Genomic DNA, 121,896 nt, shown 5'->3' with positions numbered 1-121,896 from the left:
CACTCACCTTTTTAAAATCTTGGAATCTTAAAGTATTCCATTCATCTCGTGCGGTCGGAAGTATAACTTCCCGTATATGCTCAAAACGTTCTTTTAACCCTTTCCACAAAATCATTGGGTCTTTTTCGGTCAAATATTCACATTTCAACCCCTCATCAAGATGTCTGCGTAAAAATATCATCGCTTTTGCTTTATCTTGTGAGGATGATATGTTATTTTCTTTGATAGTTTCGTTAAGACCCAATGACTCGAGATGCATTTCTACATCGAGGGTCCATGGCATATAATTCTTTCCGGTTATATCAAGTGCAATGAATTCGAGTTTCGCCAAGTTCGACATGGTGGTACTAGAAAATAACAATGCATTTTATTAGTTAATTTCCATAAATATGACAATACAAAATAATGGAAGAACGTAAATTACAAGTGCGTATACAAATAGAGAAAAAATATGTGTTGGAAAATCGCTGGTGAGTAAAAGACTCGTGAGCATGATGATCATAGTCGTTATGAAAAATATCCTTATAAATGTCATCATCTCCATCTTCGAAAAAACCGAGGATAAAATATTTTGAGAGAAAGAATGAATTTGGTGTGATTGAAAATGAGTTTGAGTGAACATATTTATAGGGCAAAAACTAGCCGTTTTGTTACCGTTTGTGACCGTTGGGGGTAAAGAAAAAATTGAGTATGTGTTGAATAAAAATTCGTGATAATCATGTAATGCATATAATGATAATCATAATTAAATAATTATGTATATCATATCACATTATTATAAGGTCAGTGTCGTAGACAGCCTTTTATATAATGTTGTGAAATTATACCAATATAGTTAGTATAAAGTCAGGTATAGTATATCATATCACATTATTATAAGATCGGTGTCGTAGACAACCTTTTATATAATAACATGAGATTATACAAATATGGTTAGTATATAAATACACAATAATATATATCATATCACGTTATTATAAGGTCAGTGTCATAGACAACCTTTTATATAATAACATGAAATTATATATTAATATAGTTAATATATATACATAATAAATATATATCACGTTATTGTTTAAAAACCTTAGAGGCTTTTATACTTGTCGTATCCCTTACCGGGAGTGTGGGATGTCGTCTTAACATCCTCCCAGGATTTATAACAAGTTTTAAAAAAAAAACTTATTTTTTTCATAACATGATATTATATATTAATATATACACAATAAAAATATATAAACAGTAAAATAAAAATTCTTACTTGTTGAATATTTTTGACTTCTTCTGTATTTTGGAGCGTCGAAAAATATAGAGAACCTTCGAACGATCGTGCTGATAACGTGTTGTGAAAAAGTAAAAATTTACGGTAAAAAGTAAAAACTCAAAAACTCAAAATTTATCAAATTCTACACTTTCTAAAATTTTTCTCTCTTCACAATTGTGTTTTTCTACACAAATGGAGAGACCTATTTATAGATCTCAATTGGAGATTAGTCAAAAATTAATACATCATTAATTACATCATCACACACTAATTTTCAATATTTTACAACTCAATTTTCAACTTTCAACCTTCAACATTCAACAATAAATAATAATATATATTTATATATATTTTCAACAATTTTGTCATATAATTTCTTATCTTATCTTTTTTTTTTTTTAAAAAAAATAATACTAATAATAATATTGCATATCACATATTAGATTTTTTTTTTTGCTCACCCTCCACGAAGCCCAATTTTGGAATATACCCCACCTAGGCAAGCTCCATCCTCTTTAAAGCTACTCTTATTAACTCCATTTCTCCTCTCCTCTCTTCTCTCTCCCCTCAGATGACAACTCTACTATCTACCACAATCCTTGACTTTCCGACCACCGCCGCTTCCGGCGGCAGATCCACCGCCAAAAGGCTTAAACTCCACCATCTCCTGACGGCGGAGAAGGAAGAGGATCACAACCCTCTCCTCCCCGGTCTCCCCGATCACATAGCTCATCTCTGTCTTTCTCTGGTTCCCCCTTCCACTCTCTACTCCGTCTGCCATTCTTGGAGGAATCTCATCTACTCTCCATCTTTTCCTCCATTTCTTTCTCTCTACGCTCTCTTCGAATCAACAGAATTAACCCAACAGAATTCGTTACACTTCTGTTCCTTCGATCCCATCTCCTGTGATTGGCAACACTTGCCTCTGCCTCCGCCTGGATTGGATTCTCGCTTCCTCTTGCGACACCCTTCCTTTATTTCACGTAAGCTTCCCATCCAATCAGTCTCCGTCTCCGGTAAACTCGTCTTTCTAGCTGCCACAGCTGATCGACTCCAACCTGCTTTATCCAAGCCTCTGATATTCGACCCCCTCACGAAACAGTGGTCACACGGCCCTTCGATTCACAAGCCTCGTCGATGGTGCGCCGCCGGAGTTTCACGCGCCGCCGTGTTCGTCGCGAGTGGGATCGGGTCCCACTACAGCACCGACGTTGCGAGGTCTGTGGACAGATGGGACCTGAGTTTTACGTCTGAGAAACAAGAATGGAGATGGGAAAAGATGAGGAATCTTAAAGATGGCAAGTTCAGCCGCGAAGCGATCGAAGCCGTGGGGTGGAGAGGGAAGCTGTGCATGGTGAACGTGAAAGGAGACGCGGCCAAGGACGGTACGATGTACGACGTTGAAAAGGATTCTTGGGAGGATATGCCGGAAGGGATGCTGGCTGGGTGGCGGGGCCCGGCGGCGGCGATGGAGGAGGAGACGATATACGTGGTGGATGAATCGAAGGGATCGTTGAAAAGGTACGATCGGTTGAGGGACTCGTGGGCGGAGGTGGTGGAAAGTGAAATGCTCAAAGGGGCTCAGCAGATCGCGGCGGCGCGGGGGAAAGTGTGTGTGCTCCGTGCTGATGGCGGCGGCGGCGGCGGCGGAGTCGTGGTGGTGGACGTGGCAGCTTCGCCGGCGAGGCTGTTTGTGGTGGATGCTCCGCCGGGTTTGCAAGGAGTGGCGATTCATATCTTGCCCAGATTGAGCCAGCAAGAAATTCCAACCAAGTAAAGATTTTTCGTTCGTTATTTTATGCAGAAATCGAAGTACATATATATATATATATTAATTTTGTTTGTTAATACGGGTAAAAATCACTTTTTCATATAATTTTTTTTTTGTTTTTTTTGTTTTCCCTTTTCTTGGTTACTATATATGTTCCAAATCATCAGTTTATTGTTTGATTGAGAATGTAAACTGCAAATATGTTTTGTTTGGAATTTCATCGATTTATTAGTCCTGAAAAAATATGTCAAAACGGAAAGAGAATATAAATGAAATGTGAAATAAAGTTTTTAGTTTGTACAATCGAATTTCAGTTAATTAAGTACAATTTTGTTATAATTGTTATAATTATTATTCTATTCTGTGGATGGCCTTCATTTGGGAAAAAATATCTGTGATTTTTCTGGTCAATAAAAACATTATAGATTTCTTTTTGAGTAATAATTAAATAAATGTGCTTGCAATTGCAGCATAATTGCATGTGGAAGAGTTCAATTAAAGGAGTTGGCTGGATCTAGCTAAACGACAAAAGACAACTTTTCAACTCGATTAATTTTTTATAAATATAATCGAATCTTTTATCTTTCTCGAGTTAATTTGATGATTTTATATGTCACCCAAATTCTTAACATTATGTTTAATTTTTTTAATTTTTTTTAATCATCCCATTTTAAGGATTTCGTTTAGCAATATTACTTTTCAACGAAATGAATTTATGTACTATTTTTATTATTAATTTTTTTTTGAAGATCATTAATTTTGTTATTGTTATAACTAAGGGACGTACATCTCATAACAAGATAATTTTATTGGAATTATGACTTTAGAAAAAAATATTTTCTTATATTATTGTCTGTAATTAAAATCTATCAAAATTCTCTTGATGACAATCTATATAGTGCGACGACCAAGCATATTAATTGCCCATATTTTATTAAGAAAGTTTTATTTTTGTTTAATAATTTTAACATCATATTTCCTTTTAATTTCTCGCAGTCCTACTAATTTTTTAAATACAGGTTTTTATTTTATAACTTTATTTTTTTGTAAAAAAAACTATAACTCACTGGATTCATAGGCACAATCTTAAAATAAAAATTGTTTTACTAATAATATTATTTTTAAAAATAACAACAATAAAATTTTTCCTCTCTCAATGAAATTTCCTGGTTGTGTCAAATGTTTTTTACATCTTTTTTTTACCCAAAAAAATAATTAAGCATTATGAAAACAAGATTCGGTATTTGGCTGCGGTTTTTAAACGAAAAAATTATTACAATTATAAAATATCACGCCAACTGAATTTTTTAATTTAACAACATTAAATAATTGAAAATGAGAAAATGATCATGTTCAAATATATATTAATTTAAAAATATTTAGAACTTATATTAATCGATAAAATATATGATTAGACTCCAATTTATTATAAAAACCATTTATTCGCGTGTTTAATCAAATTTAATTTAATTTGAAATGGGTGGGATATTTAATTTGTAGCGAATAATATACTAGAGTGGGGCTTTTCAATAAAAAGTGGGGCTTTTCAATAAAAAAAAAATAATAAACGTAAAGAGATTTTGTACAAGAAAATACATTTGAGCTCTTTTTTTTTTTCCTTAACCTCAACACCGAGTGACTATATATTATTGATTAACTTAAAATTCAAATTTTTAATATATTTTTTTCATCATTTAACGTAACAAACCCTATAACATATCTGTCATAAAATCTCAATCGGATGTGAGGAATGTACAAAATCCTTGTATGATATAAATAATTATAATGAAATATTATGAGATTTACCGTATTGTTTCTTTTTATTATTGTGATAGTATATCCAAAGCTAAGAATTAAGGAAAATCACATTTATTTCAGATTTCCTTCGAACGCGACCAAATCTTCGTATTCTTATTATGTTAGCCACAATATTTAATTTACAAAATCCAATATATATATCTTTGACCATACGCCGGATGCGATTGCTAGTCTCGTACACCTTCCTACCTATATAAAGACCTTCCGCGGGGATAAGAAAACGAAGCTAGCCACTACTCAAGAACACTGCATAAATTAAGGGTCATGCTCGGCGTCGGAGTCGCAAATTTTTAGACAGATGAAGGCAAGCAAATACAGAGTTGCTACAATCCGATCGTGTTCATGGCATCTCATCATTCGGTATATATATGTGCCTGTCGTTAGTGACGATATGCCATGAACAACGATCAGTTTGTAAGAATTTCGACTCTAAAATCATTTACCATGTAGCAGTGAAGGTATAATGTTTGTAATCTTTAAAAATAAATGATCATTGTTTTTTTTTAAAAAAAATTGTTTAGAAAAAATTTATAATCACTGGTGATACCCCGGTGAAATATCCCGGGTTATCACCAAACCCGAGTGGTTGTCAAGAGCCCGGATGCGGAATGATTTCTAGATTGATGAGCAAAAGAAGACTGGGAAGAAGTAGAGCCCAAGCGAAATAGGGAGGAACCTTGCCTTGCCAAAGGCTGTCTTCCCTTCCCTTGCCAGGAGGAGTCTTGCCTTGCCAAGAGGTCTCTTGCCTTGCCAAGAGGTGTCCTCCCTTTCCTTGCCAGGAGGAGTCTTGCCTTGCCAAGAGGTCTCTCGCCTTGCCAAGAGGTGTCCTCCCTTCCCTTGCCAAGAGGTCTCTTGCCTTGCCAGGAGGAGTCTTCCCCTGGCCCCGAGCACCCTGTCACTCGGAGCACCCTGGCCTCGAGCACCCCATCCTCCCGAGCACCCTTCCCGGGATAGGATCAGAACGTGGGTCCCACGGCATGGGCACCACCCAGTAGTGGCAAAAAATAATAATGAATAGGCATGGGCATTGTCCAGAAATTGCGGAAAACATCTTGTCACCTTTAATGCTGTCAGGAGACCCATTTCATTCAATCATTACTCTTTCTCAAGAGTTCTATATAAATACCAGGTTCCTTAGCCTGACTAAGGTATGTTCTATTACGTTCATCTACATTTTCATATTTACACACTCAATTTCTCTCAATATCATAAGCCCACTCCATACATCTTAATCTAACTTAAGCATCGGAGTGGCGATGCCGGAGAACCCTCCGGCGTCCCACTGACGAGTTTCCTTGTTTCTGGTATGTAGAGGAACTTCAAGACGAGGCGAGGAAGCTTGCTGCTATTTTTATCCCGGGGTCATACCCACCCCCGAGTACACATTTTATGATAATCACATCAACTGGAATTGAAATATATTATGCTATATGGGATTGAAGGGTTTTTTTTTTTTATATCAGATTTCTAACTTGGGCTTAGGAAGAACTGTTTAAATGCCGGCCCTTTGCTCCACATTCATTCCCTATTGTCTTCTTCGCTTCCTAAATTATAAAATAATATTAATACGCTATAATTTTGATATTTTTAAATGCTAATATTACCAGTAAAAGAAACATAATCCAAGAACTAATTAAGGGAGGGATGACATTGTGTATCAAGGTTAGAGATTATAACATTCATTATTCAATTTAATTATATAACATAATAAATAAATTTTATTAATATGTATCAGGACTAATGCGAGGAGAGCTAATCAAGATACATTATCGCTCCAGATTCGCTTTTAGACCCGTTGATATGATCTTAACCCACCCCCACAACCCGTAAGTAAGTTAATTACCACAAAAAAATTTCTCCAAGATTAATCAAAACATTAATGACACTGTACCATGGATATTAAACCAACTCAAACAATTTCCTAGAGCTTCACCAGCAGCTGAAATCTTCAATCCAGATGAAAATTGACGCCGAGCCCGAGATATACTTAGGCATGATGTTTCTAGCTACTTGAGACGTATATAGTCATATTCCATGAAGCAAATCAATATTGTTGTGGAATTTAGAAGAAAACTGATTGATTATTAATTAATTCTCAGCATTCGATCATGTCGAGATTTATGTTTTATGCATTAATCATCTAATGTTATATATATATATATATATATATATATATATATATATTTCTTTAATTCATAAGAAAGATCAAGACTCCTTGGATTATATCGATCCGTAAGTAATATTATATGATGTTTGCAAGGAAAAAATAAGATGGTTTTTCTTTTTTGGTCATTGATTTTATTTTCTAATGATTAATGTTAAGCAAGCAGATGCTTACATTAATATAGTGCGATTCACAAAAGCATAAAAAATTTTCTTTTATGGCCACATGTTTATTTATCTCTCGTTCGTTCTAATATTTTTCATACTCGCCATATAATGGTTTTACAAAGATAAGATATCATTCCTTTTTAGTGCCAATTTAATTTAGGGAATATTGGCTCTTTATATTTGTGTGTGTTTTTTTCTCATCTAATTAAGTTGCCTTATTTCAATCTTAGGTCACTACTTTTGTTTTGTTTTTTTTTTTATTTTTTTGTAATTTAGTTTTTTCGACTTTATTGAAATGATAATACTCTTTATTTTCCGAAGAATAATGACTAAAATTGTAAAATTTAAATATGCATAAAAATTGAAATTTGACGACATAATAGAAAAAAATAATAAACATAAATGACGATCAATTATAATTTATTTATTTAATTAATAAATTATTTTAAAAATGTTAAACATCGGATTTCTTCGAGCTTTTTAAATCTCTTTTGTTATAACATTAATATTAATATTCTTGACCGAGATAGGAAAAATCCAAAACCCTAGCAAACGATTTGCCTACTTTCAGTGCAGCATCTATCTTTAACCATTTTAGACATATTTGAAATAAATGTAATTTATTATGAAGAAGATAGCGAAGGAGTTTGTGTTGACCAAACCAAACATATATGTAAAGACAAATTCAGCTTTAAATTGCAAAAAAGCTACATATTTTCACACACAATTTATCCATGGTGGACATATATATGAAGTATGAACTGTGAAGATGCGCGAAGTAATTCGCGAGTGTTTAAAAATATATTTTGCATTTATTAATATCTGTTAAAAATTTAAATTTCAAGTTCTCAGGAGATACAAATCAAAGTCTAAAATAAATTTACACGAATTTTGTGGGAAAAAATTACTATTGTAATGAGTTATTAATATCGTTACCTATTCTCCACTGGGACGAATTAAGAATAAATTCAACACTTGAGCATCCACAAATCAAACCATTAATCCGAGAAAACCATAAATAAAAAAAATCCATTGGGATTGCATTCAAAGTTTAAACTAGTCATATAAATCAAAATTTTTTAAAAAAATATGCAGAAACAAAAAATTATGGTTTATTGTTTTTTGGAATCATAAAATTAAACGCTGCTTAATTAGTTTCTCACCACTTCCCTTTTTTCTTTCAATAGGAAGAAATTCAAACCCATTTTTTTGGTCGATTTCTCTTGCTTTTTCATGGCTTCTTTCATCAATCTTTTCTGCTCTTTTATTGGGAAAATCCCATCTTCACCATAAATGTTATCCTCCATTCCATAATCTCCAAAATAGGTATTTTCCTCAGACAATAAACGATGCTTTCCGCCTTCAAAATCGACTTTCTTCGTCTTTGACGATTGCCAAAGGCAACATCTTGGCCTTGGAGAAGATGGCAATGGAAGCTCTTCCATGCAGAAGTGACTAAAAATAAATCTCTTGCTGATTATTCTCTGAGTTTCTCTGTTATAATATATTCTTTGGTACAATTTTTATATATGTATACCCAAGAAGAGTACTGTATAAATAAATAAGCCTTAGTTGTGGTTTGGCTGTATTGGACAAATATTACACCCCATATATACCATGCAAATATTTATTGTTTACAACTGTTTTATTCCCAAGAATTTAAAATATATTCGATCGAAACACGTGCATGATGTGTATACGCGCAAATTATAGAAATTCAGGATATCTAATCTTAGCTATTTGAGTTTCTTAAAATATGTAAATCATGATTTAGAAAGTGAATCTTTATGACTAGAGAAATATTTAGACATGATTAAAATATTTGAAGCATGTTAAGATTTTGTATTGATTTATTGCCTTATAGATTTAGACATGCTAACTTGCACCATATTAACATTGATATATAATATTATAGGTATTTATACTCTATTCGTCAATAGTTATGAGTTATGATAATTATTTTACCTATTTGTTTGTTCCTGTTTATTTGCTTGTGAAGAAAATAATTAAAACCACCGCCAAATTAATTGGGGTATGAGCCCATCAATTTTTATAATTATAACATTACCACTAATACCATCAATGTAATTACAAAAGTAATTTTGATTAAATTCCAAAAATCTTTCACAAAATACAAAACTATATAAATACTTAACGCGTGCACAAACTGATTTTATATTCATTCTGATATATTGAATATTTTGCGTAATTGCCAGAGGATAGCGGACGGTAACTGGTAGGGTCAGCTAAGCCCATAGTCTACCGTACAAAACATTGTTAACCCAGTACACGATAAAGTGGGCTCAAAATCGGATTTTTGGCCCAACATTATCCAATCCTATGCCCTAAAACCAGGCCTGCAAATAATATATGTCCAAGTCAGAACTCGCACATTCAAATGCTTCTCTCTTGGTTGACTTTGAGTAGATATGAAACCATTTCGTGAGATGGACTTTATAATAATAATAATAATATATTATTATTATTATAAATTGGCATGGACAGATTTGTATATTGTTGATCTGACGAAGAGAGTGTTCGGTCCACCGGCGGTGTCCCAACAAATCTCACTTAATTTAAAAATATTATTTATATGTCAAAATTACTATTTTCATGATAGATATATGATATCCCGGTGAAATATCCCGGGTTATAACCAAACCTGAATGATTTCTAAATTGATGTGTGAGAGAAGATCAAAGAAAAAGGAGGTATTTCCTTGCCAAGGAGTTCCTCCCTTCCCAAGGAGAGAACCCATCCCGGTCTAGAAAGGTCCACCCTTTCCCGAGAGCTTGAGGACCCGGGCCCTGGCCTGACCAGGTCACGGATCTCATAGTATGAACATCATCTGGGAGTGATAGAAAATAATAATGAATATGTATGAGTGTTACACAGAAATTACGAGAAACATATGATCACATTTAATTCTGTCAGAAATCACATGTCATGAAATCATTAGAATCTCTCTAGAATTTTTATAAATACCAGACTCCCCGGCCTAGCCACCGTACACTCTTTACGACTTCTTCTCATGTCTTACATTTTACGCACACTTAATTTCTCTCAAATTCTTAAGCCCACTTCATACATCTTAGACGATGTCGGAAAAACTTCCGGCACCTCACTGATGAGTTTTCTTGTTTCTTTGTGTATAAGATACCATATTAATCACACGCCTTCACGGGAATCCATTTTATGATAAACACATTAATATAGATTTGATCGACCTGTCTAACAAATATCAACCGTGAGACCATCTCACAAAATTATTCTCGAATTTAATATCTTGATTATATATATTATATTATTATATTAATTCATCACCACCAGATCCCACCGGTAAACCTGCCTTGCACACCGCCCAACAAGCCCATTTCTGTATAGACTAGTCAACTTGTATTCTCTAAATTACTTTTACCGATAGAGAGTATACTTTTTTTTTTTGAAGTCATAGAGAATATACTTTTAAGTCAATATATATATATATAAAAAAAAATTAATAATTTGCGGTGGCCTCGTGTGAGTCCTTGTTAAGGGGCGTGAGAAGTGCACTAACAAGTCATGATAAAATTGCACTTAACTTGAGTGTGTGCCAAACTTTTTTCCAGAGAAAAAGGGTATCCAACTCCCACTTCCCATTCACTTTTTCAACTTATTATTTTGTGTCATCACTCCATATTTCATCGGAAAAGAATCATCTATGGCCCCAAACAAGCCAAAAAAGTCATTGCTCAACCTTCAATCAAATCTTGCTATCACTCTATTCTTCATCCTAGTTTTCACCGTCCCAGCTCTTCTGCTGCTCCACACACCATCCACTCTCACCTGCACAAGCCTTTCTGCTAGCAGGGAAACATGGTCTGGCAACGTCAGGGAAGCCGAATTCTCGTGGAACCGGCTCAGGTTCGTCGACAAAAACCCGCCGCTGATGGCTCTTAGGATCGCGGTTTTCTCTAGGAAATGGCCTGCTAGTGCCAACCCCGGTGGCATGGAACGCCATGCCCAGACACTTCATACAGCCCTGGCTCTACGTGGGCACCAGGTGCATGTGTTCACTTCCCCACCGGCTGATGGGGTTGCTGCTCCAATCACAACACAAGACCAACAACTCCGGCCCTCATTGCCTATCGTGCATTGGCACGAGGGCGAACCGGACAAATGGAGATACAACAAAGCGTGGGATATATTCCAAGAGGTGAACCAAAGCAAGCCGTTTGATGTTGTCCACACCGAAAGCGTGTCGCTTCCCTTTTGGTTGGCTAAACAAGTTCCCAACCTCGCTGTCTCGTGGCATGGTATAGCTTTGGAGAGCGTCCAATCCAGCATCTACCAAGATCTGGCAAGAAAGCCTGACGAGCCAATCTCCCCTGCCTTCAATGAAAGCCTACAAGGCATGATACCCAAAGTTTTAAACGAAATCCGATTCTTCAAAAACTATGCGCACCATGTAGCTATAAGTGACAGTTGCGGCGAAATGCTTAGAGATGTATACCAAATCCCTGGCAAGAGGGTTCATGTCATAGTTAATGGAGTCGATGAGAAAGATTTTCACCAAGATTTCAGATTAGGACTTGTGCTTAGATCCAAGATTGGCATCCCACAAAATGCTAGTCTTGTTCTTGGTATAGCAGGGAGATTAGTGAAAGATAAAGGTCATCCGCTACTCTATGAGGCTTTCGCTAAGCTGAAGATCAAGTATCCCAATGTCTTCTTGATCGTAGCTGGCTCAGGGCCATGGCTACAAAGATACAGAGAATTGGGCTCTCAGGTTAAAGTTCTTGGATCAATGAATCCTGTGGAATTACGAGCTTTTTATAATGCTATTGATGTTTTTGTCAATCCCACACTAAGGCCACAGGGGCTTGATCTTACTCTGATGGAGGCAATGATGAGTGGGAAGCCAGTTATGGCATCAAGATTTCCTAGCATTAAAGGTACTATTGTTGTTGATGATGAATTTGGTTTCATGTTTTCCCCGAACGTGGAGTCGTTATACGAGGCGCTGGAATTGGCAGTAGCAGAAGGTGCAAAGAGATTATCACAAAGAGGAAAGGCTTGCCTAGATTATGCAACTTCGATGTTTACGGCTAGAAAAATGGCACTGGCATATGAGAGATTGTTTCTTTGTATAAAAAATGAAACATTTTGTATGTACCCTTGAAAGATCCTCTCTCTTTATATGTATACCCTGAAGAATTAATTTCATTTTTCAATTAGTACTATTTGTCAAAATGCAATATGAACAAATCTACTGCATAAATACAATCTTGTACTATATGGTTACTTCTGCCAAGAACCATTAAAGTTGAAGGTGGTTAAGATTCATCGGCTGAAATATATGGTCAGGATCAGATTTGAGCGCCGCGACCATCTCTGGCCATAGGATTGTCGATAGAATCCAAGAACCATCTCCCTTGGCACTTTCCCTTTGGTTTATGTACCCAACTCCAAGCCTTTCTATCGTAGAAAAAACCGTTCCAAGAACCGGACTCCCGAATCCGAAGTCCAATTCAGACACAGGAAACCTTCTTCCTGATGATACAACAAGGGCAGGTACACCTAGACCTAGTACGTTCCTTGACAGCATCAATCCAGGTCTGTGTAACTCTATCCAATCAATCAAATTCCTGAAATGTTCTTCATTCGTCACCGAATCAATCGCTTTGTGAACAATATCTGCCACATCTGCAATAGACCCTTGTCTTAAATCTGTTAAATTTGACTCTCCAAAAGCTAAGGATAGCACATTTCCTATGTAATGCGACATAGGATCTTTAGTACCCTTGGATATTCTAGTCCTTCCATCGACTAGCCATCCCATCTTGCAACTATGATATTCTTTTCCGACAGCTTTTGCCATAATCTTCCAAATATAAGCGGAAAAAGCCTCGATTTTGGTTCGTTTCACCCCCTTACTGCTTGCCAGTTTTTGCAGTCTTTCAATACTTGATGCATCTACATAATACAGATGTTTGATAAGTGCACTGATAGTTGGCATGTTACGTATTTCTTCAATCGTACAAGTGACAAATTCATCATCCAACGATGGATCATAGCTAGGAGGGAACCGGGGGCGGAGATGTCTACTGTGATCAGCGATACAAGACACTGGCTTTTTCATGGCAATTTCAGACCATGTAACAAGAAACTTGGCGAACGAACTAGCATCTCCTAGTGCATGATCGAATGTAAAAGTAAGCGAAACGCCTCCGCAGGAGTAATTCGTGATTTGAACTTGCACCGGAAAAGAAGAATCGATGGAAACTAGCTTCCCTGGAATAGTCTGGTCAAGATCATGGAAGTTGAATTCTTTTAAAGGGATGGTTGCTTGTGCCTCTAAAATAAGAACTCCAGTATTATCACAGATTATCTCGGGCTCGTGGGATTTCGGGTTTTGGATCACACGACCGGAAAATGGGTAGAAATTCGCGAGACATTGGGTTAAGGAGGATTTAAGTGTGTCTGCTATTGGATGAAAAACATGGACAGGTTTTTGGTAAAAGTAGATGTATGTTACAGGGAAACGGCCTGATAAGAGATCAAGATTTGACAGGGAGATTATATGAGTATTTGGAGAGGAATCAGGAGCCTTAACTATGGTTCTTGTGATGAATCTCACCTCGAATCTTGCTGATATTGGCTCCCCGTTTTCCATTGGGATTAATGCAAGCAATTAAGTTCACTCAACTACAGAAATTTGTACTTTGATCTTTAGGTGTAATGCTGGTTTTATATTTAATAACCGAGCGTTGGTCCAAGCATTATTTATCGGAATGACATCAGTGAATGTGTCACACGCCATTACAGGCAGAGTAGTACTGTTGGAAGCTGCCTATTATGTAATATATTGGTGGTGTAAGAATTGAAGATATTCCATGCTCCCCATTAGCATCCATGCATGTCTGGTAGAAGCATATATTTTGAGCATTGGTCAAATATTCCCATGATTAATAAGCATACGATTGGTGGTGAGTGGGAATCTTATAATTTTCTTTTCGAATCAGGGATTTACAGAGTGTTGGGCACTACCAAAATGGAGTCCAATATTCTTGGACTGCTGAGTTCAAGTGAGGGCCACTACAGTCTTGTCCAATATTAATTTTGCGTGTCACACCAACTTGCAATATTAATTACATGTGATAGAAGGCGTGGAATGTTTTGAATAAATGGTTAATTTGACCAATGACCCCATTAATACGTACAGATTCAGAAAATAATGCCCGAGCTAGCTCCAAGATAAATTTCAAAGATAAAGCAGGAGATTTGGCTTTGTAAGTATGAGAGAGAAAGGAATCGAAGAGCAAATGTATCGAGGAAATTAATTAAATTAAGATGATGTATCTTGCATGTGTGGGATGCAATTTGAGTCGATGAAATTTATATTATGGTGTTATAACTTTTATATATATATATATATATATATATATATATATATATATATATATATATATATATATATATATATATATATATATATATATATATATATATTTCTTTTTTTACCATGTAATCAGTCAATTCACGATTATCAGTCAATAGACTAACTCATACGTCAAGAATGATAAATTTTTTTATTGCGAGCTCAATTATAATATATGTATATATATTTGAAAAGATCAAATTTAATAATTATTTTCGACAAAGATCAATTTTTATTATATACGGTTTTTTTACTATTATTATATAGGAAAAACTGCAAATTTAATATTGTATGTTTGTCACTTTACGATTTTGATCCTTTATGTTTTCATATTTTAGTTTCAGTCCTGCATGTTTCGATTTTTGGCAATTTCGGTCATTTTCATTCGAAAATGCTTACGTGGCACTGTACACGTCAGCTCCACATCAGCACTGAATTGGTGCCACATCAGTACCACGTCGGAAAAAAAAGACTAAAATTGCCAAAAAAAAAAAAGTAAAGATAGCGACTAAAACTAAAATCTGAAAATATAAAAGACTAAAATCGCAAAGTAACAAACATATATGACCAAAAAAATAATTTTTACTTATTATATATATTTTTGAGTTGAATTATCGAATCACATGGGTCAATAATATTATGTTAGATAGCTATACATGCATGTAGTTATAGACACAAGTACAAAAGGCTATTTTGAAAGTTTAGAAGAGAGTAGTTGACTTCTTTTAGTGGAAGGCATTAATGCACAGATCACCCAAAAGTGAACCGGCCATTAATCCAACGGTAAAGAAGCCGCTCCTATTTTCTATGTAAAAGTAACTTACGTTACACATGGCTCTTGCCTCCACTATCTGTTACCATTTCTCAGCTGAACATGTGGCATAATATACCCTCCAACCTCGGTCTGCCTGAACGACACGAGGCAAAGTATGGCGGCACATATATATTCGCTCTTTATCTCTATCTTCTTACGTGTCGAATAAAATAGATATATTTGCAAATATTTTATGTTATCTCGTATATCTATGAAAACTATATATATACGTAGACTACTATGTGTTTACCACATTCATTGCAACGATTACCTAAACAAGAAATTAGTGAAATATATACTTTTTATATACGTAGCAAATTAAAGGAAAGATGCACTCTGTTAAGCAAAAGGTGAGTGACGCTGCCGCAGAAGCCAAGGAGCGCGTGGATGTCCTCAAAGCCAAAGCTGGAGAGAAGGTATTGTACCTTAACAAAATTTTTATAATTATTTATTTTTAAAAATTGTAAACACTATTTTAGTTAAAAAAAGATATGATATTGTAGGCGGAAATGTCTACTGCAAGGACCAAGGAAGGGAAACAGATTGCTAAAGAGCGGAGGAAAGCGAAGGAGGCTGAGGCCAACATGATGCTGCACCAAGCCAAGGCTCAGCATGCGGCCGAGGCATTGCATGGAAAGCAACACGGGCTTTTTGGTCATAACCACTACGGCCCAGCTCCGGTGAAGCACGGCCACAATTATCCCACGGGTGCCACTCATGTCCCGACGGCGAATGCTGCGGCTCCGGGATATGGTCATTATAATACTACAGGCACGACTGTTCCTCCGGCGAATGTTGCAGCTCCGACCCATAATACTCTTGGCGGCCACCGCCACCGCCACCATAACCACCACATGGGCCTGAATTGAGTGTAAACACAGGAGATCGAGGAGGATCTATGTATTTTACGATTGTGTCGCTGTTTTTCTTTTTTATTTTCTTTTGATTTGTGGGTTTTATGTATATACTGAGATATCGTTTGGTATCATAGATGAGATCCACGATAGATGAATAAAAATATAATGAGATATGGATAAGCAAGACATGGTTATGAATAATATGTTGTTTTGTATGTTTTTTTATTTTGTAGGATTATTGTGTTTATTCTCTTAATTGTTATTGTCAATTTCACACAATGTCACTTATATGACACTCATCCTTCATTAATACCATGAGTGGAGAGGTATTTGTCATCAAACCTATATCTAATTTCATATCGGGTCATGAGATATCATTGGGTTAACAAAAAAAATGAGAAAAAAATGAGATGAGTAAAAATTTGTGTCTCATCCCACTTTCATATCATGTACCAAACGGTACTGAAGGTTTGTGTGATCTCATGTATCCGTATTAACATTTATCTTACTCTTTTTAAGTTTCAGAAAATCTCAATTTTATTTTATTTTTTTTATGATCTCAACTTTTAAGTTTCAACTTGCAATTTTATTTATGTACAAAAATTGGTTATTTTCCATTTTGCTTGTTACTTTGGAAAATAAAGTTGACCCCTAATGTTGACATTTTGATCAAATTTCGGCAGGCAATTGCTCTAATGTTCGAACATCATCGTGTTACTAATCTCATAAATAATTATTAAGAGCAATTCTATTAGAACCAACTGTTGGTCCCAACTGTGGCATTACAAGATAGAAACTATGGAAATTGAAAAATAAATAGACACCAAGATTTACGTGGAAAACCCCCAAAAAATATTAGGGTAAAAACCACGGGCAAGATCAAAAGATTTCACTATAATATTTGGAGAATTACAACCTCTCTCTGTGTTTCCAAAAAAACACTCACTCTTTTATACAGGAGAAAACCTATCTCACAAATATATATAAAATAATTAAGGAGAGAAGATCACTCAAAAGTGAATTTGCATCCAATTCGTCAATGTTGGCACCTCTTATCTTAATCCACGCACTCTAACTTTGCTGACTAATAGACATGCATTTATTGCATGTTCCTTGCCGACATTTCTCCCACTTGGAGATTTGATTGAGAATCAAACACATCTTCACACATCCTTTCAATCTTGCAATTTCCTGCTGCTTACATTCCTGCGAGGCCACTTGAGGATGTACACCATTAAAACTTCTCTGTACTCACTGGCTTGATCAGAATATCAGCAATGTTATCCTTCGTATGGATCTTCAGCATGTCCACACTTTCTTCCTCTACTACTTCCCGTACAAAGTGAAATTGTACTCCAATGTGTTTAGTCCTGGAATGAAAGGCTGGATTCCTTGCAATGTGCAAGGCACTCTGACTGTCACAAAACAGGGAAATCTTATCTTGTTTGTGCCCAAGCTCCTCCAATAACCTTTTAATCCATATTGCCTCCTTGCAAGCTTGAGTAGCTGCCATTTATTCTGCCTCCGTTGTAGATAACGCCACAACTGTTTGCAGTTTTGAAACTCAGCTGACTGCACCTCCTGCAACTGTAAATACATAACCAGTAGTTGATTTTCTTTTATCTGGATCACCTGCGTAATCTGAATCCACATAGGCCCTGAGTGTAAAATCTGATCCTCCAAAACATAATGCAGCTTCTGAGGTACCCTTAATGTATCTAAGGATCCTCTTAACCGTGCTCCAATGCTCTTATCCAGGATTTGCCATATATCGACTGACTGCTCCCACTGCTTGTGCAATGTCTGGTCTTGTACAAATCATGGCGAACATTAAACTTCCCACTGCTGATGCATACGGTACTTGAGACATCTCCATCTTCTCTGCTTCACTGCTAGGACACATCTCAGAAGATAACTTGAAGTTAATAGGAAGAGGGGTTGAAACTGGCTTACTATCTTGCATGTTGAAGTGCTGCAAGACTTTCTTCAAATAATTTTTCTGGAAAAGCCAAATCTTCCTATTGCTTCTGTCTCGGTGAACTTGCATCCCTAGAATCTTGTTTGCTGGTCCCAAATCCTTCATATCAAATTTCCTAGCCAACTGTGCCTTCAATTCTTGGACCCGATCTTTGTTGGGGCCTGCTACCAACATGTCGTCCACGTACAACAGCAAAATGATATAATCATCATCACCAGACCTCTTGAAATACGTACAAGGGTCTGCACTGAGTCTGTTGTACCCAAGGCTCATGATATAGAAATCAAATCTCTTGTACCAACACCTCGGTGCCTGTTTGAGACCATACAAAGATTTTTTCAACCTGCAAACCAAGTTCTCTTTGCCTTTTTCTGCAAAACCTTCTGGCTGGAGCATATAAATTTCTTCTTCAAGATCGCCATGAAGAAATGCCGTTTTCACATCTAGCTGTTCTAGATGTAGGTCAAACACCGCACACATTGCCAATACTATCCTGACTGTTGAAAGTCGAACCACAGGAGAAAATATCTCATTGAAGTCAATTCCTTCTTTCTGAGCATACCCTTTGACAACCAATCTTGCACGATACCGCTCCACTTGGTTATTGCCATCACGCTTGATTTTATAGACCCATCTGTTACCGATAGCTTTCCTCCCTCGTGGTAGTGTAACAAGATCCCAAGTTTTGTTCCTGTCCAATGCTTCCAATTCTTCCTGCATCGCTGTCATCCACAGGGATACATCCGAGCTTTGAGTAGCCTCATGGAAACTCGATGGCTCACCATCCTCTGTTAATAGACAATATGCATTGCTTTCAGTGACATAATCTGAAAGCCAACCTGGTGGTCTTCTCTCTCGAGTTGACTACCTCACTTTGGAAACCTCTGACTCAACTGGTTCTTGTTCCTCGTGCTCTGGTACTGCTTCACAAGAAACTTGATCTTCGTCTGTCTTGTTTTCCACCTGAATGATAGTAGTTTTTAAATTCTGTGTGCCTTTGTCTCCCTTCACTTTATCTTCCTCAAAGATAACATCTCTGCTGATGATAAGCTTGTGGACAGTAGGATCCCACAAGCGAAACCCCTTTACTCCATCAGCATAGCCCAAGAAAATACACTTTCTGGATTTAGAATCCAACTTTGATCTTTCTTGCTCATTGTACATAACGTACACCGGACTTCCAAATGTATGTAATCGAGAATAATCAGCTGGCTTGCCAGTCCACACCTCCATCGGAGTCTTCAAATCAATCGCCACTGAAGGAGAACGATTGATGATGTAAGAAGCGGTTTTGACTGCTTCTGCCCAAAATGACTTTGGTAGACCCGCAGTACTCAACATAGCCCTTGTTCTGTCCAACAGAGTTCTGTTCATCCGCTCCGCCACTCCATTCTGCTGAGGCGTGTAAGCCGTCGTGAACTGTCGTTTGATGCCATCATGCTGACAAAATGCATCAAACTCATCACTGGTATATTCTCCTCCATTGTCAGTCCTTAAACACTTGATTTTCTTATCAGAATCAAGTTCAACTCGCGCTTTGAAAACTTTGAAGATTTCGAAAACATCTGATTTCTTTTTGATTGGATACACCTAACATCTCCTAGAGAAATCATCAATAAACGAGACAAAGTATCTCGCTCCTCCTAGGGACAACACCGGTGCTTGCCAAACATCAGAATGAATCAGCTCCAATATGCCTTTGCTTTTGGCAGTAGATGTGCCAAACTTTAATCTGTGTTGTTTACTGGTAACACAATGCTCACAAAAGGGTAAAGTCACTTTTGTAAGCCCCGGCAACAGCTTCCGTTCTGAGAGAATCTTCATTCCTCGTTCTGACATATGCCCAAGTTTTCTATGCCACAACATTGTTGCTTCTTCTCCCGAACCAATTGATGCAACAGCTAGTTCCGCCTCTTTGTGTGTTTCCCTCAACAATACATACAGATTTGTATCAACCTTTTCCGCCTTCATAACCACAAGTGCGCCTTTCACAATCTTCATGATCCCTTTCTCGATACGGGTTTTGCACCCAATATCATCCAATTGCCCCAAAGACAAAAGATTCTTTGTCAGGCCCTTCACATGTCGTACCTCCTGTATGGTGCGAATAGTACCATCAAACATTTTGATTTTAATGGTACCGACCCCAGCGATTTCCAAGGCATGATCGTTTCCCATGAATACAGATCCTCCTGAGACTGGTTCATACTGGTCGAACCATTCTCTCCTTGACGTCATATGCCACGTCGCTCCTGAATCCATAATCCATGCATCACAAAATTTGTGTCTGACTTCCGCAACTGTTGCTGCTTCGCTGAATAATATTTCACCACCGCCTGAAGTACTGGCCACATTTCCTTGAGATCCCTTTTCGATGCTCTTCGTACACTCTCTTTTGAAGTGCCCTTTACCGCCACATTTAAAGCAGTAAATATTCTTCTTCTTATTTCTTGACTTGGATCTACCATATCTGTGGCTCCAACTGGATTCACGCTCCATCAATCTTCCTCTCGTCATCGGTAAAGCCTCTGCTTGCTTCGACGTTGCCAACCTATCTTTCTTGTTCCTTCGACGACTCTCTTCTCCAAGAACCGCAGTTAAGACATCGTCAAAATTTAAATTATCTGAAAGAACATTGTTGGTAACATTGATGATGAGCTGATCGTATGAATCTGGTAGACTTTGAAGTAGAAGCTCCGCACGTTCTTTTTCCTCTATTTTATGCCCCATAGAGGTGAGCCGGGAAAATAGAGTATTCAGTGTGTTGATATGGTCGGTTATCGATGAGGATTCCGCCATCCGAAGAGTATAAAGCTTTCTCTTTAGGAATATTTTATTGTGTAGTGACTTGACCTCGTACAGTTTTGACAGAGTATCCCAAATAACTTTTGCGCTTTTTATTTCAGAGATACTTGACAAAACTTCATCCGCTATAGCCAAGTGTAAATTGGCAACAACATTGTGATTCATCTCGTTCCACTTTTGATCGTCCGTGACGTCCGCCGGTCTATCTTCAATAGCTTCCAAGCAACGCTCCTTTGTTAAAATTGCTTGCACCTTCAATTTCCACAGCAAAAAATTGCTCCCATTGAACTTTTCTATCTCGTATTTTGCCGACATCTTGACTACAAGAATCCTGCCTTATAAAATCTTCAAAAAAATCTTTTCTGATGTGGAAGATTAGTCACAGCTGCAACCACAGAGCATACTCAGAATTTTAAGAAATTTTATTCCAAGGCTCTGATACCACTTGTTGGTCCCAACTGTGGCATTACGAGATAGAAACTATGGAAATTGAAGAATAAATAGACACCAAGATTTACGTGGAAAACCCCTAAAAATATTAGGGTAAAAACCACGGGCAAGATCAAAAGATTCCACTATAATATTTGGAGAATTACAACCTCTCTCTGTGTTTCCAAAAAGACACTCACTCTTTTATACAGGAGAAAACCTATCTCACAAATATATATAAAATAATTAAGGAGAGAAGATCACTCAAGAACAGAAGGAGGAACTTGAGGATGAGATATTCAGAATGAGGAGGGAAGGGCTCTATTTATAGAGCTCTTTCCCCTGTATAAACGCGTGGAGAATGCAAATTCAAAAGTGAATTTGCATCCAATTCGTCAATGTTGGCACCTCTTACCTTAATCCACGCACTCTAACTTTGCTGACTAATAGACATGCATTTATTGCATGTCCCTTGCCGACACCAACAGATGCACATATTTTTTTTTCCCTTTATTTCAAGCTGTAGTTAAATTTTTCATTAGAGCAAAAATACAGAAATAAATATCTAATTGATCAAGAAAAATATTATAATTAATAAGAAAATGTATAAAATAAGATGTACATCAAATTGTACATTTAGCATTACTCTTATTTTTTTTAAAATAATTATAACATGATCTCATATGTGAGTAAAATCAACTTGTCATACGATTGTCTCGTGACTTTCTAATAATTATAAATGATATTCTTGCTATTTAAAGTGCGTTCGGATTAGGAAGCCAAAAGAAAATGTGTTTTTCTTTAAAAAAAAAATGTAAGTGTTTTTATTGTTTCAAATACATTTGGATAATTTTAAGTGATTTTAAAAGAATTTAATTAAGTTAGAAATTTGTTTTTAAAAGCTTATATTTTTAGCTTTTCATGTGTTTTTTTTAAACTCAATTTAAAAAAAAAAAAAGTGCTTTCAATTTATTTATCCAAACACAAAATTATAATAACTTTTAATTAAAAAAGTATTTTTAAACAAACTTAAAAAATCTATATATATATATAAAAGCAGAGTTTTTACTAAATATAGTAGTTTCCCGCCAAAACATACTTACTATAAATAAAAATTATGGATGAAATTTTGTTAAAACCATAGATAATGTTTTCAGTTCAAATAATAATAATAATATGATGATTAAAGTTATAAATAATGTATTCGGTTCAAATAATTATAATACTAATAATATTTTTTGTTACATTTGTAAAAATAAATTTATATTTACTACTTTTATCAATATTTTTTTTTTAATTTCAATTGATTTATTGTGTCCATATACAAATTAATATTACCAAAAAAATCGTAAATAATTTAAATATCGTGTAAATATATGTCAAATTAATAATAAAAAACTTAGACACAACCTAAAACATTTATATATGCTTACATATAGTTTTCATAGATGATATATATATATATATATATATATATATATATATATATATATATATTTGTGTGTTATAGTTTAATAATAAGGAGATATGATAATTTCCTAAAATAATAATAATAATAATACACCAGTTTCGGTTCAAAATCGAAAATTTTTGAATTTAAATGTTAGTATTTTTTCATTTAATTTTATCTTATCAAAAGAATCCTAAATAATTGACACATCCAAATTAATTTAAATGTTATATATATTTCAGATAAAATCTTATCAAATATATTTAATATACCAATAAATTTACATATTTGATATTCTATAGATCTTAACAGCATATACAAATTAATCTTATAAAAAATAGTGTAAATAATTAACACATTAAAATTTAAATGATATATATATTTCAAATTAATGTTATCAAAAATATCATAAATAATGAGCACATCAAAATTCAAATGTACGAACTAGGTAATTTATATAATTTTAAATAAAAAAACTTATAACACAACCTAAAACCTTTAAATTATTTTATTTTATTTTAACAGTACAATGGTTGAAACTTGCATAAACTTACATGAATGTCTAATATATATTATTTACAGATATGATAAAATTTTAACTACTAATCATGACCATTCAGCAACAGATTAAATTTTTTACATTTTGATACACGCACAAATAATACGTACACAATTAGATGTTTATAATTTGAAAAAAAATCTCAGAAGTTTGGATTCATGTCTACGTAATCTCATAATCTATGGGATCCAGATACACAACTTATCACTTTTAAAGCAAAATTTTTACTAAATATAGTAGTTTTTCGCCAAAACATACTTACTATAAATGAAAATTATGGATGAAATTTTGTTAAAACTATAGATAATGTTTTCGGTTCAAATAATAATAATAATATGATGATTAAGGTTATAGATAATGTATTCGGTTCAAATAATTATAATACTAATAATATTTTTGGTTACATTTGTAAAAATAAAATTATATTTACTACTTTTATCAATGTTTTTTTTAAATTTCAATTGATTTATTGTGTCCATATACAAATTAATATTACCAAAAATATTGTAAATAATTTTAATATCGTGTATATATATGTCAAATTAATAATAAAAAACTTACGACACAGCCTAAAACACTTATTTATGCTTACATATAGTTTTCATAAATGATATATATATATATGTGTGTGTGTGTGTGTGTGTTATAGTTTAATAATAAGGAGATATGATAATTTCCTAAAATAATAATAATAATACACCAGTTTCGGTTCAAAATCGAAAATTTTTGAACATTCAATGTCCTTATATTTATTGTCTGTTAAGAACAACAATTTAGCATGTACTTTGTGGGAAAACTTCGTAGATGACATCATCACATATTTGGATACGATCGGTGAGGATCCTGTGGTGGTTTTTCAAATGTGTCGTGCAAAAAAATTTCGGATGTGAAGTGCATGTTTCAAACACATTTCATATCAGTAAGATGATACTAAATGATAATTGGAATGAAACTCTTGAATTTCAAAACATGTATATTTTTTTTTTAGACTATAATTTATTTTTTGTCTATTATATAATTTAATGTTTTTTTAAATTTAGAATGAATTCGGATGGCAAAATTCCAACAAATTCAATCAGCAACACGTCAATGTCAAATACCCAAAACCATCATGGAAGAGCTTACTAACGCAAACAATATTTTTAAGACTATAGAACAAATTTCAAAAAATAACGAGGTATGATTAAAATTTTATATTATATTTTCTGAACAATACCATTTAATGTATGTCAATGTCAAATACCCAAAACTATCGTGGAAAAGCTTACTAACGGAAATGATATTTTTAAGACTATAGAACAAATTTCAAAAAATAATGAGGAATGATTAAAATTTTATATTATGTTTTCTGTACAATACTATTTAATGTATGTTATATATATTTTTAATTATTATTTAATTTTAATACTCCAGTATGTATAATTGTTTTGAAAGGAAAAATTCTTACTACGGAAACAATATCCTTTCATTATATCATACACAATGACAACCAACAAAAGTCAAAGTCAATCATTGTCTCACGTAGAACTTCTTTTGAAGAACTCCGTTTTATGTCATGATCAGTTGTATGTTGCTATATCTTACGAATCCTCGGGGTATGAAAATTTTGATATGTGCTACTGATCGTGACAACAACCAGAAAAATTTAACGACAAATGTTGTGTTCAAGAAAGTTTTTCAAAATTTGTAGAATAATTTTTTAGTTTTCTAATTGTCTATAATGCATTAAGATTTTTGTATTTAATTTTTTATTCAATTGCTACTTACTAATTTGAATAATTAATTATATAAAATAACATTCCGTGCATCTCACGGGTGGAATACTAGTACTTTTAAAAGTAGAGTGCTTGTGTATTCAAGCTCAATAATATTGGGTAAACTTAAAATTTGGCCCTGGAAACTAGCTCAATAATATAAATATCAAGATGTAAAAATTAACCCCGATCAAATATTTTTTAAAAATTAGCTAATAGGATATTAGTCCATATATATGACTCAAATTATTGTACAGCTACAGCCCTTTCACTAAAAACATTATTCCGATTTTTTTAAAATCATTATATGTTACTCTATGGAACATAGGTTCTCAATTTAAATTTTCAAAATTTTACTCAAACAATATAACTTTATATATAGGTAATAATCCTTTTTTCATTTCAAATTCCTCTTCATTAGATGTGTAGAAACAAATTAGCGGGGCGAGCCAACCCCCATCTTTTACATAGGCTGAAAAACATCAATTCAATCCATCTATTTTAGTTGACAAAGTGAGTCAACTTAACGACTTACGTGTAATTTGACGGGTTTTAGCCGGTCAATTCGCAACCCATCCCAACTCACTATTAGATTGGGTAGGACTGGCCGATCCACTTTTTAAACGAATTAAGAAATTTTCAATCCAATTAAACCTACTTATTGTGTATGACGGAGTAAACTAAGCCGTCGAAATTAACGCTTTTTGACACCTGTGCTATCCACATCAAATTTCTACGCTAAAGTTAAACGTTTTCATCCAAGCACAACATTCTAGTCCAACAATGCAAAGTACACCGCTCCTTATAATTAATTCTTAGTTTAAAAAAGGTTTACACATGGTTCCATCCTCCACCATATATTAGTGCCAATTTGGCAAGTCACCAAATTAATATTATATATATATGCATATGAATGTGGCATAGTATTCTTAATCTAACATGCATGGGTGACACGAGGCAGAGCGTGGCACATGATTCTCCCACCTATACCCTCTTACGTATTGGAGAATAAAGTTTAAAAAATAATATAATGTGTTATCCCACCATTCTATGAAAGATTATATATAGGCTTGCATGTGTTCACGATTTATATCAACAAATACACAAGAAATAAATTGAAATTTGAGAATCAAAGAAATCAAGAAAGATGCAAACCGTAAAACAAAAGGTGAATAATGCTGCGGCTTCTGCCAAGGAGCGTGTTGACGTTCTCAAAGCCAAAACCGAAGGAAAGGTATATAATTTGTGGGCAATGAATTTGATTTCACAAAGTATTAATTAATTTTACAGACTATGAAATATGCCTTTTCATTTAATTTGACAGGCAGAGAAATCAATGGCAAGTAACAAGGAAGATAAAGAAATGGCCAAGGAAAATAAGAAAGCGAAAGAAGCTGAGGCCAAGATGAAGCTACATGAAGACAAGGCTGGGAATGCGGCGGGGCATTTGCAGGGAAAGCAACAGGGGCAATTCGGCGGAGCAGGGGCGGCGCCGCTCACGCAAGGTGGCAATCAACATACGGCGGGGACCACAGCCGTTCCGCTGTCGCATAACCCGGCTCCAGCTGGCGGCCATAATCAGTATGATCAAGCTGTTCCGCCGCCGCAAGAGCCTCTGGACGGCCACCGCCCGTGAATGTAATGATCGGTGTGATATTTGTACTTTGATTATATATATATTCGTGCTTCTTCTTATTGCTTTTTTTTTTTTTTCCAGTGTTTTAAAATATTGTTGGTTTGTGTGTGTAATGTATCAGTTCTTTATTCAGATGTACAACTTGTGTGAATGAATTCCTGAGTTCGATGTGTATGTGTGAATGAATGTGTACTTTTGCTTAATCAAGTTTGTTTTTAATCAATCAAGATATAAATTCGCGGTGTATTGGTAAACAGAAAACATATTTGTATCCAAAGTAGCTAGAATCTGGACGAGTACTCTACATATATAATTCAATTTAGATAGAAGAAAAATATGCATGTTTAATGAAACGACGACATATTCTAGGGCAAGAAATATTCAAAGTTTTATTTATAATAATAATTGGTACTTCAGATTTACAAAATTACAAGTAACCAATAAATCGCGTGTTATAGATACATGGCGCTCACTCCACATATAGATATATATATGCTACTAATATTCAATAATATATGAAATGTAAAATATATACTCAAATAAATAATTAGCGAAATTTTAGTAACAAGTAACAACATTTTTATTTTTTTATATTTAAAAATTGTAAATATGGGTTAAAATTTTTCCTCATTTTATTTTATGAAAATGGGATATAAGGGACTTCAGGAAAGAACAAACCAGACATATAATAACAAGTCAATTTCCCGGCCGCCGTTAATATGAATAGGCAAAGACTTGTGAAAAATGGAGTAGAGACACTTGGCTTTTGTGAATTTACACAAGCCCAAAAAAAAAGTGAGGATTCATTGTATTTTTGAAAAAAAAAAAAATTGTTTGATCAAATGTTATCTTCAATCAAACTATATATTCCTAAATATTACATCTTAATAAATTAATTAACGTAAATCCATGAACATGTGTTGATGCATGCAATGACATATGCGCTTAATTCTTTTCGAAATATAACTAGGCATGTCTTCATGAAATTGGTTGATGATGATGGATGCATGGAAAAAAAAATATAACATGAGGACTTCTCCTCGTTATTTTTTGATGTACATTAGGTAAATCCAGGAGCGGAGCCAGGATTTCGGCTCAGTGTGGGCAACAGTATACTATAATTAAATAAATAAAATTATGTATAGAATATTTTAGTCATAAAACACCACAAAATAATTATCTTACAATTGTTTTTTTCGAGTCTTCATAAAACATTTATATAATAATTTCATTATCAATTGTTAGAAATATTTCTTTCTCTACATAAACAATGAGACTATCATTCATTTACTCACCATCTTAATTCTTAATCCTAATTAGTAATTATTGTTTTTAATTAATTCATGGAAATATCGTTAGGAAATCAACGAATAGAACCTTAACCTTTATTATTTAATCTATCATTTCTTCAAACAATTTCTCTTCCAATTTAGGCTTCTGCAGTCTACCGTTCCACCAATTAAAAAAACGAGAAAAAAGAAAATACAAAAATACAAAAAGCAACCGATTGCCATTTGCATAAAGGGCATAAAAAAAACGTTACAAATTCTGAGTGTGGGCTAGTTAAACTTTTGGGCCTATAAACTTTTTTTTAACTAAAAAATTGGCCCAGTGTGGGCAGCACAATGTTAGCTTCGCCCCTGGGTAAATCTTTGTATTAATGTAATAGCCTACAAGTTACGTTAATTAGATAGACCATACTTGGCATGCCTTATGTCATGTGTGACAGTTTAATCAAAAAAATGCTGGTGGAGAAATCGAAGAAATAATTTTTTGCTTTACCTTAAGATACATGTATTCATAAAATTATGTGGGACAGTTTAATCACAAAAAAGCGTCGAGGATATCCAACTCAAAATTTTGTTACTCTCAAGTCACTAATTACCTTAAGATACGTATTCATAAAATTAGAAAGCGTTTAGAACATAAAATATATAATTGTAATTATTGATTGTGAATATAAAGATGAATTTGCCCATTATTGTGCTTAAAAATATTTTATAAAGTATTTTATGATTACACATGCTATTTCCTTATTATCCTATTATTAATAAATCATTTATAATTTCAACAATTAATTTAAATTTAGTTGGCTTCATTAATCATTATATTATTCTAAAATGTGTTATTATCCAACGCACCCACCCACGTATATATACACACATGGAAATTAAAACAATCGAGTCCATCTAGGCTGTAATTGTTGTAACCATATTTATATATTAATTTCCTTAAGTGGGGCGAATTGGCTCAATCAATTCAGCTCACCCAACCCTCATTTGTTCACTTAAATGCACGTCACCTCAACTTCTCAGGTTAGACCTTAATAATCATAGTTAATTTATTGCTATATATAGTACTGTGACATATATATATGTAATTTAATAAGGTTCAAGGAAAAAAAAAAACACACCAATAATAATGATATATATGTATGCAATTGAAACACGTCATAGTAGAATCCCATACTCTTCAGGTCATTGAAGCACCGAACAATTCGGAGTCAGGTTCATCTAATTTAAGCTTAATATAGTTCAAGATTGTAAAATCCTAGTTAGAGATTTCTCATCTTATCATTTTGTATTTGTATTTAAGTTAATGAATCATGCGGTTCATGTTTTAACTAAAAAAAACTATTTCTATGTCTGGTGTGTTAAGAAGGACTACTCCCTCTCTAAATTTAGTTTCCTCTGTAATATTTTCGGATTTGGTTTAATACTATTTTTTCGCTTTTTTTTATTATTATAAAAAATGCAATTGAATTATTAAGCGAACCTATTATTAATATTAATGCATGGCATAATGGCCAGCCAACTACCCTTTTCAGCACTACGGGCGAAAGGTTTGTTAAATTTAACCAATCATTTCACCTTCTAGCCCCAGCTTTCTTTTCAACTTCATAAAAGTTTCAATTATTAATTAGTAAGTAAAACAATAAGATTATAATTTATTAATAAAAATATATATGATTCGAGAATATGTTTTTATGCACAAGTACCTTTAAAAATGGTCCTCCAAAACATATATGTTGATGGTAGTAAAATATAATTAATGTTGGGGTGGGTGCATTTTATTTTTTTTGGTTGCTATATATATGGCTAACTTTTGATCATTAAAATACAGGTGTTTGGTTCTACATGTAATAAAAATCCTATAAAACATAACATTAATGGGAATACATTAGCACATATACCGCACGTATTCCCTTCACGATTACTCATGTAATAAAGCCAACACATAAAGAAATAAATCACCTGTACGTACGTTCATACCCCCACATTTATAGACAATTAATTAAATCATTCACCCCCAATTACGTACGAAAATATGAATCACGAATAAATCTGTATAAAGGGAATTAATGTTAGAAACGGATACTAGCTAATTGTATAAACAAGTATATATTTTAAACTAGAATACTAAAGGTCATTAATTGGATTGATTTATGTAATTTTATTCATTCACAGGTTGTAGTAACCAAAACCAAATTCTGATTAAGACCAGCTATTTTAGGTTAAATGTCTTGATCTTATACATAAAATATAGTGGATAAGATTTCATCATCACCACATATCGGAACCTAGCTAAGTCATTTTCAATCAATGCACGCAGTACTCTTCCCTTTTTTGTATGATTGAATTAGCTTGGAATTAATTAAAGTAAACTTGCATTTGGCTTCCTTGTCATAGACTTGGCACCACTTTATATTATTAATTTTATTATTATTATTATTATTTATTTATTATATTGTTGAAAGACAACTATTTTATTAATAATTTCCCCGAGCTATTAATGTTAGACAGACTCGCAAGGGGAAACCTTCCACTTTCATTTAATTTTTTAAAATCTAAATTAACATATATATATATATATATTTGCATAATAACAATATTAAAATTATATGGTAAAATACATATATTCAATCCTTCAATTATGGTCTTCAAGACACAAGTCAACTCATCTCTGTCAGTATGGGGTCAATAGTTTAATAACAAATAGAAAGAAAACAAAAAGTATATCACTTTCTCCATTTTAAATTAATCCACGATGACCCTCGCCGAACGTAAATATGAAAAGGACTTGCGCGACGCTGTGCATTCTAATTAATGAACCCAAAAATAATAATTTTTTTTACCCCATACATTAATGGATGTTTTCGATAAAATAAAAATAAAATAAAAATTAGGCCATCTTTATACGTATTTTTTTGTAAATTACTAGTACAATCTTGATATGGAATATTTCATTCCGTTGAGTTAATTACGCAAGGAAACATAAAATTTCCAAAATGTTAATCTGATACAGAATGCATATAATCATTTAACTTTTATATGAGATGCAAACAAGCAAACAAAATAACATTGTGTATATTGAAAATCGAAATGGCAATAAAACAAGTGCGGTGGCATAAATAAACCAATAGCTTCCACCCACCGCGTCATGAATATGAAATATATATATTCGATAAAACAAGAAGAAGATAAATTATTATTCCTGCTTTCACTCACAAATTTTCGCATATTTATTGTGTTGTTATTATTATTATTATTATTATTATTATTATTATTATTATTATTATTATTATCAAATTTTTGTTTTTTTTAATAATTATAGATTCCGGAGGTTACAAGATCTCGCTCAATCACATTCTGAAATTGTGATATGATAATGTCCCTATTTACAGCTTGCATTCTTCACTTTTGTCATAATAATTTCCAAAAATTAAAATTTTTGTTTAACTCATCAAACGTGAAAATTTCCAAACTTATTAATATTTATAATTAAAAGGAATGGTGCAATTGATATTTGAGAAACCAGAGATAAAAATAAGCTGCTATTATTTTAAGCATATAAAATCATTATAATGTAATGTAAACATTTTCCTTGTAATTATATAAACCGATCTGCAAGCTCCTTAATTGAGCCCATCAAGTCTTCAAAGTACCCGTATTTTTGCACAAACTCATTACATATTTTCAAATAAATTTTATATAATGAAGGTCACATTCTGAGATAATATATATATATTTTTTTTTATAAAAAAAAAAAAACTTGGTGGAACACAACTTCAGAAATCGTGAACCAACGGACTCCAAGTGTATCAATTGAATTAACTCACAATATTCAATATTCACATCCTTCTAACAACGGCCGTATTCGTGACTCATCAGTAATCCCTAATCAAGCTTTGTGTTCTATTTCTTATTATCGGAGTAAATTCTTCCCGTGTGTGACGGCCGGTGTGTGTTTGTTATTTATTTTGTATACTAGTATACACTATGTATTGGTGTCGTGCGTTTGTATATATTTTTTAATTAATTTGATTGATATTAAAATATCGATGGATTAAACTATAATTTAATTTGAAACACCGAAATTAAAAAAATAAAAGAAACAAAAAAACAAAATTGTAATATCTAAATGGATAAATTCTCTCTTTATACATAATATAAATATATAGAAATGATACCCTGCACCCTAGGTGTGCAGGGTAACATGAGTACCGCATACGTGGCGGTCCATGATTGGTCAGCCAGTTTTTGTAAAAAACAATTGTGTGGTTGTGGGCGCGCCACGTAGGCAGGTGTTCACAGGTGTGCAGGGTAAGGGTGTGCAGGGTATCATTACTCATGTATATAGAATATATACTATTATATATAAAGAATCTACAAACTACGATCAAATAAAAAAAAAAGAATCTACAAACTAAAAAAAACCATTTATCTATTACCAGAATAACTTTTATATGATATACATACGATATATATATTTTTTTTTGTAATTAAAAATTCTAAAATGTAGTTTAGTCTTTCAATAATATTTAAAAATTATAGCACGATCCTCGTATAAATTTAATCAATTCAATGGCATGACATTCGTTAATTTTTACCATTTTGATATTATCACTATTTGAATATAAATTATATTAATTAAAAAAATATTGTTCATGCATACGATGCGTACACCCAATCGAGAAAAAAACTTAATAGTGCATCATATTACTTCGGATTCTCTTCTAGCTATGTAAACAGTCACGAGATCAGAAGATGATCTTAGCTATGTTGGAGCTTTAGCGTCAGATATTCGTACATCGTTATTTCAAGATAATCATATTTCATTATGTCATGTTCGTAGGTCAGCGAATAGAGTTGCTCATTCGCTTGTCTTTTTTGCTATTTACTCCCCAGACCCTTTTATTTGGTGTCGCGAGTGTTTTCGTTTTTGGTTGATTGATCTTATAATTCAAAACTTGAATTCTTGCTGATTTTAATAATATGAGATCATTTTTTCAAAAAAAAAATTAAAAGATAATTTTCTATAACAATAATGACGATGATACATATCTTTTAAAAACAAAAACAAAAACAAAAATAAAGAATGATACATTTAAAACCTTATCTAGCTAGAAGATCCCTGTTGTTTTTTTCGTTTTTTTGTTTTTGAATAAAAAAGATCCCTGTTTTTCGAAAGGAAAAAAAAAACACAATTATCCTTTTAAAGAATTGTTTAGCGATAAAATAATAATAATAAGAGATGGCTATTTTTTTTAAAAAAATATTATTATTATTTATTAATCTATCCTCATATATGCCTAAAAAATTTTATTTATTTTTTGACAAGTCCCTAAAAAGATTTATTACTATTCTTATTATTATCATCATCGTCATTCCGGCAGCTCGCCAGAATCCCGGCCTTACCCATACATTTCCATTTGCTAGCTTGAATTGCAGATCAGATGAATGAATTTGAGGAATTTATCATCCAATATATTTTAATATATAATATAGGAGGAAGTAATTATTTACTCTGTCGATTTCACTTTCCTTCCATCCTTTCCCACTGTTAATTTATTCAATGTACAGCGCGTTAATCGATAAGATTCCTTCATGGCTCTGAAGTCTGAATTTTCCCATGGATCGGATCGGGTCGGGTCTCCACCCGATTACCCTTTTTAAAAAAACTATATAAACCCCATGGAGTGCGTGAAATAAATCAATTCAAGAATCAGTGTCGGTAGAAGAATATTGGTTCTCTCATACCGAATAAATCATGAATTAATTGTGTTACTATATATGCACTTAACCGGTTAGATCCTCTCGGTAAAAATTCAAGCTTTTGCTCTTAATGTAATTTGCATTCATAAAATGGGTGGAGACTGGAGAGTGTTGTGTTGTTTCCCAATATTTTGTTTTTTTACAACATATTTTTTCGGGTGTCTTTATCGTTTTAATGTGTAAATGGTGAATCTTGAATGGAAAATGGACAGAATAATGGGCGGAGTATTTCAGCAATGGCTGCCCATTCTGGTTTTTATGCTGATGGTGCTGAGAATTGAGAGCATCAACGTGGATATCACTTATGTTGAGAGTGCTGTAGCAAAAGGAGCTGGTAAAGAATACGAAATTGATAAATGGGAACCAATTATTTTAAGTGTTTTCTTGTTTAATATATAAATTTATTTGATTTGTACATAAATCTTGTGGTTGTAATTTGCAGTTTGTTTGGATGGAAGCCCACCTGCGTATCATTTTGACAAGGGATACGGAGCTGGAGCTAACAGCTGGTTGATTCAGATTGAGGTTGGTGTCCTCTGTTTGCATGTTGTGTTGTTCTTGCCCAAATATTTTGAGAAAACTAATGAACGGTCATTTTTGCCTCGATGCCCGCAGAATTTACTGCCCTTTTAAGTTGTTTTGGGGGACTAGAAAGTGTATTTAATTACAAGGTGGTGTAGTTTGATAATTTGAGGTGGAGATAGGAACTGGGGTAGGAGGCCATGGTGGGGCGATTCTTGATAGATCTTGAATTGCAAAACTATTGTAAACTTGTAGGCCAACTTAAGGTAATTACAATGATCGCCAATGGGTCCTAATCCGAGTCTTTCTATCAGTGCTTGCTCTTGGAGGATATTAGGCATGACTTATTTTGTATATAGTGTATGAAGTTAAAATTGTATGGATTGATCTATGCACTCAAAATGTTGTATATTTTGTTATAGTTCTTGGAGGTTTCTTATGAATTCTTGGATGGATAAGCGGCTTCAAAATGTGTGCATATCATTTTGTTGGTGTTTGAATACTCAGGGAGGAGGATGGTGCAACAATGTTTCAACTTGCCTCGCACGTAAGAATACTCGGTTAGGTTCTTCCAAGCAAATGGTTCAGCAGCTCGCATTTTCTGGGATATTGAGCAACAACCCCCAGTTTAACCCCGGTTTGCATCGATATTCAGTCATTAGAATTCCAATCCCGATTATTCAATTTTTATGGACTAGCTGGCAGAATAATTTTATAAATTGCATGTTTCTCAGATTTCTATAATTGGAATAGGATCAAGGTTAGATACTGTGATGGGGCATCATTTACAGGTGACATAGAAGCAGTAAATCCCGTGAGTTACATTTGATCGAATTTTATTTGAATTTCAAGAAGTTGAAAGTGGATTTAAATGATCTTTATTCTTTGATCAGGCTACCAATCTCCACTACAGAGGAGCAAGAGTCTTTCTGGCGGTGATGGAGGACTTGTTTGCCAAGGGAATGAAGAATGCTGAAAATGTAACCATTTTTCTTTCACATATGATTAATCAGAGTCTCATTTTCTTCTTTCAACTTGAAATTGACTAATAAAATGATCCGTCTATCTAAAAATTCAGGCTATTTTATCGGGATGTTCGGCTGGTGGATTGACATCGATTCTTCATTGTGATGGCTTCCAAGCTCTCTTTCCTATGGGCACGACAGTGAAGTGCTTTTCGGATGCTGGCTATTTTATCAACGCGTAAAATTTAATCTTGACCTGAATAACCGAAGAAATAATTGATTCAAACTCCAAAGTAGATATTGTTCCTTATTTTGTTTGGAGCCAATGTTCGATTACTTTTGTAACAGGAGAGATGTTTCTGGAGCTCTTCATATCGCAGATTTCTATAATGATGTTGTTAGAACACATGTAATATATCGTTCTTTTATTTATTTCTTTTCCCATCACTTTTGTTTTCAGCCCAAGTTTAATGTTTGTACTTGGATTCAGGGATCAGCAAAGAATTTGCCCGCATCTTGCACCTCAAGATTGAGTCCCGGCTTGGTATGTAGGATCATGTTCATGGAGTAATTGTTTCCCTTATAGCTGAATAAATAGTTTCATTTCAATTATATCACTTAAAACACTGCAGTGCTTCTTCCCACAACATGTCGCGCAAGGACTTCAGACACCCCTTTTCATTTTAAATGCAGCCTATGATTCGTGGCAGGTAGCTCTTCTTTCTTATCTCAGTTCTCTAAATTCTTGATTGTTAATTCTGGCATTCAAGTCTTGTTTGTCTTTAATTAAGCAAGCAGAATGCCCTGTCCATGCTTTGATGGATCTAAAAATTCAGAAAGGGCGGTGCGATGGGATGAGAGGGGGGGCGAGGCGCGAAGATTTGATTTTTCTTACTCAATTAACATCCGATTACTCTTATATGTACCAGATAAAGAACATTTTGGCTCCTGGTGTAGCTGATCCTCATGGTATCTGGCATGACTGCAAACTCGACATACTTAAATGTTCCGGTTCTCAACTCGAGATAATGCAAGGTTATCTTATCTCCATGACCATGAACTCTCTCTATGTAAACGTCTATGGTTTCTTTTAACCGGTTCTACACAGATAAGCATTCAAAATAGGCTCACCGAGAATACTTTTCAGGTTTCCGAGCAGAGTTTCTTTACGCGTTGTCCGAAATAGGCTCCTCCACTTCAAGAGGATACTTTATCAACTCGTGCTATGCTCACTGCCAAACTGAAATGCAAGAAACGTGGCTCAGTGCCGGCTCTCCGGTATTAAACGACAAGGTCACAAAGATTCATCATGTCACTTGTTTACCCCTTTGTTTTCGACTCGCGAGTGTGAGCTCAGATTCATTAACTTGTTGTGCAGACAATTGCTGAAGCAATGGGAGATTGGTTTTATGACAGAAGGCCATTTCAGAAGATCGACTGTCCATACCCGTGCGACAAAACTTGCCATAACCGCGTTTTCGATTCTCAAGAGCATCCTTTGATATAAATACATAGAGCTCGATACAGATACATTGGTGGAGTTTGAAGAAAAAGTTCTATACAATTCTTTCAAGGCATTCAATTCAAATAAGGGAAGATGTAACACAGGTGCAGAGAAACTCTGTGCTTGGGATTGTTCATACTTGCACCATTATTTTTATAATAACAATTTAATATAATCAGTGTAATGCCGTTTGGAAATTACAAATTTAATATATACTTGTGTTCAAGTACTTTTAAACTCTGTAATTTAATATACATTTTTTTTTTTGGAAAATTTTTTATAAGAATTCAATTTCAGTTGAAAATTGATCAAGATTTCCCTGAAATGTTTTAAAATAAGGCAATTTACTTCTGTATTTATTAGCAATAAAGAAACAAAGGACTGTCCTCAGAATAATCAATAAAATAGCATGTGGCATTCAAGTTTGCACATATAATCTTATTTTTAATTTTTAATCCTTTTATTTTTTTCGTTTTTTTAAATGGAAACAGGGATTGAAACTATATATCGAAAATAATTCAGAAATGCTGAGTGCTGATAGATAGAATCAGTGGCGTATCCAGAATTTTCGAACAGATGGGGCGAATTCAATAGATTTAAAAAATCGTACAATAAATATCATATATTAACTTTATATGTTTTTTTTACAATAAAACTCTCATAATTAATTTCATGCTTTGAAAATAATGAATAATATTTTCTTTATCAACTGTATGAAACACATAAGGGACCACACAATTATTTGATCACCTTTCAGCCGATTACGAAGTGATGTTTTAATAATTTTCAATACTAAAAAAACGCTCTTTACAATTGCAGTTGCAACGGATATATAACAATGCCAACTTTCAAAGTAAATATATCAAATGAAATAAATGATTTTTTTTATTAATCGATCTTTTTAACAATCTCGCTAATTTATGCGAAATCAGAAAATTGATTGATACTTCATATCTCAAATAAAATGTATGATGTTGGTGCTCAAGATGCGCTAACTCTATTAAAGAGAAATCGGATGATAAAACTGAGCTAATTGAAATAATTTTTCTTATCATAAGTAAAAAAAATGAATTTGATGGATCAAAACATGCTATACATGACAAAAAATTTGTGTTCATCCAATTAAAGAGATATATGTTTAAATCTCTGAAAATTTGTCACTTAATAATATCTTTCAAAACGATATTAGTTAAGATGATTTTTTTCAGTGATAGTCAAGATGAATGTGACTCTTTTGTTATTGAGGAAGATGTTGCACAATTAAAATTGGAAAATGCTAAAGGTACAATAAATATCGTGTACAACGATATTTATAACAATAATATCGTGAGATTTTGCTATCGCGAGATTTATTATTTAATGTATCGTGACATTTTGATAAATTAAATTATTGTATTAAATTTTTTATGTCGTAAGATTTGATGTACAAATTTTGTTGTACCTGTAGCATCACTCATTAAAATTTGTATTTTAAAAAAAATATTATATATGCTGTACTAGATTTTTTTAGAATTTCAGAGGGGCGATCGCCTACTTTCGAAACCATATAGCTCCACCACTAGATATAATGGATTGCAAATATCACTTTCTTCCAATCACACACATATGCTCATTACCGGAATATATTATTTCATATATGTTAGATATTAATGAAATATTTATGATATCGAAATATTAAAATTGAATTATATAGATAATATAATTACCTTTTGAATTCCAATATTTAAAAAACTATGGTCAAACACGAATGAAATTAGAAATGAGAATGTGAAATCTTATCCTTTACACCGAGTTTTGACTTGACTTTATGATTACGTACAAAATACGAAATAATTGTAGAATTACCGAAAAAATATTATTATATATTTATAGAATTAAAACAAGTAATCTTATAATTCGTAAACATCCCAAAATTTGGAAACTAGTCAATTCATATTATCTAAAAGCGAAGAAAAAAGACAAGCAGGAGAAAATAAAGAAAGCCCCAATTCCAGTTTTGGGCTACGCCAGCTCAATGGTGCTGTGATGTTTTGGATTTGAATGGGTTTGAATTTGAAAATGGGCTGAATTCGGTTGTGGGCCCATACCCTTGTCCCCATGCATCTCCAACCCATCTCTGCCTCTGCACACACATGGCGTCCGACCATTTTTCAATTTTGAATCCCCAAAATACAGCCTCATTTCACGCCATTATTGCCACTGACTCCTTGCTTGCATACAATCATTAACTAAAGTGCACTACAAATGTTTTCTTTCTTCAAATTGCAATTATTTTTTAAAAGAAAAGTGAAGCTTTGGATCTGAATCTTTGTGCGGGAACTGATCTAGATGGTAAAGCTATTTATTTGAATGCAGAGTGTGGCTTGAAGGTTGAGCTGAGATGGGGTTAAGCGGTAGCAAGTGCAATGCACCTGCCGCCTCGTCGCCGCCGTCTTCATCGTCAGCTGGAGCTGTTGTACGGAGGAACCGTTCCACCCGAAGCAGACTGTTGAAGTCTTCTTGCCTACGACATCGCTTCGATGATGATGAAACCCAGGTGGCTAGATCAAATCAAAAGATTTTACTTTTTATTTATTTATTTTTGGGTTTTGTTTTAGTAATCCGATTTGTGTTTGGATTTATCAGTAATGAGCTTGTATATGGGTCGTCTTTCTTGGGGGTTGGGGGAACTTTCTTGGGAAAATGGTTTTTATATAGCTGCGTGTACTGTGAAGGAATGGTACATTTAAAATGTTTTACCTTTTCGATTAGTCTAACAATCTGACATTTTAGATCAAGATTCAATCTTTTATCGAGTCTCCTGGGTACATCTACTTGTATGTGGTTATTTTTGTTATCAGAGTTGACGGGTTCAAATTTTTATAGTCTAGATTCAACTACTTCAGCTGAATGACGCCTTTTTCTGTAAGAATCGTTCATGCTTATGCTAATTCGTACCTCAGGAATCTGATTGCCCCGGTGAAGAGAATGGAGATACTGTCTGCTGTCCAACTGAGTCGAAGACAATTTCTTCTCCAGTGTCGGCTGAAATATACAGGAAAGATATAGCTGACCAAAACGATCACGCTAACTGCATTACCTCTGATGCCGAGCTCGATGAATGGGGTGAATCAAGCTTCACTGAATCTGTGTCTAGGGAACATAATGCATCTCGAGTTCTGTCCTCTCAGTCACATAATCCTCCTAGTCGTTTCCTTTCTCGATTCAGTTTCTATCCTGGAAACTTAAGCTTCCGGCTGAGCCGGGCAAAAAGTTTGGGCTCGTCAAATCCTTATCCCACTACTTCTACAAGTGTCACAATTCCGAATGACGAAGAAGAACGAGAAGACCCATCAGTTAGTGCTGTTAATAGACGTATCAGGTCTCAAGGTTGCGATATCTTTCCAACATGTTTTAATAATAGACCCTTCAGAATGAGGCGTGGGCATTGTGCATCTGATGGTTTGCATTTCAGCCCTTATGGTTCTGATAACCCCGATAATTTGCAAGATAATCCAAGGATGAATTCAAGACGTGATATGGTGATCAGTAGAGGTGATGCAAGAATAGACTGTACTTTGAATTTATTTTCTCCGATAAACAACAGCAACAGAGACGGTGCTGGACTAAGACGTGCCAACAGACAAATTGCTGCTCGGGAACGAATAGAACGTAACATTCGTTTCAGCAGAACATTAAGCGTTGGAAGGCTTCGTGACAGAGTCCTTCGCAGATCACTTGTTCCTGATTTAGATCTATATCATTTTCAACAAGATGAAGAAGTGACGCGTAGTAGTCAAGTTACTGAGAGACAAGGTTCAGATGATGCACCAGAGGAAGTGGTGTCCTATGGAAATGATCTTAGTCTGCCGGTTTCTTCTGGCAATGCTTTATCAAACATGTCAATATCCTTTTATGGTACTCAAAATCCAGAATTTGAAATCCCACAAGCTAGGGACACTGGATACCATGATGTCGTGGAGCATCGATCAAATTTCATTGAACGTAGAAGAAGAATAAGATCTCAGGTATTTAAGTTTCCTGCTTAATACAGGACCGCAGAAGTAAATTGTGAATGATACAAGTCACTGTAATAAATCACTTGTCTTAGGTACGGGCGCTTCAACGACTAGGAAGCCGTTTAGAGAATATCTCTGGCCATGACAGGTCTTGCATCTTATCTGGTCAGCATCTAGGTGGTCGTTGCACTTGTCGCATTGCTGCTCGAGAGGTTAGTGCAAATGATGAAGCTACTGCGAGAGCTAGCATATCTAGAATCGGCATGTTAGCAGAGGCTTTATTTGAGGTAATGTCACTCGTCTATTTTCAAATGGCTTAATCATATTTTAGCCGACTGTTTCAAAGGTGAATCTTTACACACATTTTAATTAGGTTCTCGATGAAATTCACCAGCAGTCTGTTGCTTTATCCACTCGGCATACTGCATCTTCCGTTGCATCCATTCCAGCACCTGACGAAGTGGTGGAGTCATTACCTTTGAAGATATTTAGCAAATTGAAAAGGAAACCAAGTGATGAAGCTGCACAGTGAGCAATCAATTCAATATAAAATTTCTTAAAAATACGCAAATCATGCATTTCTTCGCAGAACATAATAACATTACACTATCCATCTTAATTTCCCCTGCTCCTCAAATCTTTACAGATGTTACATATGCCTTGTTGAATACGATGATGGAGATAGCATGAGGATACTGCCTTGCCATCACGAATTCCATAGAGCATGTGTGGATAAATGGCTCAAAGAAATTCACAGGTGTTTTTTCTTATAGCTTTATGCTGATTAATTACCTGTTGTGTTCACTATTAAAAGGCCAAAAACTTTATTGAAAAAATCACACATTACTTGACCTACTTGTTCAATAATTTCAGGGTATGCCCTCTTTGTCGAGGAGACATTTGCAGATCGACTCCTTGACCACATGAGATGTATTATAATACATTGCCACCCTCCACGTTCAAAGAACTTCAGCACTTTTTTTGTGAAGTTCGCCGTCTTTGTTATAGTTAAGTCCATACTGTGGCTTCTGAGTTTATTAAGTTGTGTTCTGTATCAAGTTGATTTGGTCAGTTGCAACCAAGGTTGAATACCTTGCTACTCGGAAGTAGTGCAGGTACTCCGTTGAGTAACACATGTATCCATATTTGGTACACTTCGATTTGCTACTGGATCTCGTTAGTTAACGAGTGTGTGTTTCTATGAATTTTTCAATCCGATTATTCGAGTTCACAAGCTCTCGTTTCTCATGATCAATATTCTTTCTTTATGCATATCTTACTTTGGTGGCAACCCTCTTGCGATAAATTTGACATTTTATTGCATAAAACAATAATCAAAATTTGATTCATAGTTTTAAGTTTAGATATTGTCAGAAAAAAATTGTTATACAACTGTTTCGACAAGGATTGATTCAGGTAAGAATTACATCAACTCTGACTCGATTGCAACATCTGAGAAGCCTACTTTTGAGAATCACAGTACTGAGGAAATTCACATCGACAAGGCCCTTTCCTGACCTGCATCCACATGGGGAGAAAAGAATTCACCAGAATTGATTGAATATGGATACATTTGTTAGGTAAAGGCTAACGTTTCGATGCATGATATGGTCTTAAAACCCCGGCCTAGTAAATACCTAAGAAACACGATACATAGTGTTTGCAAATGTCTAAAAAAATGATTGAGTATTTTTTTTAAAAAAAAAAATGGCTTTCGCCAGGTAAAAAATGCTTCAAGGGGTTCCCATTCGAGTAAAAGTACACTAAGCAGTCGTAATTAGAAGCAAGAGGGCCAAATTCACATACCTTGCGTAGTGTAAAGGACACCCTTCTTGAACCTCTGCGGATCAAACTGTCCTTCACTTTATCCACCTGAGTATAGCAAAGATTTCTTATTTCGACGGACCGCGGCGCGGCATGACTATATCATGAAACTGGTTTTTTAGCATGGATAAGTAAAATAACAAAAGAAGTTCTTTCCTTTCAACAGGTCACGGATTTTGCATAAACAATCCTTGGTGATTGAAATAGACTGAAAAACTAGCACATAGTCATCAATTCAAATAATATGGAAAAAAAAATAGTACCTTGTGGTGTGGAATGTAATGATGCCAAGCATATCTCGACTCACCAGATAGCAACAGAATAGATCGAGGAGGAAGATAAATTGATTTCCTAACAAAATCTAAGTTTTCTTGAGATATTTGGTCCTCGTTGTCACCACTAGTGGTAGGCTTCCCCTGCCAAGTGCTGGTTGTGTACTTTCTAAATTCCATGATACAAGGGCCTGCGAGTGAAAGGCTGAAAATCGATCCTTCAAATGCCGAATGAGTGTCTATATGCGGAGACAAACCGACCCCAGGCGGATACTCATTGACCTGTTAATATTTTCCAGAGAAGGAAGAATAACTGTGCTGATTAAACAGGAACACATGTTTAACAGTATCAGAACATATTAAAAATAGAATATAGTTATTTCAGAATTTTTTGAAGTTCTTAAACATGATTCCTTGCCGTTAGTTGATCGAGAGAGACATCTATAGCACCGTCAAGTGTTTGAAATGATCTGACTCTTTCAAGTATTTGTGACACAAAATCTGGAAGCTCACCCAAATACTGATTCGTGTTAACATTCCTTATCTGCAAGATAGGAGATATAAGAGAAAGAGGAGAGGAAAATGCTAAACGGTTAATGCACTCATCTTCTAGCAGAGAACTCCCTAATGACCAACAGCCCAAAATATTTGATCGGATCAACATCTAAATATAGGGAATATTTTATATTTAGAAGTGTTAAATACAAACAAAAAACAGATAGAAGTCAGAGTCGAAGGATAGAAGTTTCTACAAGAACGTAAACAGATGCACACAAGAAATCTTGCGAAGAAATGTTTTACAACCATTTGTAAAATGGAAATTTGTACCTGTGGTTACAACAGTACAGAGCATGGAAGAAAGATAAAAAGAAAAAGGAAAAACAATAAATAGCCTAGCAACGAGTAAAAAGCTTACACCATAGCAAAACTCATATCCGTAATGTTGAACCCTTCTTTTGGCTAGATGTTTCCATGGCCCACAATCAACTGCCGAAAGCAACTCCTGCAAGATAAAATGAGAAATAGTACAACAAGGTGCAACATGTTTATTTGTGAATTGCAAATCAGAAATACTGATCAGGAGCTAATATATTACTCCAAGATGCGATCCTTAACTTCCTCTTCCTTAGCAGTGATGAAGTCTTGGATTAAGAAAAGTCCAGGAATGTTCAAATCTGAAGCTGATGTCGCTACTGGAACTGATTCAGTAGAGTTAATCTAAAACGATGAAATACAGAGCGTAAAACGGTGGTCTTTAATCTTTAAAAATGAGAAAAGTTCATCCAAGAACACAAAGAATGAAGAGAAACAAGAGGAAAGATAATGTCAACTAAAAACTGCAAACTCCAAAACAAGGTTAATTATCATCATACGTTGACCAAAAATCATAATCGAAACACAAACAAAACTATAGGCACAAAAATTCACACCCTAAATATTTCGTGCAAAAGTGCAACTGGCAACAGAAATCACAGGAAAATAGGAAATACTAATAACAGAAAAAACACTAGCTACTTTCAGAGAGGCCATCGGAAAACTCTGTAACAAGATTAAATTTCACACATCACACGATACATATGTTTCTTTAACAAAAACACATGGAATTTGAATTCTTTCACTTGATGGGCAACCACCAGCTCAACATTGAGAGTGCCAAGTCGCAAAAGATACCTTATTAAGTGATTGTACAGAATACTGAATATGCAATGATCGACCACCGAGACTAGAACATGGTTTTCCATTCAATTCTTTTAAAGCGCATTGGGCACTCCCTTTCTCTTGAAAAGAAACAATAACCCGAGTCCCACTTTCATCAGCAGAATAGACTCCTTTAACTTCTCCATACGTACCGAAAACAGATGCAATAATTTCATACGAAAGTCCAACAGCAGGACCACAATTTGCCACATAAAGATGAGGGCTTGATTCATCATCTCGTCCCTTGGGACATGTAAATCTTGGTAAACCCATAACTGTAATGCGAGAAAACTCAAGCGTTTTACTTTATTCTGCCAATTTATCACAATGAAAAGCACAGTTCACAAAACAAAACCGTGTAAGAGAGAAAGCAAAACAATAAGATCAGATTTAATATGAAGGAGGCCAGATTTACAATCGCATATCCTAGGACAAGTAAATACTGGCAAGCCTATTTCTTTAGGAGCAAGAATATTAAAAATTTAGAATTTATTTTGCATTATACAAATTCAAGAATCAAGAGCACCATCAGCCAAACATGATGGGCATAAAGAGAGAACAAATTTAAACAACAAAAGTTAATCAGAAATGGGCATGCTATGGATGAAGAATACGCAGTCAACATTTTTTGAGCAATTGAAGGATAGATACCTGGAAGAGGGGTACGACTCACGAGAATTTTTCTGCAAAATCTTGAACCTGTTATAGGTACGATGTATAACGATGTTAATTGAGTTTTTCGAAGTCGCTTGCTTCGTGTAAGGCCTTACTAACGACTTTAGATATAGTAGCGATGCGATATCAATATAATCAAAACATTTTTTTGGTACAAAAAGTGACGGGAACTCACAATTGAGTTAATGGATTTGATTTGAAGATAACTTTAAATGAAAATCATCTTTAATTTAAAATTTTATCATAATCACTATTGAAATTACATAACTATATCAAATTCACTTATTTTTTAAAACTAAAATCTTCTTAATTCCAAACAAGTTTTCGATTATTTATGCACTAATTATTTGATTTCATTTTTAAGCAAATACTATACATTTTAGAGTCATTTGCAAGATTTCGCATATGAATGAAATCAACAATTATCATATGTAAAATGAATTTTCCAATTGGTATAAATCCGAGGATTCAAAGAGTAGAAGTAACATGATATTTTAGTCTGCGACACTTGTAAAGGTAAATAAACTAAACTATTTTGCTTCCTTGCAGAAAGTTCATATATCTTCTTCCTCTTCTTGTGTGTCATCTGCAGCTAGAAGATGATTAAGAGAAACTTTCGATTTCTTTGCCTCCGGTTGGTTTTCTCTGATTTCCCCTGCACCTTTTCTTTTGGACGTTTCGCCGTTTTCATTTTCGGCAATCCTATCTGCATCTAGAGCATCATCAACACTCTCTGTTGTCTCCACGAGTGCGGATTCATGTTCACTCGTTTCCCTCTTCTCTCCACCAACTCCAACGGATTTACCAGATCCATTTTTCCATTCCACCAAAAAATTCCGCACCTCTTCACGAATTGCAAGATCCACAGCAGTTTTTCCAGACTTGTTCTTTGCATCCAGATTTGCACCTTTCTTCGCTAAATACTTTACTAGTTCGAGGTGAGAGCCTTGAGCAGCATAATGAAGAGCACTCATGCCCTTGCGATTATAAGATTTGATGGAGATGCCGGCTGCATGAAGAATCTTGATAACCTCCAGATGACCCTTTTGAGCAGCAAAATGAATGGCACCCATGTCATCCATGGCAGCAGCACCGATGTCCGCCTTGTTCTTGCAGAGATAATTTACCACCTCGGCATGGCCAGACCATGCTGCTAGATGTAATCTATGGTTCAGTATCACTTAAGTATAACATACACTAGTTACAGGATGAAAAACCGGGGCATGGAAATATAAGAAAATGTTCATTGTAAAAGTAAGTTCAATGGTGGTATACGCTGTACTCTAAGAAGCTCAATTGGTAAACACATCGTTCCTTTACTCTATTTTCATGTCATGAAGAAGATTCAATCCACCAACAGCATAAAATACTCCTAGCTATATCTTTGTGGGGAAGCATTTGATATGTCATGGTAAAAGAATAACTGGAAAATAGTATATTCAATCATCTTTCACCCAGAGTTTCAATAAAAGTTAATGACTCTACAATAGCTTGTATGAAAACTTTATTAACTTTTAACTTCACCTGCCAAATTCTACACGAACAAGATGCACAGACTCACAAAGAAAGTCTGAAAAGTTTATATTCAATTAGACGTTGGAAGACTGAAACAGTGAAAAGAAAAATCCGAACTAGAGTAATAAAAGCTCAATTCTGCAATCCAAAATCACCTCCCCCTGATGATATGTATTGACATAATTCAAATATCTTTAAAGTGGTATCACAAATACACCATTTGACACAGAGACCTCAAAGATGATACATGCCGCTTGCAAGAAATAACAAATCCGAATTGGAGCACTTGGCGGATGGATAATTGAGCATTATTTTGGTAGAGTTTAGATTTTCTAATCAATAAAAATCTGAAAATATTTCATTGCCCTAGACCTAATCAAAAAGCACCAGAAAACTCAGAAAAATATATATATTTTTTGATGTCAATATTGTTGACAGAAAACCCCTCACGCAGAGATAGTTCAATTGCCCTAATTCAAAACCTGCAAACCCCATGAAAATCAACTTAGCATCACCCACTTATTGCACCCCATGACATCGATTTCTTAAAAAAAAAATGCATACAAAATAAGATTTCCGTACGAACTGAGCAAACCCAAAAGAAAACAGAGACGAACTGCACATTCGTGTTTAATAAGCACAGAGATAAAGAAGATAAAGCATGAAAAAGACAAAACAAAATAGACAAGGATACGGGGTGCGAGAGTGCCTGTCACGCGAGTTAACGGCGAGAGGATTGGCGCCACATACTTCTTGCACAGCCTTCATGTCTCCCGATCGAGCCGCCTCGTGCAATTTTTCGTCCTCGAAATTTGCAGCAGCCGCAGTTGGCTTCTTGTTCTTGCCCATTTCTCCAAATGATGGCTACTGAATTTGTTTCAGGTTGGAGGAATTTATATAATATGTATGATTATGAACGAAGAAACCCACTGAGCTAATTCTATTACTGTTACTGATATAATTTTTTTAATTTTTTTTTCACTGTTTTATTTTCAAAATCTTATTTTATTGCATCTGAGCTAATGTTTTCATTAAAAAATTTAAAGTGAAAATACTCAATGTAATACTTTAATTTGTTACTAGCCATATAATTTTTTTAATTTTTTTTTCACTGTTTTATTTTCAAAATCTTATTTTATTGCATCTGAGCTAATGTTTTCATTAAAAAATTTAAAGTGAAAATACTTAATGTAATACTTTAATTTATTACTAGCCGCGATGCACATGCATTGCGTATATAACATATATACAAATATTATGTTTTGTGTGTATATAATATAAATTTATTTTTTTAAATATTTGATTTTAATTTTTTTTTTTTTGCAAGTTGATAATTTTGTGTGTGTTTTTTTAAAAAAATAAATTAAAAGTGAACATATCAAAAAACCATTGAGATGCTTTTGCTTTGTATATAGCATAGGTATTTGCTTTTTCGGTTTTTGTATTTGAGTCCTATGATTTTGTATATGTAGAATTTTTAGCCATATTTCATCGGAAAACACTGATTTAGGATCGAAAAATATTGTTTATTGACATAACATTAAAAAATTGATGATATTTTCGGTTTCACTTCAACACTCAAACGAAATAACACTAAAAACCAACGCAAAACAAAGTTACAACACAAAAATACATCTTTGATAAATTTAAAAGACCGAAAAACACAAACACAACAACTTAAATGATTAAATTGGGTATATCTCCCCTGGAAATAATTAAAGTACTACGATTGTACAAAATTATGTTTTGAAAACCTGAGTTGTGAATAGGAGGGTGGTATTATCTTTAAGGCAGTGTTGTTTATATTAGCAACACTCGATTTTCATTTTAATTGTTTTCATTTACAATAGCTTTGTATAGAGATATAAAATTAAAATTTTAATTAAAAATTCATTATTTTCTTAAATCAACTTCACTAGACGGAATGGTCAGTAGCACCCACACATCCCACAGATCATTTCAAGAATATGGAATTTCATGTGATTGGCAGATCTCCATTGTAACATCTTTGAATCATAACATTGCCTTTATTACAATGTATAAAGGGCTTCTGAGCTGAACACACCAAACACATCCATCTCCTAAACTCAAGTGGAATTTGAGGGGAACCTTCGACAACAACTTTTACAACATCGAACACATGGAAAAAACTGTTTTTCCACTTTTGCGACATCTCTAGTAACATAGCTAGTCTACTAAAGTCTCATTCTCCCGAGTACTTGTATGAAAGTCCGGAAGATCGGGGCTCGTGGAAAATATAAGCCATCTCTTCTTCTCACACTGCTTAAGACAGGGGTACAGTATCAGCCCGAGCATGACGGCAACGAGGCTAACAACCATGACTTTAACCGAAGAAAAGAACAATACCACACCGATTAATATGGTTGGAGGGATGCACAGCAAGATAGCACCAACTGTCCCTACTGGTATCTTGTAAGGCCGAGGTGCCGCAGGGGCGATCATTCTAAGTCGTACAAACGCTATAAATTCCAGCATCATTCCAAAGCAGTACATGAAATTTTCTGCCGCTACGATTTCTTGAAAGCTCAGCCAAGAAAGCAGAAGCACACCAGAAGCAGAGAACAAGATCCCAACTAGAGGAGTTCCATATCGAGACCTCTTGGCAAAGAATTCGGGAAGCATCCCTCTTTCAGCCATGCCAAGAAGCTGAAATGAATCACTGCTCATTTCCGCCACAAACATCCCCATATTCGACATAGCGGCAGCCCCCTGAATCCACCATCTCAGCCACACTCCACCTATAATTTTTGCCACATCAGAGAAGTACCCATCCGTCCATAATTCACGCTGCAGAGGGATGGCTCCTGTCCCGCTTAGTAAAGGAAAGAAATATCCAAGAACGACAAGAATTAACGCGTAGAAGAGGGCGGTTGGAAGAGTTTTTCGAGGGTTTTCTACTTCTCCTGCCAGTGTACTTATCGAGTCCCAATAATTCAGGTTCCAGAAGAGCGTATTGAGATACAAGTTCCAGTCCACATTGTGTATGTCTGCAACTAGCCATCTTTTAGGCTGCAATTTCGGAATCGAAATGAATCCCATGACCACAAAAGGAAGAATCGAGAAGATTCCAAGAAGCACAGCAACCCATCCAACAATAACTAAGCCTCGATAATTCAAGTAAGTTAAGAAAATCGTTATGGCCAGAACGGCTATAACCCTTGGCAGACCACCACCTAATGCAGGAATCCCTGATTTTAGATAATCAAGAAACAATACTGGGTAAAGGGCATTATCAATTACCCCACTTAGCCATTTCATCCACCCTTGCTGAAAACCCCAGAACGGTCCCAGAGCAGACGAAACCCAAACTACATAACCACCGTTTTCCGGAAACATAGTGCCCATTTCAGCAGTTATTAAGGCTTCAGGAACACTCCATATGAGAGGGAATATCAAGAAACCAGCAAGAGCAAGAAGAGGACCAGCTGCATTAACACTATCCTCAATGCCAAATGGTCCACCCGATACCTCGTAGAATATGAGGAAAACAAGGGGTAAGACTGAGACCTTCCTACCATGATTTGATCTAGGAGAATGAATCGTGTTAAGTCCTACGTATTCTGCACCATTATAATCCCCCATTGCAATAGACGTTTGCCTACTGCCTGCTTCCCTCAACTTCTGCATTCATTTTCCAATCATCAAGAGCCGGAAATGTGCATAAATATAATGAAAACATAAAATAAAGAAATCTATGGAATAATTAGAAGGAAAAAAAAACACGACTAGTTCTACACCAATCAGTTGGGCCTATTATTGCAAGAAATAGATCGGAAGGCACCAGATAGCATAGCCCTTGGAATTGCAACAAGCACTAAGGCTCATGGTTACTGTTTAGTCTAGATGCAAAGCAAACCGTTAGGGAAGCACTTTATTATTGTGAGGCGTCATACTGGATACTATAGTAGAATCTGCACATCTGTAAAAAACCCTCGACACACACAAACTACTGAATATAGTAGAACAAATAATTATTAGTATATTTAGCAAAAAATTGAATCACAATTTCTACCATTTCATCTTGTATTTCCTATTCTTACACTCAAGAAATACTTCAAATATGCCTTGAGCCTTTAAAACCCACCAAGTTGGTGTTTAATGATCAAGGCATGTGGCTGGCCTTGGCTTGTTTGAGTCAAAAAGCAGAATTTGCACCTTTTTAAGCCTGAAATCAAGTGTATGCCTTGTGGATTTTTTTAATAATACGATATATAGCACATCATTAAATCAAATAAACACTTCAGTACAGAGAAATATGATAACATACTGAATGATCTGACAGAAAATTTGTGGAGGTAACCTTATCTAGAAAAATACAATCACGATCAACATTAAAGCAATCGAATACAAATGATCAACCAAACATCACAGCAGTAAATCCAACTAAAAGTCAACAACCAAACAGCAATTTACTCGAAAATTGAGTCAATTGCTGTTTTCCCCCCGATCAAGAAGCACTCGCTCTTGAAATTGCGACGCTGCTGGAAATACATTCCAGCAAAATGTAAAGCTGCCTTTAACTAGTTAAAGGGTTCACGACACTTAAAAACTAAAACCAGATTACGAGAACTGACGCGGCAACCGGACCCAGTCTATACATACAATGCAATATCATCAGTTGGTGGTGCGGAAACATAACCAAAATCGCAGAAACTTAGATGGGTCAGTCGACAACCCCACACAAACCCAGAAATCAATCCATTAACCGACAACAATTGCCGAATTATTCAAATCTAAATCAATCAGAAAATAAGGTAAAGGAACTACTAGAGACCATGAAAGCTTATTCGGAGAAACCCATGCCCTGTGCTGTGTCCTCGTAGAATCGAAGAATTCAGAATTTATGATGGGCCTGAAACTACAGAAACCCACTGGATTTAAATGAGCTGCATGTCAGCTAGTCCAATTCAAATACCAATGAAATTGGTGGCGCAAATGGGCCTGGCCTTAATCTGATGTTAGGCCCAGATAATGGTCTCAATCTCATACACGCTAAAAAAGGTACCTTTATTTGATTACCCTTTGCACGCTGGGTGTTTTTTTCTACTTGTGATGTTTCAAAGGGCCCATCGGGTCTGAATCGAAGATGAAATTAGAACAATATAATGGCATTACTTTGCGTATGAGTTAATGATTATGTCTTCTTTCTTCTCTTTGATATTAAAGAAAAAAAAATACATGCATCCAAGATTTCCAGTTGACTAAACATATTGGGCCTACTAGTGATAATTAATGATATTTAATGGAAAAATGATAATGAACATCCACAAGTTGCTATAGTGAAAGCTTCTAATAATGATGCCCAAGGGGGACAAGAATGGGAACACATTCACGTGTATTGAGTAATAAGCTGATCTATTTTCGACCCTTTTCTTGCTCCCAAAAATAAGAGATCCATCCATGAAGAAAAAAACTAAACTAAGTTGGATGATGAGATTTCCAACCTAGCTAACATTCAAAATCAATCTTATTTCTTGAAATCTAAGAATATTTTTAACTTGTTCTTTAAAAATATAATAGATTTCAAATCCCTTCTCGAATTCAGATATTTTCCTGTCGTAATTAAATGAATCAATAAGTAAAAGACACCAAGATTCAGTAATCAGTACCCAACCAAGCTCAAATATCATATCATATTGCAGTGAATCCAACCAATAAAAAACGTCAAAAAGTCCAAAACAAATAAATATGTTAATCTTACTATTATTTATTAATTAAGTAATATATATATAGTTTGTTATAACATGGTGGCCCCACTGATAGATTTGAATCGGTGTAATGTTCCTATGGGCTGCTACCATATCCCCTTGCATCGAACTTAGACATTATTTAATTACACCAAATAATATATAATATAATATAATCAAACAAAAATAAAATAAAAATAAAAATCAGTCGCTTTAAAAGAAAGAACACAGTAAATCTTGGACTACAACATACATGTTAAAGAAAATAAAACACAGTGAAAAAGAGCAATATATATATATATATATTTTACCTGGTCATGATCATGATCCTCGCGGCCATTAATCTGCGGGCTCTGAGGTTTTGGGTCGTCGTGGTGTACTACTGAAATTGTATCTGCTGCTGCATGTATTTCAGCATCACGGCCTGAATTAGTACTGCTTCTTCTCTCTTCTGATAAGGGAACCATATTCGATATTATATTATATTATATTAACCCAAGAAAATAAAAATAAAATACTAATTAATTAATTTTAAGGATCGGAGTGCGAGAGATCAGGGAGAAATAACTCTGGAGGCTTGGTTTCATTACAGATATATATATCATAGTCTATCTGATGATATTACATTGTATATATAGGAACAAGATATTGAAAGGTACAAGATAAGTGTAGGGAAGGGGTTCGTAGGCCCATTCAACAATATGTTATTATTTTTAGTTAGAATATATATATATATATAATTGAGGCCATGCTGTCATCTCTGTTTGTTTATGATATATACATATATATTACAAAATGCAATTTTTATTTTGATTTTATTTTAAATATGTTTTAATTACTCGTATCATGTCATATAAATGCAGATATATATATATATATATTAAGTATTGACGTAATATGTATAATTATTGATGTTGACTTTTATAATAGAAAGATATAGTAATTTTTAAAGGGTGAGAGTTGTGTTAAAAACTAAGAAGTAGTGATTATCAGCTCAAAAAAATTTAAAAAAAAAAAAGTAGTCGTTATGCCTAGAGAGAAAGATGTAAACAAGGAAAAATACATTTCTGGCCTCTGGGGAAAATTAAATGATACGATGTTTGATTTCTATATTTACAAAAAAAAAAAATTGGAAATTAAATTAATTAATAAACTCAATCATATCCTCACAGCTGTATTGAAATATCTTTGAGGTAAATAATTGGTTGCTATGTTGCAGATGCGACAGTATTCATTTTGAGATTTTAAATTCATAGTTTTATGTGGAACTGATGCTGATATTTGATAATATGATAATATAATTTTCAAAGTCTGTTTTAACTTTCAGTCAACATTCACTATCGTATATGGATTTTTAGATCAATATAGTCATTAATGGAGATATTAATTGGCAATTCTATCGAGATATATAATTTTTTTTTAGTCGGGAAATAATTACGAAAAATGTTGGGGCATGGTTAAGGAATTTAGTATTTATATATACATAATTCCGATATAATTAAGATGTAAAAAATAATGTCTGATCACCTGGCTATATATTTTCAATAATCTTGCAGTATATAAAAGTTCATGTGTCAAAATATTATGATTTTTTTACGAATACAACAAAACACGTGTTTCAATGATTTGAATACACAAGATTGAATTGTTTTTTTTTAAATAAAAAAAGATGAAATGATTTTTAATCAATAATATCAAATATCCAAACTGGTCATGGTCACCGATATTTTGATTCAATTATTTGGCTTTAAAACAATGATTATTCTATACTTACATCTGGATTACTTCTTCTTTAATGATGTGGTCAAATTACGATAATTGGATTATCAACACATGTTAATTTTAATAAAATATAAGAGTCCTACGTGACCTAATAATATTGAAATAAGAGGAAAAATACTTTCGATAATCTAAATTTAAGACGAGAACTCATATTTAAAACCCTCAAACATACTCCTACCACTTAGATAAAACCATTCAACAGTGTTTACAAGCTTCCAAAAAAAAATAAAAATAAAAAATCTAATGTAAATACAATGACTCATACTGTCATACAGCTAGATACGTATACATACGTATCCACGTTACGTGTCTGTTTATTAACTTATATTTGTGTCTGCCCGAAAAAATTTTAACTTATATTTGTGAATTATAAATTATATGAAGTACCATCTATCGACTATCATAATAATATTGTAACACATACCTAATAGAACTAGTAGAATTATTTGTGGCTTGCCGGCTATAGCCAAATAATTTTGGAATATTAACAATCGAGTTATTTTTAGTGGGACGATATTGGATATTTATTTGAATGATGTGTTCATACAATAAAAAAAATAATATTTTTAATAATAAAATTAATATTTTTTTATGACTAATTCAAATAAAAAATTCGTGTCTACAAAATTTATTTGTAAATATTAGGATTAGATTTTGTGATTAAGTCATATTTAGTCATAATAAGTAGTTAGTCATATACGTGTGGACACTCACGTGTACTGCTTGTTTTCTTTGGTATAAATTGTTTGACTTGTATCATTCACAACATATTATTGAATATATGTTTTTCTCTCCATCTTTAATGGAGTCTTCGATATTATTCTGTTATGGTATCAGAGAGCTAGATCGATGCGCATATTGAGCTTCTCATTTTTCTTCGATTCTTCATTATTTCGATTCTGAATCTTCTGATTCTTCAATTCGATGGCAAAGAATGCAAATAATCAAGCGAATCGAGCAATTTCGGAGGACACCAGCAGTCCGTATTTTTTACAGAGTGGAGATCATCCAGGTTTAATGTTGATTTCTACTCCTCTCTCAGGTAATAATTACAATATTTGGAGTCGAGCTATGCATATGGCTCTAACAGCCAAAAATAAGTTTGGATTTGTTGACGGAACTATTGTACAACCTAAGCCTGATGATTTGCTGTATAATGCTTGGGTTCGATGCAATAGTATGGTCGTCTCTTGGATATTACAGGCAATTGTGCGCGATATTGCCGAGAGTTTGATGTATATGTCCACTGCTCATGAAATTTGGACTGATCTCAAGGATAGATTTCACGAAAGTAATGCACCTAGAATTTTTCAAATCAAGAAGTTATTGAGTTCATTGCAACAAGGATCACTGGATGTGTCTTCATATTATACTAAATTACGAACGTTATGGGATGAGTTGCGAGATTTTCAGCCAGTCTCTGCTTGTCGTTGTGGTTCCGCAAAGGAATGGACAAATTACTGTAGTCAAGAGTGTGTGATGCAGTTTTTAATGGGTTTAAATGAGTCTTATGCTCAAGTTCGTGCTCAGGTTTTAATGATGGAACCTCTTCCTGTTATTTCGAAGGTGTTCTCCTTAGTAATACAAGAGGAGAGACAAAGTACTATACACCAACATATGTCTAAACTCACTATAGATCAGCAAATCTCGTATTCCACTGGTGCGGTTGTTGCTAAAGGATTTCAGGGTGCAAAAGCTGGTAAACGTGAGAAGTTTGTTGTATCTGTAATTTCACTAATCACACTGTTGACAGGTGTTATAAACTGCATGGATATCCTCCAAGTCATCCTAAATACAAGGAGAATCAGAATCCAAATATTCCAGGTCACTTTGGAAATCAAGCTCGAAATAATCAGGCCCGAGTTCAGGCTTGTCAGGCTTCTCCTATGGGGGAGCTAGAGTCCTCCAGTACATTGGATACTTTGAGTCCAGATCACTGCAAGCAGCTCATTGCCTTGTTGAGTTCACAACTTCACATCCGGTCTGGAACCACACAGGAATCACAGCAGTCTGAACCTTTAGTGTCATGTTTCAATGGTACTTATTCTTTGTCTTGTTTATCTGCTTTTGATTCTGTACTTCAAAATTATTGGGTCTTGGATACAGGGGCAACACATCATATATGTTGTTCTTTGTCTCTATATAATTCATATAAGCCCACAACCTCCATTGTAACACTGCCTAACAATCATACTGTCTCTGTCACCTATGTTGGTACAGTGCACTTGTCTCCTGACATTGTTCTGAAAGATGTGCTCTATGTTCCTCAATTTCATTTCAATCTTTTATCAGTTAGCGCTTTAACACTTGATCTTCATTGTTCGATTTCTTTCATGACAAATACTTGTGAAATCCAGGCCCACAACAAGGTGAATGGGACGGGTAGGCGTGTCAGAAATCTCTATATTTTCAACAATCCTGGTGCTTCTTCAGTTATATGTAATGTTTCCTCAACTAAAACTGATTTGTGGAATTGTCGAATGGGTCATCCATATTTTACTCGGTTGTCTGTTGTGAGAAATGAACTTCATTTTACCCCTATAGATACGGAGTTGAAGCATTGTAATATCTGTCATTTGTCTAAACAGAGGCATTTATCATTTGTCTCCAATAACTCAATTTGTGAGAGTTCTTTTCAATTGTTACATATTGATATTTAGGTCCTTTTTCTCCAATCAGTATAGAGGGGTACACATATTTTCTTACTATTGTGGATGATCATAGTAGGTTTACTTGGACTTATTTGTTGAAGGCCAAGTCTGATGTTTCTAGTGTTTTTCCAGATTTTTGTCGCATGATTTGTACTCAGTTTGATACAAAAATAAAATCTATTCGTAGTGACAATGCTCCTGAACTTCGTTTTGATGATTTTCTTCGGACCGAAGGAATTTGTAACGCCCCACTGTATCAAAACGGGTCTTTTCAGCGTGATTTTGTCCTCACTGACACGCACCCTGAGAAACTTTCCAGGGGGTCACCCATCCTATAATTTCCCCAAGTCAAGCACGCTTAACTTTGGAGTTCTTATGTGATGAGCTTCCGAAAAGAAGATGCACCTTCTCGATATGAGTTGTACATATCAAATCTTTTGTATCTCTCATTCCGATGTGGGATCGGTTCATTCATGTCACCTGTCGCCCATTCTTTGGTGTGGTTTCCATCTTTTAGGTATTAACCACCCATATTGCGGACCATGTACCGCCCTAGGACTTTTTTGGCTTCGAGTGTCACATGCCCACCAGCTTCCGCTTGGTTCGTCCCTGAACCACACCGTACTGGGAGAGGCCAGTCTCTGATACCATTTGTAACGCCCCACTATATCAAGACGGGTCTTTTCAGCGTGATTTTGTCCTCACTGACACGCACCCTGAGAAACTTCCCAGGGGGTCACCCATCCTATAATTTCCTCAAGTCAAGCACGCTTAACTTTGGAGTTCTTATGTGATGAGCTTTCGAAAAGAAGATGCACCTTCTTGATATGAGTTGTACATATCAAATCTTTTGTACCTCTCATTCCGGTGTGGGATCGGTTCATTCATGTCACCCGTCGCCCATTCTTTGGTGGGGTTTCCATCTTTCAGGTATTAACCACCCATATTGCGGACCATGTACCGTCCTAGGACTTTTTTGGCTTCGAGTGTCACATGGACTGTTGTGTCTCTTCCTCCGGGTAAAACTGTTGTTGGATGTAGATGGGTGTATAAGGCTAAGTTTTCGGCTGATGGCACATTACAGAGGTATAAAGCAAGATTGGTGGCTAAAGGTTATACGCAACAAGAGGGTGTGGATTTTCTTGAGACATTTTCTCCGGTAGCTAAGCTTGTCACAGTTAGAATGTTATTGACTTTATCTGCGATTCATGGTTGGAGCTTGCTACAACTTGATGTCAACAATGCCTTTTTGCATGGTGATTTGTTTGAAGAGGTATATATGGCTTTACCTCCTGGGTACCGCAAACAAGGGGCATCTTTTCCGCCGAATGCTGTTTGTAGATTACAGAAATCTTTGTGTGGACTTCGACAGGCTTCTCGACAGTGGTTTGCTAAGTTTTCTTCTACCTTGTTGGAGATTGGATTTGTCCAGTCACATTGTGACAACTAATTATTTGTTCGGCATACGGGTTCTGTTTTTGTAGCCTTACTTGTTTATGTGGACGACATTGTGATTGCAACCAATGATGTTAAAGCAGCCACTGATTTGAAAGTGTTTCTGAATGACAAGTTTTGTCTAAAAGATTTGGGAGATTTAAAGTATTTCTTGGGCATTGAAGTGGCCCGTTCTTGCAGTGGTATTTCCATCTCTCAATGCAATTACTCTCTTCAATTGCTTACTGAAGCAGGCTTACTTGGTTGCAAACCTCGCAGTACACCCATGGATGCTAATTTGAAATTGAGTCACGATGATGGTGAACTTCTTGCTGATCCATCTCCCTATCGACGGCTGATCGGACGCTTATTGTATCTCACCATTACTCGTCCTGATTTAGCTTACCCGGTTAATCGTTTGAGCCAGTTTTTATCTAATCCTAGAAAAACTCATATGGAGGCAGCTACTTCAGTACTTAAGTATCTCAAAGGCACAATAGGTCAGGGATTGTTATTTAGTTCCAGTTCTGATTTGCAACTACGACTCTTTTCTGATTTCGACTGGGCAGCTTGTGTGGATACTAGATGATCTGTTACGGGTTTTTATGTCTTTCTCGGGAAGTCTATGGTTTCTTGGTGTTCCAAGAAACAACATACAATGTCTAAATCTTCTGCCGAAGCCGAATATCGAGCCATGGCAGCTGCTACGTGTGAAGTCACATGGCTTATATCTCTTTTGAAGGATTTTGGTATAATACATAACGGCCCAGCTGTATTATATTGTGATAGCCAAGCTGCAATCCACATCTCTTCAAATCCTGTCTTTCATGAGAGAACGAAGCACATTGAGATTGATTGCCACATTGTGAGGGAACGGATTCAGGCTGGAATTCTCAAAGTTCTTCATGTTTCATCTGCACTTCAAGTTGCTGATTTTTTTACCAAAGCTTTGTTGCCAAGTCAATTTCGTTTTCTTCTATCCAAGATGGGAGTTCACAATATTCACTCCTCATCTTGAGGGGGCGTATTAGGATTAGATTTTGTGATTAAGTCATATTTAGTCATAATAAGTAGTTAGTCATACACGTGTGGACACTCACGTGTACTGCTTGTTTTCTTTGGTATAAATTGTTTGACTTGTATCATTCACAACAGATTATTGAATATATGTTTTTCTCTCCATCTTTAATGGAGTCTTCGATATTATTCTGTTAGTAAAATTTCTCACATAAATTTGTGTGTGATCAATTTGTCAATTCTCAAAGCTATAATTGGTGCGCAAATGGCCTTTCACACTTCTTTTAAGTTTGTTCATTCACGCGATTTGCATGAGATCATTATAATATTTACGTTCTTCTGTCACCTTAATTGTCCCCTAATATTTAATCTCCAAAAAAAAAAAAACCTTCCCTTAATATTTATATATCAATTAGTTGTTCCAAAAGGGAGATCTCGTGCAATCCATAATATTGTTACGATTAAACCCAACAATTAACTTGAATTGAAAATATTTTTTCCCTTATATTTATCGATTAAAAATTTATAAATGGTTAATAAACTAGACTTTTGATTACAAACATGAAAAGTGTGTGAGGAGATTGTGACATTCGAAAAATAATAATAAGTTGGTGACCGACATTTGTTGGCAAAGCCAAATTTATTTATTCATATTTACTGTACAAATGAATGATTAAATAAGACAATATAGAAATAATACCAAAACACCGTCCTTATTGCGTGGTAGGATATTATTATAAACTTAATAGGCATGTAAATTTTTGTTATAAAACACTTAACTTATTAGGCATATATATACAGCTTTTAGCCTGTTTTGGCAAAATTTATATCAAATTTGATATTATACATTTATGAAAATGCGCAAAACGTTAATTTATTATATTTATTACTTTTACCATTCGTTTTCATTTTTTGGACAAAGTATTTATAACATACAACTAATGATCCCAAGTCATGTAATAAAAATATACCAGCGGAACTTAATCATTAGTACCGAATATTTTCACATGGTTACCAAGAATTTTTTCAAAGCGAACATAGTATGAGGTTCTATTTATATTTTTTTGCAAAAAATAGTGCACATAGTTAGCGCATTATGGTATATGAAAATTTTCATTTAATTTTTTAATGAGGGAAAACAACCAAATCCGTCCAATAAATTAGTCTTTATTTTGGTTTGTGTCATCTAAAATCTAAATAGTTAAATTTTGCTCGAAGCATTGTAACTTTGATTTGCTTTTATTTTTTTATTTTTATTATTATCTCACTGACAGAATTAATAGTTGAGAATAATATAAACGAAATGTTTTTGTATCACTTTTTAAAAGAACATAAGTATTTTGCTTCAAAAAAAAAAGAACATAAGTATTTTTATTCATTAGTTGATTTCATTCTGAAATATAATTATTTTAACATAATAAAATGACATAATTTCACTAATTCTTTATTGTAATATATTATAATGAAAATTAAGAATCAAATAATGCTAGAGTCGTTTAAAATGTGTCTATATTGGCCGGAACAGTCACCACTAGGAGACAATAAGAGACATTCATGATTCAACACACGCGTGCTTGATTTTGTAATTTTTGTGTCATATTTGCTTTTGGAGCCATAAACTTTTTGCGACACTTGATTCCTATTGTTGGTGGAATTCTTATTACGCTTTACTTATTAGATAATATATACCAATTTCTAAAGTTAAAGAAGGAAAAATTATATCATAGCACGCGTGAGTTGAATAAATATCAAAACGTTGTTTCAAAAACGAATCACATGATAATTATTTAGTTTTATTTTCTAAAGTAAATGTCTAGTTTTACGCCAAGTAAGCATATTTCACAACAGTTGATTTGTGGGATGTTTTTCACATTTAGAAATATATGTTTTTCTTGGTCAAAAGACTCAAAACACAATTTTATAATGTACATATATATTTTAAGATCAATAGAAAATTGAATTGGATCTAAATTGTGAAATGAGTTGTTAAAATGGAAACATATCCCCAAAATCAAACCAAACATGATGAACTGAATGAATGTTAAAGAGGGACAAAAAAACATAAAATTTCTCAGTCCCTTCTTGTGCTGCTGGCTATTACAAGAACATGAATTTATGTACAGAAACAGGATCTGTCACCATATTACAAGACGCTAAATAAAACCAAGGGAACTAACTAAGCTAAATATTTTGATCCGAAACACAGAATTTTCTGGAAATTCATTTAATGAAACAGTTGTACATAATCCCAAAGAACAAGTTCTCATCTCCTGGTCCCTAATATGATCTAGCAGCAGCATAGATTTGTAAGAAAAAAACTGCTATCCTCAGAGGACCACTGTTCTTTATGCATCGGTTTTCATTCGATCGAAAACCATAAGTGCTACAATCAACAAATATTACACAAAACGCCATTGATATACACTGACAATCTACTCTTTTTCTCTTGAAAACTCCACAAAATTTATGGTGTACTGAAATTCTTGCCTGGCCCCTTGAATTTAAAAACAGTTTGATTCAACCATACCCTTTGGCAACTGTTTTTTTCAGGACCACGTGTGCATTAATCTGGCGAGGACCGTTTCAACCACTTATGGTTCATTGATCACCGAAAGTGACTATACTTTTTCTTGAAAAATCATTGTTATCGAACAAAAGGGTACCTAGAGATGTAGTACTCTCTTACACGGGAAGTACCGTCTCTGGACAAAATGCCTTCAAGATCTCCGATTATTCTGGCCAGCCATATCTCTAAATTTCTCTGGATTTCTTTGAAGTTGTTTCTGATAGAGCCCAGGGCTCGCATCGTGGCTAGTTTAGCCTGGCCTTCGAATTCCTCGCCATGATAGGACTTTCCAGCTTCAGTTTGTAAAGCCATCAGTTTCTGATTAGTTTCAGACGCACGTTGCTGTAGTCGAAATGCTTCGAGTAAAAACTCTGTTTGTCTCTCTGTACGGAAGTCTGAACTGATGGTGGGCTCGCAGGGATCACTAGCTTGCTGTAAAAATAAGGCCTCATATATATATATATATAATAATAATAATAACACTGATCGAGGTGCCAATTTATATACAAAACGCAAGCTAAATGAGGCACAAGTTTAGAACTACTATTATCCCAGTTTATTTGGTTCACTAGTTGATAAATGCCACATAAATATGCGTGTTATTTAAATTACCATTTTCCTGCACAGATCATCAATTTTTCCTGCTAATGCTTGATACCTCTTGGCCTGCTTCCGCATTTGAGATGGCATCTTTGATAGATCTGTCTTGCCGATTCTTTCCAAATTTAGCAGTTCTTGCTCGAGTAATTTTAGTTTAGAGGAAACTCCAGTAGAGTCGGCATCAACCTTCCAAGGAGAGTCTCTTCTGAACCAAAAGATGGTATGGCTTTCACATTTGTTACATGCTTATAGCATCAAAATTTCCAAAAATGTCATAAATAGTAGAAGTTTTACCTAGCCACAAAATGCTTCATATTGTACTGTGATTCAATGGATTCATAATGCATATCCTGCATACGTAACATCCAGAATCAGCAAAATTAACCAAATCTTTTTGACATAAAACATAAATATCAGCAAGAACTCACTTTGAATTTCAACAAATTGGCTTCTTTATAAACGATAGAGCCGTGAGGGGGGATAATCACAAAAGGGAAGCCATATGTGAAAATATTCAATCATTTTAGATTGATGTAGTCATTTACTATCAGTCAAGAAGCAATCTGGATACATCTTTCACAATTCAAACAAAGACCAATAACACATGTCAATAATTCATCTTTCTCCAGAGACGAAATTCATCGAAAAAATCCAGTGGCAAGGGGTAATTACGTGCATTTTTTTAAAAGAGTAATCACATGCATTTTCATGAGAAAGAACGATGGAAAAACTGCAAATGCATATAATAAGAAAAAGGCATCTATCAATTGAAAATATGAGATATTTTGAATTATAAAAGGCTAATCACGAAAATAGTTCCATGTGACAGCAAATTTTCAACCAAATAATCAAGTGCTCTCATTGCAACGGCATTGGTTTCCAGTAGTGAGAGGCAACAATGCATGAGAAGTTAGTGGACAGAAGATAAGGTGTCAGGCTCCACAAAAGCAGAAGTATGGTTGGAGTGAAAATATGCAAGAAGAATTCCATTAATGACTCTGTTTACAAAAATTGGTTGTCCAAATGATTGAACCATTCAAATAAAAAAATAATAGAAAAGCAAACTCTTGATCATCATATTTAGAAAAAGTGAGTCGAGACAAAGATTTCACAACTTGAGGACAAGAGGCCGGACAAAGATGGTAAAACTTTGCGCAATCCAAATAAACACAAGTAAACACCAGAGTATAAGATCAGCAAACAATTACAATTTGAACTTGCCCGCCAGTTAAGCCAAATTGTCAAAAATCCAAACTTGGTCTTTCAAAAATTAAGTTTTCCCATCAAGAACCAGTTCAAGAACAAGAACATCGTTCAGACGCCGTTTAATTTTCAGCACACAAGATAATGATGATGAGTTCAAACACAAAATTTAAGTCGACTCCTATTAAAACTACCAAGACTCACAATCTTTCAAGATAAATGAACCATTCACAATCTTAAAGCAACCAGCGAACCACAAAAGAATGAGAAGAAGATAAAACGAAGTAGAAAAAGCTTCTAACTTTGTGCATCAGCCTAATCAAGTTCCCCAGAGACCTCAAAAGGAGAACCCAGAAGGGCAAAATTGTTATATTAACAAGTAAGGAAGTCAAATTCCTCAATGTTTGAAATCTTGTAGACAGAATTTCAGTCCCCTATGACCAAAGAATCAATGTTTCTGCGTCAAAGTTATTTCCCATATCATATGTAAGGAACAAACTTAATACCTTATAGTCACAACTCCACCACGATTCGAAAGAAACCACAGGAATAAATTACATTTATCTTACCTGCCAGGGACTTGCTTTTTCAGACCAGAATTTTGAAGCTGCGGAATTCAAGAAATCTGAACTAAAGGCTCTCGTACTCTGCCCATAAACAGACCCCGTTTCATCCAACCCAGCTCCCAAAAAACACTCTTGTACCCCAAACTCAACCCCTTCTGACACCCCATCTTTCCCATACCTCACCTCCATGTCACTATAGCCATCTCCACCACTACCCTCTACCTCAAAGTTACTTCTGCTCACAAAATTCAGCATTTCATCTCTCTCACTGACTTCCCTTCTCAAATCTTGAACATTACCCTCCAATTCAGCCCTCACACTTTCAAACTCTTCAATTTTACCCTTCAAGAACGCTATTTCTTCACAGCCCTCATCGATCTGATGCAACAGCCTCTTCTCTTCCTGTTGCCATGCGTGTCTGTGGCTGGCAAAGATTTCAACAACTCTTGCATTTGCCTTTGAGTCCTCTTTCCTTCTTGAGAGAAGTTGCCTCAGCTGCTCTTCAGCTTGCATGAGCTCAAAGGTGAGAGCTTTATTATTTTCTTGGAGTGTAGAGAGCAAAGAGATGAAGTTTTTAGGCAAGGACCCGAGAAAAATTGCGAAACTGAGGCCTAAATATGAGGACAACAGCTTCACATAATGCTGATGATCACTGAGCGGTGGTTCTTGGTTGTGATTTTGGTGTTCATGGTTTTCTTGTTGTTGGTATTGGGCAGCCATTATTCTCTGGCTTGGCTCAGGATTTCTGGGGGCAACTTTTTGTGTTATTTTGGGGTTTTGGTCTTTTGGGTGTCTTTTGTGTTGTGGACTTTAAGGTGTGATGCCTTTTTTGTTTTCTTCATCCAGTTCCTACGAGAGGTGACCGAGTGTTCGCGGTTCCAAAAAGATTTTTATCGTCTTGATTCAACCGGACATAGGATTTATTTTAAATTTTTTAAAATATAAATATTATTAGATTTATTGATTGATTATCCAGTTATCCTTGCCTCATCTCCCTTCCCCGATATAAAACTTTGGGTTTCTCACTTTTTTTAAATCAATTTCTTGCTATTTAGTTTTTTTTTTCGAAATTATACATAATTTCATGAATTTTCGAGACAAAGACGGGGCTATATTCAACTCATTTTTTTAATTTGTAACTAATCTGCTCGAAATCAAGTCAATTTTAATATCATAGAATCATATCCCGTATATTTTTTAAAAAAAATCAGAAAAAATTGACATGATGCAATAACGTATCTTCTTGGAAAATGTCTCGGCCACAAATGGATATAAAAATATCGCGAAACCATACTTCCGGTTGAGATACGTAAAATTCAAGAAATGCAGACCACGTCAAGTTTTAGGCATCGTCGCTACTTTAGTCCATCGCTAGAGTACGCCATTCCAATTTAAGTTTATCATTTTGGAAATTCATTAATGGCTTCACAACCATTTCAAAACCATTACGTTTATCCCCGACTTTTCACTTTCTATACGTAAAGATGAAAAATCATTTATGTATTAAATTTACAGCATTTTGTAAATTATCTACAACATGAAGCACTCTTCCAGTCTCAAAGCTCTTCAATTCTTGTGCGCCAAAGTCCCAGTATCCATTCAGTGCTACCGTTGTACTGCGCCACCCATCCTTCAAATAAAACATATATAAAAATAAAAACCAAATTTTATGCAAAATTTCTCAAAAAATAAATTAACCCTTCAAAAGAGATTAGAGCAACCCACTACCAGTGCTAAGATGGCTGCTCAGAAAAGGTAAAGAAATATATACAGTGCAGGACCGATCACTCTAAAGGATACAAATTTATATTAGATATATTTGAAACTAAAAGGACAGTAATCAATCAGCTAAATGACATACCAAGTTTTTAAGACTGCAGATCAGTTTTCTGTGTCTCCTGAGAGATCTGAGGGCTCGGGTTGGAGTTTTCAATAAAAACCTAAAAGTTGTTATGGAGAGATGACATGTACCCCCAAGTTCAATACAAGGAATATTTCTTATTTATGATGAAATAAAGGCAAAAATTCCTCCTTTCTCCTCAGCAGGTCATAGAATAGAGTCTGTAAACTCTGTACAGGTCATAAATTTTGTAATAAATCAAAAAGCATACGAGAAGAAGGTGAAGAAAACATGTAGAACACGTGGCTGGATGAATTTGACTGTGGAGTTCCCCATCAAGACTGAACAACTGTCAACATAATTGACCAAACATAGCAGGGATTTTGGAGCCTGCCTGCATTAGCCCCTAGAAGCACCGTTTTTCATTGGTAAAGTCGTCTACGAAGCTTGTTTCTGATTGCGAGAATTGAGTTTTGCGCGAAGATCATCCACACCATCATTCCTTGCTGGTGTGTTGGCTGCTGCTTGCTCCTTCAGAGCTTCCTTTTCCAATTTTCTTTTTTCAGCATCAGCTTGTTTCTCATTTTCCTCATAGGCCTTAGAGAACATCTTAGTGAAAACAACCAAAATTTGAGTCACTGCGCACATGAAACCGAAAGAAACTTGATACTTTTGAAAGAAAAGACAACTTGCAATAAAAAAAACTATATCAACCATAATCTACTAGTTAACCCAAGCAAAATGAACTTGATGTAGTTAATGTTAAAAGTCAATCATAATCTACTAGTTAACCCAAGCAAAATGAACTTGATGTAGTTAATGTTAAAAGTAAGAAGGTAATGTTTCTTTCAACCTATTAATCCTTGGAAGTGATACAATGTTTACGAGATCTGATAGGAACCTGGATAACAAATAAGGAATGGAAAAGTACAATCTGTCTGTTTATGAGATCTGATAGGAACATGGATAACAAATAAGGTGGGAAAGTACAATCTGTCTCAGAACTAAGACAACTAAAGTACAAGATAAAAACAAATTCCACAAAACCTTGCTCAAATGGGCATCTTGCCGGATCTTCCCCAAAATACTGCGACAGTGAATCTGCATTTCTTCCCTACATAGTGAAGACAGACCAAAAAGTCATACTGCCTTCTGACTATAGAATAGAAACCAAGAAGCCTGAAGAATGAACAATCTAGCTTACCACTTCGGAGTACAGGGTGATAAGTGACCTCACTTCGGCCTCAGCGATATCAAGGAAGCATTTCAAGACCTGGAAATTCAAGTTCAGTTAAATGTTTTTAATTGACATTTTCTCTAGCACCTATATGTTCACAAAAAGCCTAGGTTGACATCAGATGATAAGAAGGATCAGGTTACTGAAGTCGTAATATTGAGTTTCACTTATCATACCCTGCCTCATTTCAACTCCATGCAAAATTTAGTCAAATCCAGAAAGCCATTCAATGTTTCTCGAACAAATATACTGATTTAAAGAACAAGAGAAGAACAAATAATACACCGTTTAGTTCCTTTACCATGCCCAACCAGGGTATTTCAGTTAAATAAGGAGCGACTAAACAGAATAAGTTTTTTTTTTGCTAACTGCTTGCAATCATGCAAGTAACATTAATATAAATGAAGCAAAATATTTTCATGACTTCACATGTACAAAATAGATGGATTAAAATTGTGAGTTTTACGAGTAAAATAAAATTTCTACAATCTCAAACCTCCTATAAATTTCACATTGCAATGCTTAATATTTCAATACCTGTCGAAAGCCCAAGGATACAGAACCATCATTCTCAGATGCAGTGAGTTCCTGCTCAACCTTCTCCAGTCCTTTGCTAACTGCTTGCATTTCTTCAGCCAAGGACTTTAGTTGTATCTAATGCAGAGACACGAGGATGAACAAGTGAGAACTCCAACGATATGCCCCTCTTCAACATTGCTAAGGACAATCCTAATCACAATATATTACACAAACCTTGGAGGCAGGTTCCAAATGTACAACATCCTTGGTGAAATCTAGCAACTCCGGCAGTTTCTCAGAAATAATCTAAGCGAAACAAGAGTTTAAGACATCAATTTAATTACTTTAGAGAGAAGACTTACATGATGAATCGCTGTAAAGGAGGAGGGGGGGGGGGGGGGGATAAAGAAAGAGATTAATATCCTTGCTTCTTATGCATTTTAGGATCAATTTTTGGGGACCAAAGGAGTAAGACTCAGAACAAGTGAATAACATGGTTAAGTATATAATACACATAACACAAGTGAGAACTCACAAGCAAAAGTAAATCACAATTTGTAAACAAAATCATGATATTTAAACATTGGATGCAAGACAATTTAACTAAATAACAAATGGTTGGAAGCATTCACAAATCAAGGCAAATTCTGGAAAGAAATGTCATGTTATTTTCTCGTTCCTCACTTGGTATCTATTTTTCAGCTAATGGCAACTAGCTTATTTTCGTTATTTCATTCCACATTAAGCATTACTTATTCAGATATATTCCCTAGCGACAACAGTAGAAGTTACATAACTAAGTTTCAGAGGCTATCAAATATCACTATACCTTACAGAGGTAATGCATTAAGGTCATTTTATTGTTTCTTGCACGTGTATCAGAAAGTTTAAGAAGACTATCCAACTTGAATCCCACAGCAGATCCTGCAACGCAAGTAAAGAAAGTGTGACTATGGAATAATCTTACCATCAAATAAAACAATGTAGTTGATTAAGAAGGTTGATTGAATGATTTCTAGGAGTTAATACCTCGTGCAGTACCCTGATTCAATGCATTTCCCAAAGTAAGAATTGTTTGCATAATCTGACGTAACTTCAAGGACTCCTTCACCTGACATCATCCAACAAACATGAGAGACCTTGTTGACCAGTGGGCATCAAAGATGAAAATGTTCAACTAAATATGAAAAATACCTCTTTAGAAGCATCATTGATAATGTTAAGGTTAAGTTTTAAATCCTCCACCTGAAGAAGAAATCTAGTTACACAAACACTATAATAAGCAATCTACGCCACGGCATTATTAATTTAAAAAGTATCCAAATACCTGGCTAGAAAAAGTAATTGTAAAGGCAAATACTCTTAATTTGGATTCCACTCGGGGGACTTTCATTAGTTCTTGGAAAAACTGAAAATTTAGTGTCACAGGCCTACAAACACTGAGTAATTGGAATAATAATGGTATACAGTTAACATGATTAATCGACAAAATTCCAAAAGACCTGCTCACACTTCCCAAGCATATTTTTGTCTCCGTTGTAATTCTGAAACATATGAAGTTAATGAGGAAACAGAACCACGGAATTGAACATGGAAAAATACAAGAGAATGAAAATAGCCCAAAAAAGGACATGCTGACATCATAAACTTGAAAAGTTTAAGCCATGAGACCTCAAGTGCACTTCTGAATATTGTAGTAAAGTTGACAAAACACTTTTGAGCTTCAAAATAAATTGCAAAAAGGTTTTAACCATTATATGTGACCAGTTCTGCTAGCTTCTCCAAAAAATAAGCATGCAAAATGTAACAGGTAGAAGCAATGTGAACCAATACTCTGTTTCTCCTAGCTACTAACATTTCATAGTCTAGTTAAACTTGTCTAAGATAATTACATAGAAGAGTATTATGTTAGCTCATGGAAAGGCTATTCTTTTAATTCTTTATCCATGGCAAAAGCATTGTAGGAATGAAGTTGAACTCTAATAATTTCAAATTTGTTCTTTTTTCTAACTATGAAAAAGATTATCAAACTAAATCAAACATTGATTCAGGAACTGGGAAAAAAGGCCCAATCCAACATGTTTTGGGCTGATCTCAGGCCATGAATTACCCTGCACTGACGCGACTTCCTTTCATAGTTCATACACTTACAATGACAAAGAATACTTGCTAAAAAAGAACTTTGAGACATGTGAACCTTGGATTTCAGGGAATATATCTATTGAGGAATAGAGAGGAGAGTTCATATCCAAAAATAAGTAAGCCTGATTGGACTGGAGAAGGATGACACAGCATACACTTTCGCAAATAGAGAGGCAGAGAAAAATACCTTCAGTGTCTCCATTTCATCTTTGGTAGGACAAAATTTTATAAGATTCTCAACTTGATCAATGTCCAGAACAGAAGAATCCAAAGCCAGAATGGCATTCTAATATGCAATGAAAAGCAGTGTGAAGTTATTTTAGCTAAAAGCAATGAGAGGAATGCATTTCAATGTAAATAAGAAAATCCTGTCAGGCAATTGAAAATTTGTTGGTCCTGAAAAGCAAAAGTGCTGATCCATTCAAATAATTCAGCCTTTGTGCTATCATTTTTCTTCTTTGACTGGAGGGCTATCCAAAAGGCCTTCACACAACCAGCAATTCAATGACTTAAGCACTAATCACTTGATTTTTTATTGTTTTTTAAATTAAACAGTATCATTAAAAAAATTATCTTTTTCCAAAACTAGTGGATGGATAACCCAAATAAAGTAATTGCAACACCATTATCACTCTAAATTTGAGTTCGAGTTCCAAATGCAGTCGAACACTTACAATCATATCTGGCAGGGGAATCTTAACTTTAGTGAGCATAATCTCACAATTATAGGCTCTACGCAAATCAACCTGACATGGGACAAGAAATAGCAGTAATAAGGAACTAATTTCACATGAAAATACTTTCCATTCATTCTCTGACAGGTAAAAACTTATAATAAACAGCTATCATTTTATAATGATAAACTAAAGATTTTTAAGATATTAACATATCAGTTGATTAGCATACCAAATTAACACAATAAGGCAATTTTCACAACTTGCACATCATTTAGATAGATTCTTTTTAATTTGATCCTCTTCATTTGGATGCAGCTAAAACATTTTGCAATATTGTAATAAGCATGCGATGATATGATACGAAAACATTTCATGGTACCAGCCAGGAAACTAACTTTTAAACTGACTGCAAAAGGAAGCAGACACAAAGAAATCATGCAATGGCCATATGAAGTACTGAAAGTTCAAAATCAAAGGGTTGTTTGTATAAGCTTTTGATTTGAACTAGACAATACTCATATCTCTCTGAAAAAATACCGGAATCCCCTTCAACAAATTTCGTATATATAAATTGTTGGGCCATATGCCTAAAAGGCAAGTACAAACCCAAATAACAAACTTTCAGAGTGGAGAGCCTTTCGAACATCACTCTACAAATTTTTGTAGGGTCGATGTTTGATCATGCATTGACTACCCTTTGAGACCCCACTCCCAGAAGAAGTCACTCTAGATGGATTCTACTAACCTATAAGGATTTGGAACATGCATCTTTATCTAGTCTACAACGTGAACATGTGCCACATTATCAACATGGAGCCCATAGCAGCCATTTCTCCACCGCAGCAACACTCAATGGGAGCACCAATATTAAATTATATGCCCAAAAAAAGGACCAAAACCCATGAGGGCAGCCTTACAAGTGGGAAAGAACCTTGAGTTTCTCGGAATATGAAGCTTTTTAAGTGGGTCCTTTAATTTTTCCTGCCTTTTTTGGGCAGGTTAAGAATTTCATTTCAAAATCTTATTTATGTGATATTTATGATTATGTTCTTAGGAACACAAAGCTCGTTCAATAATGCACGCCTAGCACGGTTGTTTTTTTTAAAAAAAATTAAAGGCTCTAAGTTAAGCCTACACTAGAAAATTCTACTAACTTAAATAATAATTAAATTTTATAGTTGAAAAAACAGATTCGACAGGAACTAATCAATACTGTTAGAAATGAGACTTGAGCCTAATTCACCTCAAAAGTAAGAGGGGAGGTTTGCCCTTGTTCATATAAAGGGCTCCCAGGTTATTTAGTCCACCAATGTGGGACACAAATTAATATACCAACACACCCCTCGCACGTCCAGGAATCAAACGACTGAAACGTGGAGATCAAATTAAATGGGTTGTCCAATTATGGGACGGGTGAGGCCAACTATGGGTCGTCCAACACATATCGGTGGGACCCGGGCCAGGGTCGAAACCTGGGCTCTGATACCATGTTAGAAATGAGACTTGAACCTAACTCACCTCAAAAGCTAGCTCAAGAGGGAAGGTTTGCCCTTGTTCATATAAAGGGCTCCCAGGTTATTTAGCCCACCAATGTGGGACACAAATTAATACACCAACAAATACTAACATCATAATCACAAATATGACATTTTTGCAACACCTAGCTATCTCACAATAATGTTTCTAATGTGAGAAAAGTGTTGTGTACATGACACTAGCCTCACTTCAAGTAATCAAGTATTAAATCCCTCAGATTTTATAGACCTGTAGAGTCACTTAAACATTATAATCGATGCATAGATATGTTTCACTGACCAATTGCACTTTTTCTGGCTTGCTGATTTTAGAACCGCGTGAGCCCCCACTCTTATTAGGACCTTCTGAAGCAGAAGCCACCGAGAAAAGACTCTCAAGTTCTGTAATATCAATTTCAGGTGCCCTACCGATGATTAATGATAAGCATCAGTAACATGAGGAGTTAATAAAATACAATGAACATGCAGCATATGCGATTGAACTATGATAATTGATTTAGATACAGTAATTGCATAAAGAAAGAAATCTGTGACCAAACATCAGATGGGAAGTTCAGATATTTTAGAATACTCCAAGACAATTTAATATCTACCAACCTTGACTGACTTTCCTGCTTCTGAGAATCAGCCCATAAACTCCCTTGCATTGCCCGCGTGACTTTAACCCAATGCAATGGCTTCAGTGAAGTTTTCTTAGGGGGAATCGAAGTACCAGTGGAGCCTCGACCTTTGGCAGATGACAAGGCTCTTCCTCTTCCAGGAGATGGAAGTGGAGCTGGTGGTGCATTGGAAATTTTTTCACCAGGAAGAGGAGGTGGAGCTGGTCCTGCACCTTGACCACGAGGTAGTGGAGGTGGAGTTGGTGCTGAACCAATTACTGGAGGTAGCGGAGGGGCAGGCGCTGGGATACGACCGGGAGGTGGTGTGGGTATAGAATCACGAACTAGAGGTGGTGGAGGTGGAGCCGGAGCTGAACCACGAATTAGAGGTGGTGGAGGTGGAGCGGGTGCTGAACCACGAATTAGAGGTGGTGGAGGTGGAGCCGGAGCTGAACGACGAATTAGAGGTGGTGGAGGTGGAGCCGGAGCTGAACCACGAATTAGAGGCGGTGGAGGTGGGGCGAGTGCTGAACTACGAATTAGAGGTGGTGGAGGTGGGGCGAGTGCTGAACCACGAATTAGAGGTGGTGGAGGTGGAACCGGAGGTGGGGCGGGTGCTGAACCACGAATTAGAGGTGGTGGAGGTGGAACGGGAGCTGAACCACGAATTAGAGGTGGTGCAGAACCACGACGCAAAGGTGCAGGCGGAGTGGGTGCCGAACCAAGAAGTGGGGGTAGTGGAGGTGGAGTGGGTGCCGAAACACAAAGTGACGGTGGTGGAGGTGCGGAGGGTTTCGAACCACGAAGTGGGGGTGGTGGAGGTGGAGAGGGTGCCAAACCACGAATTGGAGGTGCGAAGGGTGCTGAACCACGAGGTGGAGGTGGTGGAGGTGCGGTGGGTATCAAACGGGGAACTGGAGGTGGCGGCGATAGGGTGGGCACCGAACCGCAAACTGGAGATGGTGGAGGTAGGCTGGGAGCTGAACCACAAACGGGAGGTGGTAGAGGTGGACTGGGTGTTGGAATAGAACAAAAACCTGGTGTTGAAGAAAGAGCAGTTGCTGTCAATGTTTCTGACACAGCTGGAAGTAAACTTTGTAGCGGAGGTCTGGAGGTGGGTAGAGTAGCTGGAATCAATATTTTAGAATTGTCAATAGATGGTGCGGTTGGTGGAAGCACTGATGGAGTTAAATGACTGGATTTAGAGGGGGGCGGAGGTGGTGGGGCTTTTGAAGAGGGTAAAGAAGATGTCGGATGAGTGACTTCACTACAGTCAGGTAATGGAGGAGGTGGTGAAGTTCCTTTAGAAGACTCATCACATGAATGAACAATAGGGAATACTTCACTTGAACTATGCAGTGGACGACCGGGAGGAGGTTCTATATTAGAACCCATGGTAGGCAAGAGATGAGAGGCTCCTTCATTGCTGGAAGTAGGTGGAGGTGTAGGTATATTACCATGTATAGTAGGAAGTGGTGGCAGAGATGCAGAAGCCAATGATTGTATTTTACTTGATCCAATAGGGGAAGGTAAAGAAAGCCCATCACCATGATTAGCAAGAGGTGGTTGAGAAGATTCTGCGCCAGAATCGACCCTTGGGAAAGAAGTTATGTGGGGAAGTTGTGGTGAAGGTAATCTGCTAGAGAGAGGATGAGGTGGTGATGCAAATTCAGAGATGTTTGCATCAGAAATTGAGGAAGTCTGAAATGTAGACTGCAACGTTGGAGAAGCACTGCGTGGAACTTCCATTTCATTTGACGGCTTTAACAAAAAAATATTATCAGACTGACTATCACTTGAGGTCATAGGCTCAATCGGATCCATTGGCATTGATGGCTTCATATTATCCTCAAAGAGTCTGAAGTCAGAGACTCTATCCGAAGTAGAGTCCAGGAATGAAAGATCATTCAGCATGTTTACTTCAGGTGCATTAGGTTTCTCTGGATCGAGAAAATCAAGACTGTCAGCAACACTAGAGGCGTTGTTTTCCTCTTCGGAATCAACAGATTCGGAATAACCACCCATTCTACGCAACATTGACAAATCTTTGACATCATTAAAAACAGATAATTGCTTTAGAAACCATAAAGCAGCTTCATCATTGGTATCAATCCAATCTACACCATGAAATAGTTCTTGCACCCTGGAGAATGCTTCAATAGGTAGTCCACCTTTCTCCTCACCATTTAACAAAGGAGTGTGGGATTTGGCTGGAGAGCTGTTCTCAACATCTCCAAATAGGATCTGCATGCACGATAAATCAAATTTGAGGAAATGTGTTTTAAGCATAATTACTGAATTCGACAGATAAACTAACTGAATCTTCGTCAGCAAGAACATCTTAAAATGTACCTCTGCCCTAAAGGCTTTGGGAAACCTTGCCTTTGCGTCCCAAAAAATATCCAAGTTCTCACATTTTAGCATCAAAATATTTGACCGAATAAAAGCTGTATTGAACATTATCCGAAACATCATAACTTCCCTTTCGGGATCCATGTCTAAATGAACACACTCTAATACAACATCTCCTTGCACCAAACATTGGATGTCAATCTTAATTACATCACTGTCCTTCTGCATGAACAACGCTGAGTGTTTCCATCAATAAATTAAAATATGAGAACCACAATAAAAAAATAAATAAAATAAAAAAGTGAAAAGGTCCATATTGTTACTTGGCGATAATGCCGAACATGTCTGCCCTTTTTATGCATAGAATAAAGCATTTGGGTCGACAATCCATCCTTGCTAAGGAGATTTCTACCAAAAATGCGGATAATAGGTCTGCACCCTTTTTGATTATCGAACCTTGGAATTGAGCGAAGAATAAGGCAGTCTAATGAAAGATGTCGCTCAGGCGGAGGCCATTCAGTGGATAGATTTCTCCGTGATATGTATTGCAAGTATCGAAGTTGGGATGGAAAAGGATTCAATGGGGACAATAACTGCAACAAACCTCTTGGACCTTCTCGATAAACTTTTTCAAGAGTCTTCCTCTCGCCACTATGTGACTTCCTGAAGACTAAGAAACTAGCTAAAACAAATGCTAAAAGTGGCCATCCCCCTCGTTCACAATGGATCAAAACTACATTTTGGCAACTTCCAAGGGAAAGCCAGCTCTCGCTCACACGAAGGAAATGGTGAATCAGGGATAGAGGCAGCAAAGGACAGCCCTCATATTGTCTAGGATAATCCATAATTGTGACATCATATTCACACAATATCTCTGCAAAACGGCTTTTCTTCTCTCCTTCCCGAAAATTAAAAGCAAGAAAAGATGATTCTGGGAACTCTTCGTGCAATTCGTTAATGATTTCATGTAAATATAGCTGGTATACTTCGTCCGGCAGTACTTCGGTGGAGAAACACGAATCAAAAACTGCACAGCACATTATTTGCTTTCATCAATCCAGATAGATGGATAGATAGATAAAAAGGGAAAAAGGACACCTTATAAAACAGGGAATTCCAGTTCAACAGAGTGTTTCAACTCACTCACCATACCCAACAAAAGAAGAAGAAAAAAATCAGAATCTGGTATTAGACATTATTACCATACAATCTATCAGAAAGTTCGAGCAAACCATCTGGAGGCCTTTTGTAAAAGAATCTACTCAGCAACGACATATTATCAGCGTAAATCACACTGAAGTGCACATACAACAAAATCCACACCTGCAAAAATGCGAACCAACAGCTTAATTTACATTCCCTCAAATCCTTGCGGCGCTAAGCTCAGAACTAACAAACTAAAAGATTCCAATCCGTGTAAACATAGATTATAGAGCCAGTATTCTAGACCAAAACAAGAACGAACCCAATAATGTCAAGTGAATCAAAGAAAACGTGTAAATGACACACAACATTGAGAGATTGAAGCGAACCAGCGGGAGGAAAGCCGCGGCGAGAGTGAACGGAGAAACCAGAGTTCAGGAAAATTCGAAGGGAGCTGCTTCGAAAGTGTCCCCCGGAGATTTAACGAACGCGGGCGGTGGCGTTTAAAGTTTCCTTGCTGATTTTGAATTTTCAGGTTTCATTTCTTTTTCTTCTTTCTTGTTTTAATATATACAAATTTGAAATTGGGCAAATCTAGTGGTAGACGTTGTACGTGACACATGGATGATTGTACATAATTTTATAACGAATTATTTTTGTCAAAAGAATATATATCTATTTTTTTTTTCTCATTTTATCTTTAGATTTTTAGCTTATGTCATTTTTTCACGTTTTATCCTTAGATTTAACTATGTTTTTCTTAATTAAATATCAAATGAATAAATTATCCTAATTTTATATGATACCTCTCTCTTTTTTTTGTTTTTTAGATTCTCATTTTTTCTTTATCTTATTTTTCAAATTAAATCATCCGTACAATTCTTTTCAACTCACGAGCAAAAATATAAGACGAGCATTTCATATTTCCAAAAAACTATGCATCACCTTTCGGATCATGAACTTTGATGATTTAATTGTTTTCATGTTTTTAAATACAAACCACACGAGCTGTTGAAAAGGAGAAAAGGAACATAGGACAGAAAACCACTACTTTTATACTACCATTGCACCTTTGTACAAATTTTGCAAAGCTTGACACCATCACACACCAACAAACCAGCTTACACAGTATTATTTCACACACGAATCTTTCCTCTATGCCCCCGTACCCGACTGCTGCTGTTATTCCGGAACAACTTGTATCTCCAGTTCCGACGCTTCTTTCTTCTTCGCCCTCTCCTTCTCTAGCAAGTACATTCTCTCTGCATCAGGCAACAAAGACACGATGGTCTGAAGCTTGAGATTCAACTCTTCGATCTTTTCCATCATCCTGTCATTCGTGAACATCCCCAGCATCACGCTTTGAATCGTTTCCCAGCTTTCTACGAGAGGTAGAGCGATGATGACTATCGAAGCAATAGTACCCCATACTATAGCTATGACTGCCCAGAATCTGAAATATCCCTTGTTGAATTGCCCTGCATTAATCATGGTTACAACATAAACGCGAGCTTTTTCAGCTGGCTCAAATATTATTTGAATCAAGTTCGAGTTCCAACTTAAATTTAAGTTGAACTCGAGTAAAAAAAATATCTTCATTTTCTAAGTTTTGAATCAAACTTCCTATTGTATTAGGCTCGATTTTTGTTCATTTGCACCAGTAGATAGAAATGAATAGCAAGACATGATAGCTGTCTTTCAGTGGTATCAAGTGGGACCAGAGTTTTAGATCTGATACACGGTAAAGTGGATTACCTGCTGGAAGAGTAAGAATAGGCCACAATACAACAATAACTAAAGTGAAGCCAACACCCCATTTTATTATCCATCTTTTTGCTCTGATCAACTTTTCCTCCTTAAACTCTTCAATCGACAATTCGCTTTTCTCCTTTTCGACCACAGTGATCTGTTTAGTGCTCTCCCAATCATAATCTTGAGGCCGAATAAAACTACATACAGCATGAACAACTCCACCAACAAGAATAGAAACCAAATTTCCAGCCAGCATAGGCGCATTTCTCCCGGTTGTCTCCAGATTCACTCTCCCATACTCGACTTTAGTGACTGTTAACCAAGTTATGATTCCAAGTAAACAACCAGTAATTGTTCCAAGGATGGCGCCAAATGCGTTAGCTTTCTTCCATAGAAGCATAAAGGCTATGGGGATCACCGCCGAACCAATGAAGACTCCCATTGCTAGATACATCCATCCGAGAGAAACTCCGGCCTTGTTCAAGATCACAGCTAAAATTCCCATGAAACAACCAAAGGCTAGAACGATACTCCTCGACACTCTTAGGATCTGTTTCCCACTCGCATTTGGATTGATGTATGTACGATAGATGTCGTACGTACATAGTGAAGAGACTGCAATAAGCTCAGAGGAACCGGCAGACGTCACAGCCCTGATCATCAATGCAAAATTCGAGAAACAAAAATTGATTATTCAAGAAACCGTCACATGTAAGAGAAGGGAGGGGAAAAAGGTATATAAGCTTATGCAAAGTTTCAACTTACATAAAAAGCATTGTCAGCAGAAGAATAGATCCTCCTTTTCCCATCAAAGCGATAGCTGTGGCCGGAGGGACAAGTCCATGGCTTGCCTCACTTGCAGTGATTGGCAGATCGAGGGCTAATGCTCCGAGACCAAGTGAGGTTGCCAAAGAAAATGGAACTGCAAACCAAACCAGCCCTCCCAGTAAGTATCCCTTGTGTGTCGACGATGGTCTTGCAGCAATGGCACTGACCCAATATCCCTGAAATTACAGCTAAGTTACTTTTCAATACTGTATTGACACCCCTAAAAATTTATGACAAAATACCAAATCTGCGAAATTCAGGATCAATGGCTTCCCTACGTACATTATCAACAAACACAGTGCCAAAATTTCCCACGATATTGATAATTCCGAAGACAAGGCCCCCAGAACTCAGCATTGTGACAAAAGATCCTTTGTAGTTCCCACTGACTGGACCACAGGCTTGCCCGATATGAGAAATCGGATCTTGACAACTACGTGTTTTACTTGCAGCCTGAAGCAAACGATTGTATACAACGGTTGGGCTGCCAAGTTCGCTGCTCGAGACATATACCAGGTATACAAAGATGACCAAGACCAGATGCACTGCAGTCAAAAACGTCGAATATGGCTTAGTGACATGGAAAAGTTATATATGCCAAATTTGTATTGAGAATGGGTGGTTTCGTGTACCTATTACAGAATGAATGTAACTCGCCAAGAAAGTGGCTTTTAGCCCTCCTGCAAGTGTGTACACAATCACACCAAGAGGTATAAGAAAACTTGCAGCATATATGTTGACCCCTGTGAGAGCATTCACCACTGCCGATCCACCGAGTAAAAGCATGGCCGTTACGATAATGTTTGTCATGAAGCAGAATGTTAAAAAGACCATATGAGCCGCAGTTCCCCATCTGTTGAAAAAGCTAGAAAATTCAAATTCATTTACAGACGTAATCCCACAACATGGATGCGGCCTATACAATGAGTCGTCCCCTAGTCGATTTCGCGGTTTGGCCTTACAGGAACCAAATGTTTCCTAAACAATATGCCAGGCTAACATAGAACAAACCTTGCTTTGACGATTTCACAAACTGTATGAGCATGAGGAGCTTTTCTTTTTATCTCAATGGCCATCACACCAAACAAAAGCACCTGTTGATGAAACAGAAGTCTTCATATCAAGAATGGAAGATAAAACGCATGCACAATCGTAGGCCCCGTTTTTGGCTAAAAAAAAGAAGAAAAGGAGGATCTTTAGGACATGCCTGTATAGTAGCTCCACTTGCATACCAGAAAGGACCACTGATTCCATATTCCCAAGCAACATTAGAACTTTGCAAAATGGTAGCAGCCCAAGTCCACTGCATACATATGATTGATTAAAAGTTAATAGAGTAAAGATTAACAGCAATAGCTTCACAATATGAATGCATATCTCGTTACCTGAGACACAATCACACTGGCAATGAGTCCTGTTTTAACATTTCTTCCTGCTGTATTGAACCATTCGGATGTATGCCGGGACCCAACATATCTCTTTTCCAGCCACACCTAATCGCACAAAATAAATCCCATACAAAAAAAAAATTGTAATATCTCGACACAGATCATGCAAAGTACAGATTTAGAACCAAATAGTTTGAAATGGGTTGGGGCAAAATTTCACCAAGAAAGAGGTGAAGACTGCGAAAAAAGCTCCAAATCCAAGAATCACAGAATATCCAACACCTTGATTGAGCACAGCTTTTCCCCCGAAGAAACTGGTTTGCCTCACACAACTGCCACCATCTACATGATAATACTTGGCTGAATATGGGAATGGTGGGCAGTTTGTGAGAGAAGAAGCCATGGAAATCTGCTCAAGCGTCTGTGGAAGAATTGGACTCGATATTTATAGGAGGAAAATAGATAATGTGAGTGGGAAACATAGACACTTTTCTTGCGACGGAATATACTATAAATCTAGTTCCTAATAAGACAAGTCAAACAAATCAACCATATCACGCTCAGTTCACACAGAAGGAATCTCTTGGATACTGGCCAGACGAAAGCGATTGAATACAGTTGTTCAAAAATAATATAAAATAATCCTCAAATTTTATTAAATTGGCTATTGGAGTGAAATCTTGAAGGAGGAATTGCTTGGGGAGAAGCAGTCATTGTTTTAATCTGCCACTGTTTGAATTTTCTTTTTTATAGAGCTGGAAAAGGATTGGCTTTTTTTGGATTCTTTCCTGTTGGGTTTTTCTTTAATTGACATCTTTGCTGCTACAGTAAGCATCGCAAAAGAATGCAACAAAAATCTGTTTACTTTAATATCTTTAATTGTTATATTGATGAAGCATATTTTGTTTTCTTCGTCCCTATTACTTCATATATTGCATTTATCTGGGCTTTTCAATATTATTTCTCAACAAATTTTGTTTCCTTTTATATTTGATGAATTTCAATAAAATCTAAAAAGCCATGAAGTTCTTCCCGATCTATCTGAGCTAGTTCTTTTGTGCACCCGATCGGACACCAATTCGTCCGAGCCCGTAAAATCAGACCGAAAACTCGACATATAAAATCGAGTTTTATGCCCAGTTTTCCAAAATAATCAACAAATAAAATATATAAATAAAACAAAATTAATCAAAACAAATTACATATAAATTGTGTAAAAATATCAAAACATCATAAAACAAACATATATAACATGTTGAAATCCTACAAATAAACTACAAATACAATATGCAATGTTAATCTACAAAAAAACTGTTTGAAAAAATGGTGTGGGGGGGGGAAGCAAAAATTTCATACCTTGCATCGAGAATCGCCGAAAACCGTGGGTGAGAACGAGGTAATTATAGAGTATTTAGCACGGTTTGAGAAAATTCCGTCAAAATTAAAGAGCAACGGTTTTTTAGAAACCATAGCCCAATTTGCAAAGTTTTGCAACCATTTTAAAACCGCGACAATTCTACAAACACGGTCGCAAACTTTTTAAACCGTGATTAAAGATTGCGACAATTTTAATGAGCGCAAATAACTTGGGCGATGGTTTGAATAAAACGTAGTAGTATAGCCACTGCATGTGTTTCATTCAATGATTAGACATAGACTCTATCTTAATCAATTGTTACAGATGACAACGGTTTCGATTAAACTGACGCTAGACTTGGGTGATGGTTTGAAAACGGTAGAAGCATAGTCAAGGTGTTTCAATCCATGGTTAAAAGTAGGCACGGTTTCAAAAATCGTGATAAACAGCGACAAACAATAGCTAATTTTGTCGTGATTTTAGAAATCATCGTAGAAATTAGCAATGGTTGTTAAAAACCTTCACTGAATTTGAATTTATATTTATTTATCCCTTTTATAGCGACGAGTTTTTGAATATGTAGCATCATTGTTACGTTAGTAACAATTTTATTAAAATCGTCATTAACAGCTGTGTTTTCTTGCAATAAAAGTCTTTACAGATTGTCTTGTGAAATCAAGTTTACAAGGGAATGAGCCTTCTATATTTCCCAAGTACATAAATATCTTCCTTAGATTATGAACTCGAATCTTACAATAATTGTGAAAAATGTCAAAGAAAAGTATGTGGAAATTGATAGTAGTTGAGTCACTCTCTGGACTTGTCACCATGTCTGAAATTTGAAATATATATGTGCTAATCAGTAACTTGGACTTGGCGTATTAAATATCTTTCTTACATTGTTTTTTTTTTTTTAAAGATACATTGTTATCAGTTGTCTATCGCAAAAGATCTTAAATAAAAATAACAATAATAATATTTTTTTAGGGAAAAAAACTGATTTTCAACAATAATAATAATTTTTAGGGAAAAAAACTGATTTGAAAATCGTATATTTATATTTTTTAAACACACAACTTGAATGAATCTTACAATAATGTAAAAAATAAAAAATATGCAAAATGTCAAAGAAAAGTACGTAGCCACTCTCTTGGTTTGTCACCGTATGGCTGAAAATATTTGCTGATAACTAAACTTTCAATTATTTAAAGTTTGGCGTATTCATCCGACTTTAGAATATTCCAAGTCAATGCTCTTGCATTTTAACCACAGGATCTATAGCTCATTTATTTATTTATTTATTTATTTATTTATTATATATATATATATATATATATATGTATGTGTCATGTGTGTGTGTGATTTCTTTAACAAATCTGGTAGAATGTTTCTGTTTAATTATGTATATTATGAGTTGGCTCTTGGGAGAAATATCTTAACAGCTGCGGCGCCTCGTTCATAGAATATAATTAATCAAATTAGATTCCGAGTTAGTCATTAAATACCTAATTTTCGATATTCAAAATATAAACTTGAACGATATTTTAATTTTTAAGTCACATTAATCCATGGGAAATTCTATATTTTTTTATGGAAAGTGCGTGGAGTCAGAAAGAAATATGGATCAATTAATCCGCACTCAATTTTTAAAATATAGTAGATATAAATAAATAGAATATACGATTTATGGACTCCTAAATCAAAATAAATTTAATGGATTTCAGATTCGATTCTCATATTTAGCAAACTCGTTTGGATTCCACCAATATATTATGACAGAGTAAACAAATATATGGAACATAAAAATAAAATGATTTGTGCAATTCAAGAAGTTGACTGATAAGTTATTGACGAGGCTATCACATTAGATATCAAGTGGGCAAATTCTATTTCATATTAATAACACCCTATCGTACTTGTATATTAAATGCAGAAGAGGTGAGTTTACTTTCGAAAGATGCGACTTTATATTAATCTTTTTTAAGAATAGACTTTATATTAATTTAATAATTAATAATTGTGCAATTTCTGTGAAGGCTAGCCGCTAGGGAAAGATCCATTTCGTTTTGAACTGATGCAAATATATATACTTAAATAGTACTAGTATATTCTTGAATACGACGTGTACGTATTTATACCGTTGAAATATTTATCTAAACATAATTAAAAAAATTATTTTCAAATTAATGCATGATTTTTTTCCATATTTTTTAGAAGTAATGAACTATGTTACTTTGCGATTCGTGAAGAAGTGTTACTCTAGATATTTATTTGAAATTCAGATGTTCACGCGAACATCTTATATTAATTATTAGTTGAAATATTACAATGTTGTTTATAGAAAACTTAAATCTCATTGAAAACGAGCCTCTGCCACACCAAAATTAAACAGTGGTATACTCTAAATTAAAAAAACTCGCTTAATTAATGATACTTAATATCGTTGAAGTTTTAATATGTTTAAACTCGATTAAACAATCTCGTTTTAGAACGAAAGATATTATTTATTGTTTTGAATGAAAATATTTTTATAAGTATATATTTATTAATAATTGTTTAGAGATTGAAATTCTCTTAAGTTCTTATATTTTTCATGTCACTTTGTTTAATATTTGACTTAAAATAATTAAAATTATAATAAAAATAGAAAAACTTTTTTTACACTAAACTTGTATTAATCTCACATGAACTTGAAAATTTTGAAATTCAACCTCCTATGTTTCGACCGCTTCATATTGTTTAGAATATTCTTGGAATAAAATAATATTGGTTTATCTGCAGACATGAAATAAAAAAAATTGTTGAAATTGGTTATATTATACTTTTTTTTGGGTAGTTTATTAAAAAAACAAAAAAACAAAAAAAAAAGAAGGAAGAAGTAGAAGTTATATTAAATGCTCATCTATACTATATATGTTCAAGTGCAGGTATTTTTTAACCAAAAAGTATTAGTTAACCATTCTGGCTAGAAACCATTGATTTGATTTAAATTTTACAAGTTTTAATCACCAAAATGTAACTTTTCCGCAAAATTCATAATTTGAACCTTCACAATCGCAGTTTAAATTGAATATAATTTGTCAAGGTGCCTATCGTATCCTAGCTAAAAATATTATGATTTATTATCAACAGTGCTTGAAAATATAATCAATCTTATCATATTACATGAAATCTCTCAATCCATCCAATGCAACCTAGCTTCGAATTAACTCATCAAAATTCCCCGACACTTCTCTGCTTAATTGATTCCGAACAACTTGGTCCGTCATCAGCCACTCCATTCCTCGTCTCAACTCGTCTTTAACGCGATCCATCGAGCCATTATGCCAGGCCATGTGACCAACCTTGAGATGGTTCACTACTAATTTAGCATTATAATTTGGTCAACCCGAATAGGCCACGCCAAGATTGGCACACCTCGAGCCATAGCCTCCAAGGTTGAATTCCATCCACAATGCGACACAAACCCCCCTGTCGAAGGATGGCTCAGTATCAACAGCTGTGGTGTCCAACCACTTATATATGATCAACCCTCTTCTCCAAAATCCAACACTCAATTCGCTTGTCAAGAAAATCTCATTCATGATCGATCGGATGTATGTTACTCGATTTATCGTTTGAATTGTTGCGAGCGACCCATATGAATGGATATATGAATGGATAAGGCATTTCTTGCAATGCACTGGCCAGTTGCATGGATTCTTCGATAATAAGGCTAACTTCACTGCCAAATGACAAATAAAGGACAAATTTTTCAGGGTTTTTATTCAACCATTGTAATATTTGAGCCTTACTGTAGTTACTTTGGTGCTTAGGTTGTCTGATTAGGACATCGTGGATCATTGAATTGGACGAAGCCCAAAATTTATTGGGTAAAAGTGGGCCCACTCAAAGCACTGGCAAGCCCACCTCATGAGTTGCTAGATATTTGATGAATGGACGCTCCAGATCATCATTGGTATTGAACATCAGTGCGACGGAGCCCTCAACCAATGGGACCCACAGTGGCCGTCGTCTGGTCTAGGTGGACCCCACCGCCACCGCCGTAGAGTTGGGGTTGTGGTGGGCGAGGCTTTCTGGAACCTTATTTATATTTTCCAGAAATAGTCCGGTATTTAAATATTGATGTGTACATATATAAAGTCTAAAAAGAGGGTGCTTTCTAAATTAAAAATCATAAAGATATATTTTGACACTCACACGCCTTTTTGTCCTATTAATTAATGAACAAGAATAATGTAATTTGAAATATTTTTTTTGTTATTAAATTTGCATGATATTTTGATTATATTAAAAAATATTTTAAAATTTATCTACGTACTAATAGAAAATAATTTGAACTCAAATAATTATCAATTTTGCAATAAACTAAATAACGTACCTTTATTCATGTTATTTTTCTCTGTACTAGTTAAGTATATAAAATTAAAAGCACATCGATTTTTTTTAAAAATTAAAATAATATTAAAATAGCCTAAAGCTATGAGATGAGATATTTGTTTACAGCATTAGAAAGTAGAATTAAAGCCACGAAGGCAGAGAACTATAAATTATCTAATTGTAGTGACACGATACATATTATCTATATATATATTAGTCAGAACTTAAACATGTAAATTAACTCAAACATATAATTAGATATATCTGCGGAAACTTAATCAAAATACCAACTCGACATTATACAATCAAAAATAAAGCTGAGAACCAACAAGATCGATTAATACAATACAATCGAATAAACAAATGCCACAAGTAATCTTAATTAAACTATGCAACTGATAATTACCTCTGCATCCAAGCTCTGGTCACCAACTACACACAAGTATATTCATCTAAATTGAATAGAATTTTAAAATAATATATATGTTATGTTTTAAGTTGGAAAGTCAAGTATCACTCAAGGATATTATATATATGTAACTTTTAAAAGAAAAGACAAGTGAAGTATATAATCAATGAGAGTAAATGACATGATTATATTAGAATGCAAATTTTTTCAAAGGTATGTAAAGTAGCATGAGTTGGCATTTTAAATAACTTCGTCTTTAATTGCAAGTCCCGTGAACAAAGCTTACGTACTAAGGAGAGACATTCTTATAAATTTATTCATTCAACATATTTTATTTTATTATTATTATTGCAATACAAAAGTCTGGAAACTTTGATTAAAGCATAAATAACGAGTACAACACAATATATAATATTATGATAGGGTTTTTGATCAACCTTAAACGATACAATTAAAAGATGGAAATTAAAGTTGCAACAAAAAAGTACTTTTACAATACAATAACTCAAATTTTGTACTTCAACAAGCAAATTAATTAGTACGCAACAGTAGGAAGATAGATATATATATATATATATATCATCTTGCTTATTATTGAAAACAAATGAAAACTAAACTTGGAGACGGACTGGATATCATGTGATAAGTTTAAGGAGGTACACAGAAGGCGTAGCTCTCTCCTTGAAAGATACAGTGACCCGAACAACACTCGAGATCATGAGTACAAGAACCGGGTGGATTGGGTTTATATGAATCAACGCATGCCGTACTCATTCTTATGAATTCGGAACCTGCATGCAAATCGATCGATTATATAAAATTACTCAGGTCGTCCTAGATAAATATGTTTCAAGAATGAGCATTAAAATGTCCATTATGAAATAACATGTGTAATATATAAATGTCCATGATTTTTATATGATTATATATATATATATAGATATATTGCACACTATGTTTAACACTATTTTTACATATATTATGGGTTAAAAAAAATTAGTGTTAAAGATGATATATAAAATTAAGAAAGAGAGTTACTTGGCGTCGAAACGATAAGGAGACACAAGAAAGCTAGCTTGAATATGAATGCCTTCTCCATTGATGTGTTTAGTTTGGTTGAATTTAAGCCTAAGTGCATGATATCCTTTTATAGTAGGAAATTGCCACACTTTTAGGGCATTATTATCTGTCGTCTGTCGAGTCATTAAATAAATAAAGAAATTATTAACTAGATGCATATATTAAAAAAAATATAGGAAGTACATTATCATCATTAAATAATTATCGCATGCTAAACGTTTTCGCTGATCAGATATTTTGATTATTGAATTAAATGTGAAACGTGTTATGAATATTTAAATTCCCGATGAGAATCGATTATTATTATTACTATTTATTATTTTTTTTTTAGAGGAAAACTGATTTTATTATGTTTTAACCAGATTCAAATCTAAAGTAATTCGATACACCCCACTGCAGTTGTGTGGCCATAACGTGGCCACACATGCATTTTATTTCATGTGGGGCCGATGAATTGGCCAATCAATGGCCTTGATCCTACAGCCCCAAATCTAAAGTATTTCATTGCCTAGATAGAACTGATTAGTGAAACAAATTATTATTTAATGCTAGCTATTGATCGTGGGAAGAATCAAATCACGTGTTTTTGAGCTGGTATCATGTGCAACAGTCCGTGAAACGGATCGAATCGAATCAATCTTGCAGTAAAACTAATTATATTTTAAAATAAAAATAATAATATTTTTCACTCGAATTTCATTGCATGGATAGAACGAACTGATTAGTAACGAATTATTAATATTATTATTATTAGGAGAATATAACGAATTATTATTTAATGCCTATTGATTGTGGAAAGAATCAAATCACGTTTTTTTTTAGCAGGTATCATGTGCAACTAGAGCTGTCAAACGGGCCAACCCGTGGCGGGGCGGGTCGGCCCACCAAAAATCCACCTTTTAGCGGGTCGATGGCGGGCCAACCTACCATCCCGGCGGGCTAAAAATCCTTAACCCAACCCAAGGTGGGTTGCGGGTTAGGCGGGCCGGCCCGCGGGTTGGCTCACGACAAATAAAAATAAATAAAAAATATTATAATTAATTATAAATATCATTTCATAAATAAATATTAATAGAAACATATTAATAAAAATTTTAATTATTGATTTCATGTGTGTAAATTTTATATAAAGTAATTAATACAAAAAAAATTCATAATTTTTATTAAAAAATACATATATCACAATAAAAATAAAAATAAATTATTAACTCTCGAGGCCCACGGCGGGCCAACCCACGCAGGTCGCGGGCCTTGACGGGTTGGCCCATCTAGGCCCATCTTTTGTTGGGTTGAAAAAATTTCAACCCAACCCACTTAAATTATGTGGCGGGCCGGACCAATCTGGCGGGCCTAACCCAAATTGACGGCTCTATGTGCAACGGTTCATCAAACGGGTTGAATCGGTTCACATCTACAATAAAACTAATATTTTTAAATAAAGATAATAATATATTTCAATCGAATTAACATATATATATATATATAACTATAAAAAATAATATTTTTAACTCGAACCAACACACACACACACATATATATATTACTTTTAGCATAAAAAGTAATATATTTCATTCAAATCAGCATATATTATACAATATTTCTTTATAACGTAACTAACAAAAAACGATATTTTTGCTGCGAATTTTTTTCCATGAGTCGGGTCAGATCGGATATCCGTCTCATAAATTTGACTCGTTAGATAGCGTAGCCAGGAACGGCTCTACATTGGGGCAAGAGGGGGGCAACTTGAATTTTTTTTATAAAATTAATAATATATCCTTATAGTTAAAAAAAATTATATTTTATGAACATAATTAAATTAAAAACCAAACACGGAAATACAAAAGATGATCAAAAAATTTAAGTTAATCTTCATCGTTTAATGTGTAAAAAGTGACCTGAAAATTTGTGGTTCATAGTCTTTAAAAAATTGTAACTCAATCACCAAGTTTAAAACCAAAACACAAATAAGTTTCAAGTTTTTTAAACCTAAAAACAAATTGTTGAATCAAGAATTGTCAGCTTAAGAACTTGTAAGTTTGACTTTTAATTTACGAGTCGCGACAAATGAGTGAAGAGATAATATTTTGCCGAGAAGATTATTACAAATATTCATTAATTATACTGATATATATATATATATATATATATATATATATATATATTAGTTGCCGAATGAAGTTATTATTAATTATTTTGAGAAAATGTCAAGTTTTAGGGTTAAATTGTAAGTGAAATTTGAAATCTAAAAATATTATTTAAATGAGAACACTATATTTAGCATTTTGTTATGTGATGATTATATATATATATATATATATATATATATATATATATATGTATAGTTTTGATCACATGAGCAACAATCATGGCAACTACGTGAGTAGCAGCTGACATGACACCTTGTACATCCAATGAGTGATTGTCACGTCAGCTGTTGCTCACGTAGTTACTCATAGTGGTTGTCCATGTGATCAAAACTCTATACATATATATGTATATATAGAGGACTTTTTAGCTGCCCAACAATATTTTTCCATCTCGTTCCCGACCACTAAAACCTTGTACCGAGATTTCGCATAACTAATACATGGTATCGGGTTTTAGTGGTCGGGGACGAGTTGAACATCATTGGTTGGGCAGCTGCAAATTTCTCTGTATATATATATATATATATATATATATATATATATATATATATATATATATATATGATATTTTAGTATGACTGGCTGCCCTCGCTTGATAAAATTTCTTGATCAGCCCCTGAGCATAGCTATATTTTTTGTGATATATTTTATAATTTGTAGCTAATGAGAGAACGATGGTTTAAATTCAACCACGTGAAAATAATCAATAAATAACTTAAAGATGAAGGACAAATATCAATAAATAATATTTGCCAAAAATTCAAAATTTTAACCTTCACGATCACAATTTAAATTTAATATAATTTGTCAAGGTGCCTACCGTATCCTAGCTAGAATCTGAAAATAAATTTATCCGTTATTATCAACAGTGTTTGAAACAATCAATTATATCACATTACATGAAATCTTTCAATCCATCCAATGCAACCTTCGAACTCATCAAAATTCCCCGACACTTCTCTGCTTGGTTCCGAACAACTTGGTCCCTCATCAGCCACTCCATTCCTCGTCTCAAATCGTCTTTAACACGATCCATCGAGCCATTAGGCCAGGCTATGTGATAGTTATGTTTTTATTGCATTTGTTAGTGTCATTTTGTTGTTGTTTTGCATTTGTTTACGTGTTTTATTTATGCATTTTGTTCGTATTTCATTTTTCGTGTTTGCATGATTGGTTTCCTGATTTTGTGGTTAGGTTGTACATTTTGGCGACGGAACTTTGGAGTCATGGAATTGCTGGAAAATTTCTGAAGAATTTTGGCCGCTCAATCTGCAGCTTTTAACCGATCGAGCGGGCGCCTATTTGATGAAGACAGTAGCCTTTGGATTTTTGGCCGCTCGATCTGCAACTTCTTACCGATCGAGCGGCGCACGTATTTTGAAAACAGAAGGTTGGGAATTTTGGCTCGCTCGATCAGCCAATGTTTACCGATCGAGCGAGCATCGCTATTCGGGAAGGATTTTGTAATTTTGGAAACTCTTTTATTTTGGACTCAAGATTTTATTAGGCTTTTAATTCCATTTTTGGGGGATTATTATCAGACTTTTGGATATCTCTAAGGAGACTAGGTTTTATTTTTTTGAATTTTCTCTCAAGTTTTCTTCTCTTCTTTGAATTTTTCTTGAGTTTTTGTGAATCGTTGTAGCTAAAACTTTTTACTTGGTTGAGGGAGACGAAACCTTGATATAGTTTATTCATGAGATTCGATTTGCAGTGTTTAATTCTTGTTAAGTATCAATATTTGATCTGGTTTATTTCATGCTTGTATGCGAGATTTTAGGATTGGCCATCTTAGGATTTTGTTTTGCAAACTATAGCTAAATTAGAATTCAAATCCGTAATTGTTTGAATCAACTAATTTGCGAAGCGACTACGTTTGATATTTTCTGCTGTTGAATTTATTAATTCATAGGATCAATTATTGACTAGGCTAAATACAACCGCTGTTGTTTGTGTTGTCTAGATTCGTCAGTTTTACTAGTTTGAATGCTATCGTAAATTTAAATCTAGATCGCTGGAATCCGGGTTAATTGATTGGTAAGGCTTAATCTAGAATGCTGTTTTCTGATTAGCTAAACTTAAGGTGAAACAGGAATTTGGTTTCCAATGATGAATATTTGATAGGATTAATTATTTTTAGGGGATCGATGATTGCATGACTGAATATCAAGGGTGTAGTCGACCGATACCAAGTCTCGTCTCTTATTGATTTATCTATTTTAATTTTCAATCTTGCATGCTAGTAATCTTGTTAATTTTAATTGTTTAATTTTCAGTAGTTAATCCAAAACTCAAAAATCCCCTTTAAGTTGGTTAGAACACATTAAATTTGTCTTTCCTCGTGGAAACGATCCCTACTCACACTACTACATTTTTTGTGGTTATCTAATTGAGTTGGGTAATTTGGGCGTGACGCGACTAAGCGCTACCAAATTTTGGCTCCGTTGCCGGGGAACGGTGTTTAATTTATTGTGTTCTATTTTTTTTTATTTTGATTTGTTTTATCTCACTCTCGTCTCTTTTCTTTGTTTCTAGTTCTCTCTTGTTCATGCTTTCAGGTGATTTTGCTGAAGAAGATTTTTTCTATGACCCGGAGATTGAAAGAACTTTGCACAGGCGAAGGAGAGAACTTCGTAGGCAACAACACGAAGCCGCTGCTCGAGCTGCTTATCCGGAAGAAGAGATGACTGCTAATGCAAATCTGAGTCTTCGACAATTGGGCACTCCTGACCCCAATCAACAACCTTTATGCATTTCTTTCCTACTTTAAAAAATAATGCTACTTTTGAGCTCAAATCTGGATTAATTCACTTATTACCTTCCTTTCATGGTCTTGCAGGTGAGGACCCGAATAAACACCTGATGGAATTCCATGTGGTTTGCACGAGTATGAAGCCCCATGGAGTAACAGAGGAGCAGATTCAACTGAGTGTCTTTCCTTTCTCTTTAAAGAGTGCTGCTAAGGATTAGCTGTATTACTTGCCCTCTGGTTCCATCACGACGTGGACGGAAATTTTGAAACTACTTGAAGTTGGGGTCATCTACCCAATCTCTGACAGTCAGTGGGTCAGTCCGGTCCAAGTGGTACCCAAGAAAACCGGAATTACTGTGGTGAAGAATAAGGATGACGAGATGGTTCCCACCCGTATTCAAAATGGGTGGAGGGTTTGCATTGATTATAGGAAGCTGAACGCCGGAACCCGAAAGAACCACTTTCCTTTACCCTTTATTGATCAAATGATTGAAAGGTTAGCGTGTCACCCTTACTATTGTTTTCTTGATGGATATTCTGGTTATTTTCAGATTGCTATCGCACCGGAGGATCAGGAAAAAATGACATTCACTTGCCCGTTTGGCACCTTTGCATATCGACGGATGCCCTTTGAACTTTGCAATGCACCGGCCACTTTCCAACGGTGTATGGTTAGTATCTTTTCAGACTTCATTGAGCATATTTTAGAAGTTTTTATGGATGATTTTACTGTCTATGGTGATTCATTCGAAAATTGTTTGTCTAACCTTGCACTTGTCCTTAAAAGGTGTGTCGAAACCAACTTGGTCTTAAATTCTGAAAAATGTCATTTTATGGTTGGGCAAGGTGTTGTATTGGGTCATGTCATTTCCTCTAAGGGAATAGAGGTAGATAAGGCTAAAATTGATATTATTCAGTCTCTCCCTTATCCCACATGTGTGCGGAAAGTGTGTTCTTTTCTTGGCCATGCAGGTTTCTACAGGAGATACATTCAAGACTTCGCCAAAATCGCATCTCCCATGTGCAAACTGTTGCAAAAGGATGTCCCGTTTGAGTTTGATGATTCATGCAAAACATCTTTTGATAAACTCAAAGACTCCTTGACATCTGCACCAATAATCCAGCCACCGGATTGGAGAAAACCTTTCGAGATTATGTGTGATGCCAGTGACTATGCAGTTTAGGCCAAAAAGTTGGGAAAGCATCGCATGCTATATACTACACTTCGCGTATCCTTAACGATGCCCAACGGAACTACTCCACCACAGAAAATGAGCTTTTAGCTGTTGTTTTTGCATTAGAAAAATTTCGCTCTTATCTACTTGGTGCTAAAGTCATTTTTTATTCTGATCATGCAGCTTTTCGTTTTCTGATGGCGAAGAAGGAGGCAAAACCAAGGTTAATAAAGTGGATATTACTTTTGAGCGAATTCGATGTGGAAATCAAAGACAAAAGAGGGACAGAAAATCGAGTTGCTGACCACTTGAGTCGTCTAGTTCATGTTGATGAGGAGCTGAAGTTGCGAGAAGAATTTCCGGATGAGCAGTTATTTTCAGCAAGCGCCGAATTACCCTGGTACGCGAATATTGTTAATTATTTAGTGACTAAAGGGTTTCCTTCTGAATTTTCTAAAGGCACAAAGGGACAAAGTGCGGAGCGATGCGAAGTATTATGTATGGGATGATCCATACTTGTGGAAACACTGCGCTGATCAAGTTATACGTCGATGTATACCCATGAGCAAGGTAATCCCTATCCTCACGTTTTGTCATTCTTATGCATGTGGGGGCCATTTTGGAGCAAAAAGGACAGCAAGGAAGGTGTTGGACAGCTGTTTTTTCTGGCCTTCCTTATTTTGAGACGCTTACCTGTTATGTAAGTCGTGCGCTCAATGCCAAAAGACAGGTAATATCTCCCAACGAAAGGAGATGCCCCAGCAACCTATTCTAGTTTGTAAGATATTTGATGTATGGGGCATCGACTTCATGAGACCTTTTCCAAGTTCATATGAATTTATTTACTTATTACTTGATGTGGACTATGTTTCGAAATGGGTGGAAGCAAAGGCCACCCGTACTGATGATTCTAAAGTTGTTGCAGAGTTCATCAAGCATAACCTTTTCTCTAGGTTTGGAATTCCGAGAGCCCTCATCAGTGATAGAGGTACACACTTCTGCAATCGAACTGTGACTAGTTTGCTTAAAAAGTACCATGTGACGCACAGGATCTCCACTGCATATCATCCACAATCCAACGGTCAAGCTGAGGTATCGAACAGAGAGATCAAGTCTATCCTAGAAAAAACCGTGAATCCTAAAAGAAAAGATTGGAGTTTTCATTTGGATGATGCTTTGTGGGCATATAGAACTGCGTTCAAGACGCCGATTGGAATGTCTCCGTATCGGCTGATTTTTGGAAAACCATGTCATCTGTCTGTGGAATTGGAGCATCGAGCCTATTGGGCTATAAAAAACTTCAACATGCATATGGATGAGAGTGGCGAGCACCGAAAGCTGCAGTTGCAAGAATTGGAAGAGATCCGAAATGATGCCTATGCCAGCTCCAACATTTACAAGGACAAAACAAAGGCCTTCCACGACAAGATGATCTCTAGACGGGAATTCGAAGTCGGTCAGAAAGTTTTGCTCTATCATTCACGACTTCGGTTATTTCCAAGTAAGTTACGTTCACATTGGAATTGTCCGTTTGTTGTTACTAATGTCTTTCCCCATGTTGCAGTCGAAATTCAAAGTTTGGACACATCCAAGACATTCAAGGTGAATGGTCACCGACTCAAACACTACTATGAAGGAGTCCAAGCGAACATCGGAGGGGACGAGCATGATATCACTCTAGATGCTCCGCCAAATGTCGACTAAATCACGACATGCAGTCGAGCTATAGACTGACTGCAAATTTAGCGCTGACTGGGAGGCAACCCAGTGTTTTTTTCCCCTTTTGTTTTATTTGATTTTATTTCTTTTTATTGTTTTGGCTTATTTTTGTTTTAATTTTTTTTTCGGATATTATTGAAAATTCAGTAATAATAACAAAAAAAAATTTTCGGGGCTCGCTCGATCGGTCACATTCTACAGATCGAGCGAGCATTTTTTTTTCGGAGGCAGTAAGATGAATTTTTTGTCTCGCTTGATCGGTCACATCCTACTGATCGAGCGAGAGTTTTTTTCGGAGGCAGTAAGTTGGTTTTTCCTTGTCGCTTGATCGATCAAATCTTACCGATCGAGCGACACGTTTTTTTATGTAGATTAAGGCGCAGATTCCCCTTCTCTCCTCTCTTATTCTATCTCATCCTCTCTTATTTTCTCAAATCCCTAATCCCCCAAAACCATTTCTATCAATTTACCTCGTATGATTCTTTGATCTTTCTCTTAATCCGTAGGGAATTTATCGGAGGCAACACTACGACTCTCCAGGCACCATCATCTCCGATCATCTTCTCCGGTCTTCTCTCACGCCGGAATATTGCTCACGCCGCCGGTTCGGCTATATTGCTGTTTTTTTCAGTCGCCAGTCATCCTCCTCGGGCTCTCCATCTTATCAGTCACATCTTCCGAACTTTGTCTTCGGTCGTTGATCTCACGTTTCTTCAAGGAGTCACCGGATTTTGTTTGCACACCAAGTGTTCGACGTATTTTCTCTTCTACTCTCGGTGTCATCTTCATACTGTACATGGGCCCTAAACGCACCCGAGTTCGTGGCGAGTCTTCTTCCCAGGCAGCAGATCGCTCTTACGCCGAATTCACCGGGCTCTTTGTCAATGACGCGGCTCGTGATTGCTACATCACCGCTAAGGTAACTCGATCTCCCATTCCCGAGCGTGGATTCGAATTAGCATATGGAGAAAGTGAAATTTTTGGAATAATTCAAGAGCGTGGTTGGACAAAATTTAGCGAGCCACCTCCTCCCGTTGTATTTCGATTGTCCGGGAATTTTATGCCAATGCAGCGAAACGGACGGATAGCAAGGCGGTTGTTAGGGGGAAACTGATTTCCTTTTCACCGCATGAGTTGAATGCTTTGTTTGAAATCCCGGAGGTTGACGATTCTTTTTATCAAAGCATTAAACTTGACCCGGACTTAGATGAGTTGCTTGTCCAGCTGGCATATCCTGGAGCTACGTGGGTTGACCCCGTGTTGTCATTGAATTTCAAAGAGCGTTTTCTGCATGTGCTTCCTGCTACACGATGTGCTTTTGTGAATCGGTGTCTGATGCCGATTTTACATTCTAGCGACGTCAGTCTGGAGCGTGCTATCCTCATTTATGCGCTTGATATGGGGTGGCCGGTTAAAGTGGGGCGCGTCATTCATAGCGAGATTCACCGATCAATCATTTCTCCTACCGTGGGTCTCTACTTTCCCATGATCATCTCTTTTTTGTGCATCCGTGCCGGTGTTTCCATTCGCAACAATGAAGAGTGGTTGCAGCCTATGTGACCAATTGACGCAGCCTTTATAAAAGCAAAGAGGGCTTATCGCATTAAGAATTTTGTGCGCAATGGCCAGTTTCATCTTCCTCCGGTACCCCAGCGACCACCACAGCCCCCTCGTCGCTCTCAAGCCGATGCTATCCGTGAGCTAACCGCTTTTGTTCATCACCAAGATGCCTACAACGCTGTGGCGGCTCACAACGCTTAAGCTATTGACTCTCTGATCCGCGGTATTTCTACGCACTTGGGCATTGACACTTCTGCCATTCCTGTTGCGCTGCCCTATCCGCCACGCTTCCCATTTTAGTATGATGCTCCTGTTCCTCCGCCCGAGCTCGAAGAGGAGGACGCCGCCGGCCACTAGACCAGGGGAGTTCTGTTTTTCTTTTGTTTGCATATCATTATGTTTAGTTGTTTTGTTGTGTTTTGGATTGTGCTGCATTGGGGACAATGCTTTGTTTAAGTGTGGGGGGGAGTTACATGCATATTGTTTCATTTCGTTGTATTGCATTATCTTGTTATGTTATTGTGTTGTTGTTGTCGTTTTTTGTTATTCAAATGCATGAGTTGAGGATGAAATTGTTAGCCTATGATGAGATAGTTGAAAAATTATGAATTTTTGAAATTTTTTTACTCTTGATTGGATATGAGAAACCATAGGTTGATTGTTGAATATTCTTAAACACGCATGTGTAACCAGTGAAGTATAGCGAGGTATTAGATATCGTGGATGTCTGTTGGACCATTGCACGACATTAGGTGTTTGTGGAACTTGACGGTTCTTAAATCTTGATAATCTTATTGATAGAGCATTCACTCTCTTGTTTTTTTTGGAACAAACTTGTATAACATGCTTTTGAGCAATCGACTCCATCCGGGTTGCGAGCAAGATGTTTGAAATCCTATTCATCTTGTTTGTGGCTAAGTTTGCGGATAAAATGGGGTTAAGCCTTGAAAAAAAATAAAATCTAGTAAGGCATCAGTTCCATCCGGGCTATAGACGAGGGGATTGAAATTCGAATCCTATCTAGTTATAGCTAAGTCTGCGGGTAATTATTGGGACTGTCAAAAGATCTAGATAATTGGTACGTATTTTTCTTGAGAGAGTTTATGTTTTGTTGATGGATTGTTGGGAGGAGAGTTCTTGATTGTGAGGCTTACACTGAATTGTTATAGGTCGGCGAACAGTCTTGAAACTTTGTCTTTTGAAGTTGCATGTAGCTGGGGTAACATGACACACACACACGTTCGCATTCGACTGAAGGTGTATCATTGATGATTGAGAGTAACTATGAACTTGTTTTAAATGACAGTGGTTTTCTCTGAGGCTATGTTGTGTATGCTCATTCTTGCTTGTGTATTTGTTTTGTTTCATTTTGTTTTGCATGACTTACTCGAGTGCGAGTAAGGAGTAAGTGTGGGGGAGTTTGATAGTTATGTTTTTATTGCATTTGTTAGTGTCATTTTGTTGTTGTTTTTCATTTGTTTACGTGTATTATTTATGCATTTTGTTCGTATTTTATTTTCCGTGTTTGCATGATTGGTTTCCTGGTTTTGTGGTTAGGTTGTATATTTTGGCGACGGAACTTTGGAGTCATGGAATTGCTGGAAAATTTCTGAAGAATTTTGGCCGCTCGATCTGCAGCTTTTAACCGATCGAGCGGGCGCCTATTTGATGAAGACTACTAGCCTTTGGATTTTTGACCGCTCGATCTGCAACTTCTTACCGATCGAGCGACGCACGTATTTTGAAAATAGAAGGTTGGGAATTTTGGCTCGCTCGATCGGCCAATGTTTACCGATCGAGCGAGCATCGCTATTCGGGAAGGATTTTGTAATTTTGGAAACTCTTTTATTTTGGACTCTAGACTTTATTAGGCTTTTAATTCCGTTTTTGGGGGATTATTATCAGACTTTTGGAGATCTCTAAGGAGGCTAGATTTTATTCTTTTGAATTTCTCTCAAGTTTTCTTCTTTTCTTTGAATTTTTCTTGAGTTTTTATGAATCGTTGTAGCTAAAACCTTTTACTTGGTTGAGGGAGACGAAACCTTGATATATTTTATTCATGAGATTCGATTTGCAGTGTTTAATTCTTGTTAAGTATCAATATTTGATCTGGTTTATTTCATGCTTGTATGCGAGATTTTAGGATTGGCCATCTTAGGATTTTGTTTTGCAAACTATAGCTAAATTAGAATTCAAATCCGTAATTGTTTGAATCAACTAATTTGCGAAGCGACTACGTTTGATATTTTCTGCTGTTGAATTTATTAATTCGTAGGATCAATTATTGACTAGGCTAAATACAACCGCTGGTGTTTGTGTTGTCTAGATTCGTCAGTTTTACTAGTTTGAATGCTATCGTAAATTTAAATCTAGATCGCTGGAATCCGGGTTAATTTATTGGTAAGGGTTAATCTAGAATGTTGTTTTCTGATTAGCTAAAATTAAGGTGAAACAGGAATTTGGTTTCCAATGATGAATATTTGATAGGATTAATTATTTTTAGGGAATCGATGATTGCATGACTGAATATCAAGGGTGTAGTCGACCGATACCAAGTCTCGTCTGTTATTGATTTATCTATTTTAATTTTCAATCTTGCATGCTAGTAATCTTGTTAATTTTAATTGTTTAATTTTCAGTACTTAATCCAAAACTCAAAAATCCCCTTTAAGTTGGTTAGAACACATTAAATTTGTCTTTCCTCGTGGGAACGATTCCTACTCACACTACTACATTTTTCGTGGTTATCTAATTGAGTTGGGTAATTTGGGCGTGACGCGATTAAGCGCTACCACCATGTGACCAACCTTGAGATGGTTCACTACTAATTTAACATTATAAATTTGGTCACCCCGAATAGGCCCACCTCGAGCCATAGCCTCCAAGGTCGAATTCCATCCACAATGCGACATGAACCCCCCTGTCGAAGGATGGCTCAGTATCAACAGCTGCGGTGCCCAACCACTTATGATCAACCCTCTTCCCCAGATTCCAACCCTCAATTCGTCAAGAAAATCCCATTCATTTCTAATTTGTCCTTTCACATCTCTTATGGCATTCGATACCACATTATTCCCTAGATCGATATCGTTTGAATTTTTGCGAGCGACCCATATGAATGGATAAGGCATTTCTTGCAATGCACTGGTCAGTTGCATAGATTCTTCTATAGTAAGGCTAACTTCACTGCCAAATGACAAATAAAGGACAGATTTTTCAGGGTTTTTATTCAACCATTGTAATATTTGGGCCTCACTGTAGTTACTTTGATGCTTAGGTTGTCTTATTAGGACATCATGGACCATTGAATTAGAGGAAGCCCAAAATTGATTGGGTAAAAGTGGGCCCACTCCAAGCACTGGCAAGCCCATCTCAGTGGCTAAATATTTGATGAATGGACGCTCCAGATCATCACAAGTATTGAACATCAGTGCGACGGAGCCCTCAACCAATGGGACTCATGGCGGCCGTTCGCCTGGTCTATGTGGACCGCCACCGCCGGAGAGTGGGGATTGTTGACGAGGCGTTCACACAAAGTCATGATATGTGAGCTGCATTTCTGCTGGTAAGCCTGGAATAAGGTGAACCTCACCTGGGTTGACGCGACCGCTGCCAGCACCGGACATCCACGCACCCCACTCCATGGCGGCTGGACACGCGCCGAAGGTGAAAAAGCTGATGACCGGAATCTTGAACTTCCAGAATATGTGCTTCGTCCAGCCCATCTGGAAGTCAAAAATGGCGCAAGCCGGGTGGGCCGATCCCGGCCCGTTAAACCTAACGAAGAGATGTGCTTCCAATTCGGTGCCTGAGGTGGGTGTTTCTTCGGCGTGGGCGGTTATATGGATGACGGCGGGGAGGTGGTCGGCGGAGACCGTGGAGGGGGCGACAAGGGTGGGGGTGTAGTTTGTGGAAGAGAGATGGTTGCAGAGTTGGATACAAGGGACAAGATGGCCTGTACCTGAAGATGTAACAACATAGATCTCTCCGATGGTGGCCATACTTATATTTTCTGGAATGTGAGAAGAAGAAGAAGTAAAAAAAAAAAAAGAGCTAAAAGAAATAAGGAATTGCTTGTGATGTGTTTGCTGGTGTTCTCAATTATTGAGAATTTAGATATTTTGCATGCTAGCTCGTGAAACAAAAATCATGTGATGATAAAATAAAATAGAGTAATGCTAGATGTACACCTCGGTGTATACCTTGGTTTACACCCTTCCTTATTAATTATAAAATTTTTCTTGATCAACTAGATATTTATTTCTTATCATGGGTATTTTGCAATTAATGAGGAAAAATAGGAAAATTTTAAGTAAGAGTGTAAACCAAGATATACACTACAAGGTGTACATCTAGCATTTTTCAATAAAATAAAATAAAAGAAAAAATAAAAATGTCGATAATCATTTTTCAGCTTTAATAATAACCAATTATTGTGATAATTAAATACTTGGTATATTTATGGGATAAAAGATAGTTACGCACAAACTCTCGTGCCACGAGTAATTTATTGTTTTATTTTTTTACGTTAAATTAAAACATTATTTTTACTATAAATACGAATTTTATTGATCCGTGTCATAGATATAGATTTTCTCAAGAAATATTCAATCGATGGATATATATATATATATATATATATATGTATAAGAATAAATTAAAAACCATAAAGATATATTTTGACACGTTTTTTTCCGTCCTACTAATTTAATGAATTAACAAGAATAATGTAATTTTATTTTTTAAATAAAAAAAGAATAATGTAATTTTGGATTTTATAATTGATATTTTGTTATTGAATATTATATTAAAGAAATATTTTTAAAAATTATCTACGCAAATACGCAATTTTGCAAGAAACTAAATGACATAGGAACATATATATATTACATTTTGTTGAGGTGACCTTCCCTCAAAGTTATATATGAGTGAGTGAGTCTATGTTCACTATATATGTAACCATTATCTTCTTCTGCACGAAACAATGCAAGGTTTGCCACCATACAAACTCGACTCGTATTGCCGGCTCGACACCGGACAGTCACAGCCGTTTGTACGTATAGAATTGGAAGCGATAGGTCTGGTTTCATCAGTACCAATCCTGCTACCTTCGATCGGCGTTGGAGCAGCACTTAACATTGTGCATATCTGTATTTTGTAATTTTTGTCGGTTTGACTTTTCCACATGAGGCATGTTGGCAGAATAATAAATGCATGTGGACAACTCATGTGAGCAGCTGTGCAAAAGTTGAAACGTATTAGCAAAAACAATTCAGAATTGAATTGTGTTTCTTGCGTTCAGACTAAAATCCGCAACTATAAATACATGCATTCTGCATCAGTTTCAGATCATCCCAACATCGAGTTCTTTTCTCTCGCTTTAAACATTCAAGTGATTTAAGTGTTTTCTATATATATTTGTGAGATATGTTTTCTCATGTATTAAGAGAGTGAGTGTCTCTTTGGAAACACATAGAGAGGCTGTAATTCTCCAAATATTATAGTGAAATATTTTAGTCTTGCCCGTGATTTTTACCCTAATAATTTTTGGGGTTTTTCCACGTAAATCTTGGTGTCTATTATTCTTCAATTTTCATAGTTTCTATCTCGTGATGCCGCACCTAAGACCAACAAGTGGTATCAAAGCCTTGACATAAAATTTCTTAAAATTCTGAGTATGCTCTGTGGTTGCAGCTGTGACTGATCTTCCACATCAGAAAAGATTTTTTAAGATTTTATAAGGCAGGATTCTTGTAGTCAAGATGTCGGCAAAATACGAGATAGAAAAAGTTCAATGGGAGCAATTTTTTGCTGTGGAAATTGAAGGTGCAAGCAATTCTGACAAAGGAGCGTTGCTTGACAGCTATTGGAGATAGACCGACGGACATCACGGATGATCAAAAGTGGAACGAGATGAATCACAATGATGTTGCCAATTTGCACTTGGCTATAGCGGATGAAGTTTTGTCAAGTATTTCTGAAATAAAAAGCGCAAAAGTTATTTGGGATACTTTGGCAAAACTGTACGAGGTCAAGTCACTACATAACAAGATTTTCTTAAAGAGAAAGCTTTATACTTTTCGGATGGTGGAATCCTCATCGATGACCGACCATATCAACACACTGAATAATTTATTTTCCCGGCTCAACTCCATGGGGCATAAAATAGAGGAAAAATAACGTGCGGGGCTTTTACTTCAGAGTCTACCAGATTCATACGATCAGCTCATCATCAATGTTACCAACAATGTTCTTTCAGATAATTTAAATTTTGACGACGTCTTAACTGCGGTTCTTGGAGAAGAGAGTCGTCGAAGGAACAAGGAAGATAGGTTGGCAACGTCGAAACAAGCAGAGGCTTTGCCGATGACGAGAGGAATATTAACGGAGTGTGACTCCAGTGGGAGCCACATATATGGTATATCAAAATCCAGAAGTAAGAAGAAAAATATTTACTGCTTTAAATGTGGCGGTAAAGGGCACTTCAAAAGAGAGTGTACGAAAAGCATCGAAAATGGATCTCAAGGAAATGTGGCCAGTACTTCAGGCAGTGGTGAAATACTATTCAGCGAATCAGCAACAGTTGCGGAAGGCAGACACAAATTTTGTGATGCATGGATTATGGATTCAGGAGCGACGTGGCATATGACGTCAAGGAGAGAATGGTTCGATCAGTATGAACCAGTCTCAGGAGGATCTGTATTCATGGGAAATGATCATACCTTGAAAATTGCTGGGGTCGGTATCATCAAAATCAAAATGTTTGATGGCACTATTCGCACCATACAGGAGGTACGACATGTGAAGGGCCTGACAAAGAATCTTTTGTCTTTGGGGCAATTGGATGATATTGGGTGCAAAACCCGAATCGAGAAAGGGATCATGAAGATTGTGAAAGGCGCACTTGTGGTTATGAAGGCGGAAAAGGTTGCTGCAAATCAGTATGTATTGTTGGGGGAAACACACAAAGAGGCGGAACTAGCTGTTGCATCAATTGGTTCGGGAGAAGAATCAACAGTGTTGTGGCATAGAAAGCTCGGGCATATGTCAGAACTTGGAATAAAGATTCTCTCTGAACAGAAGTTGTTGCCGGGGCTTACAAAAGTGACTTTACCCTTTTGTGAGCATTGTGTTACCAGTATACAACACAGATTAAATTTTGGCACATCTACTGCCAAGAGCAAAGGAATATTGGAGCTGATTCATTTTGATGTTTGGCAAGCACCGGTGGTATCCTTAGGAGGAGCGAGATACTTTGTCTCGTTTATTGATGATTTTTCTAGGAGATGTTGGGTGTATCCAATAAAGAAGAAGTCAGATGTATTTGAAGTCTTCAAAGTTTTCAAAGCGCGGGTTGAACTTGATTCTGATAAGAAAATCAAGTGTTTGAGGACGGACAATGGAGAAGAATATACCAGTGATGAGTTTGATGCATTTTGTCAGCATGATAGCATCAAACGACGGTTCACAACGGCTTACACGCCTCAGCAGAATGGAGTGGCAGAACGGATGAACAAAACTTTGTTGGACAAAACAAGGGCCATGTTGAGTATTGCGGTCTGCGGGTCTACCAAAGTCATTTTGGGCAGAAGCAGTCAAAACCACTTCTTACATCATCAATCGTTCTCCTTCAGTGGCGATTGATTTGAAGACTCCGATGGAGGTATGGACTGGCAAGCCAGCTGATTATTCTCAGTTACATACATTTGAAAGTCCGGTGTACGTTATGTACAATGAACAAGAAAGATCGAAGTTGGATTCCAAATCCAGAGAGTGTATCTTCTTGGGCTATGCTGATGGAGTAAAGGGGTTTCGTTTATGGGATCCTACTGTCCACAAGCTTATCATCAGTAGAGATGTTATCTTCGAGGAAGATAAAGTGAAGGGAGACAAAGGCACACAGAATTTAGAAACTACTGTCATCCAGGTGAAAGATAAGACAGATGAAGATCAAGTTTCTTGTGAAGCAGTACCGGAGCACGAGGAACAAGAACCAGTTGAGTCAGAGGTTTCCAAAGTGAGGCAGTCAACTCGAGAGAGAAGACCACCAGGTTGGCTTTCAGATTATGTCACTGAAAGCAACATTGCATATTGTCTATTAACAGAGGATGGTGAGTCATCGAGTTTCCATGAGGCTACTCAAAGCTCGGATGTATCCCTGTGGATGACAGCGATGCAGGAAGAATTGGAAGCATTGGACAGGAACAAAACTTGGGATCTTGTTACACTACCACGAGGAAGGAAAGCTATCGGTAACAGATGGGTCTATAAGATCAAGCGTGATGACAATAACCAAGTGGAGCGGTATCGTGCAAGATTGGTTGTCAAAGGGTACGCTCAGAAATAAGGAATCAAATTTAATGAGATATTTTCTCCTGTGGTTCGACTTTCAACAGTCAGAGTAGTATTAGTAATGTATGCGGTGTTTGACCTAATCTAGAATAGTTAGATGTGAAAACGACATTTTTTCATGGCGATCTTGAAGAAGAAATCTATATGCTTCAGCCAGAAGGTTTTGCAGAAAAAGGCAAAGAGAACTTGGTTTGTAGGTTAAACAAATCTCTGTACGGTTTCAAACAGGTGCAGAGGTATTGGTACAAGAGATTTGATTCCTATATCATGAGCCTTGGGTACAACAGACTCAGTGCAGACCCTTGTGTATATTTCAAGAGGACTGGTGATGATGATTATATCATTTTGTTGTTGTACGTGAACGACATGTTGGTAGCAGGCCCCAACAAAGATCGGGTCCAAGTATTGAAGGCACAATTGGCTAGGGAATTTGATATGAAGGACTTGGAACCAACAAACAAGATTCTAGGGATGCAAGTTCACTGAGACAGAAGCAATAGGAAGATTTGGCTTTCCCAGAAAAATTATTTGAAGAAAGTCTTGCACCGCTTCAACATGCAAGATAGTAAGCCAGTTTCAACCCCTCTTCCTATTAACTTCAATTTATCCTCTAATATGTGCCCTAACAGTGAAGCAGAGAGGATGAAGATGTCTCGAGTACCGTATGCATCAGCAGTGGGGAGTTTGATGTTCGCTATGATTTGTACAAGACCAGACATTGCACAAGCAGTGGGAGCAGTCAGTTGATACATGGCGAATCCTGGACAAGAGCATTGGAGTACAGTTAAGAGGATCCTTAGATACATTAAGGGTACCTCGGATGCTGCATTATGTTTTGGAGGATCAGATTTTACACTCAGGGGCTATGTGAATTCAGACTATGCGGATGATCCAGATAAGAGAAAATCTACTACTGGTTATGTGTTTACAGTTGCAGGAGGTGCAGTCAGCTGGGTTTCAAAACTGCAAACAGTTGTGGCGTTATCTACAACGGAAGCAGAATACATGAAAGCTACTCAAGCTTGCAAGGAGGCAATATGGATTAAAAGGTTATTGGAGGAGCTTGGGCACAAACAAGAAAAGATTCCTCTGTTTTGTGATAGTCAGAGCGCCTTGCACATTGCAAGGAATCCAGCCTTTTATTCTAGGACTAAACACATTGTAGTTCAATTTCACTTTGTTCGGGAAGTAGCAGAGGAAGGAAGTGTGGACATGCTGAAGATCCATACAAAGGATAACATTGCTGATTTTCTGACCAAGCCAGTGAGTACAGACAAGTTCGAATGGTGTAGATCCTCAAATGGCTCGCAGGAACGTAAGCAGCGGGAATGACAAGATTGAAAAAGATGTGTGGAGATGTGTTTGATTCTCAATAAAATCTCCAAGTGGGAGAAATGTCGATTTGACTTTTCCACATGAGGCATGTTGGCAGAAAAATAAATGCATGTGGACAACTCATGTGAGCCGCTGTGCAAAAGTTGAAACGTATTAGCAAAAACAATTCAGAATTGAATTGTGTTTCTTGCGTTCAGACTAAAATCCGCAACTATAAATACATGCATTTTGCATCAGTTTCAGACCATCCCAACGTCGAGTTCTTTTCTCTCGCTTTAAACATTCAAGTGATTTGAGTTGTTTTCTATATATATTTGTGAGATAGGTTTTCTCATGTATTAAGAGAGTGAGTCTCTCTTTGGAAACACATAGAGAGGTTGTAATTCTCCAAATATTATAGTGGAATCTTTTGGTCTTGCCCGTGGTTTTTACCCTAATAATTTTTGGGGTTTTTCCACGTAAATATTGCTGTTTATTATTCTTCAATTTCCATAGTTTCTATCTCGTGATGCCGTATCTGGAACCAACAATTTTCCTGTTTAATTTTCATAATACTATATTGATTCACAATATTAAAGACAATGTTCTAGATTTTGTCTCCAAGATGGGCTTGAACTCGAAGCGTGTGAGAAGTAGTGGATTGCGAATATTGATCAAGGAAGATTTTAACTTATAAGCAATGACCTAATTTCTAATTTCTCAAGATCAGACCTTTTTTTGGTGCATAAAAAAATAATAAATAAATAAAATGTGAAACTAGTAGAGTTCAACCCTATCCAAAAATAAACCATTTTGTTTTGGAATAAATATCTACATACTTTGCCCTCTCGTGATTCTCGAAAAACCACGATGCATGGAATATTTCATAATCTTACACAAAATCTTAGCGAACTCACGGATTTGGTCCAATGCATGTGTTTGTAGCATCAATCGACTACAGCATTACAGATTAATTAATTTATAGTCCACCTAGTTGAAATTAGTGAAAATTGAGTTTTGGACGAAAGCGATAGATACATATATATACAAGGATTAAATATTGCATATAATCACATCTCACAAACCAAAAATGATTTATTTCATAAATTCATAGCACGGCCTACTCGTAACATATATAAATCATTTCGAATACAAAAATAAGATAAAGTTAAAAAGTGTCCGGATAGGTGATTAGATTCGCGGGGCAGAGGATTTTGGAACTAAAGAGTTTGAAATAAATGGATTTCATGTAAGAGAGAAATAAAATATTTCGTTTTAATTAAGTAAAATAGATATAATTTGTATATGTTCATATTTGAAAATCAAATGCACTCTCCAATTCTGTCCAAATATAACATATATCATATGAGATACCTCTAATTAGACATTGCTAATCATATCATAATCAACAAAAACCACAACATTTCGTAACAATAATCAACACTAGCTGTGCACCGAAGATAATGACTACGGGTTCCCACGTCACAAAAAAAGAAGAAGAAAACAATCAACACTAGCTAGCTAGCTAGGTGATATAATATTTAGTTTGTTGAGTATATTGTCAGGCACAAATATTCCATGGAATCCTGAAGGCACCCTCTGTGGAAGCTTAACGACAACAATAGTTTCAAGAGATGGGGACTTGGCATCCATCACCAAAAATATCGACTCATTTGTATTCTCGTTATGAACATAAGTAATTAAGTAACCATCATCTTCCTCCGCATCAAGATTATTAGGATCCTTTGGCACGAATATGGGTTCGCCTCCGATACAACCCGATCCATATAACCGACTCGCCACGATATAATCGTCACAATCTGTGATCGATATATCTAATTTCACCAACCCTATTGACATCTCTGGAGTTTCTAGCATTGCCGAGTATATGTACCTAAGAGTAACATAAGTGCATCACTCTTTTTTTAATCCAAATAAAAGAGATTTTATATTTCTTTTTAAGTAGATACTGATTGTCTCTTATTAAAATAAATATATAAACAAAAGGTAGGAAGAAAATTTTTAAAAAATTATCATTTTTTTGACGTACGTAATTAAGAACAAAACATTGAAATAATAAAACTATTCAGAAGAAAAATTCCTTGAGAAATTTTCAATATCAGATTTTAATCATCAAAAGAATATTATAATGACGAAATTCGATTACTTGAACAAATGGTTAGTGTGATCAGATCAAACTGGATTAAGATGATGAACAAGTAATTCTATTCATATATATATATATAAACATAAATATATTGATATGGCTAAGAAAGTTATAAAATCTTTCAATATTAATTTGAAAGTGTCATATAATAGATGAAATATGTTATCGGTATATATTTGTAATTAGGGATGAGTTTTTGGTATACCGTATTAAAAATATTGGCATGAAAATAATTTATATCGATACCGATATCGAAATTTTGAAATTTTGGTATGAAAAAAATCCATACTAATACCTTATAGATACCAAAAAAAAAAATTCGATATACCAAAAAAATGTATATATATCGAAAAAATTTCGATACGGTATCCCGAAAAGTCGGTATTTTGGTTCGATATTCCAGCCCTATTTGTAACACGCTTGAATCGATCGACGACTCGCAGTACTTGCATCATACATGGCTTGCATACATGTCATTTTTTTCAAAAATTTTCAAAATTTTCTCATAAAATTAATAACTTTGTGATCCGAGTACATTAGTTGCATTTGCTACGTACTTTAAAAAAAAGTTGCAGATTATCACTCTCAAAATTTTACATAGAAGTTTTTTTTAAGATTAGATTTAATAATTTCCATTAAGTTATTTTTGGCTCATTATATGTATACTAATAAAGATATGAACACGATGCGTGCACATAAATTATAAATTTTTTTCTAAAATATAGTTTTATATTTGTGCATAACAAACTTTTATATGAAATATAATAAGATTTAAGTATTTATATTTAATGTTATGTTTTCTTAATTATTAATTTATTATTATTTATTTTATTTAAAATGAATTATGATAGTTATGAGGAAAGGGTATTTTACAGACAAAAATTGGTATGACATAACCTATCAAAAGTAGCTACTATCTATGCATGACTCAAACTTAATAATATAAAATAGAATATAAGAGATAGAAGAGATTAATTTATTATTATTTATTTTATTTAAAAAAGCATTGTGATAGTTATGAGACAAGAGTATTTTGGTATGACATAATTTACCAAAAACAATTAATATCTATGTTTCAAGCTTAATAATATAGAAGAGATATAATAGTTTTTCGACCTGAAATCCACATTTCATTCATAGTATCTATATGTCAACTCCTTATTTTATGTTTAAAATAAAATGACACCTATTTAATAGTTTTTTATATATATATTATTCAATAAAATATAATTGATACAACTTCAGCTTTAGGTAGTGATATCTTGAGAGATATATGTGGATGGATACATCATACCAACTAGTGAAATCACAATACCTTATAATAAATTGAAACTGAAATTTAAAAAAAAAACGCATATGATCAAAATCACAGTGTGATGCATTCAATAAAATAAAAATAAAAAATCACAGTGTGATAAAATTAAAAACTAAAATGGATACATCTTACCAACTAGTCAAATCACAATACCTTATAATAAATTAAAACTGAAATTTAAAAAACACATATGATCAAAATCACAATGTGATAAAATTAAAAACTAAAATGAAATTTTCCCATTAGTTTTTATTCTGCTAATTTATAAATTCAAGCATAGTTTTTTTTTTTTCTGATAGATCATATGTTGAAATTAGGGTGGGAAAAAATATCGAATTTTCGCTTTATCGAGGTTATCGTACCGAAAAAATATCGAAAATTTCAAATTAATTAAATGATATGCAACAAAAATTGTCAGGCTTATTGATGAGCAATAAAAATTAAGATTACTAGAGACTAATAATGCAGGGGGTGGAAAGAAGGCAATCAGATTGTAGTCAACTTATTAATACAAACAAAAAACATCGAATTTAATTTTTTTTATTCGTACCGTAAACACGTTTAATATATATAATTATTTGCACACAGACATGACTGAGTAATACTGCATGTGATAAAGCAAAATTATCACGCATGTGACTTTCCTGCAACACGTACATGTTAATTATTTGCAAATGATCACTTTCAAAATTTTACATAAAAAACTTCGAAGTTTAAATTCAACAATTTTCCTAGGTTCTTTTGGGGCTCCTTTTCTATTAAAAAATAAATAAAAATTAATGGTTGCACTTTACTGGTATGTTTAGAGTCAAATGTGAGTACTATTTTTTATGGTTACAAGAGTATATTTATGTTATAGATAATTAATTGGAATCTAACTACATAATAAAAGTTAGCCCAATTAAGTTATGAGGAGAATTGTACAAATTTATATCTACTAATAACCAAAATTTAATCTTGCTGGCAGGAACATAACACACCCCATAAATATTTGGGCGTGAAATTTACAAGACATTAGTATGTGAATGGAGATCCGACGACTTTGTTCATGTGTTAGTATAGACAAGACCTATAAAAACAGTCCAATACATAATAATGAGTTTGACTTGATGCACAAAAATCTATAAGTTTCCCAAATTTTAATTTTTTTTATTAGAAAAATTAAAAATTTTCTAACTATATATAGATATCACAAGATTCACAACAACATAAGATAACTTGCCAAAAGATTTCGATAGATCAAAATTAACATCGCAAATAAATAAATAATTTCATAGAGTTCATTTTATTTTTTGAGATATGTTATATATACAATGAATATTACACGCTAAGTTAAACGTTATCTTTGAAATTTTAAAATTATGTCATATAGACTAATAGAAAGATCTTTTAATTAATTAAAATAATTTTATAATTTTAAAGGTACTGTATAACCTATTTATAACATTCATGTGCACATAACATTTTTTCTTATTTATTAGATCTTAAGTTTATAAATCTTTACTCTAGTTATATCAATTGAATGATCTTTCGAACAATGATATATATTTAATGGCAAAAAAAATTTCAATTATATATATAAATACTCTCTAGAACATTTTCTGCAATGATTGATTAAATATTATATAAATAAGTATTTGATAGTTAAATTGATTTGATTTTATTTGATTATTAAGAAATAATAATTAATATAGTATTTGATTGATTGATAGATTATAGTTTATTTGATTTAATTAATTAAATTTTATATAAAAATGATAAATTACAATTTTTTTATTTTAACAATAAATAAAATATGAATAATATTATTTATAAAGGGTAATATAATAATATAAATTCAATTATTTGATTGTTGTAAGATAAATAATTTATGATATGATTGATGTAAAATAAATAATATGAGAAAAAAATTCATTGAATAAAATAAGTCATATAAATTAATAAGTAATACGTGTACATGTAGCATTATCCTAGTGTACGTACCTTGTCTTCTTTCATGCGTAAGCTAAGCTGGATTAACACCTCCAAATTCAAGAACTTTGGTGGACAATGGAAACCTCTCCAATGTCTTGTCCTTCACATTTATCACAATTTTCTCCATTCTGAACTGCGTTAAATCATGATTTTCTCATGCCTGCTCAGCTGATACCGCATAAGACGCCACCATCACCACCGTGTCTCCGCCGTCTTCTTCCCACGCATTCGCCACATGCAAAATGTTCAATCCCGGAGCAATAATCCAACTCATTCCACTGTCGTCATTTGCATATTTATGCATGATCCCGACTCGTGGAACTTTACGGGAATCAATAATCACAGGCGATCTTCCTCTCATAATCTCCATCAAGTCAAACTGGATCTGCAAATCAGGGAATATGGCGTAGTTTTCCGTGACAGCAAAGTCGTGAGTCATGGAAGATTTTTCCAGGGATAGTATGGGTACATTTGCCTGTTTTCTCCCGTCGGGATCGATCCTGAAAAATGTCAAGAAGGGCTTCTTGATGTCGTACGAGAAAGCAAATGCTTCTCCTGTTTTTGGGTCGACTTTCGGATGAGCAGTCATTCTGAGGCGCTTGCTAGTATTATGATCAAAATAATATCGGCCAATGGTGACAATATCTCCGTTTGATGTTACTTTTATCTCATAAGGAAGATCGGACTCCGCAAGAGCGAAGAGACGGCCACCGAACATAGCCACGCTCGTGTTCGCAGCTCCCAATCCATGCACCAGAGGATTGAACTCCCCCGCTAGGCCTCGAGCTAGAGCTACTACACATCGCGCCAAGGCAGCGCCGAAGCCATTGAACGAGGCGAAAACGCTAGGAAAAATAGGGTATTCCATCTCACGTTCGACCATATATTTATACGTCTGGACATATCGACTACAATAAGTCGCTTCTCCTTGCGAGATTTTGATCAAATGAAGCATCCCGTCCCCGTCGTAGACGTGGTAAGGTCCGCTAGGGACGAACTGAGGGTTCGGGCCGTTGCGGATGTATGATCCGTCAAGACAACTCGGAAGGGAGCCATCCATAACTTGGCATGCGGTGGGAGGAAGCTCGTCCGCGGGGGCGAAGTAGCGCGACAAGACATGGTTCGGGTCTATGATAGGACGAAGGGGTTTGTGATCAAGAAAATTGGATATCAGATCATCTAAAAACTTGAAGATGATTTCGAGTGGTTTATTGCTCTTGCGTAGGGCTGCTTGTTTTGAGATGGATGGAATCTTTTTGAACTTTTCGGGACTTTGAGAATTGGGGTGTGTTATTAGCATCTCTTGGGGCTGAATTTTGATAGCTGAAGAAGATATAGCCATTGATTTGGGAAGAACGGAGACTAAAGAAGAAATAAGGACGTCCATTTTGTTCTATAGTTTATATTATGTTTTTTTGCGTTACTTATATATGTATAGCAAAATTTTCTAGATTTTGCAAAGTGACGTGAAGGTTTATGGACATACAATTATATTTTTATTTTATTTTAAAATACAGCTGGCCATTATATCTCTATTATTTGCTTGTGATTATTGGCATGAGATATCTACAAAATTTCATGTAAAATATAAATTCATTATTTATTACGCACGTTGGTTAATGATCCCGAGACACAAATATTCCATTGATTTCGACATTTTTTAGATTTCAAAATGTTCTCATAAAATGAATAACTTTGTAATTCGAGGACATTAGTTGCATACGCTACGTACTTTAAAAAAGCTGCAGAGTGCAGATTATTATCACACTAATTTTTTTTTTTTTTTAAAAAAAAGCTTTTTAAGGTTAATTAGATTTAATAATTTCCATTAAGTCTTTTTTGGCTCATGATTATATATATATATATATAAAATTTCGATCACATAAACAACCATTATGGATAACTACATGATCAGCAACAGTTGACGTGTCAATCACTCATCGAATGTAATCATTAATTTTCAAATTTAAATTAATTTTCCTGTTCGTATATACAAACTCATACATTTTCATATTGTTGTATGATAATGTACGAATTTACATTTCAAAATTCGAAATTTGATAGAATATTATTACAATTTTTAATTTCAAATTATTTTTGGTTGTGCATAAATATTGGAAAATTTTGATACAAAATTTGAAATTTAATTGAATGTTATAACTAATTTTTATTTATGTTAATTTCTTTATTCATATATGTACGAACATTCCATAAATACTAAATATGATAATATACTAATTATGAATTCAATCTTTGAAATTTGATCATATTTTATCATCATGTTTAATTTCAATTAATTTTGTATGTTGGTATATATGTGAAAATTTCATAAGTGGTATACATGAAAATATATTTAATTCAAAATTTAAAATTTGATCGGATGTTATAACTAATTTTTTCTTTTTTTTGTGTGTCATATATGTGTGAATATTTCTGTAGATGCTATATGATCATGTACTAAATTTTGGTTTAAAATTGAAATTTAATATGATGAGATTAATATTTTTTTTTTTAGTTTCAATTATTTTGTTGCCCATCAATGTTATCTGATTATGTACCAATTTTCGGTTTAAAATTTTCAAATCGTATATTTATATTTTTTAAACACACAACTTGAATGAATCTTACAATAATTATGCAAAATGTATAAAATAAAAATAAAAAAAATATGCAAAATGTCAAAGAAAAGTAGGTACTTGGAGTTTGTTGGTGATTGAGTCACTCTCTTGGTTTGTCACCGTAGGGTTGAAAATATTTGCTGATCACTAAACTTTCAATTATTTAAAGTTCGGCGTATTCATCCGACTTTAGATTAAATATTCCAAATCAATGTTCTTGCATTTTTATAACCACAGTATCCATAGCTTATCTATTTATTTATTTATTTATTTATTTATTAATAATAATAATAATAATAATAATAATAATAATAATAATAATAATAATAATAATAATAATAATAATAATAATAATAACAATAGAACCTAAAATGGTCTATCAATTAGGAATCTTTGAAAAAATTGGTCTTAAACAAATTGTTAAGACTACCGAGTCTTCAATTCCTCTTAATAATGAAGAGATGGTTATTCATTTATTAAATGAAAAAGATATATTAACATTTTCTAAAGATTATAAATTTCTTCATATAGGTCTAGTACAAATTGCCTTTAGACCTCTTACTTTGGAAGGTTTACCTGAAAGCTTTATTGCAGCTTTAAGAGATGGTAGAAATTTAAATTGAAAACAATCTTTAATCGGAATAATTGAATCCAGTCTGGCTCATGGTCCAGTTTATTTTGATGTGTATCCAAATCATTCTCTATCATTAACTGATATAAATATTTTAGATTCTTTAACATTAAATGTTAAGACTCATGGTTATAATTATTCTGTTGGAACAGAAGTCATATGTATTTGTTATCGTATTTATTATAAACCTCTTTATACTTTAAATCCAATGTGTAAAAGAATTGACAAAAAGAAGAATGAAACTGTTCTTATTGAGACTAATTTCAATAAATCTAAAATAACTACCCGTAGATCTATTAAATGGGAAGAAATAGACTTTCCATCAAAGTGGACTTTTGAAAATTCTATTCCTAGAAATCCTATTTTGAATATGGATTTACAACAAGTAATACAGACTAATGAAGGATCTGTTAATATACAATTTCAAAATAAAAATTATTTTTCTATTACTAGATCTCAATCTGTTAGATCTTATATTTCTCCTCTAGATTATATAATTGATATTCCTCAATCTTCTAGAGCTTCTACTTCTCAAATTCGAGAAGAAGTTAGATCTGATTTCTCTAAAAATAAAAATATTGAAGAGGTTATTATAAACAGAAATAATATCGTTCATGGAAATGTCCAGAACATTACAAAATCAGATACTATCTCAGAAATGAATTTTGTTTAAATGGATAGTACAACCAAAATAGATTTCAGTAAAGGATCTAGAGCAAGAGCTCAGATTAATAAAGAATTCTGTGATCATAAATGGAAATCTTTTAGAAAATGGTATTTTAAGAGTTTTTCCAAAAAAGAATTTGAATATATAATTGATACTTTTTATAAAGATTGTGCAGAAAAAAATAAAATGATTTATTTTGTTCCCTGGTTTATAAAAATTTTTCTTATTGATTATATTTCTGTTATAGAAAGAAATTATAAACTTTCTTCTGAAAATATTCAGAAATCTGTGTAACCTCCACAGAATTCTTTTCAAATAGAAAAGAATGAAAAAATTTTAAATTTTAATGCGTTTTCAAAAATATTTGAGGATGATATGTTGTCTGTTACTATTAATCATATTAATCAACTTTTTGAAAAGCAAAATTATACTAATTTATATCTTATTCTTTTAGGAGAAGAATTGAATTCTTTAAAAAAAAAATATCGATAATATTTTATTGGCCATACAACAGATCAAGCCTAATGTTCACATTGAAGAAAAGAAAGATAGAAATATAGTTTCCATAGCTTCTTCTTCTATTCAATCTCCTCCAGAAATACAAGATTTTAAATTTAAATCTTCTGTTTCTGAATTTGAAAAAATTTTATCAGAAAAATTTAAAAATATGAATATTTCTGTTATTAATAATAATGAATCATTTAGTAATAATAATAATACTGATGATGATGATACAGATAAAATTCAAAAAATGAAATGGGCTGATAGGCCAACTCAAAATCGTTATTACTATTCTCGTCCTACTCTTTTGGATGTTCTTAATGAAGAACAAGAGTACATTATAACAAATAGTTATAATGAAAAAAGCATTTATGAATGGAATGCTGATGGTTTAACAGATAAGCAGATTTATAATCTTGCTCATAGAATGCTTATGTATAGTACTATTTGTAAAAGTGCTGGTAATACTGATAAGAATATAGCAAAAATGCTTATTTCTGGTTTTACAGGCCAACTTAAAGGTTGGTGGGATAATTATTTATCTCAACAACAGAAAAATGATATTTATGATTCTATTAAAATAGAGAATAATAATCAGACTGAAAATGTTGTTTATAGTCTTATTATGACTATTATTGAACATTTTACTGGTCGTTTTACTGATAATAGTGAAAATATTAGAACTCTTTTGAGTAATATGAAATGTAAGACTCTTACTGATTTCAGATGGTATAAAGATACTTTTCTTTCTAGAATTTATGAATTACCGGATTGTAATAACAATCAATGGAAAACCAAATTTATTGATGGTCTTCCTCATCTCTTTGCTGAAAGAGTTAGAAAAATTCTTCGTAAAGATAATATTTCTATTCAGTATGATAATTATACTTACGGTAACTTAATAAGTACTTGTATTCAGGAAGGTTTATCTTTATGTAATGATTTAAAATTAAATAATCAGTTAAAAAGACAAAATATTTTTGAAAGAAAACAGCTTGGTCATTTATGTGATCAATTTGGGATTGATATACCCAAGAAGAAAATTCATAAATCTTTAGATAAACCTCATAGGAAGAGACATTTGTCTGAAAGACAAATATTGAAAAAACAAAAACGAAAAGAATTTCGGAATAATAAAAAAGATGCGAAGAAGAGACAATTTTGGAAAAAAGATAAGGATAAAAATCCTTTAATTACCTGTCATAAATATGGTAGACCTGGTCATTATGCTAATCAATGTTGGGCTAAGGAGAAAATTAAATCTCTTGATATCTCTGATGATATTAAAAATACTTTATATGAAATTGTCATGAAAAATTATTCTGAAGATTCTCATACTTCTGATTCTAGTCCAGATACTGATGATATTATTAATCTTGATAATGATTCTTTAAATTCTTCAGAAGATTGTGATAATTGCATCCAAGGTCAGTCTTCTAATTGTTGCAATTATATTAGTAACAATGATGATGATAATGATGAATTTTATAAGTTAAAATCTCAATTTGAAGATTTAAGTATTAATGTTTTATCTCATGATAAAATTATTGAATTTTTAAAATTAATTAAAGATCCTAATCTTCGTACTTCTATAATTGATCATATTGATAACAAAACTTCTACTAGTTATACTGATCTTTTGAAAAATGATCAGACTTATTCTTTAAAATAAATAAGAAAACTTTTAAAAGAAAAACACAGTGTTAATACTCCTGTAACTTTAGATAATTTAAAAATTGAAATTGATCAACTTAAACAGCAAGTTGTTATTTTACAACATGAGAATATTCGTTTTAATAGAAGGATTTCTGATTTAGAAATGCCTGAGTTAGAAAATAGTTCTAATAATGTTTCAGACCAAGAACAACATTTATCTGTTCTTAGTAAAATAAAATCTCAAAAGTGGTATACTAAAATAACTTTATTAATTGATAATAATTATAAAAAAGACTTTATTGCCTTAATTGATAGTGGAGCAGATTTAAATGTTATTCAAGAAGGAATAATACCTTCAAAATATTTTCATAAAACTTCACACTCTCTTTCTCATGCAGGAGGTGAAAAATTACAGGTCAATTATAAATTACCAAAAACTTATATTTGTAAAAATAAGACTTGTATTCAAACAAGTTTCTTCTTAATAAAAAACCTTTCTACCCAAATCATTCTTGGTTTACCTTTTCTTTATAAAATCTATCCTATTATTTCTATAAATCCTACAGGTATAATTGGTACTTATGAAGGTAAGAATATTCACTTTCAATTTATTACTAAACCTTATTTAAAAATTTTAAATTCTATCCAAGATCATATTGACAGAAAAATCTTTCATATTAATTCTTTAAAAGAAGAAATAAATTCTTTAACTATTGATGATACTTTGAAAAATCATAAACTACAAGATAAAATTAAATTGCTTCATAACCAATTCTCTTTAGAAATTTGTAATGATTTTCCCAATGCTTTTTGGAATCGTAAGAAACATATTGTTTCTCTCCCTTATGAAGAAAGTTTTGATGAAAAGAATATTCCTACCAAGGCAAGACCTTGTCAGATAAATTTTGAATATTTAGAATTATGTAAGAAAGAAATTCAATCTCTTTTAGATAAAAAGTTAATAACTCATTCTCAATCTCCTTGGTCTTGTACTGCTTTTTATGTCAATAAACATTCTGAGATTGAAAGAGGTGTTCCTCGTCTAGTAATAAATTATAAACCTTTAAATAAAGTTTTAAAATGGATTAGGCATCCTATTCCTAATAAAAAAGATCTTCTTGATAGACTTTTACATGCCTTAATATTTTCTAAATTTGATTTAAAGTCAGGATTTTGGCAGATCCAAATTAATAAGGATGATAGATATAAAACTGCTTTTAATGTTCCGATAGGACATTATGAATGGAATGTTATGCCTTTTGGTCTGAAGAATGCTCCTTCAGAATTTCAGCAGATTATGAATGATATCTTTACCCCTTATAGTGACTTTATTATTGTTTACATAGATGATATTCTTATATTCTCAAAAAATATTGAGACTCATTTTAAACATTTAAACATATTTAAAACTCTTATTATTCAAAATGGATTAGTTATTTCTAAACCCAAAATGGTTTTATTTCAAACCAATATTAAATTTTTAGGTCATAATATTGATAAAGGTAATATTATTCCTATTCAAAGAAGTATAGAATTTGGTAATAAATTTCCAGATATTATTACTGATAAGACTCAATTACAAAGATTTTTAGGTAGTTTAAATTATATATCTGCTTATATTAAGAATTTAGCCAATGATACTGCTATCTTATATGATAGACTTAAGAAAAATCCTTCCCCTTGGACTGATCAGCATACCAATTCTGTCAAAAAAAATTAAAGAAAAAATTAAACATATTCCTTGCTTAATGATTTCTAATCCTAGTTGGGAGAAAATTGTTGAAACAGATGCTTCTGATATAGGCTTTGGAGGTATTTTAAAACAATTAAAACCCCAAAGTAAAGAAGAATATCTTGCAGATTTCATTCAGGAAAGTGGAATTCTGCTCAGAAAAATTACTCTACAGTTGCAAAAGAAATTCTTTCTATTGTTAAATGTATTCTGAAATTTCAGGATGATCTTTACAATCAAAAATTCATTATTAAAACAGATTGCAAGTCTGCAAAATATATGTTTAATAAAGATTTTAAACATGATGTTTCTAAACAAATGTTTGCTAGATGGCAAGCTAATTTAGCTCCTTTTGATTTTGAAATTATTTATAAAAAAGGAGAAGAAAATTATCTTCCTGATTTCTTAACCCGTGAATATTTATCTAATGATGGCAGGAATGAATAGGGGTCGTGGTGAATTTTCCTCTTATAGAGGAAGAGGAGGAAGAGGAAAACCCCCAAATTATATTGGCAATGCTCCAAGGCTGATAGCTCAATTTGGAAATCAACGCCTCATAGGCCAACAGATTTCTAGTTCTTCTGATAGTAATACTATCCAAAAAAATGATCCTTTATATGATGAGTTTCAAGAATTCTTAAAACAAAAAGGTAAGAATAAGGTAATTCCTGATTCTGAAGAATCTTATGCAAATATTGCAAAAGAAAATGAAAATGATTCAGTATTATATACTGAGAATAAAAATAGAGAAATCATTCTTCTTGTAGAAGAAAAAGATGAGCAATGGAAAAATACTCCTTGGATTATCATGGATAGATATCTATCACATACATCATATGTTCATGGTGCTTATAAGCCAAGAGGATATTATGAAACCCTCTTAATTTCTACAAAAACGGTGGAAATTACCCATTTTCAGAGTAATACTCAGCAAACGGAAAGTTATAACTTTTCCAAATTTATTATTAAGAAAATTATTTCTATTGAAGAATGGGGAATTTCTCCACTAGCAGAAAAAGAATTCTATTCTACTCAAAAACAAATTACTTTTAAATATAACTACTGGGATTATATACAGAGTTTTTATACAAATCTATTCTATGAAAATTCAAAAAGAAAACATTCTTGGTTCTTGAAAATATGTGAAAATAATTCACATGATAATATTCCCAACTGGTTCATACACTGGTGGCAATTCTTTGGGCCTTCATCAAAAATTTTACCTGAAGAATTCAAAAATTACTTTGAAGATTGGATCAGATTCTCTCCAAGAGTTATACAGAACATGACTACAAATTGGGTCAACAATAATTTATCCTGCAATTTCTTTATTGAATTCGGTATCCCATGGATCTGGAAATGGCAACCAGAATTTGGTTATAATGATCATGGAATTCCTTGCTTATGGAGGAAGAGTTTATCAAAGTTTTGGGAAAAATTGCTCAGAAATGATCCTGAAACTGGAAAACCACATGGCATAGAGATATTACAAAAAATGGAAGAAAATATCTCTCAATACAAGAATGATTTTGCACAACAGGAGAAGGGAAAACAATCTGATGTGATAAGTCCCTTCAAAATTATCACCCAGAAATATCAAGAAATCTACTCAAAAGAACAAATGATCGACTTATATGTTGAAGAAATGAAAAAAGATTTGTTTAAAAATATTGGTAATACTGATACAAAATCTGATCAGTCCATGACTTCAACTGACAGCCACAATCAGTTTATCAAATTAATGCATATGCAAGATGGACAGGATCCCGAAGATGATGATCTTGAAGAAAATCAAATTGATGAAACTTTTGAAAAATTAAAAGCATCGCTAAAGTCCAAGATTGGATGAAAAAAGAATCCTTTTAGATAATATATCACTTTCAACTTTTATAAAGTTTGGCAGAAGTTATTCTACTTTTTCAAGATGTAATAATGCA

The 121,896-nt window shown here is 34.7% G+C and overlaps 15 protein-coding genes, 1 long non-coding RNA gene and 1 pseudogene across 27 annotated transcripts; 6 read left to right on the top strand and 11 right to left on the bottom strand.

The window, feature by feature from the left end:
- Positions 1 to 1,805: 1,805 nt before the first annotated feature.
- Positions 1,806 to 3,311, top strand: LOC140872892 (F-box/kelch-repeat protein SKIP25-like). The gene has a single exon (XM_073275806.1). It carries the CDS (start codon positions 1,833 to 1,835, stop codon positions 3,036 to 3,038), a length of 1,206 nt encoding a protein of 401 aa, XP_073131907.1. The 5' UTR covers positions 1,806 to 1,832; the 3' UTR covers positions 3,039 to 3,311.
- A 7,390-nt stretch (positions 3,312 to 10,701) lies between these two features.
- On the top strand, positions 10,702 to 12,465 carry LOC140872864 (uncharacterized). Its single transcript, XM_073275780.1, has one exon. It carries the CDS (start codon positions 10,882 to 10,884, stop codon positions 12,340 to 12,342), a length of 1,461 nt encoding a protein of 486 aa, XP_073131881.1. The 5' UTR covers positions 10,702 to 10,881; the 3' UTR covers positions 12,343 to 12,465.
- LOC140872865 (coniferyl alcohol acyltransferase) lies at positions 12,378 to 13,836 on the bottom strand. Its single transcript, XM_073275781.1, has one exon. It carries the CDS (start codon positions 13,834 to 13,836, stop codon positions 12,481 to 12,483), a length of 1,356 nt encoding a protein of 451 aa, XP_073131882.1. The 3' UTR covers positions 12,378 to 12,480.
- A 1,850-nt stretch (positions 13,837 to 15,686) lies between these two features.
- LOC140872906 (late embryogenesis abundant protein 18-like) lies at positions 15,687 to 16,397 on the top strand. Its single transcript, XM_073275825.1, has 2 exons — positions 15,687 to 15,831; positions 15,919 to 16,397. Exons 1-2 carry the CDS (start codon positions 15,745 to 15,747, stop codon positions 16,282 to 16,284), a joined length of 453 nt encoding a protein of 150 aa, XP_073131926.1. The 5' UTR covers positions 15,687 to 15,744; the 3' UTR covers positions 16,285 to 16,397.
- A 9,938-nt stretch (positions 16,398 to 26,335) lies between these two features.
- Positions 26,336 to 26,983, top strand: LOC140872909 (uncharacterized). Its single transcript, XM_073275831.1, has 2 exons — positions 26,336 to 26,481; positions 26,572 to 26,983. The coding sequence occupies exons 1-2, from the start codon at positions 26,395 to 26,397 to the stop codon at positions 26,881 to 26,883; spliced, it is 399 nt and encodes a 132-aa protein (XP_073131932.1). The 5' UTR covers positions 26,336 to 26,394; the 3' UTR covers positions 26,884 to 26,983.
- Positions 26,984 to 33,586: 6,603 nt separating this feature from the next.
- Positions 33,587 to 37,254, top strand: LOC140872908 (pectin acetylesterase 8-like). Of its 3 annotated transcripts, none has more exons than XM_073275830.1 (13): positions 33,587 to 33,969; positions 34,151 to 34,272; positions 34,381 to 34,463; positions 34,968 to 35,097; positions 35,195 to 35,274; positions 35,354 to 35,440; positions 35,539 to 35,663; positions 35,774 to 35,834; positions 35,916 to 35,969; positions 36,058 to 36,135; positions 36,355 to 36,460; positions 36,573 to 36,718; positions 36,804 to 37,254. In XM_073275830.1, the coding sequence occupies exons 2-13, from the start codon at positions 34,155 to 34,157 to the stop codon at positions 36,930 to 36,932; spliced, it is 1,197 nt and encodes a 398-aa protein (XP_073131931.1). In that variant the 5' UTR covers positions 33,587 to 33,969; positions 34,151 to 34,154; the 3' UTR covers positions 36,933 to 37,254. The 3 variants fall into 3 exon arrangements, with proteins under 3 accessions (XP_073131931.1, XP_073131930.1, XP_073131929.1); XM_073275829.1 differs by having other exon boundaries at positions 33,591 to 33,983; XM_073275828.1 differs by lacking the exon at positions 33,587 to 33,969 and having other exon boundaries at positions 34,143 to 34,272.
- A 1,623-nt stretch (positions 37,255 to 38,877) lies between these two features.
- LOC140872885 (uncharacterized) lies at positions 38,878 to 42,152 on the top strand. Of its 2 annotated transcripts, none has more exons than XM_073275800.1 (6): positions 38,878 to 39,465; positions 39,872 to 40,936; positions 41,020 to 41,214; positions 41,322 to 41,455; positions 41,574 to 41,684; positions 41,801 to 42,152. In XM_073275800.1, exons 1-6 carry the CDS (start codon positions 39,310 to 39,312, stop codon positions 41,844 to 41,846), a joined length of 1,707 nt encoding a protein of 568 aa, XP_073131901.1. In that variant the 5' UTR covers positions 38,878 to 39,309; the 3' UTR covers positions 41,847 to 42,152. The 2 variants fall into 2 exon arrangements, with proteins under 2 accessions (XP_073131901.1, XP_073131900.1); XM_073275799.1 differs by having other exon boundaries at positions 41,301 to 41,455.
- An 81-nt stretch (positions 42,153 to 42,233) lies between these two features.
- Positions 42,234 to 45,473, bottom strand: LOC140872861 (alkylated DNA repair protein ALKBH8 homolog). 4 transcript variants are annotated; one of them, XR_012147932.1, is made up of 8 exons: positions 45,373 to 45,473; positions 44,695 to 45,032; positions 44,140 to 44,241; positions 43,940 to 44,026; positions 43,442 to 43,567; positions 43,015 to 43,305; positions 42,734 to 42,861; positions 42,234 to 42,445 (listed from the first exon to the last, which is right to left on the bottom strand). XR_012147932.1 is itself a non-coding variant. In XM_073275772.1 (8 exons), exons 2-8 carry the CDS (start codon positions 44,992 to 44,994, stop codon positions 42,389 to 42,391), a joined length of 1,029 nt encoding a protein of 342 aa, XP_073131873.1. In that variant the 5' UTR covers positions 44,995 to 45,032; positions 45,373 to 45,473; the 3' UTR covers positions 42,234 to 42,388. The 4 variants fall into 4 exon arrangements, 2 of the variants coding, with proteins under 2 accessions (XP_073131873.1, XP_073131874.1); XR_012147931.1 differs by having other exon boundaries at positions 42,734 to 42,848; XM_073275772.1 differs by having other exon boundaries at positions 42,734 to 42,799.
- A 353-nt stretch (positions 45,474 to 45,826) lies between these two features.
- On the bottom strand, positions 45,827 to 47,815 carry LOC140872882 (uncharacterized). The gene is made up of 2 exons (XM_073275796.1): positions 47,606 to 47,815; positions 45,827 to 46,560 (listed from the first exon to the last, which is right to left on the bottom strand). Exons 1-2 carry the CDS (start codon positions 47,758 to 47,760, stop codon positions 45,951 to 45,953), a joined length of 765 nt encoding a protein of 254 aa, XP_073131897.1. The 5' UTR covers positions 47,761 to 47,815; the 3' UTR covers positions 45,827 to 45,950.
- A 969-nt stretch (positions 47,816 to 48,784) lies between these two features.
- On the bottom strand, positions 48,785 to 53,235 carry LOC140872839 (probable polyamine transporter At1g31830). Of its 4 annotated transcripts, none has more exons than XM_073275738.1 (2): positions 52,931 to 53,235; positions 48,785 to 50,553 (listed from the first exon to the last, which is right to left on the bottom strand). In XM_073275738.1, the coding sequence occupies exons 1-2, from the start codon at positions 53,084 to 53,086 to the stop codon at positions 49,099 to 49,101; spliced, it is 1,611 nt and encodes a 536-aa protein (XP_073131839.1). In that variant the 5' UTR covers positions 53,087 to 53,235; the 3' UTR covers positions 48,785 to 49,098. The 4 variants fall into 4 exon arrangements, with proteins under 4 accessions (XP_073131839.1, XP_073131841.1, XP_073131843.1 ...); XM_073275740.1 differs by lacking the exon at positions 52,931 to 53,235 and adding an exon at positions 51,707 to 52,885 and having other exon boundaries at positions 48,786 to 50,553; XM_073275742.1 differs by lacking the exon at positions 52,931 to 53,235 and adding an exon at positions 51,507 to 51,700 and having other exon boundaries at positions 48,787 to 50,553.
- Positions 53,236 to 61,588: 8,353 nt separating this feature from the next.
- On the bottom strand, positions 61,589 to 65,271 carry LOC140872867 (uncharacterized). Of its 2 annotated transcripts, none has more exons than XM_073275782.1 (4): positions 64,442 to 65,271; positions 62,964 to 63,019; positions 62,682 to 62,874; positions 61,589 to 62,501 (listed from the first exon to the last, which is right to left on the bottom strand). In XM_073275782.1, exons 1-4 carry the CDS (start codon positions 65,156 to 65,158, stop codon positions 62,148 to 62,150), a joined length of 1,320 nt encoding a protein of 439 aa, XP_073131883.1. In that variant the 5' UTR covers positions 65,159 to 65,271; the 3' UTR covers positions 61,589 to 62,147. The 2 variants fall into 2 exon arrangements, with proteins under 2 accessions (XP_073131883.1, XP_073131884.1); XM_073275783.1 differs by having other exon boundaries at positions 62,682 to 62,871.
- Positions 65,272 to 65,846: 575 nt separating this feature from the next.
- Positions 65,847 to 77,028, bottom strand: LOC140872832 (formin-like protein 14). Of its 2 annotated transcripts, XM_073275728.1 has the most exons (19): positions 76,872 to 77,028; positions 76,542 to 76,662; positions 75,663 to 76,366; positions 75,340 to 75,561; positions 72,986 to 75,231; positions 72,669 to 72,792; positions 70,851 to 70,922; positions 70,364 to 70,462; positions 69,537 to 69,578; positions 69,362 to 69,442; positions 69,229 to 69,279; positions 69,064 to 69,145; positions 68,864 to 68,958; positions 68,269 to 68,340; positions 68,053 to 68,169; positions 67,483 to 67,551; positions 67,326 to 67,392; positions 66,300 to 66,916; positions 65,847 to 66,068 (listed from the first exon to the last, which is right to left on the bottom strand). In XM_073275728.1, the coding sequence occupies exons 2-18, from the start codon at positions 76,612 to 76,614 to the stop codon at positions 66,717 to 66,719; spliced, it is 4,416 nt and encodes a 1,471-aa protein (XP_073131829.1). In that variant the 5' UTR covers positions 76,615 to 76,662; positions 76,872 to 77,028; the 3' UTR covers positions 65,847 to 66,068; positions 66,300 to 66,716. The 2 variants fall into 2 exon arrangements, with proteins under 2 accessions (XP_073131829.1, XP_073131830.1); XM_073275729.1 differs by lacking the exons at positions 76,542 to 76,662; positions 76,872 to 77,028 and having other exon boundaries at positions 75,340 to 75,575; positions 75,663 to 75,782.
- A 407-nt stretch (positions 77,029 to 77,435) lies between these two features.
- LOC140872855 (urea-proton symporter DUR3) lies at positions 77,436 to 81,960 on the bottom strand. The gene is made up of 10 exons (XM_073275765.1): positions 81,807 to 81,960; positions 80,671 to 80,871; positions 80,448 to 80,555; positions 80,270 to 80,365; positions 80,074 to 80,156; positions 79,695 to 79,915; positions 79,345 to 79,607; positions 79,000 to 79,238; positions 78,238 to 78,887; positions 77,436 to 77,960 (listed from the first exon to the last, which is right to left on the bottom strand). Exons 1-10 carry the CDS (start codon positions 81,918 to 81,920, stop codon positions 77,665 to 77,667), a joined length of 2,271 nt encoding a protein of 756 aa, XP_073131866.1. The 5' UTR covers positions 81,921 to 81,960; the 3' UTR covers positions 77,436 to 77,664.
- Positions 81,961 to 87,003: 5,043 nt separating this feature from the next.
- On the bottom strand, positions 87,004 to 87,725 carry LOC140872831 (uncharacterized). The gene is made up of 2 exons (XR_012147925.1): positions 87,635 to 87,725; positions 87,004 to 87,387 (listed from the first exon to the last, which is right to left on the bottom strand). It is a non-coding gene; the product is annotated as an uncharacterized lncRNA (long non-coding RNA).
- A 12,051-nt stretch (positions 87,726 to 99,776) lies between these two features.
- On the bottom strand, positions 99,777 to 100,403 carry LOC140872874 (UDP-glycosyltransferase 73B4-like). Its single transcript, XM_073275789.1, has one exon. The coding sequence runs from the start codon at positions 100,401 to 100,403 to the stop codon at positions 99,777 to 99,779; it is 627 nt and encodes a 208-aa protein (XP_073131890.1).
- Positions 100,404 to 100,559: 156 nt separating this feature from the next.
- Positions 100,560 to 101,033, bottom strand: LOC140872873 (uncharacterized). The gene has a single exon (XM_073275788.1). It carries the CDS (start codon positions 101,031 to 101,033, stop codon positions 100,560 to 100,562), a length of 474 nt encoding a protein of 157 aa, XP_073131889.1.
- A 7,161-nt stretch (positions 101,034 to 108,194) lies between these two features.
- Positions 108,195 to 113,489, bottom strand: LOC140872902 (probable carotenoid cleavage dioxygenase 4, chloroplastic; annotated as a pseudogene).
- Positions 113,490 to 121,896: the final 8,407 nt, after the last annotated feature.

This window comes from Henckelia pumila, unplaced genomic scaffold (genome assembly GCF_033568475.1).
Source record: "Henckelia pumila isolate YLH828 unplaced genomic scaffold, ASM3356847v2 CTG_477:::fragment_3, whole genome shotgun sequence".
NCBI lineage: Eukaryota > Viridiplantae > Streptophyta > Magnoliopsida > Lamiales > Gesneriaceae > Henckelia > Henckelia pumila.
This window is presented reverse-complemented; position numbering and strand designations above follow the sequence as displayed.

Coding starts and splice junctions, on each gene's coding strand:
- LOC140872892 (XM_073275806.1), top strand. CDS start 1,833: ATGACAACTCTACTATCTACCACAATCCTTGACTTTCCGACCACCGCC.
- LOC140872906 (XM_073275825.1), top strand. CDS start 15,745: ATGCACTCTGTTAAGCAAAAGGTGAGTGACGCTGCCGCAGAAGCCAAG. Junction 15,832..15,918: donor AAGCCAAAGCTGGAGAGAAG/GTATTGTACCTT, acceptor ATGATATTGTAG/GCGGAAATGTCTACTGCAAG.
- LOC140872864 (XM_073275780.1), top strand. CDS start 10,882: ATGGCCCCAAACAAGCCAAAAAAGTCATTGCTCAACCTTCAATCAAAT.
- LOC140872909 (XM_073275831.1), top strand. CDS start 26,395: ATGCAAACCGTAAAACAAAAGGTGAATAATGCTGCGGCTTCTGCCAAG. Junction 26,482..26,571: donor AAGCCAAAACCGAAGGAAAG/GTATATAATTTG, acceptor TTAATTTGACAG/GCAGAGAAATCAATGGCAAG.
- LOC140872832 (XM_073275728.1), bottom strand. CDS start 76,614: ATGTCGTTGCTGAGTAGATTCTTTTACAAAAGGCCTCCAGATGGTTTG. Junction 70,923..72,668: donor AGCCAGAAAAAGTGCAATTG/GTCAGTGAAACA, acceptor GTCCCATGTCAG/GTTGATTTGCGTAGAGCCTA. Junction 68,341..68,863: donor TAATGCATTACCTCTGTAAG/GTATAGTGATAT, acceptor TGTTTCGCTTAG/ATTATTTCTGAGAAACTGCC.
- LOC140872885 (XM_073275799.1), top strand. CDS start 39,310: ATGGGGTTAAGCGGTAGCAAGTGCAATGCACCTGCCGCCTCGTCGCCG. Junction 40,937..41,019: donor GAAGAAGAATAAGATCTCAG/GTATTTAAGTTT, acceptor CACTTGTCTTAG/GTACGGGCGCTTCAACGACT. Junction 41,685..41,800: donor TGGCTCAAAGAAATTCACAG/GTGTTTTTTCTT, acceptor CAATAATTTCAG/GGTATGCCCTCTTTGTCGAG.
- LOC140872861 (XM_073275772.1), bottom strand. CDS start 44,994: ATGGGTTTACCAAGATTTACATGTCCCAAGGGACGAGATGATGAATCA. Junction 44,242..44,694: donor CTGTACAATCACTTAATAAG/GTATCTTTTGCG, acceptor TCATCGTTTTAG/ATTAACTCTACTGAATCAGT. Junction 42,446..42,733: donor TGTCCTTTACACTACGCAAG/GTATGTGAATTT, acceptor ATGTGGATGCAG/GTCAGGAAAGGGCCTTGTCG.
- LOC140872865 (XM_073275781.1), bottom strand. CDS start 13,836: ATGGAAAACGGGGAGCCAATATCAGCAAGATTCGAGGTGAGATTCATC.
- LOC140872874 (XM_073275789.1), bottom strand. CDS start 100,403: ATGGGCTTGCCAGTGCTTGGAGTGGGCCCACTTTTACCCAATCAATTT.
- LOC140872855 (XM_073275765.1), bottom strand. CDS start 81,920: ATGGTTTCTAAAAAACCGTTGCTCTTTAATTTTGACGGAATTTTCTCA. Junction 80,872..81,806: donor TCGGCGATTCTCGATGCAAG/GTATGAAATTTT, acceptor ATTCTTCCACAG/ACGCTTGAGCAGATTTCCAT. Junction 77,961..78,237: donor TATTCTTACTCTTCCAGCAG/GTAATCCACTTT, acceptor TGATTAATGCAG/GGCAATTCAACAAGGGATAT.
- LOC140872839 (XM_073275738.1), bottom strand. CDS start 53,086: ATGGTTCCCTTATCAGAAGAGAGAAGAAGCAGTACTAATTCAGGCCGT. Junction 50,554..52,930: donor AGGATCATGATCATGACCAG/GTAAAATATATA, acceptor AAATGAATGCAG/AAGTTGAGGGAAGCAGGCAG.
- LOC140872908 (XM_073275828.1), top strand. CDS start 34,143: ATGGACAGAATAATGGGCGGAGTATTTCAGCAATGGCTGCCCATTCTG. Junction 35,664..35,773: donor GCTGGCTATTTTATCAACGC/GTAAAATTTAAT, acceptor CTTTTGTAACAG/GAGAGATGTTTCTGGAGCTC. Junction 36,461..36,572: donor TCAACTCGAGATAATGCAAG/GTTATCTTATCT, acceptor AATACTTTTCAG/GTTTCCGAGCAGAGTTTCTT.
- LOC140872867 (XM_073275782.1), bottom strand. CDS start 65,158: ATGGCTGCCCAATACCAACAACAAGAAAACCATGAACACCAAAATCAC. Junction 63,020..64,441: donor AAAAAGCAAGTCCCTGGCAG/GTAAGATAAATG, acceptor TTACGTATGCAG/GATATGCATTATGAATCCAT. Junction 62,875..62,963: donor ATGAAGCATTTTGTGGCTAG/GTAAAACTTCTA, acceptor CTTTTGGTTCAG/AAGAGACTCTCCTTGGAAGG.
- LOC140872873 (XM_073275788.1), bottom strand. CDS start 101,033: ATGGCCACCATCGGAGAGATCTATGTTGTTACATCTTCAGGTACAGGC.
- LOC140872882 (XM_073275796.1), bottom strand. CDS start 47,760: ATGGGCAAGAACAAGAAGCCAACTGCGGCTGCTGCAAATTTCGAGGAC. Junction 46,561..47,605: donor GACAGGCACTCTCGCACCCC/GTATCCTTGTCT, acceptor ACTGAACCATAG/ATTACATCTAGCAGCATGGT.